The sequence below is a fragment of the Mauremys mutica genome, chromosome 23 (assembly GCF_020497125.1).
Source record: "Mauremys mutica isolate MM-2020 ecotype Southern chromosome 23, ASM2049712v1, whole genome shotgun sequence".
Taxonomy (NCBI): Eukaryota; Metazoa; Chordata; order Testudines; family Geoemydidae; genus Mauremys; species Mauremys mutica.
Window position 1 is genome coordinate 10,008,561 of NC_059094.1, and position 138,876 is coordinate 10,147,436.

Sequence of the window (138,876 nt, forward strand, 5' to 3'; positions counted from 1 at the left end):
AAGCAAGGGCTCCGTGCTGGCCCAGTCTCTGTCATGGCTGCCTGGCTCCTTTCCCATCAATCTGCCTTCCCTGGGAGGTTGCGGCGGGTTATCGAGGGTGGCACACAACGAAGCCGAGCTGGTTTGGCAGGAGGGATGGGTTCCTTCATCCAGTGCATCGTGCAAGGGACGGCTTTAGATGGAAGCTAGGACAGAAGGTGCTTCAATCCCTAATAACGAACCCATGTGCACTGCACCATTTCTGAGAGCTCAACCTCCAGGCAAACGGAGACAGGGCTACGGGCCTGATCCTGCCAGGTGATGAGCATCTTCCACTCCTGCGGGAATTGTGGGTGCTCACACCCTGTGAGGCTCCAGGCCCTAATGCTTTTTGATGGAAAGGAAACCCCCTCTGTGACCCCACCCTTGCCTTTCACCACTGGGGACCCAGAGTCCAAATCCCAGCTAACAGCCACACATCAGTAGTGAGGACTGGCCAAATTCATGCCTGGTGCAACTCTGCTGACTTCAAGGGAGGATCCAGTGGTTTCGTCCTAACCCGTCGCAAACGTTTCCCCGTTACGTGACACCACTGCACAAGAGGGGCCAGAATCTGATCTTAGCGGCGCTGGCGTGAAGCTGGAGGAACTCCTCCGAAGTCAGAAATGACACTGATGTAACTGAGCTCAGAATCTGGCCCTTTGCCGCCGCTCAAGAGGCAGGACGTGGGCCTGGAACAAGAGGGCAGCGGGACGTAGGTGCCTGGGCTAAGCTGTGTGGGGAGCCCAGAACTGGAGGAGCAGGGGGGTGACTGAGGTGCATTGCAAGAGCTGTGGGGGGCACAGGACTGGTCTGTTGGCAGAGCCGTGTAGGGGCCGGATGCTGAAGGTCAGGAGTGAGGGTCCGTAAGCTGCAGGCCAGGTTGGAGGTGCTTTGGCAGAGAAAATCGCCCGGTATCGGCCAGGCAACTCTCTCCTTTCGTGAGCACTAAACACATCCACAATATTTCTCTTGAACGCAATCAAAGGCAGCGTCGGGCTGGCTCTGTTTGTCCCCCCGCTGCACTCAACACTCTGAACTGCCACTGTGAAAACCTTGGTGGGCCTGGCCTTAAAAATAATACACCTGTCAATGGAAGGACTTGATCACCGTTTCAGTGACATGCATTCGCTCTGTGGCCCTCCAGGTCAGTGATTGAACTCAAAAGCTCGGGGAAAGGGGCTGGAATTAACATTTTATCCCCATGATTCAGTCTATTTTTTAATTAAAGAAAAAGGAAGGTAAAAGGGGCTGGTTTAGGGATCTGAGCAGTGTGGAACCTATTTGCTTTGGGGAATGAAACGCGTTTTTCTTAAGTGGAGAAAATGTCCCTTTTGGCTTAATGAACGTTCTCTCCCGTAACACCACTTAGGAGCCTTGTACGCACAAGACGTAGCGATTCTGCTCCTCTGAAGCAGGATGTTCTAAAGGATGTAGGGGTGGCCTGGGGCTCAGGAGGCCTGGATTCTATTCCTGGCTTTGGTACCGGCCTGCTGGGTGACCTTGGGTGAGTCACTGCCCCGCTCTCTGCCTCAGTTTCCCCTCCCACCTTTGGCCTGTTTTGTGTATTTAGCGTGTCAGCTCTTTGGGGCCAGGGATGCTTCCAGCAGAGGGCCAGCCCACTGGCCAGTGCATCACAGACCCCTCTTCAGCCCCAGGATTTCTGTCTCTCTTCTTCAGGGGCTGAGTCTTATTTCTCCAAAATAAGACCGTTCAAGGTAGGGCCAGGCTCTAGATTGTGCCTTTTCCCTGATCTGGGATCTCCTGCAGGAGCCTATCCACACGCTGCTGGTCTCACCCTCCAGCCCCTCTGCCTGGGAACCTGGGGCATCCTCACTGCTCCCTTCTCCTTCCTAACCCGCTCCTTGTAGGATCTCACTCCTGGGCCATCTAGCCATGACTCGCGTATAAACTGGGTTCTTTCTCTGGCACCTCTACTCGCCCTCCTCCCTGCAGGTCTCTCCCTGAAGGGAGCTGCTTGTTGGCTTTAATCACCCCAATCTGGGAGGCAGCTGATTAGACCTGGCTCCTTTAAAGGGACACACCACACCCTGTGACAGACTCTCCCTCTAGGAAAGTACAGCACCTAGCACTGTGGGGATCCTGATCTCAACTGGGGCCTCTGGATGCTGCGGTGATGCAGATTCTTCATCGGCGTCATCCTCCTACCTTGGCTGACTGTATATGGCTGTGACGCCAGGGATGTGGGCAGCGCCAGTCCTGATTTACACCCGTGTAAGTGAGAGAAGAGGCAGGCCCGGGAGCTGTAAATTACCTTTTCTGACTCAATGAGAAAACGGATGCCAAAGGGATGTGTGTGTGTGTGTGGGAAGGAACCGGTGCTGAGCTGGTATAAACAAGCATGCCCAGAGGAGACTGTAGGACAGCTTGAGTGGAGGATTTCAAAGTTATTGTGACTAATCTCATGACGGCTCAATTGTTGTTGTTTGTCTGTGGGCCTAACCCTCTCTCTGATGCCGATAGGAAGAGGTGTCGGGGTTCAAGCAATTTTTTTACTTTCATCACTGACTTGATTGGCCTGGTGGGGCCGGGGGGTGGGTGGGTTTACGTCCTGCCAGGCCTGGCGCGGCCGGGGCTCAGCCTTAGCACAAATTAAGCCCCGTTGGGCCCTGTGTTCGAAAGAACCATAGAAATTAGTGATGGAAAAAGACTTGTTGGGTCACCCTGTCCCTTCCCCGGGGTCTAGGTGGAGGATTGTTCCCTACAGCCTGTTCTCCAGGCCTTGATCCAAAGCTCACTGAAGCCAATGGGAGTCCATCCATGGCCTTTGGGCTGGGCCCTGACTCGGGGTAACTGCAGTGAAGCCCATGGAGTTACTCCAATGGGAGGGGAGAATCAGGCCCCCCACATCTTCCCTTCGAGAAACTCTTCTGTGATCAGGAGGGGGAAGGCTCGGGTAACAGGTCACCCTATCCACGGTCAGGATCATGCAATGGATCAGGATCATTCAAACTGCTAAAACCCTAAAGCACAAGGCACCGTGACCAGGCTGCCGTCACGGTCGCGTGGATCTAATGTAGATCAAAGGCTGAGGAGCCAGTGATTAATGTAACTTTAATGGGCAAGTAAAGGGGACCCAAGACTTCTCTGCTGAGCCGGCCGCAAGTAACTTCTGCTGTCTGTGTGGTGGGTGCCGCTTGTTCTCTCCACCAGGCTGTGAGAGAGGTGGGCTTGGCTCTCTGGTTGTGGGGAAACAGGGCAGAGACAGGGAGGGCCTGCAAGAAGCAGCCAGTTAGGTCTCATACAGCATGCGTAGACTAGATCTGGGGCAGGGTGGGGATGCAGGGAACAAATCTGAAAGGCCTCTCTTGGGCGCTCCAGCAAAACCCGGGAGTCTCGCTTTGCTCTGCAGTGGCGGCTCTCAAAGCCCCTTACAAAGGCAGATGAGTCTGGTTATCCCCAATGCAGAGCTGGGGGAACTGAGACACGAGTACTGGCTTCTCACGGCCACCCAGGGAATCGGTGGCAAAGCCAGAAACAGAAGCCAGGTCCCTCAACTCCTGCTCCCTCCCCAGAGCTCAGGGTTAGAGCGAACGTAACGGAACAGGCCAGCTGAGACATTTATGGTGACATGAATGAATCTGGGGTGGGGAGTGCTGTCCCCTGGGCTGCCATGACCAGGCAGCCCCGGTTATTTGTCTGCATGAGGGAGGATGGGTTTTGCGGAGACAACGATGGGAAAGGGAGACCTTCCACACAGGGCAAATAAATAAATCATATGCCAATTTATTTTTATGTTTTTAAAGGACACTGTCTCTTTAAGCCCACCCCTGCTGCTCCCGGATTTAGGTCAGGTTCACAGATCTGATGGTGAGAACAAATCCCACACTAAACCCCGTTCAATTAAAAACCCAGCTAAGTGGGGATAATTTGTTTGCTGCCCCATCCCCTTGCATAGACCCCATCCTTGTCGCCCCCTTTCCCCCATCACCCCACATCTGGGTCCAAAGGAAGTGGGGAAAGCACCTGAAGGGCTCCTGATGTGACGACAATGGAAGAGCAGCTTTTCCGTTCCTAGAAAACCCTTGTCATACCTCAGACATCATCCCCAAGGCTATCTAATCATCTCTGTCCACCCCGCTCCCATCCATCGCTGCTGGAAAGCTATTGATGGCAGTGGAGTTTACACCAGGAGATGAACCTGGCCCAGCCCCCACTAACATTTTGGGCTAAAGATCCTTGGGCGACTTTTATTCTGAAACAGTTTTTTGGGACACTGGGGTGGAATGGAGCTTCCTGATTGGCTACTGGTGATGTCATAGCCCTGCCCATGCTCTCTAGGATGGGATGGCTTTTATTTTTTGTGGGGGCCCTCCGTTTCCACCTCTGTCTAATTCTCTCCTCAGGACGGTCCCTGGCATCGAAGCACTGGGCGATCTCTCCCCTGTCATGGCCACGGTGCCTTCGGCCGCCTTCCTTCCTCCTGCAATGACCGTCTGCAGCGCGCCCCAGTCCTTGCCCAGTAGGGGGCGCTGTTAGTTGCCCCCTCCTGCTCTGCCGAGCCGCTTGCTGCTCATGCTTCCCCTGCCCGTGGCGCTGTGAAGATCCTCCGCTGGTGTAAATCAGTGGAGCCCTGTTGATTTCAGTGGAGCTATGCCCATTAAACCAGTGGAGTCTCTGCCCCAACGATTTTGCCCCAGGTGGCACAGCCGGTGCCCAGACCGGCCGTCAGGCATGGAGAGGCGTGATGCTCTCCTCTTCCCTTCCTAGTACAAAACCTGGGGGCACGAGGTGCCAGCCCACACCAGCAGATGCCCACACAGTCAGGCTAGCTTTCTATTCAGCTCCTAGCTAAGGCCATAGCTCCCCTCTTCCACCTCCATCAGGGGATCTTGCAAGAATTAATAGTCTCACAATCCCTACCCTCAATGAACACCCTTACCTGTATTTTACAGAGAGGGAAACTGAGGCACCAAGTGGGGACATGGGCCCTCCCAAGGTCCTGCCATGACAACTGGCACAATCCTTCCTTATGTACAAGTGAAATCCCCAGAGCGAGCTAAATGTGACCCTGCCTTTCTATGCACGCAAGCTGTGCTGCTCCCAGGGCCAGCCTGCCAGTCCGATCTGTCTGCACTTCTAAGGCCTGTCCCCGCGAGCTCTGTGGGGCGGCTGCCGGTTCCCTCCGCAGAGTGCTTGGGAGGAAGGGCAGTTTGGTGGTTGAGGGACCAGACTAAGGCTTATGTGATCTGGGTTGTTATTTATTTGTAGGGACTAAGACCCCACTGCGTCAGGAGTTGTCCAAACACAGAACGAAAAGGCAGCACCACAGTCCAAGGGTTCAAATCCTGGTTCTCCCACTGCCTCCCGGCATGATCTCAGCAGGCCGCTCCATCTCTCTGGGCCTCGGTTCCCAGCCCACAAAAGGGGATCATGAGAGCTGCTTTCTGTCCCTCTGGGGCTGTCCTGTCTCTTTGGGGGAGGGGCTCTGGCTTGCTCTGTGTTGGTGCAATGGGGCTTGGGTGGGGTCTCTAGGCCCTACTGGAATATAATAATAATAATAAAGGGTTAGGCCCAAAGCAGGAGACGCATTGCCCCAAACTCTGTCCCCCCCGGACAGTGCCTTCCCCCGGGGCTGAGAAGTTTCCTATTCGTTTCCGTTTCTGCAGCTGGTTCTGGCTGGGGGCAGGCTGGGCCAGGCAGTTCTAGCCGGGCTTAGGGCCGAGCAGGAGGTGCCTGCTAAGGAAAGAGCCAATCTCCTGGGTTGGGAAAACCTCCCAGGACTCAGGCCTGTGCGGGGGCCCTCTGTTCCTATGGACTCCACTGGAGCTGGGCTTGGCCTTGCCTGGCACTCGATTTTAACCCTCAAACCAGGCCTGCCATTGAAGGGTTGCCAGGTGACCAGTGACCTTGGCCTAGTCCCTGTGCCCCTCTGAACTCGAATCAGGCTTTTCCCTCTGCGTCAGTTCAGGCTTTCGCTCACTCCACCCCTGCTCCAAGGGCGTGAGGGAGGGCTGAAGGAGAAGGATAGTCCCAGAGGCAGGGTGCATTATGGGGGGGCAGGGTGGCCCTGCTTGCTTGGATCCTGCTGGCTTGGCTAAGGGCTTGTCTACGTGGGAGATTTTTTTCAGTTGCACCAGTACAGTTTTCCCATATCACTTTCCATGTGGACACGCTCATTCCACTATAAGAGTGGCTTTTTCTTCAATTTAGTTTAAACCACTTCCAAAGCAACATACACTAAACCAGAGCATGGCCCTTTTGTTCCAGAAGGCGTGCGTCCACAGGGGGAGTCATGCCGGTATAACTATTGCAGTTTAAATTCAGACCCTACTTTCCTGGGTAGACAAACCCTTAGGGGCATGTGGCTTAGTGTTTGTTCGCAGGGGCGTCTCTGCTCTCTGGATCATTAGCTAAACGGTAATAACGGCTCTGCAAAGACTAATCTGGCTCTCTCCAAGCCAGTACCCTCCCCCGCAACCCCAGCCTCGTCTCTCTCAGCCATGCTGGCTTTAATTACACCTCACAGAAGGAGTAGGCGCACACGTCCCCCATGGCACATTAATGTGCGGCAGTGGAATGGAAGCTGTGTCACAGGGAATGTTACGGGGATGGATTCACCTACCAAGCAGCAAAGCTGCCCCTCCTTCTGTCCCCTTCCCCTGATCCTCTCCCTCAAACTAACCTCCTCCCCTTTTCCTCCCAGCACTGAATTCCCTTTCCGCTGCCACCCCACCATCTCCAGTTACCCTATTTCCATCTTCCTGGCTTTAGCATTTTAGACATTGGAATTTCTGCAGCAAACAACTGGCCAAGTTAATTGCATTTCACAGGGAAGCCAAAGCTGGGGCAGGAAATGGTGGAAAATCAGGCTGCAAGATTTTTCTGGGAAAAAATTATTATTCCCCACATCAGCAAAACTCTAGGAACAAATGGATCTTCCTACATTTGCCAATCGTCTTTTCATCTTTGGCCGTCTCATTTGCCAGCTCTGTTTTCAGTGGGTTTTCGGTGAGCCGTGTGGGGTTGTTAGGTTTTTTTTGAAATGTTCCCTGAGGACAGTGAATGTGACATGTGCTGACTATCATGTGCTGACTGTGTGCAAATCAAACCCCTCTTGGGTTGGAGAAGCCTGTAGGTGAATTTCAAGGTCAGAGCTAAGAATAGACTAAAATAAATGAAAATCCTCTTTGCTGTGAGCAGAGGAAGGAATAAGACTGGGGGCTGGCAGAGGGGGCTTTTCACCCATGGATCTCAAAGCTGGGGCGATGGCGTTATCACTGTTGCATAGAAGGGGAAACGGAGGCAGAAAGAGTGGGGGGAAAGACTTGCCAAAGGTCATGCCGAGCCAGGAAGAGAACCCAGCTGTCCTGAGTCCCAGTTCGTGACCTGAGCAACTGGACCATGGAAGGCGCTTGGGAAAGGGGAGGCTGAGATGCTGGATCTGGGTTCGCTATTGCTTGCACCACATATGATGCGAGTTTGGTGGTCTCAACCTAGTTCTTAGCAGGAGTTAGTCCGCGTCCCTGAACCACCCCTGTAGAATCGGGGACAAGCTGGGGTGCGGGGCCGTCTCTGTTCTAGAGGGACCAGGGTGGGAGTAGCAGGATTGCTGCAGGTCAGAACTGAGGGGCATCAGTAAGTGGATGTCAAGCCAGGGGTGTTGATAGAGAGAGGGCCGTGGGGGGCAGGGCTTTCACAAGGCCTCTGTCTACCTTGCCTGTCTCCACCCAGCGCTAGCAGCCGGGGGCCTGGGTGCGAGAGGAGGAGGAGGAGGCAGAGGGGCCGGAGAAGGGTCTGCATACAAATCAAATTGCTCTTTACAGCTAATCTCGGTGGTACCCGCCAGCCAGGAGCTCTCCATGGTGCTGGCCTGGCTGGGCCCTTCCTGAAGCAGATGCCGTCACTAGGGAGCCAGCAGGGGTGATGAGCCCCGGGCTCCGCACATCGGGGTCCATCACCTCCGTCTGTCTCTGCTGGAGAGGGGCGAGGCTATGGGGCAGTGGGGAGACCAGGGGAAGTGAGGGGGTGGGGCAGAGCCATAGGGTGCAGGAAAGACCACAGGGCTGGTTAACGGGCTGGCAGCAAAGGGGGAAGCCGGAGGTTCCTGGCCGATTCTGTTGGCATTTTGGTTTGTCTCTTTCAGTCTAACGGGCCCATTTTGCCCCAGGGGGGTCCCCGCCCTCCCCCGCCTCCCCTGGAGGTCTCTGCCTGCTCCCAGGGCCGGCTGAAAGAATTTTGGGATACTGCACACTATGGAAATGGGGGGCCCCCATCTTCCCCGGTCCCAGGGGGGCTGGGAGGCCCAAGGGAGGGGTCGGGTCCTGTCCCCTGGACTGTGACATGGGGGTTTGGGTCCTGCCCCGGGGGGGGGAGAGAGAGCACTTGTGGCTCCAGTGCCACGGGGCTGGTCCAGCTCCCCTCTATGGTCCTTGGCTCTTTCCACAGCGTGCTGGTGGGGGCCTTGTCAAGCAGTGCCCCGCCCTGCCCCCTCCCTGTCCCTGGCATGGCTTGATGGCTGGCCCCTCCCTGGGCTGGGGGGTGGGGTGTTAACTGGGGCTGGCTGCGGGAAGTTTCGGGTGGGTAGTTTGCTTTTCCCCCCCCCCAGAGGCCGGGGCCGCCCTGAGCTGGGGGCCCTGTGCCAGTGCACTGAGTGCACGTTGGTTAGTGTGGGCCTGGACATCCCCCCCACCGCCTTCTGGGGGTTGGGGTTATCCAGTATCCTGGGGCTCCTTCGACGGTGAGGGCGGCTGGCTGAACATACCCAGGCCACGCTGAGTGCGCGCGGCTGAGTCATTCAGATCATCACGCAGGTGCCAGAGAGTTGGGTCCATTGTTTTTTTTCCTGGGTTGCTTTGTAATTTTGCAGCTGCTTCTGTATGTCCTGGCCCGTGGCCAGGAAGTGCCCAAACACCAAGGCAAAGGCCCATCTGGGGGGACCTCTGTGTGATCTGCCTCGAGGCAGAAAGAACCTGATACCTTGCTAGACAAAATGATCTCACAGGAGGTACAGCCCAAGTCCTAGACCCAAGAGATTCATGAGTCTGGAAATGAACCGGAACAAGTTTCCCTAGAGGAATGGGCTGGTGGCTAAGGCACTGAACTGGGACCCAGGAGACTCTGGTTCAGTTTCCAGCTCTCCCACAAACTCCATGTAACACACTGGGCAAGTTGCTCTGTACTTCAATTTCCCATCTGTAAAATGGGGATGATCATCATCCTTCCTTTTTCTGTTTAGACTGTAAGTTTTGGGGGGGACTGTCTCTGTGTGTGACGTACAGCACCTAGCCTAATGGGCTCAGCTGTGGTCTCTAGAAGCTACTGGATTATTATTAATAATAATCATACCTAACCTAGATGCTCATTCCTCAGTCACAGAGTATCCTGCTGTTCTAGATTTTGGTGCACTCTTTGCACAGCTTTTTCTCTGCATTCACAGATCTGTTCCTTTAAGCTGACCTGCCGCTGCCTGAACAAAATGTATCTAATGAGATGGCAGAGGAGAGGAATCGATTCTCATCTGCAAAGCCGGATCTTCATGACTCGTTCCCTGCCTCAGCCCCTTTCATGCATGTCTGAAGCAGGATAAAATCCCGCTGACGCAAATTCACAACCGGCTTCGCCTTAGAGGTAGCTTACGAGGCAGGGGCATTTTCTTAAGGGGGACCTTGGGTCTTTGTCTCTCCTTCAAATTGCTGAAGAAGAAATCCAGAGAAATGTTGTATTTCCCCTGTGTCCCCAGCCCCTCCATGCCACTCCCAATGTCGCTGAAAGAACAGGATCTAGTGGTGCTGGATGTACAGGTAGTGGTACATAGAACAATAGGATTTATAGTAATACCAGTGTACAGGCAGAATGGGATGTCTAGGATGCATCCAGAGAATTAGAGGTGTAGTATGAATATGGAAAGATGGATGGGTATTGTTCAGCTGAACAATAGGATGAGCAAGACATTGTGGGGGGATGGTCTTACAATGAGTTTCTTCCTTCTCCTACTTGCAAGATCCTCTATCGATAGAAGGCTGGAGTTAGAGCATGTGAGGGTAGATGAGGCTGCACCGACTGGATAAGCCTCTGGAAGGGATGGCTAGGTGCAAGGCAGAGTAGAACAATGGAGGGGTAGGAGAAGGCGGATAGAATGGAGAAGGTTGCAGAGGTTGTGTCGGCATCGGACAAGGGCAGGGCAGAATGAACAATGGGCCATAAAGAGAATGCCTTGGCCAGCCTGTTTCCATACAAACTAGGCTGTGACTAGCAGGGATATAGAGAAGGCGCCGATAAATGACTGAACCCGAGGAGGTATAACATCCAACCACAATAAGACGCACATATGGAGAGAACTGTTTCCCTCTGGCTACCAAAACAATTCCTGACAGGTCCGTCTGTACATGCGGCTATCGGTGCGTCTATAGGTATGCAGCTGCCCCTGCCCGCATGAATTGCTCCATAACCACCACCTCCCCATTTGCCACTTGAAGCCAGATCAGAGCCCCTCCTGCATCAGCCCCTTCCCAGAAAATCCCACTAGACCTCCCCCACATTCCCACCCCACTTTCCAAATTTTCCATCTAGTCGTTGAAACAATAGGGCATTGCAGGACAGTGTATAGCCATTCCCCCCCCCCAACCTCCCCACCCACTCCCCCTCCCCAACACCCACTGCATCATAATTACCTTAATGTTTGAACTGCAGAGCTCTCCAAGCTGCTGCTTTCTGGCAGAGAGAGAGAGAGGGGGAGAGAGAGGGAGAGCAGGAGAGAGGGAGGAGGAGGCTGGCTGGCAGGCAGACAAATGAAGCCCAAGTGAGAGAGCGAGCTTAGCGGTGAGCTGATGGGTGACATACGGGGGTGTCAGTGTTGCCTTTCGAACCAGAATGAGGCCACCACCGTTGTCAGGTTGTTGGGTCCCCCTCCCCACCACCACTACACACCCGCCTGATGTGTGTGTGTAAATTTAACCTGTTCCTGACAGGCAGCATCTTTTATCTCGCACCAAGCAAGACGGTATTTGGGTCCCGAAGGGGGGAGAGACAGCAAAGAGGCCGCTGAAAGCTCTGTTGGCTCACACGCTGCACGAGTTTCCCCAGGTCTCAGCTCAAACTCCATGGGATTGTTATCTTCTCCCTGTCTGGATAGGAGTTTGGGGGATAGCCTTGCTTAGCAGGGGACTAAGTTTTTAATGAGCTTGCCCCTGCGAGAAATGGTGATGTTATATTATATTATTATCATCACCTACAGGCCGCAGCTGAGATCTGTGCCCTATTGTGCTAGGCGCTGTACGAACACAGCGTGAGACAGTCCTTGCCCTGAAGAACTTACAGCCAAAGGGTGGGAGGGGAAACAGCTGCAGGGAGGTGCAGTGACGCACCCAAGGCAACACCAGCCGTCAGGGGCCCAGCTAAGACTAGACCGTGGGTCTCCTGATGCTCAGGGCTGTGCTCTGGATCATGAGGGTTGGGGAGTGAGATCTCTGTCCTATCCAATAGGGAACAACACCGCACCGGCAGGGAGGTGGACTGGAGCATCTAGGGCCTGATCTAGAGGCCACTGAAGTGGCTCGACATCTTTCCATTGATTCCAGTGGGTCTTGGGTTGGGCATCTGTGAGATTTTGTTTGTTTGTTTGTCTAGATCCAGTGGGCTGGTGTAAATCAGAGACACAACAGGTCCTCCTAACTCCATCCCACCAGGCAGACCCCGATGCTTGGAAATTACCCAAGAGCCCCTGCTCCTTGTGACAATGCTGGATGCTAGAAGATGGGTGTCCCAGAATGCACTGCTGTGGCCCCTGAGATCTGGATGTGCCCAGGTGGCTCCATCCATTGTCCCCAGCTAAACCAACAACAAGGACCCGCCGTGCTGTCACTGTCCCTGCAACAGCGTCCTTGCTTAGGCACTGAGCCAGAGCCCACTGAAATCAGCCAGAGTCTTTCCATGGATCTTAATGGCATCAGCCCCTTAGCGCAGCTGCCGTCTGAGGCTTGACCCTGATCTGGGGTCCCACGGCTCTCAGCAGAGGAGGGAGCCTGTTCTGCAGCCACTTCCATGGCTCCCCCTGGCCAGAGACTTATCACAAGGTTCAGCGGTTTGCTCGGGGGTGAAAGCCCTGGAGTTGGGAGGCCTGTGTGAATTTTTGAGAATGCCCCTGCAGCTGGAGACTAGCTAGGCCAGGAATACAAGCTCACGCCCCTCTCCTGATCACTTCTGCTTCTGCCCTCAGTGGGAAGCAAAGGAGCCAGCAGAAACATTTGATATTTCTGGGCTTTGATGGATCCCGAGCAGGGTTTGGTTCAGGTTTTCCAGGGAAGTTCCTGGCCTGTTCTTAGCTTTAGCGAAAGCAGGAGCTGAATCAAAGTCCCCTCCTGTTTAGGGGTATCTGCAACCTGGTCCTAGCTTGGGCACTGCGCTCTCAAGAACGGCCGAAGGAAAGCCCCAGATCACAAAATCCTGCCTCTGGGGAAAGCGTAGAACCAGATCGAAATACATCCCACCTCAATCTGCATCTGCTCCTTCTCCTCACCCCTGCCCCTCCAGAGACAGTGGGAGGGGCCGGGTCTCAGGAGAAGGCAGAAGGGGAATGGAAAGGAAGAAAGAAAAGAGGAGAGTGAAAAGGAAAGACGGGAGAGGGAACGGCAGAGAGTCAGAGGCTCAAGATGGCAGCTTGATAAAGGCCCTAAATTGCCGGGCAGCGCCCAGCCCTGGAATATATACGCTCCTCTGAGCCCAACACGCATTTGCTCCTTCTGTGGTACTTTCTGAGCACGTTGTTTGTGACCTAAATTGCTGGCACAGGGATTTTAATTCATTCTCAGCTGCAATAATCACTTGAATTTAAGATTCTCCCCCCCCCCCACCAACCTAACACACACTTTTACCCTGCAATTTAATCCACAATGCAATTCCCCATTGATGGCTCCTTTAATGACACAGTTTCTCCCATTACGCAGCTTTCGCCCAGCCCCTCCCCCCCCCCGCCGAGCGGCCTTTCTGTTTTTCATGTCATTTCAATATTATTGGAGAATCTAATGAACTTGGAGCTGTCTGGCTTGGTTTCCATTGTGTGGGGCGCTCCTCCGTTTCCTTCATCCCCTTCCCCCTCCACCGCTTTCTCTTTCCTTCCTTTTATTTTAAATTGATTTATCGGTACCTCTCCCCCCCCCAACCCCATTTTATTTATCTGCTTCTTTTCCTCATTTCTTCCTTTGTCCTGCGGGGGGAGGGGAAGTGAGGGAAGGAGGAAACATTTGCAGAGGAAGATAGGAATCTCAGTGTGTCCTGAAATCAATCCGGCACCCAAAGTTTCTGCTGCAACGGGGGTTGAGCCGGGTTCTGCTCTCAGCCTGGTGGAAATCCAGATCGTCTGCATTGAGTTTACTCTGGATTTCCACCCGGATCAGCCTCCTCTGCTCTGCAACCACGTGTTTATTAAGGAAGGACTAGATGACTCTGGACTCGCTGCACTGATTCCCGCAATAGTGCATCACGATGGCTCGTGCTGCTTCGGTTTGGCACCCTGGGTTTTGAGGCCCAGCCGTAGCATGGGATAAAGCCCAGATGCTGGTGTAAATAGCCCAGCCCTTTCAGCTGTCCTGCTTCTCCTCCTCTTCTCCCCTGGGCATTGCAATCCAACCCTGCAGTCAGCAAATACATTTTTAATGCTCTCTGCATCCTCTTACACCCGGGCCGACGCGCCACTAATGGCAGGCGTGCTCCCTTTGGGGGCTGAGCCAAAGCCCACCGGAGTCAGTGAAAATTCAGGGGTTTTGGGTTAGGCTCTAAGTCTGAAGCCGGCCCATTGGGTGTGCAGAGGGGAGGGCGTCCATCTTTGTAGCTGGGCTGGTGTGTGTGGCATTGCGTGTGTGTGTGTCTGCGGGGGAGGGAATGTCTGGTGCTGGCTGCGTGGAGCTGTAGGGTTTGTGCGTTTCTGTGACCGTGCTGAAGGGTTTGCATGTGCCTGTGTCTGACGGGAGCATGCACAACACGAGAGGGGCTCTGTCTCCGGGGTGGGGGTGCGGCTGTGTGTGTTAATAGCGAGCGTCCCAATTTCATTCCCTCGCCAGCCCCCAGCTCTCTGTGGGGCCGGCTGGGGTGGGGTGTGGTGGGGGGCGTGCCCAGAGAGATGACTGGAGGGTAGCTCTGATGTCAGTTCTCCCCATTCTATCGTCTGCCACTGAATCTCTCAGCAGGAAGGTTGGGACGTGGGTCAGCCCTGCAGCACCACATGGGGAGCTCGTAGCCACCTAAGAGATGGCTCCCACTTACACCAGGGCTGTGTTTGGCCCGCTCTCCCCGTGCACCAGCTGGGACTTGTCGTTTCAAGGCTTTGGGCTCCTTCTCCAAGATTTCATTTAATTTAAAAAAAAAAAAGAAAGAGAGAATTAAATGGAAACAAAGGAGTTGCAAGTGCAATTAATGGAGCACCTGGGGAAGAAAGAGAGGCGCTGCGCCGGGGTCTCTCCCTCCATCAGCAGAGTGTTCTCAAGCACTCACAAAGAGCCCTTCTTAATCGCCTTTCGACATCAAGTAGGAAATTATAGGACACGGTTACACTCCTTCATTCAGGTGCCAACCCAGCCTGGGCCACCAAGCGCGGTCGTTGTGGGGAAATTCAACAAAGAGGAGAGGGAAAAAAAGAGGGCGGGTTTATACAACAGCCTGGGTTCAACGGCTGTTGTCTGAGCAACACTATGCCCTGGAGTTGAAACATGGGAGGGGAAAGTGAGGCGGGGATGGCATGAGCATGGTCGTGCTGGGAGGAAGCTCCCCCCCTCAGGGCACTGCTGGGAGGAAGTTCCCCACTGTAGGGCACTGCTTTGGTAAAGCTCACATTGCTTAGGTCAGTCGCTGGCATGGCACCGCTGGGAGGAAGTTTGCCACACCAGGGCACTGCTGGGAGGAAGCTCCCGCTGCTGGAATGCTAGCTGGCATTGGCAGGATACGGGTATGGGGGGAGCTGGCGTTAGATTAAAATAGTTCTTGGTACCAGTGATGGCTAGTAGAAAATAAGCCCTGCGTGGTGGGAGGGCACGGGGGGCGGGGGAGAGCTCTGTAGGGCTTTAATGGTGAGATAAGGAAGCCAACAGCAGAGACTGACGCGGGGTGGAGACTGGGGAGGGGACAGGGCAGGAGGCCAAGAGGGAGGGACAAGGATTAGAGACTGAGATGGAGTTTGAACCAGACTGGGACTTAATGGCTTACGAAACCTGGAGAAGGAAACAAAATTGCTGATGCTAAAGTCCAAGGGTAACCTCTGTCTGGCTGAGCTGCTGAGTAAGAGCATTGGGGAGTCAGCCCTGCCCCTTCAGGTCACGGCCTCGCTGATGGTTATTGAATCTCCAGGGCTCTCTGTTCTCCCTTGGTTTCGCTCGCTGGAGCAGTGCAGTGGAACAGCTGCCGGTGCCCTCCTGAGAGCGATCCCTGGTGGGAGGCCTAGGTGGGAATCCAACCTTCCCCCTATGGGATAAAGCACTAAATCCTCCCCAGGATATCCCTGCCTCCCCCCTGAATCCTGCTCCTGGCTGGTCACGGGTTGGAGAGATGCTGCTTCTTTCCCACAGCAGGTCCTGGATGGAGCATTTCCAAGATCAGCCCCTAGGGGCTGTCAGTCCTTGGCATCTGAAGAAGTGGGTTTTTTTTAACCCACGAAAGCTTATACCCAAATAAATCTGTTAGTCTTTAAGGTGCCGCCGGACGCCTTGTTGTTTTTATAACCCTAACAGTTACTCGGCTAAACACAGCATCATTAGAGTAAATTATTTTGGGATAACCCTGACTTAATGCCAGGATCCGCCCACTGTTGGTTCTTTGTAGCTCCAGAAGTCCCTGTTGGGAATGGGTGTTAAAACAGACCAGTTTCTTTTCCACCAAAACACCAATGAATCTCTGTTTATTTTGACTAGGCCTCATCTGGTATTTGATACATGGGCTAGGAATTAAATTAAGGCCACAGTTAGTCTGACGTGCCATAGGCTGATTTTAAAGAGAAGCTGATGCCTAATGAGGGGAAATCATTAATTTTAAGTGCCTTCCATGCGGAGGATCCAAAGTACTTCACAAACATGAATTAAACTCTCACTACCCTGGGAGGTAGGTAGCTGATCGCTAATCCCTTGCAAAGAATCTAGATTAGTTCTAATCTACCCATAGATCACTGGAGTGGGCATATTATCCCCATGGAAGAAGCTGAGGCCCAGAGAGAAGTGACTTGCCCAATGCCAAACAGCAAGACAGAGGAAGAGGAGGGGGGCAGAACACAGGAGTCCTGGCTCCTTGCTCTAACCATTAGGTAACACCACTTCTCTGTTCAGTTGCTAGAGCAGGTTTCATTAGTTAGACCAGCTCGCTGCTTTCGAAAGTGCTAAGCAGTATGTCTGTCTTCTACACCTTCCCTTCCCTGTATTTTCCCAGCAGGGATATGTGTGTGTCAAGGTGGCTCTTTGTTCTTTAAGAGTCTATCTGCAGCTCCTTCTGCTGCTTCTTACATCATAATCCTCTGATGGTGACATCACTGCTGGTTGTCATAGAGATGTTTATGTCACCAACACAGGATTATGATTACTTCAGTAAGCAGCCGGAGCAGCCAGGCTCATTTAAAATTGGACATTTGAGCGGTAAACCCTTCTCCTGGGTTAGGACCAATGTGTGGATTTATACCGATCAACCATGCATACAAACAACAGGAAGCAGTTTTATGTCATGCCTTCCTATATAATCTAACATTATTACATCCAGTCCCCAAGAGAGTGCAGAATATATAAGTAAATACCCTGATATGGTGCTATAGCAAACAGATGTTAGGAAGAGGCACAGATTTATGATCAAGAGGCAAAAATGATGGCTGAGTTCCCATCATGGCTTTGGCACTGACTCGCTGTGTGAGCTTGGGCAGATCACCTTTCTCTATGCCTCAGTTGCACCGTCTGTGAAATGGGAACAATGATCCTGCCTGTCTGTACTACATAAGTACTGCTCATTACCCTCCCATGAACACATGATGCTCTGTGTTGGTGCTATTGTAACTCTCTGGTGAGTGTGTGATACGAGACTCCCTCTGGGCTGATCCACAGAGGATATGAGTTGTGGGTTTTTTCAGTCTCTAGCTACTTGGCTCTTTAGTTCATGCTGTAGTGGCTCATGCTTTTAGCTTTGGAGGTCCCCAGTGAGTTGGCCAACAGGGCAGCCACCATCACACTATCATTCTTAGATGCTACTAATAATCCTCCAGCAATGTGCATGACACTGAAGAATACCTCCGTGAGGCATGGCTAGAAAGGGTTAAACATCCTGCAAAATAAATAACCCTCAAAAGACATGTGGGGAGAGAATGTTTGTGTTTTTGTGTATTTCCATGTGTATGAGTAGGGTCGACAATGTAATCAACAGTCCCTGTCTATGCTGTATTCTGATCATTCAGAGGTCAAAAGAACATCCTAGCATTTTAATGAATTGTAAATGTGGGATATCTCGGTATGCATCTCTCTTTGTAATGTATAGCAAATAATCTGTGAATGGTGGAGGAACAAGCAAATTGCCTTATGTTAATTCTATAGCTAAGTACCGGGGATGGACGTCCTTCAAAGTCATGCTAATTACCTTTTGAACTCCAACTTGTCAAAAGACATGAATTGGATAAAAGATCCTTGGGTCCTGATTCTGTCATCTCAGATCTGCTTAGGCTTCATCAGGGGAAGTTTGAGTCTCACGACTGAGGTCTCAGTTATGCTGGTACACCCTGAATATGGTATTTGGACATTGGACTATGAACTATTTCTGAAAGAACTCTTTGCAACTACAAAGCTCCCCATCTCCGCTATGAATCTGATCTTCAATTAATTAAACTCATGTCTGTATGTATATTGATTTTTTTAACCATACTCTCTCGTTTTTTTAAAATAAATTTTAGTGTAGTTACTAAGAATTGGCTGTAGTGTGTATTTAGTTAAGATCTGGAATATTCAATAACCTGGGAGGTAATGTGTCTGATCCGTTGGGATTGACAGAACCTTTTCTTTTATATGATGAAATAAGATTTTCAGAAATCATCATATTTGACATAGGTACCTGGATGGAGGAGGCCTGAGGTTGGATCACTTTAAGAGAACTGTGTTGTTTGGATTTCTGAGTAACCAGTAAGGTAATAAAGAAGCTGGTTTATGCTGTCTTGGTTAATCTAAATATTGGAATATCCACCGGTTTTGGGGGGATTGTCTGCCCTATTCTTTGCAGTTCACCCTAATTGAGTGACCACCTCTGGCTCCCCACTAGGACCCTGGTCACAAGCTCAATGAAAAACAGGAGAATGTATCTGAATCTAAGGCTCTTCAGGCTGAGATGCTCCTAAGTGACCAGTGATTGGAGGGTGGGGAGAACTCTTGAAAGGGATTGTCAAATAGCATTGGGCAACCGCCTCTGAAAATCAGGCCCCTCTAAGGTGTCTCAAGTTAGCCATCCAACCCATAAGGCTGCAAATATTACTAGTCATTTTTGAAAATCTCATCTGAGCCCATAAACTAATGGGCCTGGAAATTCCTCACCCTTCTGGAGGAGGGGAGGGGGGTGACCAAAGCTGATCAGGTTTTTTTCATCTGAAAACGCAGATGCATCAAAACCAAAACTGTTCGCTGAAAAGAGTGGGGTTTGACAAAGGGTTTTTTTCTTGACATTTTGGGGGGAAATAAAAAAAAGTTTTGAAATTGCCAAAAGGTTTTGTTTCTAAATGAAAAAAATCCCAGTTGTCCAGCTTGAAGCGACTTTTCAGTTCAAAGCAGAAGTGAATTACAGTAAACATAAAAAAAAGGTCAAAATTGAAACATTTCAAAAGGATCAAAACAAAACATTTTGATTGACCCAAACTAATTTATTTCTTCAGATTTTCCGTTGGTGAAGATTTCCTGAGATTTTTCTCTTTGTCTCAATCCAGGAGCATTTTTCTATATCATGAAAGTCCCCACTTCCCACCAAGCTCTAGGGATGACTCAACAAATTGCCCCAAGTCAGGGTGATAGTCAGCTCCCCTAGACTCTGATCCTGCCATCGGATCCATGCCCAGGCCCAAAGATCCACCCACATTGGATCCAGGGCCAGGATCGGGGCCGCATGGGCCCCCTGGGATCTTTGTATGGACTTCAGAAACTTCCCTCCCTCCCCCAACTTCTGCAAATCTGAAGCAGCAGAGATAGTGGTTTGCATTGCATCTCCCACAGGGACACACTTTAAGGGGAGACAACGCAGTGCGGCAGCAGGATTCATTGTGAAAATCCACGCGTCTTGCGGCGTTTTCCATGGGGTGGGTAGCCAGTCCCCACTAGCCCCGCCCCCTGCACTAGCCCCGCCCCTATGGCCACGCCCACGGCGTTAGGAAGTTGCTGGCTAGTTAGTGACACGCGGAGGCTGGACACGGGGCAGCCCGATCACCTGCGCGCAGCCATGTCGGGCAAAACCCGGCTCCCCAGCCGGGAGCAAGCGCTGCCAGGCAGGCCGCAGAGACTCCCCGTGTCAGGTACTTTCCACGTGGGCTGCTGGGGGAAGGGGTGTCAGTCGCCCATGGGGGGTGGGGTGGGAAAGGAAATCCCCCCCCCCGTCCTGTCTTGCAGGGCTGGCTCCTTCAGGGGGTACTGAGGAGGTGCAAGCTGGGGGCCCCGTGGCGGGTCCGGGCTCAGGGAGGGAGGCTGGGAGCTGGAAGGGGAGTTTTAAGTCCCAGGCGCGGCTGGTGGGAGCGGCCATGTGTTACGGGACTTCTTGTCACAAGTTCAGGCTCTGTGGCTGGGAAGCGGATCTTGGGGAGCAGGGGCTTCCTTCCATGGCCCCCCTCCCTCCGGACTGAGTCGTTCAGCCCAATCCTGCATGGAAGGAGGTGGGGGGGGTGCTTGTGATGTTGTTTTAAAGATACACTACCCTTCCCCCGACAACACTGCCCCCCCCAGCAACACACACACTCCCCCTCCCATTGATTGCCGGGTTGTGGTGCTTGCGTGCACACGTTTATACTTACAGGCAGCTCCAGGCTTCCCTTTGTCTTTGCGGGGGAGGCGGGGGGGGAGGTCTTTTGTAAGCGAATGGGTGCACTGAGTTGCAAGGCCTCAGCTGATGGGCCAGGCAATGTTTGCTGAGGGTGGGGTGGGGGAGACATTGCTGGGCTCCTGCAAAGAGGTGGGGTTTCAGAGCCCCCTCTGCTTCCAAAGACATGGGCCAGCCCGTGTCTTGGCACCGCGTCTCATAGTCTCTGGTCTGGTTTAAAGGTGACTTGAAAATAACTAGGGCCCAGTTGTATGGGACCCCTGAACTCAGGCAGAGCCCACTGGCTTCACAGACCAGCTCCCAGGCCTAGCCTTGCGCTATGTCTCTGGTACTGCTTAGGGGCAGCCCTAAACAGCGAAAACCAAGGCAACCCTACGGGGGGGCTCAGAGCCCGGCTCAGCTGACTCGGGCACCTACAGCCAGGCTGAAAATAGTAGTGTGGGCGTCTGGGCTCAGACTGAGCCGGGCCTCAGAAACCCAGTGACGGGAGAGGGTCTTGGAGCCCAGGTGCTGCACGTGTGCACGCGTTTAGCTCTGATTCACTGCCATGTTTGGGGGGGGTTTGGTTTTTTTGCTGTGTAGACGCACTGTAGGTGTGACAGCTCCTATTACCCCCCCCACCCCGTCTCGATTTTTTCACACTTGCTGTGTAGACGCACTCTAGGGGTCCCTCCCTTTTCTGTGATGATGGTTTATTACTGGTGCTCCTGTAATGCAGGGGGAGCCCAACCGTGGCTTGCGAGCCACACGCGGCTCTTTTACAGTTAAAGTGCGGCTCTCGGGACCACCCCCCATTCTCCACTGGGGACCTCTGCCTTGCAGCAGCGTGGTGGGATAGGGGCTTCTGCCCAGCAGGGAGCGGGGCTCAGGGCACAGGACACGCCTGCCGGAGCCCCAGCAGGCCCGACTCCCGGCAGGCGTGCCCCGGCTCTCAGACTTCTGAAGGTTGTCGGTGGGTCAGTAAGTGTGGCCGCCCTGCTAAAATGCCTAGGAGCCCTGGGTCTGGATGAGGACGCCCTGTGCTAAGCTGTTAGCCAATACATATAGTTAGGCGTCGTATACACCATACATCCCTCGGCCCGCGCCGCTTCCCGCAGCCCCCATTGGCCTGGAGCGGCGAACCGTGGTCAGTGAGAGCCGCGATCGGCCGAACCTGCGGACGCGGCAGGTAAACAAACCGGCCTGGCCCGCCAGGGGCTTTCCCTGAACAAGCAGCAGACGGGCTTTGAGAACCTCTGGTATACACCATGTTAATAGGTATTATGTGCACAGAGTTAACAGGAGATGCACGTGGGTAGGTGTTGGGAAGTTGTGCTGACTGAATGTCATGTGCTCGTCTCACAATTCTGTTCACCCACGTCAGGTATCCCGCAGCACTCGGCAAAGCTGAAGTCAGCTTTGGCATTAGAAAATAGGGAAGGTGTCAAAAGACAAGATGCATGAATGGTGTGTCCTTGCTCAGACTGGGGAGCACCCCTGCGCCCAGCTGCTTTGGATTGTGATAAACGAGAGAAGAAATTGGTAGGAATGGGTGGGTTAGATCTTAGGTGAAGTATAAAGTGCTTTTAGCTTGTAAGCAACCGTATTATAAAGAAAAGTAATGTTGAGGGTGGATCTTTGAAGTGAACATGCTGCAAATTGCTTCCCGAAAGGCGGGGGGCACATGTCTCCTTTTTGTATCGTACTGTTTTGTCTTTAGGCAGTAAATTGGCTAAGCTTGGTTATTTGGTCTCGTGAACATTTTTATTACTGAACCGCGAGTGCAGTCAATCAATCGGCTACATCAGTAGCGTTGTATAAACAGAAGAAAATGACAATCCCTGCCCCCAAGGAGCCTGCAATCCAGCACATAACCCCTCATGGGGAGTCTCTGCTGCAGGAGTGTTGTACGTTAATTGTCAATGTTCCTGTTGTGACCTAACTCTGGATCAGCTGTGTGCCAGCTCAGACAGTCCATGCATGTCCCCGTCCCCCGTCCCCCCCCCGCTCTTTTCCTGATGATGTACAAAGGCCTCCAAAAGAGATTTTGTTCTATTTTTTTGTGGGTGATTTTTTTTAACACTAAAAATTCAGGTCTTACCTACTCCTGGGAGACTCTATGGATGACTGGAGATCTTGTACGTCATGCAGGAGAGGGGATGTGAGCCTTTTCTTTAGATTCTTGTGAAAATATTTTGTTTAACTCAAACGCCTTAGAAAAAGGGTTAGAAATTCGTCATCTCTATTTTCTCAGAGAGAGCTCACCAATTCTAGCTGTACGCCATCAAATGAGTCCTCCAGAGGAGACCAGGTTTGCCCTTCCTGATATTTCTAGGGTAGAAAGCAAGTAGGAAAGAAAACAAAACAAACAAAAAAAAAAAAACCCCAGTTGTTTTTTTTAAAAGAACAATCTGGACTGCTTCCACCATAAAGAAGCAAAACCAGGGGCACAAGGCCATGTAACTTTCTTTGCAGGGCCCCTTTAAGAAACGCCCCATAGGGCTGGGCTTTGTGAACCGCTGGTCCATAAAATTGCCATGTGAAGATTTAGCAGGGGAAGGGTTCCCAGTTACCTTCCGGTGGTGGATTAGCCACTGGGCCACCAGGGCCTGTGTCCAGGAGCCCCGGCCAATTGGGGGGCTCCAGGAAAAATGGGTGGCCCCGCACCCCGACCTGCTCAGCGCTCCTGATGGGGAGCGGGGTCAGTGTGTGGGGGCTTGCCCCACTCTGCCCAGCTGGTGCTCCTGCCAAGGACCGGGGTGCACCAGATGGGGCGGGGGGGGGACTGCAGGTGGAAGGAGTGGCCAGGGACCCCCCACTTGTTCTGGCCCAGGGCCTCCCAACCCCTAATCCTCCTCTGACTCATTCACCCCGGTTTCTCACGATCCAGCCGCTAGCCATTTTTCTCCTGCAGCACGCTGGGGACTCAGACCGATCCTAGGGCTGAAAGGATCACGCAGTGAGGCTCTGATTTAGCGGTCGGGGCAGGGAGAGACGTAAAGATTCGAAACGTGCCCGGCTTACGTAGAACGAGGCGGTTACATTTGGCGTGGACTCGCTAGAAGCATCTCACTGACGCCTCCCCCACAAAAGCCTTGGGGCAGCCCTGTGATCCTGGCAGACCTGAACCGGTAGGATCAATTTGGCGTATGCCAGAGGTCCCAGCTGAGGTGCCCTAGGTTCTAGATATACAGATTGAGAGAGCGTCTCTGCCCCCAAAGAGACAACAGACAAAGGGTGGGAGGAAGGATGGGGGAATTGACCCAGCGCAATTCAGTGACTTGCTCACGGTCACACACGCTGAGACTGGCAGAGCTGGGAATTAAACCCAGATCTCCTGAGTGCCAGTCCAGTGCCCACCTTCCATCTGCATGGCCGGGGAGACTCATGAGTGCTCATTGTCGCTGGGCTGGCTTGGCGTCCTGGCTCCCAAAATGCCCTCCTGTCATCATGTGGCTTGGCTGTGCCATTCTTCACTTCCTGTCCTAAACGGCGGTGTGCAGTCAGACTGCTGCCGCCATGGTGATGGGGTGGGAGAGGATGCCTGGGGCTGTTGCGATACCAGAGCTGTAGGGGAAAGGCCCTGTGTGAGCTCCTCTGCCCTAGGCAGGAGGGGGCACACCACAGGGCCCTGCTGAACTTTTGACGACAACGGGAGAGCGATGAGTCTTGTTCGGATCGTGTGCCTGGCGGGCCGAACGCTGCAGCGACCAGTCTCCTTTTCTTGCCCTTTCCCGGCTCGCTCGGAGGGGAGACAAGAAAGCTGGCAGGCCGGCCAGGAGTCCAGGCCTTGCTGAGTCACTCGGCTCTGGCTTCTTCCCAGAGCAAAGAGCTCCCCTTTTCTAGCGCTAGGATCGGCTTGGAAAGCCGACGCTTCTGGGCACTCGGGTGCCTCCCAGAACAACCCTCCTCTCCAGGGCAGGGCCGTAGCGAGGAGTCTACCCCTTGCACCCGTTCCATTGCCTACAGCCTTCCCCGCATCAGACCTGCCAGGGCCTGATTGGAGACAAAAAGCCCCCGCGCCGGCTACCACCCCCAGGAAATTACAGATCAGCCTTTGCTATTGTCATTAGCAGAGGCTGATCTGTGTGAGGTGGGACAGGGTCTGACTAGCCGGTGCCAATGTTCATTCCTGTGCCGCTGGGCTCCCGCCCGGAGCTGGAGAGAAGAGAGCAGCGCTGAATCTGCTTGTTTCCATGGCACCGTCCCATTAGGAAAGCGGGTTCTGCGTGGTGAGTGGTTGGCTGCTGGGACCTGGCTGAGACCCACTGAAACTCATTTCATGCATCAGCCCCATTGGCTGGGAACCGCCCTGGTTGCTAATGAGCTGGGGATTCGGAGCGGGGTGTGAAGTGGGCGAACCCAGCGGGAGGGGAGGGCACAGGTGGCTGTGTGCCCAGATGCTGCCTGTGCGGGGGGGGCTGATGGGACCCTGATGAAAGTAAGAATGTCCCTGGGCCTCCTTTGACTTCCAGCAGCTTCCCTGGGGACGGCTCTGCAGCCTACAGTGCTACGGCCATGCCCTGCGCCCCCCGTCCCCCCGAAGTGCAGGCCTGCTTACGGCAGCCTTATGTTCCTCCCGTGCCAGGGACTTCTCTGCCTTGGACCCTGTCTGCAGCTGGCGCGGTGTCCGGGGCCAACCCCACAATCCATCTGCCCCGCTTCCTATCCCGTTAGCAGCCCCGCCGAGCCATCCGCTGCCCCCCTCCCTCGCTGGGATTCCCACCCACGAGCTTATCCATGGGGGAGGCCTGTGGGAGGAGAGCGCTGGCTGCGTGGGGGCGGGAGCAGAGCCAGTCAGCCCCATGGGGAGGCAAGGCTGGGGCAGAGCAGGGCAGGGGGAGCAAGGCTGGGGCCAGAGGTGGTTCTTTGGCCCTGTGTGCAACCCCCTCCCTAGTAGGGTGGGGGGAGGGGGCTCTCGCCCATGTCTGTACCCTCCCAAAGACTCTGGGAGTCTGGAGGCCCGGTGACCAGCTCCGCAATGGATTGTCAAGGGAGCGCGCCTGGGGGGCACTGATCCCTGGGGTGCGCGTCCTGCTGAAGCCCCCCTGCGCCGCGGGGCCTGTCCAACGTGCCTCGTGCTGTTAGCTCACCCTGAGCATCCGTGCGAGAGAGGCTGCCTCCCGCCCCCCCCTTCGCGCTCGGTCGCCCCCGTTTGTATTCTGGGCTTGTGCCGGGGGCTGTGCTGCGGAATGAGGCCCCGCCGCCAACAGGGCTCCCATCACGCCGATGGGGGGAGAGGAGGGTGGGCTGTGCTCGCCATGGCAACAGATGGTGTTGCTAGGATACAGCAGAGGAATGAAAGGATGAGAGGGATGCCCAGAAGCCTCCCTCCCTGCCCCCTCCGCCTTCTCCTCCCCAGCGCTCCCCACGTGTCGGTGGAACAAGACTATTCAGGAGGCGCTGCCCCCAGCCAGGCCCAGGGATGGTGGGAGCACAAGGGAGGGGGGTGTATGAGAGAGCCACCAGGGGGCGCTGCCCTCCAGTGCCCGTGGAGCCCTATTGTTGTGGCTTTCTGGGGGAACGGGTCCCTGTGCTGCTGTGGCATCTGGCTCCGTTCGGTGCATGAAATGGGTGCTACGTGTGGGGGACAATAGAGTGCTGGAGCTTGGCCGTGCCCCTGGTGGGGTAGGGTGGGGGGTTGCAGGTTTGATTCCCAGAGGCCATTCCGAAAGCGTCAGGGTGCGGTTCTCAAACGGTGCCCCCTCCCCGATGTGTCCGGGTACGTCTCCCGGGCGCCGGGGGGGCTCTGTCCCCTTGGCAGCGAGGCGGCTTTGATTTCTTAGCTCGCAATGTTGGCAGCGCGCCCTGGGACCGTGTTTCCGGCCCCGGTGTGAGAGTGCTTGGCCTCCTAACCCCACTAGGCTCTTCAGATTATTACTCTCCGTTTGTGCTGCAGTCGTGCCTAGAAAGGCCAGTCGTGCACCCGGGCCTTGGTGGGCTGGGCACTGCACGCTGGTTATTAGGTGTCTCACCCATGTGCTAGCAGCTCCAGGCCTGGACCAGGAACCTGTTGTACTAACCTCACAAACGCAGAGCCCAAAGGCAGTCCCCATCCCACGGAGCTTACAATATACCTGTGAGACGAGAGAGCAGGTGTGGACAGGCCGGGAGCACAAGGACAGAAATCCTGGTGTCAGGGCCTGGTGCGAGTAGGGCATAAAGGGGCGTTGGTCCGTGCTGGCAGCATCGACTGTGACACGTGCAGAGCCGGTCGTGGTGAAGCATCAGGATGCAGCATGCTCCCTAACACGTCCCGTTGACACCCCCCACTCCAATCCGGGTCAAGACAGACCTGAGGGTGTGTCGCTCAGTGGTTAGAGGAGGGATCTGGGAGTCAGGACTCCTGGCTTCTATGCCCAGCTCTGTGTGTGTGTGTGTGTGTGTGTGCGTGTGTAAAAGCAGCAAAGAGTCCCGTGGCACCTTATAGACTAACAGACGTTTTGGAGCATGAGCTTTCGTGGGTGAACACCCACTTCGTCGGGGGTGTGTGTGTGTCTATGTTGCCCTGTCACTTTCTGTGCCCGAGGAGTTTGCCCATCTGCAAATGCGGATTGTGAACATCCCCCCCACCCCATCTCCTCCCAGGAGGTAGACAAGGCTTAACCTGGCTTGTGTAAAACATGATCTTAGGTCGCCGGTGGGCTTATTAATAATACATACATTATAATGAGAGGGGCAGTGTGGCCTGGTGAAAGGGGCACTGGACTGGGTCTCAGGCAGACCTGGGTTCTGGTCCCAGCTCTACCACTGGCCTGCTGGCTGACCTTGGGCAAGTCACGTCCCCGCCTCGGTGCCTCAGTTTCCCCACCAGTAAAATGTGGATAATGACTTAACTATGCTGAAGATCCCCAGGCAGGAGCCCCACCCCGGCGTGTGTCAAAGCCCTTCCCACCCAGCTGTGTATAGACGCAAAAGGCCCCCCCTGGGCACGCCCGGGCTGGGCAGGGTCAGGCAGGTGTGTCATGAAGCGAAGCAGCAGGTCTGAGTGGAAGTGGATGAGCCAGGCCCTCTTCCTGTGTGGTCTGTAGGGGGGTATTAAGAGGGTTTCCTTCTCCCAGCTGGCAGCAGGGGCTAACCCGGGGCAGACAGACGTGCGGGTGGGGTAGGACCAGCGAAGGCAGCCTGAGCTTTGCCTTCAGTGTCTGGCCGTGGCTGGGAGAAAGTTGTGGCATCTGCGGCCCTGCTCCCTGGAGTGGCAGGAACTCTACCCCGCGGGAGCCACTGGTTCTGGGGCGGGGTCCTTACCCAGGCCCCTCCCCTCTCCCTAGCAAATGAGGAGAGGGCAGCAAGGTGGGGGCGGGGCTAGCGCCACCCTGGCTCACTCTTAGCGGGAGTCACCACCAGTTTCTCCAATCCCCGTGTAAACTGGTCCCCGCAGCGAGTCCTCCACCATCACCCTCTTCCCCCTGATGCTCTTTCTGCTCTCCCCCTCGTTTGTTAAATCAGGAGAAATGGGGGCGGACTGATCTCCCTGTGCCTGGGATCAGAGTAGGTCGCCCCACGGGGAGTCAGATTAACTCTAGCGTGTATGGCCAGCACCTAACGCAATGGAGCCATGTGTTGTTTTTTGCTGGGGCTACTGTAATGGGAGAATAGGGACCGATGGGATTTGGGAAGGGCTGAGCTAAGGTAGGGGAGTGAATGATCTGCACCTCCCGGCGCAGGGTGCCGGCTGAGCTCTGGGGTCTCCTCTTCAGGCCGGGAACTGGTGATGTGAGTGGGGAATGGGGGTGAGGAAGGGATGGCTGCTCAGCAGGGAGCCGTGGGCCAGGTGTCTTAGGGAGGTGGGGGAGGAGAGTTGGGCCGACCCGCTGGTCAGATGAGTCGTGGCTGCTGCCGGGGGCTGGGAGTGAATGGAGGGTGAAGGAGGCAGGATATGGCAAACCCAGGAAGTGTCTCCACCCCGCTGCTCTCTCCCATGAGTGATGAGTCCCGAGTCCTGTTCGGTGTGCGATGGTCCTTGTGGCCTGCTGTCCCAGTGGCTAATCACGGCCGAGTGGGGGGCTGGCAGGCCCATTCAGTGCCTCTCCCTCGATCACGCTCGAGTGAATGGGGCTGGCGGTGTGGAGGGAGGGGCTGGGCGCTGGCCTCTCATCCCTGCAGACCTCTATTCCCCTCCTCTTGGGATCACGAGGGGACTCGCGCCGGAACAGAGCCCCCCTGCTTCGCAGATGTTCGCCCATGTCGGAGAACCACTGGGAAAAGGCAGCTCCCCTATTCCTGCTGCCTGACGTGCCGGGGAATCTCCTCAGCCAGGCACAAGGTAGATGAGGGCGGGCATGGCTGTGCCTGGCTATGGGGTCTCCAGCGCTGCAGGCGCCCTTCATGCTGATGCCCTAACCCCGCCATTGCTGGCCAGCAGGGGGCAGTGAAGGTGTTAACGCTTCTGGCTGGCTCTCTCCAAGGCTGTATCTGCCGTGGTCTGTATCTGCCTCTCGTCTTGTTTGGGCTCTGGACTGGTTGCCGGGGAATGTCCCAATGATGCTCTGTGCCCTGATTACTGTATCCCTGGCAATGGGCGGGTGCTTTTCCCCCTTCCCCCAACTCAGGCTGTTTGTCACAGTCGCTCGGTGCTGTAATCCAGTGCATTTCCAGAAACATAGGAATAGCCAGGCTGGATCAGAGCCGAGGTCTGCCTAGCCCAGGATCCTGTCTCTGATGGTGGCCAGCACCAGACGCCTCGGAAACAGGTATAAGCACCCCATAGCAGGCAGGTATGGGATAATCTGCTCCCTACGTTAGGTCTCGTCCCTAATCCCTAGTGATTGGAGAGCAGCTTGAGCCCTGAGGTCTAATATCCCTTCCCCAAATTGTGTCCTCAAAAAATATCCAGAGCGATCCTTATTAGTAATCCATGTAAATGTCTGTTTCTGCCCCTTTTTCATCAGTTGGTTTTCCTAGTCTTCACTCCTGCCCTCTGCCAACCCCACCGTGCACACGGTCGCAGCATTATCAGCCCCAAGCATTGAAGAACAATGCAGCAGACCCCTCCAGAATTACGAGCTGGACTTTAAAAATCGTAGATATTAAAAACCTAATATATGGTGGCGGTCTCTTTATTTGCATTCCGACACTGGAGCGTGTGTGTGTGTGTGGGGGGGGGGGGGGTGTCATAGTTTTAATCTTTTCTCCACACCTATGAGGGCTAGAAACCTGCTTTTTTGGAGAGCGCAGAGAGTCTCGCATCATCCCGGGACTGCAGGATCGGGGGGCGGGGGGTTTAAGAAGAAACACCAAATGTGTTGCAAGACTCGTGATAAAACCCTAAGAGTTGCCAACACTGTGACCAAAAGCCGGTGAGAGATGGGAAGGTCAAAGCTGCTGGATAATGTGGCCGACGGGTGAGAATCCAGGAAGGCTGGGGATGGAAGGACGCTGCCACGTTCTGCAAGGCCAAAGGATTAGCCCTAAACGTGCAGTCCCTCAATGAACGCGAAAGCTTCCGTCGTTTTTAACTTTTTGGGGAAATGAGCTTCTGGAACTGCCTTGTGCTGGGGTGAGTGAAACTAACTAGCCACCGGGGTGAAACTGACCAGGCTAGCTCTAAGCTCCCTGAAATACAAGCAGGCATCAGCGCTGGAAAAGCAGGCCCTGTTTGTTTGTTTTCTTTGCTGCAATCCTTTTTTTAATTTAATAAGGGACGATGCTGTTAATAAGGCCAGCAGGATAGTAAACAGATCGCAGTACAGATGCTTTCGCAAACAGTGTCCCGCCTAAGGTGAATCACAGGCAAGTTGGACTGGGTGCTATTTTCCTCTTTCAAAAAGTTTGTACCTTCCCCTCAAGGGGTGTGCGTGAGTGTGTGTGGTGTTCCCACCCGTGGAGGGGGTGTTCAGAGGTGCATGGCTTGATGCTCAGAGATGAACTGCGGGGAGAGCGAAGGGTTCGGTGTCTGGGACCTATGGCTTCCATCTCGGCAGGCGTCTTCGTGGGAGGCCGGGGAATCCGTCAGCACCGGTTCCAAACCAGGGGGTGATCGGGGCTGCGGCAGGATGAGGCTGCTGGGAAGTGAGCTCTGGGGTCCCGTGGCGAGCAGGGGCTCCTGCCTCGGTCTCCTTTCACCCAGGAAGGGCCGGCAGCAGCTTGGCTTCTCCTCTCTTTAAATCCCCTGGGTGGGTCTGAGCCCTGTTCTCAGAAGTCACCAAGTGACCTTCCGTAGGTGAAACTTGCATGTCATTCTTCATTCCTTCTCTCTCTCTCTCTCTCCCACCCCCTCTCCCTGTCCCATGATGCTCTGCACCTCAGCAGGCTGGTGCCATATAAAAGAGTGGCTGCTTCTGCTGCCCGCGGATGTTCTCCCGATGGCAGGAGGGGGGGAAGAGCCTGGCACCGCTCAGATGCGAGATCTCCAGCTCCTGTCAGCCTCCTCCTTGCCTGGGCTTCTGTCGCCTTCTTTCTTCCTGCCCCACCCCCTCTCTTTGCCCCCTTCCCGGCGTTCAGAGGCTCCCGGAGGCAGTGGGCACAAGGCGGGCGTCTCGGAGGGGTCCGACGGGCACCGGCCCGCGTGGTGGGGGGAGGCCCGTGCTCAGAGGTTGGTAAACGGCTGCTTTTCTTTCTCTCTCTCTCTCTCTCTCTCTCTCTTTTTTTTTTAAGTAAACTAGTTGCTGTGAATTTTTGATTCTTCCTACTTCGTTGGCTCACGCCCTGGATCTGCAAAGCAGGGGGAACAGCCCGAGAGAGGGGGGCGGGGAAAGCGGGGGTGGGGGGACAGAGAGACACTAGGAGTTGGGATGGAGGTTGGCAAGGAAGGCGCGAGACAGAGGGAGAGAATAAAGCTGGCACAGGCTGGAGGGCTGCCAAGGATGCTTGGCAGCAATGCCAGGGAAGGCTGGGGCGGCTCGGGGCTGATGGTGCGGTGTGCAGGGAGGGGAGTGTGCAGGGGGAGGAGAGGTCGGGGGTAGGAGGTGGGGGGAAGTTGGGGGGGCTCAAAGCCTTGCTTTTTGCGGGGGGGGAGGGAGATGATACAAACAAATCTCGCCTTCCCACATATTGTTGGTAGCCATCGATGGCTGTGTGAGATTTTATTTTATTTTTTTTCCCCCGCGGAGCCGGGAGTGGTGTTTGGGGAGCGCAGCCCGCTCCTGCGCTGATTGAATTGAATCCGGGCCAAGGAAATTATGTAGCCTGCCTGCCCTCCTCGGGAAAGGGGAGAGAGCCGGAGCCAGGGAAGGAATCGGCTGCGAGCTGCCAAGCCGCCCGGCTGCGCTGCCAGCGAAACGCCTCGCAGACCCGAGCCCAACTCTGGGCTTGTGTCTCTTCCCCTCCCTGGCCCCCAACTCTCTCCAGTCTGTTCACATTTGGCTACTAAACCTTCGGAGTCCTTAGCAGGTAGCCCAGGGCAGCTAGGAAAATCAGGACAAGACATCCCCACCTCCGCGGCAGCTGTGTGCTTTGGAAGCAGAATAAAATGGCTCCACTCTGGGTATGTGATCGGGGGAGCTGGGGCTCGGGGTGGGGAATGGGGCTTGGGCCTCCTTGTAAGGGGCTGGGTTGCGTGAAGTGGGGATCTTCCCTACATTTGGAGGGTGCTCCCTTGTGCAGTGGGTGGTGATCACGCGCCCTGATCCTAAGGTCGCCGGCGTCGCCCTTGCCCTGGGATCGGCTGGGCTCCGAGGTCTGGGAGCCTCCCTGGCTGTCACTGTTGCTGTGGTGGGGGTCGGGGGCACGGCGCGGGAGGCCGTGGCTAGAGCTGGGGAGCGTTATGTCTGCTAAGGTAGGATGAGGACCATGGAGAGTCATGGTTCCGCCTGAGTGGACGGCTGGGGGAATGCACAGACACTGGGCTCATCAGCATTGCCTTGTGGGGTGGGGGAGGGCAGGAGGAGGCTCCCTGATTAGCAGGGATGGGATGGAAGAGTCTGATGAGCCCATCTAGGAGCGATCGGCATAGTGGATCTTTGAGATCGGTTGAGAGCTCAGCGTCAGGGCCTGCCGGGCTTCTGCAGGGCCCCCTCCGTGCAGAGATGGCCCCACCGAGCCGTTCCTCTCCCAGTGCTGCACCCGGCTGGCCGTTTGGGGTCGCTCTCAGGGGCTGCGGCGTGAGCTGGTGGGCCCGGCCCCGGGAGGGGTGGGGGGGCGATTGGGTTACTCCCTTGGGGTGGGACTGTGTGCCGGTGCTGGCTCTTACTACCCTGCAGCGACACCTCACAGCCGCGGGAAGCTGATGAGGGGTGGGCCGCAGGGCTCCCTTAGTGATGATTCCCTAGTGGGGAGGGTCCCTAGCCCACCCCACTCGGTTCCCAGGTTCTGGCGGAAGGTCTGTTAGGAGAGCGCGCGAGGCGGATGCAGATACAGTATAAGCCGGTATCTGGCGTTAAGTGAAGGCTGGCAGGAGTCTCCCCCTCGTGCGGAATTGCTTGCGTAGCTGCTAGGTTGCTTGGAGCGCTGCGTGGGGGTGTGTAAATCTGGGAACGAGGCGATCTGGGGAGGAGGAGCCCGGAAGACGTTTAAGGCAAAGGTCTTTTCTTCCAACCCTTTACTGGATGGAAGGAAGGAAGGCCGGTCCTGAGGGTAACGTGCTGCATCAGAGGGCAGGGATCCTCCGGGTTGTGCTCCCTGCTCACTGTCTGTCCGGGGCAAGTTGCTTACGCCACTTTCTCTCTGAAAGGGTCTGTTAATTTTGGGTGCTCATCATGAGACCCCTTGGGCCTGATTTCTGAGCACATGCTGCTTCCGTCAGCTGTAACGGCTGCTCAACACGTGATGAAAAATCCAGCCCAATTATCCTGTGGCAGGCACCCAAAACTAATGGGACACCTTTGAAAGTGTTGGTCTTCAACCCTCAGTTTCCCCATCTAATTTGTTCCCACCATGGGCCCATGTAGGACAAACGACATGCTGTGTGAATGCTACATGAGCACCCTGTGTTTTACACATTATGCCTCTGTGAGATCAAACATGGACTCGCATAGTAACAGGGGCCCCTGTGGAGGTCCTGACACGTGTCCTCTCCCGAAATATGGCCCTCCTGTGTCATCCTAACATGCATGCCCTTTTCGCTGGTGTAGCAGGATTCCATTCCTCCATCCTCGCCCACCTATAGTTGACGGATCGCTGATTGCTTTGCTGTGTATTGAACATCTCTTCACCAGGTATCTACCCTCTTGTGCACACCAGCTCTCTGTAGGACGTGGGGGCAGAATAGATCCACAGCTGGTATAAAGCTAGGAGCCCCCAGGCGCCAATCTTTCCCTGCGCATTGTGCCGACAGAGTGGCAGGCACTTTGCAGATCAGTTAAGAGTGGCTATCTGCTTCCTAGACCTTACCCACCTCCTAGACAAAGCAGGGATGGTGGGGCAGAGTGAGGAAAGCCCATGTCACTGAGTGGGGAGTTCAAAATGCCTCTTGTGTTGCCCTGCCCTGTCCAGGTGTGGTGTTAAGCCCTGATGGGGTGGGAGAAGTGGGTTGCCTTGGAGCAGAAGGCGGAGGCGTATTGGAGCGGGGTCAGGGAGGGGGTTGTAAGCAGAATGGGATGGGGGAGGCAAGGTGCTCTGGATTGGGGTGGGGCCAGGCGCCCTGTTCCCAGTGGAGATCGCTTTACTCCAGTCCTCGAAAGAGCCCCACTTCAGCTGGTCCCCACACAGCTCTGACCTCAGGTGGGCTGGCAGGGAGCGCACCTGTGTCACGCACGCTGCTGCCCGCAGATCTGGCTCCCAGAGGCGCAAGTCTCTGGTGGGAGATGGGCCATGGGTTTGGATGTGGGGGAGGTCTAGGTTGGATATTAGGAAAAAATGTTTCACTAGGAGGGTGGTGAAGCACTGGACTGGGTTCCCTAGGGAGGTGGTGGAATCTCCTTCCTTAGAGGTTTTTAAGGTCAGGCTTGACAAAGCCCTGGCTGGGATGATTTAGTTGGGGATTGGTCCTGCTTTGAGCAGGGGCTTGGACTAGATACCTCCTGAGGTCCCTTCCAACCCTGAGATTCTGTGATTGCTTGTGGCTCCCTGTGAGCTACGCTGCCAGAGAAAAAAGAAACCCCTGGGTCTAGGAGAAGGATGCTCTGCCTTGTGGCCACAGCTGCTCAGTGGCTGATCCTTTGCCTGGGGTAGGGGGGGAGGAGACTCCACTCAGCAAGCCCCGTTGGGCTTCATGCTCCCGGTCATTAGCCTCTGCAGACCTGGCTCCTGATCACTAGGACACAAGTGCAAACACTGACGGTGCTGCGGCGTCACCGACCCAGGGGCGTCCATGCTGCGAGAATGGCAGTGTGCTCTTCATAGCTTCCGAGGCCAGAAGGGACCACTGTGCTCATCTTGTCTGGCCTCCCCGTATAATGCAGGCCAGAGAACTGCCCCCAGATCGTTCCTATGGAATTAGAGCAGCTCCGAAAACCCTCTGTGGAGACGCCCAGCTGGGAGAGGGGGAAGAGATCACTGCAGAACTGCCTGTGTGAGGAGCCCGTGCCTGGACCAGCCTGGTGGTGGGGAGCTGTGGGTTGGGCTTGAGGGGCACTGGCAGAGCTGGGGTGACAGGCCTGGCAAAGAAGGGGGCTGTGGGTTGGGCTTGAGGGGCACTGGCAGAGCTGGGGTGACAGGCCTGGAAAAGAAGGGGGCTGTGGGTTGGGTTTGAGGGGCGTTGCCAGTGCTGGGGACGTGGGGGAACAGGTCTGGAATAACCAGGTGCTGCAGGCTGGGAATAGGGGGATTGGCAGAACTCGGCGTGTGGGGGCAGGGGGCCAGGACTGGAATAACAGGGTGGGCTGCAGGTCGGGATCGAGGGGCATCACAGAGCTGTGTGTGGGAAGCCAGCGTGGCGTCTGCCCCCGCTGGCACCATCTAGTGCCAAGCAGCTCTATCCTCCTCCCCCTTGTACGGGCACGGCCATAAATCATCTGCGCATCCTGCAGTCGGCTCCCGAGAAGCGACCTGCCCCGGCGGCCGGGGGAGAGCAGCTGGTTCTGCCTCCCCGGGCAGCCCCGTAGACAGACACCCTTCTCCCCACGCCCTGTTGAACCCCCATCGCTCTCCTGCCTCTGGGAGCCGCCCCGCTATTCACACCGAAGCAGCAGGCTTGAGGCCATTAAGCATGGTGATCTCCTGCCTGCCAGGAGGAGCTTTCGGCTTATGTGCCATCCTCATCCCATGTAGAGCGCATGAGCTGAGCTGTGTTGAGCTGCCAGGGCTGTCTGTGCTCCTCCCCCACCCTCACCCTGGGAGGCCCCGATAGGAGCATTAAGGCCGGGATGCTCAGCTGATCTCTCCCAGGCTGTCTCTGAACATAGATTCTCCCATCTGTTGGGGGTGGGGGGGTCTCTGCACGAGTTGTCCTCGCTTCTCGAGTGAACACGAGGCCCCGGGAAGATACAAAGGCTTAAAATAGAGACCTGGGGAAGAGACAAAGGAGCAGATCGGGGCCATGCAGGCTAATCCCCAGCGGGTGGTGGGGGCGTTGGATAACCCTATTACAGGTCTGGGATTAGCAGGCAGTTGGGGCCGTGGGGCTGATGCGCTGTGCGGCAGCATCTGGGCAAGCAACCTAACCAGTTTTAAGATTGATGGGGCTTGATTTGTGGATGGGGCGACCTGCCACACCAGGGGACTGGATTCTCCGACCCAGGAGGTCCCTTCCGGTCCTGTGGTTCCGACGATCTTCTCCGCCCTCCGATGCCCGTGAGCTCGGACCCATTCGCAGCAGATCATGTCTCTGACGGGGATGCCCCTGTGGCCAGGGCTCTGCTGTAATGAATGGAAAGAGGATTCCTTATGGAAGCTGCTGGACCCAGACAGAGCCAGTGGCTCCCTCTGGCTCTTGGCTAACACAGCCGATGATAGCCCCATGCAGGCTCTCCTGAAGTCCTGGCCAGGGATGGCGGGCGGGGTACGCGACACCCTCTCCAAACACACTGTTCAGAGGGGCATCTGGATAGAAGGCACTAAAGGCTCGGACCCCTGAGTCCTTAATGAAATTAACTAGCGTTAGGAACCTCCAAAGTGCTGATTCCCCTTCCCATGGTTCCTCCTGCTGTTTAGGCCCTGGGATTCAGATGACTCCGAAGGGCTGTTTTTTCTGTGCTCTCTTGGGATCTTGCCAGGCCACTGGCCTTATAGGAACGGCTGAGCTGTGAAGGTGAAATTCACCCCCGTGCAGCAAAGGGCCAGGATAGGGGGTGCACAGATCTTGAGTCCCACTTACGCCTTCCGCATGGGGCCTGGGGGGTGAGTTTCACGCCGCCGGAGGGGCTGATCGTGTGTGCAATGGAGCCCCGGGCGACAGGCAAAGAGAAGCTGCTGCAGGGCCCCGTGCTGCATTTCCTGGGTTTCCGTTGTGTACCCGCGGCCCGGCGGGTGTGGTCCAGTCGCTGTAACAAAGGCGGCTCCTGGGCTCTCGTGCCAGCTGAGCTGCTGGTGCTCTGCCTGTGACCCTGGAGGAGGGAGAGTTCCTTGACCTTGTGAAAACTGGGGAATGGGGGCGGGGGGGCCCTCCCTGAAAGCCAGGTGCAAGAAATGAGCTGAGATTTCCTGGCGAGTGGATCTGGGTGTAGTCACCCCAGACACGCCCAGCACAAGGGCACCAGAGGCTGAAGGAATGGGGTTATTTTAGGCAGTGGGTTCGTCGCGATGGGCCAGGCCCCAAACGTCTCTTTGACCTGGCTGAACAGGGCTGAGCCTGCTCTTTGTGCCTAATGACTAAGACCTCGGTGAGGAGCGGATCGAGGGTGGAGCGAGGCCGGGGGAGTCCACAAGACCATCTCTGGGAGAAGCTGGAGAACCCCCTGGTGCAGCACAATGTATGGCGCCGACGGGTCTGGATTCAGCCACTGCTGGTTTCGGAGTCCCAGCTTGACATGACTCTTGGGTCTAGCTGGGGGTGGGGATTCCAGGTGCCCCTCTCGGGCGGGCAGCCAAAGCTTCGGTCGCAAGCTTTCAGTACTTTGATGTGGCTCGGGCACTGGACTAGGCACTCAGGAGACCTGGGTTCTATTCCCGGCTCTGCCCCTGGCCTGCAGATTGACTTTGAGCAAGTCACTTCACCTCCCCGTGCCTCAGTTTCCCCATCTGTAAAATGTGGACAAAGATACTGACTTCCTTTGGTAAAGTGCTTTGAGCACTGTATAAGAACTAGGGATTATGGCTATTAAAGACTTGGCAAAGGGGCTCATCCACATCTTTTTCTCCTCCTGCAGCCAAACATGCCGTCAGCGGGAACGCGACGCTCCCGCCGTTCCCAGAGGGAATGCAGATGGCCGTTTTCGGTGTGTGGTTTGTTCCCTCTCCCTTCTCTAACTTGGCGGTGGGGCACCGGTTGGGTGAGAGTGCGGGCTGCCCCCTCCTCCTTCCCTCTAGAACTCGGGCCAGAACAGCAACCGTCCACTGCGACCAGAATCGGCCATGTGGGGGGAGGATGAACCATTGAGGTTGGAGATGGCGGGGGGAGGGGGAGAGCTATCAGCCCCCCTGGAGTCTATTCTCCAGCCCAAGAGCAGACGCTGCCCCCTCTGTCCTGGGGATGCTGTTCCACAGCCTAGATCTCACTACCGATAAGCAATTGCTGGCAACTGTCCTTCGCTCAGTTTCATTCATCACCTCTGGTCGGCCCCTCCCCCCGCTGTCAACAGCCCCTTCCTGGCGGGCTCCCCCGTTCACAGTCCTGAAGGCTACTAAGGGCCAAGTGGGTCCCCCACCTTCAGATCAGTGGGAGAATTCGATCTGAACAGAGACTCTGCTGGTCGCACGCAGCGTTCACCCACCTCCTCTGCAGACCTGTAGGTGTCTGCGGTGTTAAAAGCCACATGCTGACCTAGGGCCCAGCCCCGGCCCTGATGCCTGGGCGTGGTGTGCTCGTTGAAGTCAATGGCCGTTGCGTATGGGTGGACTGGAGAGCAGGAAAGGGACCTGCCCCAAAGCAGGTTGTGTCCTGCCAGGCTTGGGCTGAGGCCGAACTGACGCTCCCTGGTTTCAGATTAAGCTCTTTGCATTGAATTCACCGTCTCGATCTCCTGTTCTTTCCAGGCATGGGATGTTTTTGGGGAGCCGAGAAGATGTTCTGGAACTTGCCAGGCGTCTTCTCCACCCAGGTGGGCTACGCAGGAGGCTTCACCCCAAACCCCACCTACAAAGAAGTCTGTACAGGTAACACCTCGCTTCTCGTCTACTTGGGGAACTGTAGCTTCGCTTTGCCACGAGAGTTCCTATGACCCGGACTCTTAATTGCCTGGAGATTAATAGCTTAGAAGGAACCTCTGTGACCATCTAGTCTGGCTTCCTCCATAACACGGGCCGCAGGGCTTCCCTGTGCAAACGAGAGCAGATCTTTTAGAAAACCATCCCATCTTGCTTTTAAAAATGGCCGGTGCTGGAGAATCCCCCACGACCCTTGGGAAATTGTTCCAGTGGTTAATGACTCTCATCGTTAAAAATGTTACACCTTATTTCCAGGCTGAATGTGGCTCGCTTCAACCTCCAGCCATTGCATCGTGTTAGACCTTCCTCTGCCAGATTGAGAAGCCTATTAGTAAATATTTGTTCCCCAGGAAGGTTCTTATAGATGATCAAATCACCCCTTAAACATCTCTTTGTTACCTAAATAGATTGAGCTCTCTGAGTCTATTGCTATATGGCAGATTTTTTCTAATCCTGTAATCATTCTCATGGCTCTTCTCTGAGCCCTCTCCAATTTATCAACAGCCTTCTTGAATTGTGGGCACCAGAACAGGACACAGGATTCCTGCAGCGATCCCACCGGTCCCAAATACAGATGTAAAATAACCTCTTTACTCTTCCTTGAGATTTCCCTGTTTATGCATCCACAGATTCCATTAGCCCTGTGGACCACAGCGTCGCACTGGTAATTCATGTTCAGCTGATTATCTACCTCCTTCCCCAAATCTTTTTCAGCGTCACTGCTTTCCAGGATAGAGTCCCCCATCATGGTCATACGGCCTACGAGCTGTGTTCCTAAATGGATGCATCTGCATTTTGTTTGCTTGCGCCCAGCTTACTACGCGATCCGTATCTGATTAGTGACCTATCCTCTTCATTATTTATCACTCCTCAATTTTTGTGTCATCTGCAAACTTTATCAGTGAGGTTTTTATGTTTTCTTCCAGGTCATTGATTAAAAATGTTAAGTAGTGTAGGGCCAAGAACCGATCCCACTAGAAACACACCCACTTGATGATGATTCCCCATTTATGGTTACATTTTGAGATCTATTAGTTAGCCAGTTTTTAATCCATTTCATGTGTACCATGTTCATTTTATACCATTCTAATTTTTTAATCAAATCCTTGTGTGGTACCAAGTCACATGCCTTACAGAGGTCTGAAGTCTATTACATCAACACTATTGCCTGCATCAACCAAATTTGTAATCCCGTTAAAAAAAAAAGATCAAGTTAGTTTGACAGGACCTATTTTCCATAAACTGACGTTGATTGGCATTAATTATATTACCTTTTTTTTTTTTATAATCAAGTCCCATGTGAGCTGCTCCATTATGTGGCCCGGGATCAATGTCTGACTGACCAGCCTATAATTCCTGGGTCATCCCATTTAACCTTTTTTAATATTGGCACCACATCAACTTTCTTACAGTCTTCTGGAACTTCCGTAGTATTCCGAGACTTATTGATGATCCTATACGTGTCTATACAATGCCATCTGTCTCAGTGCTTTACGCACTGTACAGTTACTGCTTCAGCTACTGCTGAACTGCAGCTGCTTCTGGGGTAGAGCATGGCCGCTGTTAACCGCGTACAGCAACGGGATGGCTCAGGAGAGGAAGTGTCAAGTGCTTTATTCAGTTGAAATTGCAGTGAGAATTTAGAGAGTTAGAATGGAATTCACCAGTTCAGTTTGGTTGGGACATAGTGGTTTATACCCGGTCGTAGGATTTTTAATAATCAGTGTGTGAGTGGAAGGTGCATGTTGGGATTTCTGCTTTAAGTCTCCTCCAAAAGATGGCAGCACAGTGCCACCTAGTGTGAGGGCATAGACTCGGAAGGAGAGTGCCATCTAGTGAATTGCCAGCACTGCTTCCTGCAGCACCTGGCTTTTCCTTGGAGACCTGCCACCCGTGTTCGGATCGGCTCCAAGCCGATATAAGAACTGATGGGCGAGGAGGTAGGCTCCAGAGTGGTAGAACTACAAGTGTGACATTTTAAGTGGTGACGCCAGGCTGTCAGAGACGGCGTGTAGGTGGCAGGAGAAGCAGCCATCCCATCTGGGCTCCCAGTGCGAGAGTCTCCTCTGAGCCGGTGGGATACTGTCTCGCTGACCTTCCAAACGCCCATTTCCCCAAGCGTGACTTTGGTTTGTGGTTTTTCGCTCCCCTTCCCCAGCAACTTATCCAACCAATGCTTCCCATTGAGGCCTGAGCTGGGTTGTCTTGGGGCGAGGCGGCCACTCGAGCACCCCCAGCTTGTGTTAATAAGGGCTTGATTATCTGGCTGATGAGACCGTCAGCTGAGGGCTAACGTGAACCCCCTCTAACCACGGAGCCAGGCTCTCCCCGGGCCCAGTCCACACGGGGCTGAGCCATAGGGGTGGGTCCGGATGTGACGTTTCCTAAATCCCCAGGGTGATCAGATCCAGGGCCTGGCTCGGAGCGGCACAACAGACATCCCCACCCCCAGGCTGAATCCCATGGTGCCTGCCAGATTCTGAGCCATGGGCCCCCTTCCCTGACAGCACCTCATCAGGCAGCGGTCACGGGCTGGACCGTGTGATTGAGAAGCCGAGTGTAGGTCCTACATCGCAGGCTCAGGGCTGCTCCCCTTGGGATTAGCATGGCCCATTGGTGACTGTGCGCCCCCAGTGTTTGTGAGTTGGCTGGGGGAAATGCCGTGGCTATCTTGTTCCGAGATCCAGAGATCACCCTGGAAGCAGGTGCCCAACACAGGCCTTTTGAATGAGGCTGACTGGATGAAATCTAAACTCCTTGCACGGGGGGAGGGAGGGAGGGAGGAGGTGTGTTTTTTTTCTGGTGGTCTCCTTTGCAAGATGACTGGAACCTGACCATTCAATCAGTGACTTCTCTCCCCTCCCCTGAGCATCACCCACTCAGCAGCAGGGCTAGGAAGTTAGCGAAACCCATGGCTCTGCCATGACTCTCCTGGGACCTTTCTCCAGGCCTCAGTTTCCCCATCTGTAAAGTGGGAATGATATTGACCCAGTCTCTGATTTGCTTATGGCTTTCCCCAGCCACGGGTTGCCTATCCCGATATTATCCAGAACCTCCACTAGACTCTAGAGCCACTGTCCAGAGCAGCTGTTAGCATGAAACTGAGGGGGATTTTGTTAATGAACAGCAAGAGGTGCTGCAGTGCGGTGTGCTAATGGATTTATTAGGAAGGCTAATCCCTCCCCTCCCACGTCCCCTTCTCTCTCCATCCCCGCCCCCACAAACTCATCAGAAATCCGAACAGACGGTTTCACGTCTTATCTGCAAAAGCATTCTGCACACTGGTGCGGAGGATTACCTGTCTGCAAGAAATATTATCTGCGTCTGTTGTCTCAGTTCTGGGTATTAACATAATGCAGTGGGGGAGAGAGCGTCTTATCCCCCTGCACGTAAGGAGCGACTGAAACGACTGCGCAAAGCGGAGGCGGTGTCCCCGGGTGCATGTGACTCTGCAGGGGCACTGGCGAGAGTTTGGCAGGGCGGGGCAGGTCAGGTGAGCTGGTGTGAGGGCGTGGGTGAATGTGCAGGCTGCTGCTGCTGCCACTCCAGCCCAGGTTGGTGACGGTCCGCAAATCTTTGTTGCCCAGTGCACTTTGGTAGCACATGTGAAATGAGTTTGCTGGGTCTCAGTCCAGTTCCTAGCATGGTGAATGCGGAGATCGCAAAACCCACCCCTGCAACGGGTGCCGTTGGCTCCCTCAACACCTTGTTGGCAGGTTGAAGGTTCGATAGGTCGAATGATCCAGGGCAGGCTGGTTTGGTGGCGGTGCTGGGGCTTGGGGGACAGTGGGGTGGGGTGCTGCAGGGCACCTGTCCCTGCTCTGCCTGCTTTGTGGGGAGAGAGCCTCTGTCTGCAAGGCTGTCAGTCCAGCACCTTTCCCCAGCCCTGCAACTCACCCGCTTGTTAATTTCAGCCGAGGGAATATTGCCTTTGGGAATGGTTCCCCGTGGAAGGGAATAGAACATTAGAATTCTACGGGATGGATTAAAAAAAGAAACAGCCTGTGGGAAAGATCTCATCTTCCATCTGTCGGTTTTAGAGTAATTTCTGCAGCATCCAAATGACTTCACCCCTGTTAAATCTGTTAGGACTTTCCCCATAAGGGTTTATGTAAGCCAGTGTCTCAGATCTTGTAAAATCTGGTTGGGGGTGGGGGTTATGCTCTGCCATCTCTACCCTAGCCCCTGTCTATGATGAGCTGGCCATGAGGAAATGGACTGTAGTTACCAGGCGGCTTCCAAGCTCAGGCTTCGTCTGTACTGGTAGCTGGAGCTGGGGAAGCAGAAGACAAATCCCCTAGTTTGTTCCCATTCTCTAGCACTTTCTAGCCAAAGGTCTCCGTGTCTCCCAGCTGCTAAAGGCAGCTTGTGCAGCCAGCCCTGGCTAGATGCAATGTTGACCTGCTAACTGCGCTGCTGGGTGGTGGGACTCCCTCGCTCGGCCCACGTAGCCGGAGGGCCCGTTGTGCTGTCCCGGTCGGCAGAGAGAGCTGATGCTCCTGCGGGTGGACCATGACCCTCTCCGGTAGGCAGCGGAGTGATGCGTAGCACTCCTGCCCATTTGCTCGGCATTGCGCTGTATCCCCACGTTGGCAGCACGGCCCTGTGACCTGGTAAGAGCAGCAGGAGGTTCACTGGGACCTGACTTTGAGACAACCGCTAGAGTCGTTTGGGGTCATATGGATGCTCTTGTTAGCCGCAGCTGTGTGATTCGATGTCCCCCCGCCCCGGCAGCACCATCTTGGCGCAGGGAGTGGAATCCCAACGTTGCCAAAGAACGGGAACGTGGCTGGCTCTGCGGCTGGCCTGGAGGAGCAGAGCAGGGCACCAGAACGTCTCTCCTGCCCAGCCAGTGGGATGCTGGGCCCTGGTCCAGGGAGAGATGAGGGAAGATTACTCCGGGGCAGGGGGGGTGGAGTGGGTGGGAGTCCAGCCCACAGGGTCATCAGATAGCTGAGGAGGGTGGGTCAGGATGGTCGGCTTGGGTGGAGAGGTGTCCACCCTGCCCCTGTAGGGAGAGCTAGTGGCTGATCCCAGAGGCAGAAGTGGTGATCTGGAGATTTCCGGAGGAAGGTACGGTCAGATGCAAGGCTCAGAATGATCTTTCTGGAGCAGAACAGCCCTTCTGGAGGGGAGGGAAGTATTGATGTTCTCTCTTCCCACCCCCAACATCTCCCTGGCTTTGCAACGCTGCTCGGTGGCCTATGGCAGGTCCCTAGCTCACCGGTGTGGCTCTGCTGTGCATCTCTCCCTGGAGATGCTTTTCCTCTCGCCAGCCGGCGCTGGCCTCCCTCTGTACATCTCTGTGCTGGGCAAAAGCGGCATCTCAACATAGCCTGACACCTGGGCTTCCCCCTTCCTTCCAGTGCTGCTTGGGCTGGGTCGGGGGCCCGGCCTTGTGAAGTGGGGCCGGGTGAAATGTATCTGCCAGGCAGCCTAGGGGCTGCATTGCTTTTAAAAGCCGTTTGCAGAGGTGGGGCCATTGCTTGGCTTCTGCAGCTGGCGCTAAGGACGCGGCTGTGGCTCACCGGGCTTCAGGAGTTTGGTGGAGTGCTAGCATCCCTGGCCACTGCACCGTGGACCGGGCAAGTCATGCAGCTGGGAGGTACAGAACAAAAAGCCGTAGTGAAGTGCAGGGCACCTTGGAGTCGGGAGGCCTGGCTTCTGCTTCTGACTCTGCCACCGATTGGTCGAGTCGCTGTAGCGAAGTCACGCCACCTTTCTGCGCCTCGGATTTCCCATCTGCAGGGCGGGAGTACGAGTCGGTCGGCTGCGTGATGCCTACTCAGCTCCCGGGATGCAAAGAGCGATAAATGGTGGACTCTTCCGGCTGCTGGGTGGCAAGGGAAAGCGAGCGCAGTGGGAATGGGGGAGATCCTGTTAATAGACAACTTGAGAGACGGCTGAGCGCTCCTCGTGGCTTTAACTGCCAACGCTAGTGCCAGGCCGGCTGCGTCGGAAACACCAGAAAAGGCCATCGCATGCTGGCGGCAGCACCTCTGCTGCTGCCTTGGGCTGGGTTTTCCCCCTCTGGTGTAGCAAAACGGGGGAGCTGTTGCCTGGAGAGCAGAGCTATCAGCTTCAGCTGCCTCGGTAATTGTCGGTAGATCACAGAACTGGTTGACGGCAGCCGTTAACGCCGTCCGGCATAGCCATAGCTGGGGCTGTGCAGGGGCCCAAAGTTCCATTTCACAGAGATCTTGAGACTTTGGCTTAGTTCTGAATCGGAGCAAAAATTAGAAAAGTTGAAGAAAAAAGTGGTTTGGACAAAATCAAAGCCTTTTGTTTCCGTTTGATGGGGTTTAGTTGTGTATTGCGTATATTATACAACAATATGTGACCCTCTGGTTTGTATTGTACTAGCCCCATTGTGCAAGGAGCTGTACAGACAGTTCCTGAAGCGCTTACAATCTGACTAGGCAAGACAAAGGGCAGAACGGGAATCAGTGGCGCACACAGAGGTGATTTGCCAATGGTCACACAGTGGGTCAGTGGTGGAGAACCCAGGGCTTCTGAGTCCCAGTTCAGTGCCCCACCCTGTAGCCCAGCGGTGCTCAGCTGGGGATGTGTGGCCCCCTGGGGGTCCTGTGCAGGTTTCAGGGGGTCACCAAAATAAATCAGAGAGCAGGGCTAGCGTTAGACTCGCTGGGGCCCAGGGCAGAAAGTTGAAGCCCGAGCCCTGCCACCCGGGGCTGAAGCCAAAGCCCGAGAATTGTGGGGTCCCCTGTGGCATGGGGTTTGGGGCAACTGCCCTGCTTGCTGGCCTTGGCTTTTATATGCAGAAAACCAGCTGGTGTGGCCCAGGCAGGCTGTGGAGTTTTTCTAGCATGTTGGGGAGGCCTCAGAAAGACACAGGTTGAGAACCCTGCTGGAGCCCCACGCTGCCTGCCCTTTAGATCTGGACCCTATGAACTGATCTAAAGGAGACTCTCCGTCTTATGGAGCCTGTGACACACACTGGAGAGTGCTGCCTCCATGCCATCCGGGGCAGACTCGCTAGCCACAACAGAAGGGAAAGTGAAGTCCCTTTTCTGGGCGCAGCAGACGGTCGGTCTCTCTGCTGCAGGACGGTGGGGTTTGCACAGCCAGGGCTGTGCCCAGCGGTGGGGGCTTGCACCGGGTAATAGGTTATGGCCGCCAGCCGGAGCTCTGCCTCTGGCTGCTGCTTCTTCACCCTGCTTTGCAGCAGCTCCCAAATGGTGGGGGACGTCCGGGAAAGCTGCAATCTGCTGCTGCCGCTGCTGCGCATGCAGACCCCATCCTGGGCAAGCACTTGGGCCCTTCCCACGGAGCTGCTGCAAAACAGCCCCTGGCCCTGGCTGCTGCCCGTCCCCGCCCCGGCTGCTGGCACGGCTCGCTGGGCTGTTTGTATAGCCAGTTATCGCCTGCCTTGGCTCCCCATGCACCCCGTCCTTCCCCAGTTTCTATGCAGGCCCCCACCTCCCTTGAGGTTGCTGATGCTAAAGAGACCAATGTCATCTCCCAGCCCCTCAGGGAGCAGGAAGCATCTGTAGCTTTAACTATCACCCCCTTGACTACTGAATGTCCCAAGCACAGTCCACACCAAGGAGAGGGTGTAGTCTAGTGGTTGGAGGAGAAGAGACCAAGATTCAGGCCTCTTGGCAGTTCTGGGAAGGGAGCATGGCCCAGTGTTTAGAGGAGAGGAAACTAGCTTCTGTTCCTGTCTCAGGGGCAAGGAGGGTGCTCTTTCTGGTAGAGCAGGGGGGATTGGGAGTCAGGACTCCTGGATTCCCATCACTGCTCAGGAGGACAGTGTGGTTAGAGGAGGAGACTGGGTGTTGGGACACTGTGATCTGCAACGATTCTGGCTCCGCCACTGACTTGAGGCGCGACCTTGGGTGAGTCACTCCCCTGCTCGGTGCCTCAGTTTCTCTGTCTGTGAAACGGGACAGATGCCTACCTGCCTCGGGTGCTGGAAGGTAGGCCCCATGCCTTGTGATGAAAGGTGCTATAGAAGGGCGAAGTGGAATCGCTGGATGGCTGCTGTGATCTAGCCGGTGGTGGTGCCATTAATTGTGGGAAGCGGGGGGGAAGGGTTTCTCTCACGTGCTGTTGTCTGCAGACTTGAGGGTGTGTCCCCTCCCCCACACCGAACCGTCCTCCTAACATCTCTGGCCCTGCGCTCCCCTCCCTTTGGCCCCGTCTTGTGATTGCTGTGCTCCTGGGCACCAGGGCCTGACAGTCCAGCGAGGTGCAGTCTCCCACCCACGCAGCTCCCTCTGGCCCCCCTGCCATTCCAGGCCTGTCGTCCCCGTCCCCCCCCCGGCCACCTTCTGCTCCAGCGTTAGCCCCCTCCTGAGCAGTGAGCATGCACGACACCACATCATGGGATGAGCGCTAGGCCTCGAATCGCCGGCCTGCTTGTCACCTGAGCCAGAATGGGCGTGGGGTGTGACAGGCACACCTTGCCGCCGCCGAGCAGCGTCCCCTCTTGAGCAAGGGGGGCTCGAGCGCTGGGGGTGGGGGGGCGAAGCCAGACGAAGACGGACCGGAAGGAAGGCGCACGTGTCCAGCCGTGAGGGCAATTAACCGTTGGTTTCCCGAGGGCTCTGGTGGATTTGCATTCTCCGTCACCGGCCACTGTAGACTCAAGATGGGATGTTTGTCTAAAAGATCTGCTCGGGGGATTATTTTAGGGGCGCTCTCTGGTGTGCGTTGTGCGGGAGCTCCGACTAGCTGATGCTTGTGATCCCCTGTTGGCCATGGAACCTATGAATCGTGGTTCAAATGGCTTTAAAACCCAAAGCTTGGGGACCACAGACCAGGCCGTCGCTCAGCATCTCAGGCTAATTTATCACGGGCGAGCGTCCTCCTGCAGACAGATTCCTGTGGCAGGGGGCAGAGCCGCTGCTGAGCAGAGGGGGCTGTTTAACCTCTCTCCTCAGGTCTGACCGGACACGTGGAAGTGGTCAGGGTTGTGTACGACCCACAGAAGACCAGCTACGAGGCCCTCCTCAAAGCCTTCTGGGAGAACCATGACCCCACCCAAGGTAAGGGTACGGGGGCTCTGTGTCCGGAGGGTCAGCGAGTGGTGCCAGAGGCAGCCGCTGTAACCACCTGTGTAGACTCAGGTTTTTGGCTGCAGCTCCCTGCCACCCTGCCCACGTTACCAGCAGAGATCTTCATCCCCCATACCACCGCTCTGGATCTCTGCACTGGTCTTGGGGCTTTGATCCTGCCCCTAGGGGGCGACAGGAGCTCAAACCCCTGAATAAAGGGCTGTGGTGCCCATCCGCACCAGACAAAGTAGCTCGCTGCCCCTGTGACTCTTGTCCGCATTGGGTGGTTGGGGATGAGAGAGACGCGCTCTGCTCGTGATGGGTGTCGCCTGCTTCCATGGGCGGGGAAGACAGACGTGTGTAATCACAATCAGGGCAGCCTGATGCCAGGCCTGGCCAGTGACGTGCTGCCTGGAGAACTAGCCCCGTTGTGCCAGGTGCTGCGCACACACCTAGTGAGAGAGTATCTGTATCCCCATTTTGCAGATAGGGGAAACTGAGGCGCAGAAGGATTCAATGCCTTGCCCGAGATCTCGTACGGGGAGTCTGGGTCAGTGCTGGGGATTGAACCCAGATCTCCTGAGTCCTAGTCCAGTATCGTACCCACAAGCCCTGACTCTCCATCCATGGGCTGCATTGGAAGTGAAGGATCCTCTGGGACCCACAGCCATTGCTTGGGGTGGGCTGGGTCTGTTTGTGGTTCCCTCCCGCTTTGAGATCCAGAGCGACTCATCGATATTAAGGCCAGAAGGGATCATCACGACCATCTAATCAGGCCGCTAGAAGTCACCGGGTCTTGGGGGGGCCGGGGGCACACACAGAGGAGGGATGCCGCATGGACCAGGTGCTGCTATTAATCCCTCTTCTGACCAGGCCTTCCACATCTTTCTATTGTAAATCACGTGGTCTCATCCCACTGTCTGCAGCAGTTCCAGCTCCCCCCTGCCCCCCCCCCAGGGTTCTCTGTCTCTTTAAATGGCTCCAGCCCCAGGATAGCTCTGTAAAAAGCTCTGCGGCACTGATGGGGATGTTACAGCTGACAAGGGGCCTCGGGAAGCCGGCGAGGGGAGGGGCTCAGCTGCGCAGAGGTGGGGGTACTAAATGAAGAGGGGGCAGGGAGGAAGGACTGTTTGAAACCCCCCTCACGTCGGCGGCAGGGAGGGGAGGGGGCGAGGCCGGGCCGGGGCCCTGTTGTACCGAAGCGTAATTTTAATGAGGAGATTAGCAGTCTCTGCGTGTCGCTGGCCGGCTTCTGATGGCGTGTTTGTGTTTTAACGGGCAACGTGTGCCCGCGCCACGGATGGGCAGTAGTGGAGAGGGCCACCTACAGGCCCCGCAGCATTGGAGGGACCCTCCCTGCTCCCCCCCCCCTCAAGAAAGCAGGGTTTACACTGGGTGAGGTGGTTGCAGGCTCCCGGAGGGAGGCTGGTGCTTTGTGTTCTGAGAGGGCCCGGTCCAGAGCTTGCAATTGACAGAAGAAAGGGTGGGAGGGGAAATGGAGGCCGGCGGGGGGGGGGGGGGGTACGGGACTTGCCCACAGTGTCACAGCAGGTCAGAGGCAGAGCTGGAAATAGATCCCAGGGCCCTGAGTCCAGTCCGCTGCCCTACGCTCTGGACTGAGCTGTCTCCCTGAAGGTCCCTGATCGATATCAGGCGGGGGGGGGGGAGGGAATTGTGCCTTTTACCCCACCCAAGACCCTCTAACTCCTGATGTAAATGGCCCAGTCTTGGCTCTGCCACCTTGGTAGCAGGCTGGATCTTGACCATAGGCCCCCCAGCCCACCCAACTCTTAACAGGCCTGTCACAGAGGGCAGTCCTGTGCCCTCTCGTGCCTTTTCCCCCACAGTCTGGGTGCCTCCAGGGGCTGAGGGGCCATGGGGGGGGGTCGCTTCCCCCCGTCAAGCCAGCTCTGTGCTGAGCCATCCCCGCTGGGCGCCCACGTTACCCACACAGGGCCCCGCATTCCCCCAGAGTTGGGAGGCGCCGAGCAGTTGCTCCCATGGGGTCCCTAGGTCTGGGCCCTGCTATAGGGCAAGCGGAGGGGGGGGCCTCTGGCCCCAAACAGCTTCCTTGGCCTCTGCACTCTCTTGGCTCCTTGGTTAGCTCAGGGTGTTTCTCATGTGGTTTTGTATGGCCACCCCTCCCTGCTGGCTGCAGGCCCAGTGCCCTCTGTATGGAATAGCGCCTCGCAGCTCAGCACGAGTCCCCCAGAGCGGCCCCCGTATTCAGCGATTGACTCTGTGGAGTTGGGCCCTGAAGTCGTTGGGTGGAGCAGGAGAGGAGCTTGGTTAACCCTCTGAAGGAACACTCGGACCCCGGGCTGGATTTACAAGCCCTTGGACAAGATGCAGTTGGCCTCAGAGGGCTGGCGGGGAAGGGGTGTGAATGGTCAGCACACCAGACAGCAAGTGTGAAAAATCGGGACGGGGGTGGGGGGTAGTAGGCGCCTATATAAGACAAAGCCCCAAATATCGGGACTGTCCCTATAAAATCAAGACATCTGGTCACCCTAAGCCTGGTGCATCCCCTTCTGGCCGATGTCCCCACTCGCTATAGCATTGCTCACCTGCCACACTAAGTGCACGTGCCTCAGTTTCACAGATGGGCTGGGAATTGTCCCAGTGCTTGGACCTGTGGTGCTTCTAGACTCTCCCAGCACCACCTGGCTCTGAGGTGCTCCCTGGGCCATCACCCCTGGCTCTCGCCTCTGCTGCCCCTTGCCTGCAGCCTCTGCGGGGAGCGCCCGCCGTGGGACCAAAGTCCTCCCAGAAGGAGAGAGGCGAAGAGGGATAGGCAGCCCTGGGCATGTCCTGTGGGGACCAATTGGATCCTTATTCCCCCCCTCCGTCCCCCCACACCCTTGCAGGGCAGGGGAGGTTTCCCCTCCCCCTAGATGAACTGGACTTTCCTTGTTTAATCAGATCCCCCCCCCCCCAGCCATGCTGTGGAGACGGGATATTGACGTGCCCCCACTGGGAGAGTTTAACACCCATCCGTGGCTCAGAACGTCCCTCTCTTCGCGTGTGATGCCAGGAGCCTTCCAGCTCCCACCAGCCTGACCGTCTGCCCCTCCTGCTCCCCCCCTGCTCTGACTCCCTTCTCCGCGCAACTCGTCTCTCTCTGGGGCAGCTGGACTAGCAGGGGCAGGAAACGGCTCCGCTGTTAGATCTCCCTCCACCCTGTGCTGCCTGGTAACAGCCTGAGCATGGCCTGGTGCTGCCTTCCCTAGCCCCACTCCTGGCAGCTTGAGGGCCCCTACGGCCAGGCCAGCCCCTCCTCCCCGGAGCATCTGGCTGAGAGGGCCCATGGGGCCTCCAATAACTCCCAGCCCCCCTCCAGTGCAGCTTGTTACTGCACCGAGCGCCGTTCCCAGTGAGTGGCAAACCTGGGCACCGTAATTTATGCAGATTAATAACCGGCAGCAGCCACTGGGCTGACAAGGCGCTCAGAGGGTGGCTGAGATTTGTGTACAGCTGTGATTAACAGCCCATCCTGTGATGGGAATAGTAATTGGAGTGGCTGTGTCGGGGGAGGGGGGGGCGGCTGTGTGGTCTGGGCTGAGTTCTCCCTTTTGGAGTTCCTGGTCACTAGAAGGATTGGGTGGGGGCCGCATTAAGTCCAGTGGAGCTCTGCGGCTGGGCAGCTGTATGGACCGGCTCCGGTGGAGCTCTGCCGGTTCCCTGGGATAGTGCCATTTCCCCTCTCCTGAAGTGGGTTATGGCAGGATCCTCTGAGCACCTGGGCCCCCTCCCAGTACTGGAGGTGGGGGGCAGTGGAGCTGATACTCTGCTGGGACCTGGGACGAAGAAGAGGGTGAGGAGGGCTGAGATGGAGAATCCATCTCGGGGCGAGAGAGGCTGGGTTGGGAGGAAAAGCTCCCGGTGGCCCTGGGTCCTGTGTAGCCTGACTCCATCCCCCTTTCGATAGCGCTGTGAGGGGTGCAGCCCATTCGGGGCAGGGGGGTGAGGGGAAGGGAGGTTCAGAGCATGGCAAGACTGGCTTGTGTCCCCCCTCCCCCTGCAGAGAGGCAGGGCCTAGCGGGGCTGAGAGCCGGGAACTCCCTGCTTCCAATCCTGCCTCATCTATCGACACCTTCAGGGAAGCTGCTTCCCCGCCTCGTGCCTCAGTCTCCCCCCATCTCATGGGGACTGACCCAGGGGTCAGTTAAGCACTCGAGCTTTGCCCTGGCCACTTCTCCATGTGGTCCCCTGATTGGCTCTTCAGTTGATGAGATGGGACAGGATATGAGGGTAGACGAATGGCTGGTCTGTTTGGCCGTGCCCTCCAGATTAAGGATGCGGAGGGGGGAACCTCATGGTGGCTCTGCCCACATCCCTTTTCTGTGGATAGGACGCAGCTGGCAGGGGTGCCAGCTTAGCACTACTCAACAGTGCTCTGGTCACTTACGCTAATCTCTGTTGCTGTATCTCTGGAGGAGCGTTCACGCAAGGCGCAGTGGTTAAGGTACTGGACTGGGACTCAGAGGATTGGGGTTTAATTCCTAGCTGTGGCACAGATTTCCCTTGGGCAAGTTAAATCTCTCTGGGCCTCAGTTGCCCATCTGTAAATTGGGGATAATGATCCTTCTTTTGTCTTGTCTAGTTGCAGGCTCTTTGGGGCAGGGACGGTCTCGTTATGTGTCTGTACAGCGCCTAGCGCAGCTGGGTCCCCTGATCTCAGTGCTGCCGTAATAACGGAAGCTCCTACTGGCTGCTGAGACAGTGTCGCAGTTTGTTTGAATGGTGGAGCAGGAGGCTGCCACTGAAAATCAGCAGCCCGCCCTGAGCCAAAGGAATCAGGCAGGCTGTGGCAGCAGGGATGAGGTTAGCCCTTGAGTTCCGTGTGAATGCTCTTTTTGCGGGGCTGAAGGTTAAGCTTGGGCACCGCTCTTTGGCGATCCTGGTGTGCCTGGACACGGGGCACCCTCTGTCCCCTAACGGGCGGCTTGTTGTCTTTCAGGCATGCAGCAAGAGGAGGATGTCGGCACACAGTATCGCTCAGTCATCTACACGTTTGGAGCCCAGCAGAGGGATGCTGCCCTGAAGTCGAAGGCGATGTATCAACAGGCAGGTTTGGAGCAGAGGCTGTTCCTCTGGAATGGGGTGGGGCAAACCAGGCTGCTTACGCGTTATCTCGTCCCTCAGTGAGCGGCATTCCACTCACCTGCAGGTGTGAGGGGACGCTCATCTCACAGACTTACTGTCCCCAAAGATCTTCAGCTCTCAGTAAGGCAGGGGGCCAGTGTGGGAAATCAGTGGGGGTGGTTTCCATCCAAACTCTGACCTTGATCGCAAACTCTGCTCAGCAGACCAGACTATCCAGATGTTTCCGCTAAAATGGGCGGTGAAATAGTGAACCGTGTATATCGCCATCGGTAGGCTCCAGAGTTAACAGTGTGACTAGGGAGCTGTTTGCACCTCTCAGCGGCTGCTTCAGGCTGCCTGCCAAAGGGCTGGAAAAGCTTTGTTTGCAGCTGTCAGGCCTAGAAATGTCACTTGTTAAAGCCCTGGGAGCTCCCGCTCCGCAGAACCCGGCTGGAGTGGCGTTGCTGTAGTGTGCTGGCTGTATTGACCGTCTGCGCTGGGTCTGGGGCCGCTGCTGGAGTGCCGAGGGAGGCTTCTCGAGCCAGGGCTGCTTTGGGAATGCAATGTGCTCTGTGGGTGCAATGGATGCCGGGAGTCTCCCTTGGTGCAGGGGGTGGGAGCTGTTCCCCTTGCTTCTGCTGTGTCGGCGCATTCCCAGCTGCTCCCGCTCCCTGCGCTGGGTGGGCTCTGCCCTCTGAGCTGCATCCTGTGGGGGAGAGACAAAAGGGAGGCAAGGCCTACTTAGTTAATTACCCCGGTAAGGCCCTTCGTGCCTTTCTGATGAGGAAGGGGGCTGGGGGAAAAACCAGTTTCCTTGGCAACCTGCCGCCACGGCAACTGGCAGCTGGGGCTGGGGGGTGGGGGCAAAGGCCATTGACTGAGACAGGTGCAGCATCCCGTGAAAATGATTCACTGCCTTAAGCGGTTTGCCCCCAGCCGCTGTCGCTGGGACAATTAAAGGCGACCTGTTTAAATCCTGCACGTGCCGGGCAGACGCAGCACATGTGGGCGGGGCGCGGGGGCGCGGGCAAGGCTGGTGGACTGCACAGCCTTGGGCTAGTCAGTTGCAAGATCACAGGGCTGTGTTTGCAAGAGTGGCCCCTGCAACCTCTGCTGAGCGCTGAGCTGTGGGTTGAGCAAATCCTGCGGCAGCAGGACACTGGGCTGGGAGCCAGGGGAGCCAAGTTCTAGACCTGTGGGACCGTGGGCCAGGCCTTGTCTGGACTAGCATTTTAGCCACTGGCACAAACTTACGGGCACAAACTTGCAGCTCTCCTCGGGCTGATGCTGGGGAAAGCCACACTGGTGAATCCTGTCCACACTAGGGGCCTGCACCGGTGTAGCTACACAAGGGCCTAAATCTAAGCATAGACAAGGCTGAAGTCACTGCTTCTTTGTGCCTCAGTTTCCCCATCTCTAACAGAGTGATCCCTACCCACTCGTTAAAGTGGGTCGGGCTCCACTGATGGAAAGAGCAAAGCGAGAGATTTTACCCCCTCTCCGGACAGTGAGTCTTAGCACTGCTCTACCACGTTACATCTCCCCGGGATAGGGGGTGAGGAGTGGGGGCTCATCCTTCCACGCAAAGATGATCTGGCATTTCCCATTCGCACGCGGCAGTACGGGTGACAAAAAACGAGCCGTTACCATCTCCCTGCGCCTCTGGGAGCGAGTGCGCACCGCATGCGCCGCCCCCGTCAGCCGTCTATGGCTGCTTCATCCAGGCCCGGACTTGGGGTGACTCTGGTTGGTGTTAGTAACCCCCCCCCCCCCCAAAAGAATCCCCTGTTCTATTGCACAGCCGAGTCCTGGCTCTTCTCTAGAGCAGGGACACGCTGGGGAATCTCCTAGGAGAATTGTCCGTCGGTCCCTTAATGCCTAAGCCACATAGACAGCTGCCATAAGATCCATGTAGGACCCGGTTCTCAGGGGTGCGGAGCGCCGGGAACTCAGGGGACTGCTCGGCGGAGCATCAGCGCTCATGAAAATCCAACCCGTACAGTTATGGCCTCCCTGGGTGGTGATGGGCTGAATTCTGCTGTTTCCACGGTGACGCTGGGCCCGGCTCTGAGCCGCCGCGCTGGCACAGATCCAGCGTCCCTCCATCTCCAGGGGGTTACGATGGATTTCCAGAAGCGTGACGGAGATCAGAATCCATCCACGTCTCGGGGATCCCCAGTGACATGTAACGAGGCGCTGTGCCAACAGCTCTGCTTCCCGCAGCCTATTAGCCATGCAAAGATATTCCCTGGCAGGGGCAAAAATATTCCATCGCCCCCTTCCCGAGGCTCAGCCTGGGCCTCGACTCAGTGACAGCAACAACTTTGCATTTATTAATGGGACTGAGGGAGCCGAGCAGCGTGGTTGGCAGGTGCCTCCTGGGATTCTGGCTCCGTCGCTCTCTCCTCTCTCCGCCCAGATTCCACCTCCACTGTGAGGAGAAGAGCACCCAGCGCAGCACTGGGGCATCTTCCTCAGCTGCTGTGGTGACAGGTGCGCTGCCGATGAGTTTCCCCATTCCGGGCTCTGTGACCTGGGGCAAGTCACGTCCCCGCTCTGTGCCTCAGTTTCCTCATCTGTAAAATGGGGGTAATGCCCCTGCCCTCCTCTGTCATTCTCCTCTCAGCTCTGTGGATGAGAAGCACTAGGTAAGAGCTTACCTGGCCTCTTAGCCAGCCACTAAACTCAGCCCTCCTCCCTGTCCTCCGCAAAAAATCCCCAAAGCCCCCACCTAGGCAGGGAGGAGCTGGGGCCTGACCTGATCTGGGCAGGAAAGGGACACTGATCCCATGGCCATGTGCTGCTCTAGCGGCCAGGGCAGAGGCATGGGGGTGAGGGACCCTGCCCCTGTTCTGGGGCTAGAGGCTGTGGCTCTCCGCAGGCCCCCATCTCATCTCTACATGGGCTGCCACCAGCAGGGGTTCGAATCCCCCTCCCTTCGTTTCCAGTGGCCTGTAGTTTGGGGCTGCTGCTCGCTCAGTTGCCACCACGGCTCCTCCCCCAACTTCAGGCCCTGCTGGGTTCCAGTTAATTAACTGGGCCTCCTTATCGGCTCCCACACCCGGCATCCCCCCTCCTGCATGTGAATTAACTCGGCCCGCCGATAAACTGCCTTGTTCTGGACCCAGGAGAAACGCAAGTCTCCCCGCTCCCCCTCCATCCCTCCCATCCGCTGGAAAGTCTCCAGAGCCACCGACTCCTTCAATGCAATTAACGATGCGCCCCACATCAAAGAGCTGGCTGACGGGCGAGCGCCGATGGGAGCCACAAGGGGCTCTCCCCTGACTGGAGACACACCCCGCTCGCCTCTAAGTCAGCCGCTCCCCTTCCCCAGTATCCTCCTCCTAGTAGATACCTGCACCCGGACAGAAAACCCCCTTCTCAGCACCTCCACCCATCATGGCTTGGCTCAGTGCGTGATTGACAGCAGCCCTGACAAGTGGCGTTCCTCCTTTTCTTGGAGCAGCCAGTTCAGCCCTGTCCAGGGGCTAGAACTCAGGGCTGGAGATCTGGGTTCTATTCTGTCTCTGCCATAAACTGACTCCGGGGCATCTCTGCCTCAGTTTCCCCTCATCTGCCAAATGGGGGATAATGGTTCCGAGGAGCCTTTGTAAATAGCCGATAGGAATGGGTGCCCTATTGTACCAGGTCTTGTGTGGACATAGTTCGGTCCGGACCCTCCCCCAACGGGCTTGCACTCTGAGAATATGTCTACATGCACAGTAAGCCCGGGGAACTCAGTGTTTCCAGGCCCACGCTGGAGTGTCCACACTGCATGGCAAACCTGGGTTTACAATGGCTGACCCTGGCGCTCTCGGTCTTGCTACCACATCCGCGCTGTGCAGACCATGACTCGGGTCTGCGGCTTGCCCTGTGTCCACACTGCAAAATGACAGGGCTTAGGCCGGAGTCAGGAGTGGGATCTGGGCTCTGATCCGCCCCCTAGCAGGGTCCTACGACCTGGGTCCTGAGTGCTTGCTGAGCCAAGTCAGACACCGCTGTGTGGGGCTTGGGCTCCAGCTAGGTAGACGTATCCTGTGGAGACAAGGAACATAGGAGAGTTCAGGGGGGAGCAGAGCTGCACCTCGATGTAGCCATGCTCTATAAGAGGATTTGCATGGTAAACATTAACAGCGGTCCCCAAGTTACACTGCTGGCCTCTCCTGCCTTCTGAACGATGCTGCTTTGATTTGACTAATTCTCTTCTGATTTTGGGGTGGGGTATGTTTTCGCTGCAGCAGAACAGACTCCCCAGCGCCGTGATCTAGTGGGGAGAGCTGCAGACTGCAAAGCTAAGACTTCTGAGCACTAGCGAGGGAGTTTGACCAGAGCACAGATGCTGAGAATTGGGACTCCTGGGTCCTACTCCTGACTCTGGGCAAGTCAGTTTCCCTCTCTGTAAAATGAAACTAACAATCCTTAGCTCCAAGCCAGGGATGGCTCAGAGGCTGCCCTAATGTGGGCTAGAGAGAGAACTTGGAATCATAGAAATGGAAAGGACCTTGAGTCCAGCCCCCTGCCTTCACAGCAGGACCAAGTACCTCCCTGATGGATTATTTTGCCCCAGATCCGTAAATGGCCCCCTCAGGGATTGAACTCACGACACTGGGTTTAGCAGGCCAATGCTCAATCCACTGAACTATCCCCCCCAGCTAGCCCTTGGGAGACCTGTTAGTAAAGGCCTTTGAAGTCCTTGGCTCAAGGGGGTGATCAAGGACCAAATCACGGAGGATGAAGAGCTGCACAGCCAGGACTGGTGGCCCTTGTGGGGTTACTGGCTCCATGGAAGCCCGCTGGAATACTGGGGATCTAATAACACTCCGCTATGGAGGTGGGACACGCTTCTCCCTTAAGGGCAGAATAGTGGTTCTCATGATCTTTTTTTTCCCCCTTCACCCCTTGCCCCACAGAAGCCTTTGTTGGGGGAACTGAGCTCTGCCCAGGACGCGTGGGGGCACTCGGGTTCTTGGAGCAGGGCTGGAACCAAAGGCCTCTGGATCTAGAAACAGGAGTCGGTCCCGCCGTCACTAGGCGCTAGGCCCCTGGTGTCAGAAGAGCAGCTGCAGTAGTAGACTCATAACCATCTTCGGTGGGCCAGCCACTAGAGGGGGACCGAGCCCACCATTCGTGTACAGGGGATTACTGGAGACGGGTGGGATTGCACGTAAGCTGTGAAATACCCACTCACCCACCATCATGCATGGGGAGCAGAAATCGCTGAGCATAGCGAGGGTCCAGTCGCAGCCTTGGGAGCCCCTGCCCATGGTCACCGAAGGGCAGGCTCTGGAGGAGAAGCCGGGTCCCCAGGTAGTGATGTGGAGGGACAGCTCTGAAGTGCGCACTCACCCCTGCTGTCGAACTCTGAGGCCAGACCCCTGCCCTGGCTTTCTGCACAGAGTCGCGCCTGCGGCTTAGCCAGCGGACCGTGTTGAGGGCTAGGATTTCAGGGGGCGCATCCCCGGGGGCTTAGCGCCTCGGCACCTGGAGCCGCAGTAAGAATGAGTTTGTGATGTGATGTGATGTGATGTGCGAGAACTTGTCCGTCCTTCCCTGAGCGGGTGCAGATGCGTTTTCAGCCTCCTCCATTTCAGCAGCGGCATTTCCGCCCTGGCGGGCTCCTCGCGTTTGTCCGTTCCAGGCCGCGGGTCTGCTGGCTGAGCTGCTCCCGCCGGCGGGGGCCTGGCTCACGCGGTGGAGCAGGCGTTCGGTGAGACACTGTCTGGGGTTCGTTCACGGCAGGCCGGAGAGGGGCGCCCCAGGGACGCCCTCTCTCGCCTCGTCTGGGCGGCTCTCTGCTCAGCGCGCCTGGTGTTTTGCAGAGCGGGCGTGGAGGTGCCCGGCTTGGTCTGAGCTCAGACCCTGCAGAGGGGGGGGTTAGTGGTGGGGGTGGACTGCTCCCTTCTCACCCCACAGCCTGCCCTGCCCTGCCCTTCCCCCTTTTTCTTATATAGGCTCCTATTACCCCCCCCCCCACCCTCTGTCCTGATTTTTTCATGTTTGCTGTCTGGTCACCCTAACTGGGGGGATGGATCTGCACAAGGGCTTTGGGGGTGTCAGCCGGGGAGCTGCCAGTGCCAAGCCAGGCTTAGAACCTGTTAGGGAAATGGGGCTCTTACAGCCCCCTTGTGGCCAGTCTGGTGTACTGCAACCCCTGCACCGTTCCCGTTGGTATCTGAGACCCTCAGAAACACGGTTCTTGTCCGTTAGCTCGGCGGTGACAGCGGCTGTCTAAGGCACAAGGGTGGTGGGTGCAGTCTTAGTCCTAAATGTCTTCTCTGGCAGCCTGGATGGTGCTCGTCGGCTCCGGTTCGGTTACTCTGACAGTGGGCCCATCGCTGAGGCGTCTGGGCTGGGCGTGCAGGGCCGGCGTGGGGAAGGTGCAGTGGGAGCTCTAGGCGGGCAGGGTTTGTGTTGGCTGAAGGGGCAGTTTGACACGAACACCTCTGGTCTCCCAGGGAGGCGAGCGGTTGCTGGCAGGTCTCTTCCTAGCCCGCTCCTTCGAGTTCCTGCTCCTGTTTTTCAGGTGGCTTCCTTTTGGGGGACTTGCCTAGCGGTCAGAGCAGGGCGTCAGGACTCCTGGGTTCTAGTCCCAGCCCTTCAGCTGACTCGGCCAAGGCCATACACCAGTGTAAAGCAGGGTTCACACCTGCTGCCTGCCTCCCGGGGTGCTGCAGGGCTGAACTGCCGCACGTCGCTGCAGCGCTTGGGACTTGGCGGCCAAGAGTGTCCCTGAATGGAAGTGAATAGAAAACGCTTCCCGCCCCTCGCCCCCGATCCGATTCCCTGCCTACGGCTGCGCCTGCCCAGCGCCCCTGCTCTGGGAAGGGGTCCTGGTGTCAGGGGAAGCCGTAGCTGCTGTCATTTCTCTCTCCCGCTAGCTGCTCCTGGATTTTGCCGGTGGTGTCCCTGCTGCGGTTCCTTTCCCCAGATCTCGTCACAGCCTCTGCCCCGAGGTCCCGGCCTGGACCTGTGAGCTTCCCCCTCCGCGCCTGTCAGCCTGTACGCCTGGCTCCAGCTGGTGATGCCGCTTGCTCCCTTTCCAGGAGCACTAAGCTTGACGTCCTTTCCTCCTGTCTCCTCTCGTTAGGAGCTGGCCAAACGGCAGCTGGGGCCCATCACCACTGAAATCCAGGCGGCCGGCGAGTTCTATTACGCAGAGGATTACCACCAGCAGTACCTGCACAAGACCCCCAAGGGATCCTGCGGCCAGAAGGGGACCGGCGTGGCCTGTCCCATCCGCCCCGCAGCTGAACAAGAGTCATGAGGGGAGTATGCCTGGGAGCCGTGGCAATCAACACCCAGGAGCAGTTGCCATGGGAACGCAAGCAGCCTAGCACCTCGTTTTAAGCGACCGTCGGGAGCGCAGGTGGCTTTTCTTTTCCTGGCCACCTCCGGCCCCAGCTGGACGGCCTGATTCACAGACGTGACGGGTTCTGCCCCTGGAGTCCCTTCCTGCCCTGCGTTTCTGGACAGTTACCATAGCGCAGGGGATGTCCAAGGGCATGTTCTGGGTCTGATCCCCGGCAAGGCTCTAGGGTTCAGAGATCACCCCTCGGTCCTGGTCGCTTCGCGGTGCCCTCCAGGCTGAGGTGGGGGAGTCTTGCCTTGGTCCTGTTGGCCCTGATTGAAGAGGAAGCCTCCTGGAGCTGATCCTGCACAACCACCAGCTGCTGCTGGCTCCTTGTCCTGATCTGCTCACCCCTACGCGCCCCCTTCCCTCCAGAGCGTTCTCTGGGGTCACTTCGATTCACTGACACGGCATCTGTCACACACGTTTGGTGGAGAAGGAGCTGGGCCGTCGCTGAAGGTGGTTGATGCCTCCCCATGGAGAGAGCGGGGACCCATTAACTTTCAGCCATTAGACTCCAGGGCAAGAAGCCCCCTCTCCTGGGGCTTAGCCTGGCCTCCAGCCTCCCCCTTCCCTCCCATCACCCTTGACAATGACACCAATTCTCCCTACTCCACTGGTCTCCTGGATCCCTGCTGGCCCGGAGAACGAGGCTCCCCGAGCAGTGGACACAGGTGCTGCCCGGGTTAGCAACCAGCAGCCCTGCCCTGCCCATGAGCAGCAGGGTTTGTTAACATGCCCTGGGGGCAGCCGTGGGTGGGGGGAGCTTGTAATGGGCTCTGCCCCAGGGGACTGGGAAAGCAGTCGCTGAATCCTGACTCGCTGTCCCTGGGCTCCCCTTGGTGCACGGTTCGACCTCCTCCCGATCTGAGCCCAGGAGGGGAGGAGACGCATCTCATGGGCTGCTGTCTGCTCGCCTGGCCTTTCTCTCTGCTCTCCCACTGCCTGAGGAGTCACTTGCCCCAAGCCCCGGCTGGCCAAGGGGGAGCGATGCTAGCCCAGGGCTGTTCCCGTGCTCCCTGCTGGGGCTGCCCTAACTCGTATGGTCCTGGGGGTCCCGCCCCCCGTCGGGATTCCCAGCCGGTGGCAGCACCCCCCCAGCCACTTATTTCACCGACGGTTCCCCAGGAACCTGCAGTTCCCACCCCTCCCCCCGATCTGTCTGTTGCTTCCTCAGGGCCTGCTGGGCCCCTCTGAAGAGTTTGCTCCTGCCCCTCCCTGCAGCGATCGCCAGTTCGGCCTTGCCCTCTTGCTGGGCGGGAGATCGTCGTCGTCCCTACTTCCGCCTGGCCCTGCGTCCTCCCTGAGCCCCCTGCCGGTCTCTCTAACCCAGCCAGCTCCGTCTGCCAGGCTGCCCTGCCCACGCCCAAACCCACCACCCGCTAGGCACAGGCAGGACTGAGCCCAGCTCCCCTTAAAGGGCCAGCCCCTCTTTCCCTCACCGTGGCACCCAGTCTGGTCCGTTCTTTGGCACAGAGTCTGGCTCAGCGCCAGCGTTGCCTACTGCCAGCGGGTGAGTGTGCGTTGAACTCCGCTGGGCAGAGAGGTGGCGTTTCAATTGATGCTCACCTGGGTGGGACTGGCCTGGTTCATAATCGGCCCCGTGCCATTTTGATCCTCTGAAATGATCCGGCGTCTCCTGGGCTGCACCCAATAAATGAAAGGATCGATTGATTTGACGGCGGGGGCTCGTGTTGTGTCTCGGCTGCTGAATGTGTTGGGGTCTCAGCGTTGATGCAGCTCCTAGCCTGTGTTGGGGCTTGATGGGGGGTGTGATGTTACAGGGGTTCAGGGTAAAAGGGATAGTGCACAGCAGGCTCCAGAAGCCAAAGGCGCTGGCTTGCTCACAGCTCCCGTGCCTGGCGGTGCAGTTACAAGATGTTGTCCATTCAGCGCATGAGTGTAAAGTGTCCATGGCTTTCCTGCTTGGGTAGAGAAAGGGGGAATTAACTCAGCTTCAGATGTAACAAATCCTTGATGGCTCTTGATATCTGCACCCCTTCGCCACTAGCAATTTCCCAGTAGGGTTCCTCCTGCCCTGAGAGCACAGACTCCTGCGCCTACAGCCAGAGGTGAATCCCCATGGGCAGTATAGAATCTATGACACGCCCAGTGGGAAGGTCTGATTCTGTCCAGCAGAGGGCAGTAGTGCCCAGTACAGTCCGTGCACAGTGACTGCTCCCCTGCGGCTCTTCCTTTCAGCAGCGAGGAGCTGTGATTCTTGGCCGGGAGGCCGAACTGGTGTGTGGGAGGAGGAGAAGAGCCATAAACCCGACCACCCACCGAAGCTCCCTCAAAAGTCTGGCGGAGCCTGTCTGCCCCGAGTCTCTGTGGAAGTTACCTTGGCTGGGGCCCAGCAAAGGGGACTCCCCCTGCCTCACGTTTCATCCCGGGGGGACGCGCAAAGCACCACTGCAGCGCAGCTGCCACCGGCCGTAAAGCCCCCCTCTGCAGGAGAATGGGGGACCAATAGGGCCAACCCCCTCCCCCAAACCTGTGCCAGAGGCCGGCCGGCCTCTTTCCTCAGCACCTCCGTGTTGATCTCATTCTCTTTGCCTGCCCCTGTATCTTCCTCTCTGGCTGAGACCAGCTTTCCAGGCCCTGTCTGTGACCGGGCAGCAGAATCCCAAGGTCACGTCCGCACGGGAGTGTCCTATGGCTCCGGTCTCACGGGCAAAGGCCGCTAATGGGGATAGCGGTTGGGGAGAGAAGTAGGGGTGGGGATGGATTATTTGGAGGGGGAGGAATCTGGCCACTGCTGGTTTTAAAATAGAGCCTGTTCCTCTTGAATCGGGGCACCCGATTGAACCGGTGGTTGCCCTGCAATTCGCCTTGGCTCCCCCCCGGCGGTGATGTCGGCACACTGCCAGCAGGTGGTGCCGTTACACTGGCCACTCGGCTCACTGCAGCCGTGGCTTGCAAGTCACGCAACTGCCCCCCTTAGAATACGCCGGCCCTCCTAAGCAGGTGTAGGCGATAGGGTTGATCGGAGTGCTTCAAAAATACAACACGGGTGGGATCAGAGATCTCGCCCTGCCCACGAATCAGGCTGTGGAGGGGGCACAATGGCTAAGGCAGGGGCTTTCAGTAGAGGCCTCTTAATTGAATTCCGCTAAGCATGGGAGTGGGTTTTGCTTTGATTTTGGGCGGGGGTGGGAGATTGGCCCGGAAGCCGCCGGCTCAGAATTCATCATGAAAGCTTGTCGTGTGCCTGCCTTCGACCGGGAAGGTGCCCCGGGAATCCTTGAGCAGCAGCCCTGAGAATCCAGGCGTAGGGTTTATGTCTCCCATAAATGTGATATTGACTCCCGTCGTTCTGCCATGTGGCTGGAGGGAGGGGTTTCCGTCCTCCATCTATCACTTGCATTGGTGGTTCAGGGGTAGAATTCTCGCCTGCCATGCGGGAGGCCTGGGTTTGATTCCTGGCCAATGCAAGTACTGCTGGGGGGGGGAGAGAGATAGCTCTAGTGCTTTGAGCATTGGCCTCGCTAAACCCAGGGTTGTGAGTTCAATCCTTGAGGGGGCCATTTAGGGAATCGGGGGCAAAAATCTGTCTGGGGATTGGTCCTGCTTTGAGCAGGGGGTTGGACTAGATACCTCCTGAGGTCCCTTCCAACTCTATGATCTATAACTGGCTTTAATACAGGGGCAAATCTCAGCCAGATTTCTGTGCCCATCTCACTACTCTCTGTTTCTAAAAGAGATTTAGAAAGGGGCTGGTTGGGGCTGAATGTCCAGACTGAGCAGGACCAAGGGCGCAGTCTCCCAGCAGCTGTGCTGTGGCTTGGGGCTCAGAATTGGCCAAAGCCCTGGAGAAAACACCAGCTTGGCCTAACTATGCCAGCATAGACCAGTGTCTGTAACTTCCGTGATATGATTGGAGTGTAGCTCACTAGGTGTTTATGTCCCGCCCTAGCGGCTAGTCACCTAAGAGGATAAGAGCCTACTACAGTGAGCAGCTAGTAGAGTTTCTCCCTCAGCTCCAGCACCAGAGGCTTAAGCCGTCAGAGATAAAGATCCCAGACTCTGTTCCTGCCCGTGGGGGGGGTGGGGTATTGCCCTTAGAGATGGGAAAGCCCCTGGGAGGGTGTTTCCCAGGACTTTAGTTTAAGTATCTGACGAGGACCATTGTCACATTTAACCAGTGAACCAAACTCTACCTCCGCTGAAGTCAGCGAACTTACAGCAGGGGTGAACTTGGCCCGTGGGCTTCTCCGGGTCCACAGCTGCGTGGGCTTCTCTGTCCGTGCCCCGCTGACCCCTGCTCCCATGTGCTCGGCGCTGGGCCTGCACCCCCCCCCCCCCCCGCAGCTGTCGGGCACGTGCGAACGCGGTGCCATTCGAGCCTGTGTTAGGAGTCCTGGCCAGCTCCCTTGGGCCCACTGGAACAGGTGGGAACACGGGCGGCGCCAAGGATTGCTGCTGCCTGGCCCACCCCTCCAGGCCTCGAGGGAGCAGGGAATGGGTGGCCATCGGCTCCTCTGATATCCAACAGCCTGCTGCATCCGGCAGCACCTGCCCCATGTGCCCCTGAGCCTGGGCGGTGGGACGTGGTGCTCGCGCTGCCCGGGGGCTGGGGACTTGCCCTGCACTTGCTGGAGTTCAGCCCTCCCTTCTGCCCGGGGGGAACCTATGAGCAAGGAGGAGGCTGAGGATGCCCCCAGCTGAGGGTCTCGAAACGTTCCCAGGCTCTGAGGACTTCGCCCTCCGGGGGGACCCAGGGCAAGGAGGGCGGAGCCGGGCTCGCCCAGGGAGCAGGTGAGGCTCTCCCTGGGGAGCAGGGCCGGCTCCCCGCACTGGTGTTTGGAAGTGGCACCTGCGCCAGCCCTTTCCCCTCCGTCGCGCTGCGGGGTTTAGTTTCACTGTCCCTCGCCCCAGGAGGCGGCGTGTTGGAGGGCGAAGCTCCCCTGAACAGGACCGCGTCCTGCCTCCCCCAACGGCTCCGGCCCTCGGCCGCGCTGGTCGCCGCGCCCGGCCGGCTGTCTCCCCCTCACTGCGGGGGTGGGTTTGTTATGGAGGCCTCGCTCCCCGCCCTGCCCCGCTCAGCTGCCTCCCGTGACGCCGGACTCCGCTTTTTGGCACCCCTGATTCTTGGCACCAGTTCGCCTAGTGGTTACACCGGCCCTGCCTCGCCCCCTTGCCTCTCCCCTCCCTGCCGCGGCCTGACTGTCACCCCTGGGTGCTGAAGGGCCCAGCAGATAGTCCCTGCCGTCAGTGCAATCAAAGGGAGCTGTAGATTTCCTCCCTCATCCCCACCTGCAGTTGCTCAATTCCTGCTGTGAAGCTTGTTAGCTGGGTCTTGAGGCCCTGGTCTCTATGCGCCCTGCTCTGGGCCAGGCCTTGTAAATCAGCCGGGCCTCCCCAGCTACCCCCTCCACACACACATCCCCACTCTTGCTTAGCCCCCTGTCTGCTGACAGCCCCTCATGGCTGGATCTCAAAGCACTTACAAAGGAAGTGAAGGATTGTCTCATCCCCACTTGCCAGGAAACCGAAGCACGCAGCCAGGAGGGGACTGGCCCGTGGTCGCACGTGAGTGGGTGGTAGAGCAGACCCCAGGCCTCCTGTGCTCTGGCCACTGACTGACGCTCCTGCGGCGCCGATGTCCGCGAGAGGGGCGTGATGGCATCGGAAACAGCGAGACCCTGTGTAGCCCCCGGTCCTGACCCCGTGGGGGAAATGGAGTTTGGGCGCACAGGGGAGCAGAGCAAGGCGGGTGCCTGGTAGGAGGCCAGTGACGGACGCAGATTAAGCACTAGTGAGACAGTCTCTAATCACGAAATCCCCTTTTCCCTGGCCTCTCCTCTCCCCCACAGTGAGGGAGACTCGATAGCAGCCTTCAGCTACATGAAGGGGGGTTCCAAAGAGGATGGATCTAGACCAGGGGTTGGCAACCTCTCACAAGTGCTGTGCCGAGTCTTAATTTATTCACTCTGATTTAAGGTTTCGCGTGCCAGTCATGCATCTTAATGTTTTTAGAAGGTCTCTTTCTATAAGTCTATAATATATAATTAAACTATTGTTGTATGTAAAGTAAATAAGGTTTTTAAAATGTTTTAAAAGCTTCATTTAAAATTAAATTAAAATGCAGAGCCCCCCGGACCGGTGGCCAGGATCCAGGCAGTGTGAGTGCCACTGAAAATCAGCTCACGTGCCGCCTTTGGCACACATGCCATAGGTTGCCTACCCCTGACCTAGACTGTTGTCAGTGGTAGCAGATGACAGAACAAGGAGGAATGGTCTCAAGTTGCAGTGGGGGAGGTCTAGGTTGGATATTAGGAAACACTATTTCGCTAGGAGGGTGGTGAAGCACTGGAATGGGTTCCCTAGGGAGGTGGTGGAATCTCCTTCCTTAGAGGTTTTTAAGGTCAGGCTTGAGAAAGCCCTGGCTGGGATGATTTAGTTGGGGTTGGTCCTGCTTTGAGCCGGGGGTTGGACTAGATACCTCCTGAGGTCCCTTCCAACCCTAATCTATGATTCTATGATACCCCAATTGTACCAACCCCCCCAGCCCCTTTCTACAGGCCATCCGAACACCCAGCTGGGTGAGTGCGCCTGGCCCCTGTTACCCTAAGCAGCTGAGCACCTCCAAGCCTTTACTGTATTCGTCACCCCAGGCCTCCTGCGTTGTGCCCTGGCCTTTGGGCCACCCTTGCTTTATGGCTCACGGGCGCAGCTGCCCATCCTCAATCTGCCCGGTTAGTGCAGCGGGTGTCTGGCACCAGGCGGTTCCCTTCAGAATCCGTCATTTAAAAAAGACTCCATGGTTGCCTTGGCTTCCGAATTTGTCCTTGCCCCATTGGCAACAGCTGATGGTTCTCTCGCCTCTTCTGTCTCTGCACCAGTTCAGAACAATTGCTGACGGGTGTCCTTTAAATGGAAGAAGAAAAGAGCACATGCCCGCCCCAGGAAAACAGCCTGTCAATTGAGGTTAGAAGCTAAAACGCCCCGTGATGGTTGGAAACTCCAGGTGATTCACAACAGGAAGTGTGCGTGTGTGTGTGAGAGAGAGAGAGAGAGAGAGAGAGAGAGGCAGGTGCATGAGAGATGGGAGGAGGGTGAGTCAGAGCCTGCGGCCAGGAGGGGCGATGGGAAGATCTGCTGGCATGTAGCTCTCTCAAGGGGTGGGTAGAGCACCTGGGCTGTGTGTAGGGAGGGGCCCCGCTGATCTGGCCCCAAACTTTCCCCTGAGGGCACCTGAGCTGCTAGCAGTGGGTGGCTGCTTAGAGAGACAGTGTAGCCTAGTGGAAGGGGTCCAGGCCTGCGAGTCAGGAGGCCTGGGGTCTGTTCTCTGACCTTGGAAAAAGTCGCCTCCTCCCTCTGTTTGGTCCATAGATTCAAAGACTAAGGGATCAGCCAGTCTGACACAGGCCAGAGACCAACCCCAAAATCATTTCTAGCACAGCTAACCCTTGCCTTGATCGTAAAAGGAGAATTCACCACGACCCGCAGTCAGTTGTTCCAGTGGTGACTTACCTGCACTGTTAGATGTACACTTTATTTCACCCTCTGCTTGTCTCGGTGGTGGCGTGTGAGCTCCTTGGGGCAGGGAGTGTGTCTGTACAGCACCTAGCGCAATGGGTAGGAAGCTCTGGGTGTTGCCAAATGAACGAGGGAGGCTCCAATGAGCCCAACATTGGGACTGAGTCTGGAGGGGCCCCTCACCCGTTCCGTGGGGTGCTTCGATTCAGAGGGTGGTTGTGTCTGTCCCGGGAACGCCTCAGGAAGCTGACGGACCCGACCCTCCCAGCCCAGCCGCTGAGATACAAGGGCTGCGGGGATTTTGGCTGCATGGGAGGTGGAGATGGAGCTAGTGTCTGAACCTGGTTTACAGGGAAGCTCCCTAGAAAACTCCCTGTCCATCCTCCCTCCATAGCTGTATTGTTTGAAGGTAGCTGCTGCTGGCTCATTGACCTGCCTCTCTTCCCACACCCAGATGCCCCCAAGGGCCAAGTGACCCAGGTGCTGTGTTTCTGGAGGAATGCCCCCCCCCAGCCTCATCAGCCCTGGCTATGTCGTGGGGGGGGGGGGAGCTCTTTGACACGGTGACCATATTCCAGCCATCGAAGGCACCTCTGGAGCTGCCTCGGGCCGGGCGAGTTGAGGCAGGCGTTGGGTCTGCAGGGAGATCCGGGGCTGCCGCTCGTGCTGCAGCCTGAATTTCATGCTTTAATCTGAGTCTGCAACGGGAACTCCGATCCCTTTGGGGGGCTGGCGGGGGGGGGAATCTGTTTAAAGCCCTGGAGGAAGCTGATAGACCAATAGCAACGGCCGGGCCTGGCACATGCAGCTCGATCTCGGTCCTTCTGAGTCGCAGGCCTCCTGGCGCAGCTCGACCAGCCAGGGCCGCCCAGAGGATTCGGGGGGCCCGGGGCAAAGCAATTTCGGGGGCCCCTCCATAAAAAAAGTTGCACTACTATAGAATACTCTATTCTCGTGGGGGCCCCTGCGGGGCCTGGGGCAAATTGCCCCACTTGCCCCCCCCCCGGGCGGCCCTGCGACCAGCATACAGCAGGCCCTGCTGGGCCAGTCCCGCGTACCCCTTGGGCTGAGCACCACCGAGCCCCTGCTTCCTAGCGCCAGGCTCTCCGAGGCCTCAGCCGATGCCCCTTGGCCCTGCTTGGGGAAGCGGGCGTCAAGGCCAGGCCCGCTCAGCACACGCTGTCCCTGGGCGCTGTGTCTGTCTCTCGCTGCAGCTGGCGCTGTACATTGGGGCTGGGCGGGGGGGAGGGTGTTAATGAGGGAACAACAGGAAGCTTCAGTCTTTTATTAGCTGCTGCGCTTTGCAGCTGGAGGTGAGTAATCTGATCTCTGCGGCGTCCTGTTTGCTCCTCTGAGCCCCGTTCCTCCACTCCCACTCACCTGCCGCTGGACCAGCCGCGACCCACACCCTCCCCTCCCGCCCACGCCCGCCCCTCCCCTCCCCGGCACTCCCCGGCCCCCCACGTGCCCTTGCACAGCTGCCGCAGTTACCAGGAAAGCAGCTGCCGGGGCTCCGGCGAGCGCTGGGCTAGCGGCAGCGCCTCGCTGAACGCCCACTCACGTCCTGTGTGGAGCCGGCACGGCGGCGGCCCCCCCGCCCCTTCCTGACGCGCGTCTTGTTTCCGTGCAGCCTGCCCTCGAGCCGGTGCAGCTCAGACGCGAACTCAGAGGCCCACCTTGGCGCGCTCGTGGTCTGGGCGAGCGGCCGGGGCCTTCCTCCCACGCGGGGGCCTGGCCCGTCGACGCCCATGTCGAAGACCGTGTGGGACGCTGCCCCTTTAAGTTGGCAGTCAGGGCAGGGCAGAACCGCTGGGGGTTCCTAGCTGGAGCCTGGAGTTTGTTCGCCTCTAGGGTCAACGTCCCCCGGCTTGTGAGAGCCGGAGGGGAGGAGGCCGGTGGCGGCTCAGATCAGTTGCTGGAGGCCGGGTGTCACGTCGCCGATGGGTGCTCATTGGCACCCTGCCATTGGCACAGAGGCCAAGGAGCGAGTGTGGGCAGCGCCCCGCTGCCCCCCACGTCGGGCGGCACAGCCACCCATTGCTCGGCGCAGCGGCCGGTGGGCAGGGTTCTGCTCCGTGTCCCCCCCTCGGGCCCTGGGGGTTCTCCTAGGACCTGCCCTGCCCGCAGGGGCTGGAACGAGGCTTGAAGTGGTTGCCATGATATCCAGCAATGGCTCTCAGCTTCCCCACTGTACAGATTGTTCCAGCCCCCCCCGGCCCTGCCCGTAATGCCCCAGTAACTCCCTGATCCCAGTTCTTTTGTAGCGTTCCCCCTCCTTAAGTTTTTGTGGCGGGGTGGCTCCGGGGGGTCCTTTTGCACGGAGTCTCTTTGGGGGGCCACTCAGCCCCACAGGGATCACGCAGACCGCCCTCTCCCCTCCGCTTCACCCGGGAGGCACAGTGATAGGGTCCAGGGGAGGGAAGTGTCTCCCGCCCACACCTGCTATGGGGGAATGACCCTCATTCTCCAGTGTCAGCTCCGCCCCCTTTGCACCAGCACGGGGTTAATTAGGGCACATTTTAAAGAGAAAAAGCTCAGCTGTGTGGTGGGGGGGTTTGAGCTGTAGTAGCAGAGCAGAATGCTCTACAGAAGAGGCTTTGTGGGCCCCCACTCCTGTGCTTCACTGGCACTAACACCGTATTCCTCCCAGCACCTACCTGGGGCAGACAACTGTCACCTCCAGATGGGGAAACTGAGGCACGGAGTGGTGTCGGGACTCCCCCAGGATTGCAGGGTGAGTCACACGCAGGACACAAATCTCTTGACTCCCAGCCCACTGGTTTAACCAGTAGGCCATGCTTCCATGGGAAAACGTACCCACCTGCAAGGGGAGAGATGGGCCATGCACCTGCCCACAGCCCAGAGCAAAGGGAGAGCTGTGCTGTCATGCCCCAGGCCCCAGGCACTTCCTGCCTGTATGTCCCTTTGCTCTCCCCTTCCCAGGCGGAGGGGGGCTGCCCACGGAGAGGTGGCTGGGTTCTCCTCCAGTGCAAACCCTGCTGCTGCAGGCTGCCTGGCACCCGCGCTCAGTGGGGCAGGGAGCTGCAGCCGGGCTGTGGCATCGAGGGTATCCCAGGCCAGCCTTGTGCCCAGCTACACCCTGTCGGGAGAGGTTGGAAGATGAGGCCGGGGCCAGTTCACTGTGTCACCACATAAGGCAACCTGTGCCCAATGACTCTCCGGGACTGAGAGGGCGTGTGCAGCTAGTGCAGCTGGAACAAGGCATTGGTGAGGAGCTGAGCTGTATTCTCCCAGTCCCTTGCTGTGACTCCATCGGCCTGCCCTGGTGATTTCAGCTGCTGTCAGCTCTCAGCCCCTCCCCAGCTCTCCTCCAGCATTGCAGCGTATTGCATCACCACCGACCCCCCCAGCCCTGCGCTTGGAGGAACTGGAGGAGACAGACAGCGTTCGCTCACAGACGCGCTGCTCCCCAGCGGTGCAGGGATCCAATCTGATAAAGGAACCCAGACGCTGCCAGGCGGGTGCCGAGAAGATGCTGCTGTGGAGCTGCCACGTTGCAGTAAGCCTGGGTAATGCCAGGGCAAGCTGCTTCCGGGCTGCCCTGCCAAGCGGCTCGAAAGGATCATTGTTCCGGGAGCTCTGTCACACTGGGGGCCCATTTTTCTCCTTGGCCTCGCCGTATTGTTAGTTATATTCCAGCAGTGCCGAGAGCTCAGGGCCCCGGTGCACGAGGTGCTGCACAGACCCTGAGAGCCAGCCCTGCCCCAGAGAGCTTCCAGGAGAGAGGGAATGAGTTGCCCAAAGGCCCTGGCAGAGCTGGGAATAAAACCTTGGTCTCCTGGTGCCCAGCCCGCTGCCCCCTCCGCTAACCCCCCCTGTGGGCTAAAGTAACTAACCAGGGGGCCCATTAATGCCACGTGCTTTTCCCCCCCTTTTTTAACGTCCACACCTGTCTGCTAGGAAGACGCTGCCCAGAGTCCGCCCAGTTCATTGAATCCTGAAGCCACCAAGCTGCCAGCGGAAAGTCGCTCCCCCAGCGTGAGCTGGGTGTGACTAGGTGGCGCCGTATTCCACTAGCCACCGCCGAGGAGCCTGATTCCCTTGGATTTCCCCCCCGCCCCCCAGTCACTATGGGCCAAATCCTGATCTTGGGGCCGTGGCAGGCTGGCGCTGCCCTTGCCTGGCAGGAGTGTGAACCCCAGGCATGGCCGTGCCAGGGCTCCCCTGGCCACCCAGCTCCTCCCGGCTCCCCAGGCACAGAGCCCATCCCTCCCCCTAGCTGGGCTCTTGGAGGGGACATCTGCCCCCCAGGCCTGGGGAGGGGCTCTGGATCCCTTACAGCTGCCAGTCATAGGGGAACCGTCAAGGGGGGCACATGCCCAAACAGCACAGTCCTGACTGACAGCTCCTGACTGGAGTCAAAGAACCGACCCTCTCCAGGAAAGGCGGGGGGAGCCCTCCCCCACAAACTACCCCCGGAAAGCATCAAGCCCCCGCGTGCCTGCAGTGCAAACCGGCCATGCTGCTGACTTTCCCCATCAGGTGGAGATTGCTCTTGGCTTCAGGGCAGTCAGCCCCAAATCTAGTTATGTGACTCTTGGGCTTCACAAAGCCACCCAGGGCTCAGATAACCTTCTCTGCACTGGGAGATGACCCCTGGCAGACAATAGGCGTCGATTCCTGGAATTGAAAATGGTAGACAGAGGCTACGTTTCAGTTTAAAAAGTGATCCTGGCCGGTGCGCTGGTGCCGCCAGAACCCTCGCGTCTTAGGGTCTGTCTACGCTGCAGTCAGGGGTGGGATTGCTGCAGGTGCAGACAAACCCAAACTAGTTTTAACCTAGCTGACTCGGGTACCAACAGCAGTGATGCTGCGGCAGCCCAAGCTGCAGCATGGACTAGCCTCCCAGGAAGGGCCCAGGCTCTCGGGCGGGCTTGCATGCAGGGAGCCAGCTCCCTCGCTGCCTTTTGCAATAGTAAGGCTGTTAACCCCAGTGTTAATTTCCCCTTTGAGTAACGTTTCTTCCGGCCACCCAAAATTCCTGCTAAAACTTCAATTGGTGGCAGTCGTCTTCGCCTCCTGCCCCAAATGGGTGGGTAAATCCAGGATTGCTGGCCCCAAGCATTCAATTCGAAAGTCAGGCCAAAAAAGAAAAAGAAAAAAGACCTTGGCTTAGAAATCATGAATGTTGTAGGCTAATAAATATCATAATTTATTGGCCTTGTGGGGGTTTTGTGTTGGTGGAGAAAAGCTTGAAAACACAAAGTTAGATGCTCTCTTTTTTGACTGGAAACTGCGATTCTCACATAATCACATGACTCCAGGAGCTGGGTCTTGAAAAGAAACTCCAAGTAGCATGATACTTGTGATACAATTGCTAGAGCTGGGTGATGGGGTGTGCGCCCCCCCCCCCACACACATGGCCTGAGCAGGTTAAAAAGGGCCAATTAACCTGATAGGCTGCCCCTGGGGGAGAGCCAGGGTCTGATTAAGTCTAATTGATGATGAAGCCCAGCTGGGCAAGGGCAGGCTGGGGTTTGTATCAAGCCAGGAAGTTGAGAGGAGGAGGGTACGGGTACAGGGAGGGGCTCCCCAGACACTCCCTAGAGACACAGGGAGTTGGTTAGGGGCAAGGTGGATTTCTAGGGGAAGTGAAATCCTGGGATCAGGCCCTGGACTAGAGAGAAGCTGAGATGGGTGAAGTAGCCCCTGGGGGCAGAGGAAGCTTAGGCTGATAAATCCAGAGATGAGCCAGGAGAGGGAGAAGTCAGGTAGGAAGGCGCCCAGGGAAACAAAGCCCTGGCTGGGATGATTTCACTGGGGATTGGTCCTGCTTTGAGCAGGGGGTTGGACTAGATGACCTGAGGTCCCTTCCAACCCTGATATTTTATGATTCTCTGAAACAGCTGCCAGACCGAGAAAGAGCCAATCCCAGACCCAGCCACAAGGAGGCGCCCCTGCGGCGAGTGCACCCGGTTACAAGCTGGCCACGCTGTGAAATGTCTCTGTGCCCATGAGCTGCTGTCACCTTCCTCGGCTCCGTGCCGCCTAGCATCCGGCTGGGGCGTTGGCGTCTCCTGACTTTCACCTGCTGAATCGCTGGCGCCACTTCTGGCATCACCATGTGCTTTCCTCGGTCGTCTCCTGTCCAAATCCTGTGTAACCTGATGGGGCGTAGGGTGCTCCGGGCACCGAAATCTGCATGCGGGCTCGTCTTTGGAAGGCATCATGCGACGCTATGAGTCTCCATGCTCCCACCTGGCGGGATCGCTGCACTTTTAAATACCCATGAATGGAAAGGACACGGGCAGATGAAGACGGGGCGAATGGCTAAGGCGGAATTACGATCATGCTGCGTGTCATCAGAGACGCCTCTTCGATCTCACGTCTCAGGAAGGGTTAAGCGGCTTACAGGAAGGGGGCTGGATGGACAGCGGGCTTGGCTGCATGCCCTTGCATCCCTACGTGGCAGCTTTGATTCCAGCCAGGTTCTTTGGTGAGTAGAGACAGACACACCATTTAGCTCGGGTCAGGGACTTGCTCAAAGATGTCTGGCTGCTTCTCTGGATGCCTTGGGTCTGTCTGACTGGGTTTGGAGAGAAGGGTTTGGTTTGATACCGCTTTCCTCCAAGGCAGCTCACACGTGTGCCACCAAATCAGTGAATCCCAGGTGTATTTTGCACACCCCTGACCGACAGAGCTGTGCCGACAACACCCTCAGTGTAGGCACAGCTGTGACAGACAGGGCAATTTCCTGCAGTATCTTTGGGAGATCTCACTGTATTCAGTTGATCTATCATTGGGGGTCAGGGGTCATATATAATTCCATGGGGAGAGGATTACCACAGCCCCCATGAACTAAGAGGGAGGGGGATTAGGCAAATTCACTCAAGTTGTAACCACTCCAGAGAGGTACCACCACCTGGACAGGATGCATGTACTGATTCAAACTGGGTTCTCCAGATACCAATACACAAAGAAGGGACTTTTGGATAAATGCCATCTTTCTCCCTGGGAAGGGTTGGAAGGACTTGGGTATAGTGGGGCCCCATAAGATTGGCAGGTGACATCTGGTGCGCGTGTAGGAACTTCTCTTGGTTTTAACGTTTTCTCGGTCATGCTTTCACCTTAAGAATAAATGTGCTTGCTTAGAAAGGGCTGTGTGGGGAACTTGTGGCTTTGGCAGTTACAGCTGTGCGTGGCCTTCGGCGAGAACGCAAAGCGCGGATGCTGGCTTGTCTTGGCAGTCTGGCTCGCTGGGGATATCGCAGTGTAGGCGGAGGACTGTGTAGCCTGGAAAAAACCTGGTCAGGAGGGAGAGAGACGTCTGCTCAAGAGACTTGACGGCTGAGGAGCCGAAGGCCTGGGGGGGGTGCCTTGGAAGGGGGACCACGGACGGGGAATACAGGTGCAGTCGCCCTGAACTGAACGCTGCTGCATCTATCTATGCTGATATAGCTCTGTAGTGTAGACGTAGCTTCTGCTACCTTCTAGTCAGGCTAAGGTGCATGAGTTGGGGAAGCTTGTCCCGTTGCTGTTTGTGTGCTGTCCCTATGCTCAAGGAAGCTGAGATGCCAAGTTTGACAACCCTGCCTTCCACACACACCCCCCCATCAAATTCCCTGAACACGCCACACCAGCAGCAAGCACCTGTGAAGGTAGGAAATGCATCAGCGCCGCACAGCGCGGGCCCTGGGAGACCCATTGTCAAACATAAAAACAAGCAATCAGGGGAGAAAAAGAAGCGCCCAAAACAGCCCCTTATCACGCCACCAGCAGATGGGGCGAACTGGCACCGCTCGCCTTTCAGGCCGCGCAGCCCTGATAAGGTCTCGGGTAATTATAATCAGAAGAGAAAAGAATCGAGGTAGAAATAACCAGATAACGCTGAAGGCCGCAGGAGGCCCCTGCGCTTCGCAGGGTGACGCATGTGCAATCCCCACAGCCGCAGCAAAAGAGGGAGCCGGCGGATGCTGCGTGGGGGATGGGGCGGTTTTTACATTTTTCTCTGCAGAAATCCTGCCTTCGAACCAGCCGTGCGCCCCGCTGCTCCGTCGTCGCCCCATTGAGTCGGGGTGTGAAAAATCCAAACCCGAGGGCGCCAGCGAGGCTGAGCTAACCCGCGGTGTAGCTGCAACTGGGTCAATGGAAGAATACGTCTGGTGACCTGGTTACTGTCACGCGAGGAGGAGGGGTTCCTACAGCGACGGAAAAACCCCTTCTGGCGGTGTCGGTTGCATCTACACTAGTGCGTTACACCCGGCAGATCCATGATGGAGTTATACCGCGGTAGTCTCCACAGTGTAGACAAGCCCAGAAGAGCGTGTTCTTCTGCCTCGTGTTGTCATTCACACTGGGTCAGCCACAACCCAGAGCGGCTGTGCTTTGCATCTGCTTCACACTCACTCTGTGCTGGGATTGCACGTGGGCAGGGCAGCGGGCCATCTGGGGTAACTGTTAGTACCTTTCCCTGGAGGGCAGTGGGGCTGGCTAATTAAATCATGCCCGTCGGGGCAGGTGGTCACATGAGGTGCTGCGCTAATACACACAGGGAGAGCAGTGACGATAAGGTGCTTTGAGATCCTCGGGTGCTGTCAGAGGCCAGAGCACGGCTTAGTATTACCCCCTTGCTCAGCCTGGCCTTTGGTCCATCCAGAACGGCTTGGGCCTCTTTCTCTGACCCGCTTACCTCAGTCCCAACGCGGAGGCATCAGAAGTTCTGGCGGAAGCTAATGCAACAGAAAGAGTTGACAGAGCAGGTCCCAGGCCCTGGGAAAACTGGCGTCAGCGGGTGTTTTGTGCGGCAGCACGTGTTTCCTTTGGTCTGCACCTGGGCCCGTGTGGCTGGTGCCCCATACCTGCCATCGGGGCATAGTCACTGCGATTCCTAGGGGGCAGCACCCCTGCTGGGCTCGGAGCTAACAGGGACGATCCTGGGACGCCAAAGGCGGCTCCAGCGGGACATCTCTGGGTCAGAGCACCAGGCTCGATTTCCCCTCCCTCCCTTTAACCCCTTGACCCTGCTGCGTTACCCTTTCAGCACCTTCGTTCTTTTTGCTCTGTGCCCCAGTTAACGAAGGGGACGCTGATCTGAGCCCCTTGCCGGCACAAACGCTGGATCGACCGCTACAAGAGCAGGTGGGGCTCACCAGTGGTAAAGTGACTAGGGGTGACTATGGGCATGAGATCTGCTGCCTTCAAAAGGCTCCAATTCCTGGTCCCTTGAGCAGAAGCCCCCCGCCCTCCTCCCGCCAGCACTATGTGTGTTTGTGTGTGTGTGTGACTACACAGAAACCAGCAGGAAGGTGTGTGTGTGTGTGTGTGAAGCTGCCTTCCTTGGCTCTGCATTCTTGGGTGTGGGTGTGTGTCTCCTGCCATTACTTGCAGCAGCGGTGGCTTGGAAGAGGGGGCAGCAGAGATCTGGTTAAAGCGGAACAGGCAGGTTTCCAAGAGGCTTTGCAATTAAGATTCCACTGAACACTCCATTTACTGTAAGAGAATACAATAACCATGGCTCACTGGGCGCCTGGTTTTTCTGGATCGGTGACAGTTGAGGCGGCGACGCGTGTTTCTGACCGGGGTTATAAGAGGAACGGTCATAAACAGCCCACGGTGGGGAAATTCACCCCAGTGCTGAGGGTCTGCTCAAGGGCTGGGCATTCCTTAGGCCCTCGATGGGCCTCAATCCGTGTTGCCGATCCCAGCCCAGAGGTGGATGTGGCTGGAGAACGAGCTCCCCTAAGGGTGGCGGGTGCTTGGATGGCTGTTCCCTCGCCGTACCTGTCCTGGGAGTAAATTCAGGACATTGCTCCTGGGGGCTGCTGATCCAGCATCTTACACTCATGCTAAATTCACTGCCCGCGGAAGTGAAGTTGGTTGGTCCGGTGGTGCGAGCGTTGGCTTGGGCTGGGGGAGACCGGGATTCTGTTCCTGCTCTGCTTCAAACCTCGTGTGACCCTGGGCACATCCCTTAGCCTCTCCAGGCCTCAGTTTCCCCTCTAACCCGGGGACAATAGTACAGGCCGACTTCACAGGGATAAAGATGTTAGAGTGGGAGGGGCTCAGGTACTACCTGGCGGGGGCCACATCCATACTGTAGTTAGATGATGGTTGTGCCTCTCTTTGAGAGGAAGGCGGTGGTACTGTAGTGTGCTTAGCTCCTCCCACCATCACTCAAGCCTTGGCTTGAATGTAAGGGGCTGATGAGGGTAACAGAGGGAAGACTGGTTTTAGGGTTGAAGCCTACAGTAGGAAGCAGGACTCCGGGGTTCTTCTCAAAGCGCCGCCACTGACTTGCTGCCTGACCTGGGCAAGTCACTTCCCCGCTCTGTGTTCAAGTCTCCCCTCGGAGTGGTGCTCTGGGACTTACTGCATAAACGCTTGTCAGGCGCTTTGGGATCTTCAGAGGAAAGAGTCTGTGAAAGCACCAAGCGGTGTTATCACAAGGAAAATCATAACAGGTTTCCAAGGTGAGAAAAGAGCTGGTCTCCTGGGTCAGGCACTCAGACATGGGTCCTCTTTGTTACCTTGTCCCAGACTCCCTGTGGGTGAGTTGCTGTCTCAACCAAATCTCTGTGGGCCTCAGTTTCCCCCTATGTAAATTGGAGTAGTGATCTTCCCTTCTCTCACGGGGGAGGGTGAAGATAAATTCAGTGAGGTTTGGGAGGTGCCATATCCTGCTGGCAGCTCTACAACTATGATAGCAAAAAGGGCTGCACGTCACAGAGAGACCAAGTTTGCTCCACTGCGGGCCATGGCAGCGTCACGCACTGCGTAGGGCCCGATCCTGCTCATCCCAGGCTCTCTGGGGACGCTGGGCCCGATTCTCCTCTCACACAGAAGTTGTTCAGCACCGGCCCAGCCAGTGTCGAACTAGGGTGAGCAACAGGGGCCCTGGCTGCGATGGGATTCGCACACACGGTCCCGTTGTGCCAGGCTCAGGCCCAGCAGGTGCCAGCCTCCTGTTTCAGCATGTGACCTTTCAGCAGCTGCTCCAGCGCCGACCCATGGGCTAGCTAAAGGTAGCAGGCTCCCGGCAGGCCAAGCGCTCTCACACCTGCAAAGAGCAGTGGGCGGGTGGCACATTTCTAGCTCTCTCCGAAACCTGAGGGAAGAGCCGCATCTGGGCATCCAGCTAGAAACGGAAAGCACCTGTGGGCCAGGCGCCGGGGTCACAGCCTCGCTAACTGGAAGAGACCGCTACAAAACGGCCCTTTCACACCCAGCCTGGCCCGGGATCCTCTCCCAGGACTCACTTCTCCATTTCTTTCTTTCTTTATTTTACCCCCTTGCCGCTGAGCCACCTGGGTGGGTGCAGTTCGCTCCAGCGCCTTTTGGGGTCACTGGCGAGCAGTGTGAGGGGAGTTACTCTCTTCCTTTTGCGGGGGGTGGGGTGTGAGTCCCCCTTTCTGCCCCCCAGCGCCCAGGCAGGTGGAGGCAGGAGCCCAGTGCAGAGCCCTCCGCATGTTGGAAGCTCTGCCCGGCCCCCACCAACCTCCCTTTGCTTGTATGGGGAATATCCCCCCGGCACTGGTGCGTGCAGTGTCCTGGCAGCTCACCCTGAGGGGATGTCGACCCTGAAATCCCTCTAGCGGCAGAGCTGCAGTGCTTCAGTGTAGACGCTCACGACCGCCACACGGGGGTAGTTAGTTCACCTCCCCGAGAGGGGGTAGCCTAAGACTCTTTCCTCAGCCTAGCACTGTCTACACCAGGGCTGAGGTCGGCATAACTGTCTCCCCACGGGGTGGAGTTTTCACCCGCCTGAACGACGCAGCTGGGCCGATGTCAGTTTTCCGTGTAGACCAGCCCGGAGTAGGGCTGTTCCTGCCCTTCCGGCCCCGATCCCAGGCTGTTCCGGCCCCGATCCCAGGCTGAAGGACCGTTTTGAAGCGATAGGTCTCTGGACTGTGAGGCTCAAGAACCCTCCCTGCCCCCCCAAACACCTGTTTGTGGTGCAGTGAGCCCCTCCCGCCAGCCCTGCTTATCAGCCCGGCTCCACCCCACCTCTGTGGCTATTTATACAGATTTGCTAATATAGCTCGCAACCTCGCTATTGTCATTTCAGACACTTTAAAAGTTCACCACTTCCTTTCGCTCCCCTCCGCGCCAGCGCCCTCGCTCGCTCTGTCATTCACCAGCCCTCTCCTCTTATTATCTTCCTCATTCATCAGTTCTCTCGCTCTCCGTCACCATCTCTCTCTCCCTCTGTCCCCTCTAGAGCTCTGTGATGAAGTCAACGCGCAGGAGATGGTGGTGGGTTTCTAGGGCTGAGCAAATGCAGCCAGAGTTCATTCAGCATTTCTTTATTTCACTGGTATGATTATTCATTCTTTCTGTTACGGGAACCCCTAGGAGCATTGGGGCCTCGCTGTGCCAGGTGCTGTACATACACATAATAAGAGACAGTCCTTGCCGCAGAAATCAGAGTCCCTGCAGCTGCTTGCTCTGGTTAGAGCTTCTGACTCCAGAGCAAAGCCCTGAGTCAAAGCCCGGAGCTGGAAGCAAAGTGGATGCAGCGAGATGGGGTGCATGGGGCATGGCAGTCGTGGGGCTGGATGGTTGTGTGGGTCAGGCTCCAGCGTGGGGCTCAGAGTTAAATCCCGGCGCCCTGCGTGACCTTGGGCAAACCAGAGAGGGTCAGATGTTCAGCTCCTACTGGTTCAGCTAAGGCCGGGCCAGCTTTTGCGCCAGGCTGACCACTCTGCGTGTCGGCCTCATTTGGGTCCTTTTGAAAATCGGGCCCTGAGCTCTTTGGAATATTTGCTCCTCAATCTCACCGGGCTTCAGTTCCACTGTGGAAAATGGGGATCAGCCTGACCCTGCCGCAGGGGTTCTGCGCTGCTTGTGAGGTGCCCAGATACCAGGGTGAGGGGAGCCCAGGTAGGCAGCCGTGGGTGATGGAAGAAAGTTCCCCCTGAGTGATCCCTGGAGCTGTGGCGTGACCTGTGAGTGGCTGGGAGCAACCAGCAGCTTAGCGTCCCGGCTAGTGGCAGATGCGTGGGCAGTGATGATGCTTCTCTATTAGGAAATGGTTTGGGGGGGGACTCCCCCTAGTGCTTTAAACACTGTCGCCGTTTTTCAGCCCGGTCTGGGCCAGAACTTGGCTGCAAAAAGAAATGAAAAGCAAGAAAAAGAGAAAGCAGGGGGGGAGGGAGTGAAAGCGGGAAAGTAGCTTTCAACTCGTGAGGTGGGTGGTGCCAGCCAGGCCTGCGGAGGGACTGAGAGGCAGGGAGGGGGGCTCCCCCTGCATTCTTGCAGCTGGTGTTATGAATGAGGAGATCCCCACACACACCCCGCCACCCTGACTTGCTTTGTCCTGCCGGCCTAGGGTGACCAGCCAGCAAGTGTGAAAAATCGGGACGGGGGTGAAGGGTAATAGGAGCCTATATAAGAAAAAGACCCCAAAATCGGGACTGTCCCTATAAAATTGGGACATCTGGTCACCCTATGCCGGCTTCCCTTTGGCCCCCGTATGTTTCAGGGTGAGATCTTAGTCCCCCGTGGGACTGGAGGAGCAGGGATCCGGATCCTGACTCTGGAAGGATGGGTCCGTGGCTAGGACAGAGACGGACTTGCTGCGTGAGCATAAGCCAGCGCCTTGGGGCCTGATTTGTAAAGGTGGCGAGGTGCCTAATTCCCATTGAAATCAACGGGTTCCAAAAGACCTTTTAAAAATCTGGCCCTTGGCATCTCAGTGCCTGTAAACTGGGGATAATGGCCGTGCCTGCCTCCCCAGGAGCAATGGGGAGCATGAGGCGCTCAGATCCTATGGCGCCGGGGCCGTCACTGCCGTGGACAGGGAGATGTACCAATGTACTACCCCTCAGCATGCAATCAAGAGCGGGAGAGGGTCTGTGCAACAGAAGCACTGGGAGCTCTTCTCACACCCTGGCAGTCCCAATCCGGTGTCCGGTGGCCTTTCACCACTGGGCTCCCGGAGAGCGGGTGGATCTCAGAGCCTGGGGGCCCCCACAGTGGGAACGTTGACCCGGCTATTTTTAGCCGCATCGCACGAGCCCCTTGAACCCAGGTCAGTTGCCCAGGGCTCTGAGCCTCGCTGCCGTGCTTTGGAGTGTTTGCAGTGTGGACGTCCCCTCTGTTCCCACCTCCCAGATCCTTCGCCGCCAACCCCTTCTGTTTCCCGTGCACCAGACGGTGCCAGTCTCAGGGCAGCGGCCTGGCCTCTGCTATGGCTCAGCTTGGGACCTGCTCACCGCCAGCTGGCACTGGCAGAGGGGTCTAGGGATCAGCTGACTCAGAGTCACACGGGGGCTCCAGAGAAACGAGGGCATTTCGGACAAAGTGGGCTGGCTACCTGTCCGGAGCGACAGCCACGTTCACAGGGCCTCCCTCCTGCACCAGCACGCCCAGCTGCATGCATCCACAGAAGTGCGCAGGCAGCCCCGCGTGGGCGCCCGAATGCAGTCACAGGCGCGCCGACGTCACGGGGAGAGCCACAACCCGCGGGGACAAGCTCACGCACTCAGCACCGGGGCGTTCCAGGCAAAGGGCCGTTCGGAGGCCCACGTGCGTGTTCACAGGAGCCTGGGCAGTGACAGGCGCATTCAGTGCCGGTGCATGCACTCCCAGGCTTGCCTGCAGAGGCAGGACTAGGGACACTTACTGTCCAATGCACATAGGGACGGATGCATGGGCAGGCAGGCCTGTCGGGCTACGCGTGACAATCATTCATAGGGACAGACGATCCCAGGCTGCGGCCCTGCATTCTTCAGCTCATGGCCCTTTGAGGGTGCAGGCTGATGGGCCTTTTCAGCAATGACACCCTCCCCCTTTCCCAAAGCTGCCTTGGGGACTGCTCTGAGGCTTGGGGCGTGTGGGGGGGTGGAGAATGAGGGAGGACCCCCCCCCACTGCCTTTCCTTTCCCCCCCCCCGCCAAAAAACCCCCTTCCCTGATCTTTCACCTCAAGCTGCGGCCAGCGCCTCTTTTAGAAAGTGAAGCTGCCTTCTCAACTAAAAAGATGAGAGAGAGAAAACTGGCAACCCTGCTTCCTGCCCTGTGCTCTCTCTCTGTCTCCAGACACCTGGGGCTGCAGCTGCATGAAATCCACGGCTTGTTTTTAGAGGTAGAGTCAAAAACACCAGAGAGCAAAAGGGGCGGGAGGGGGAGGTTTGACGATCAGACGCTTCAGAAAATGATTTGAATCTCGTTCAGTTGCTGGGTGGAGATTTTTGGGGGTAGGGGGTGGGGGGAACTGATTTCAGTAGCACCGGCCCCAAGTGTTCGGGCCCTGAAAAATCATGAGATTGTCTAACAAATCATGAGATTTTTTTTTTTATTTTATTTTTTTTAATATTATTGGGTGTTCTTTTTGTTCACTCTTGAGGGTGCGCTGGGGTCGTGTTTTCAAGCTTTTCTCTGCAGCCACAAGGGCTGGGAAAAAAACATTTTTTTATTTTAAATAAATGAAAGCTGACCTGGTCCCCTACTCATGTGACTCCCAGCCTGGCTTAAAGGAACAAACCAAAACCAAATGTCACAAGTCTTGTGATAAAATCATGAGAGCTGATCACACATTGCCTCACCCAGAGTAAAATCCACCTCCGCGCAACCCCCAGAACTCCCATTTAAGCCCATAGTCCAGGGCCCAACTCAGCCCTTAGATCCAAGGAACTTTAAGTGCTTTCATCTCATAACCCTGTGAGGTAGGTTAAAGGATATGAAGGGAGCTCCTCACCCACTGCAGAAATGCAGCCACCTCTGAGGTGGAAAACAGCCATTGTTTATCAGCACATAGTAATACTGTGCAACAGTTTAGGACAGGAAGTGAAGCAGAATCCAAGTGCCACTGGGGGAAAAGTTTTGGGAGGCGGAATGTAATTAACCAGAGTGGAATGAGGCCTACCTGCTTTGGGTAACAGTCTTGCAGTGTTGCCAACTCACATTAGTTGTATCATGAGTCATAATTTTCAGTATATTTTTGAAAGCCCCAGCTCCTGGACCCCAGAGAGAGTCGGAGAATCTCAGCTGTCATTGACAAGAAAAAGCAAGTTTCTAGCCCTCCTGGTGGCAGAGAAAAGCTTGAAACACGTGCAACCTAGAGGTTCAAAACCAGGAGAAAATTAAAAAGAACCCCAAATGTGACATATATGATTTTTAAGCCAATCTTGTGCTATTTTGGGGGCCTGACTCATACGTTTTGAAGGTGTGAAGCTAGCAACACTGGCTCTTGCTCCTGTGAAAAGTGCACTGGGACCACCCACAAGAGATCAGGACCGTTCAGTTTTCCCTCTCCTACTTTCCAGCAGCACCTCCTAGTCCCATGATCTTACCACAGATCTCATGGTATCTGGGGCTTTTTCTTAAATCCTCAGCTCCTGGAGTCACATGAAACCATGAGAATCTCTGCTCTCATTGTCAAACAAGATAAGCTTCTACTCTTTGCGGTAACAGGGGTGACGGGCATGAATGAATGAATGAATAAGAAAAGCTTGAAAATGTGACCCCCCCCCCCAATGGCTCCAGTACCAGAAGGCAAAGAAACAGACCCTGCCATGTAAAATCTCATGTCTTTTGAGGGCCTGGCACTGCTTGTGCCTCGTTGGCTCAGGGCTGACTGAGATTGAAGCGTGTTATGGACTGAATGACCAGCCCCACTTCCCGCAGGACATGGGGGCGGCCCAGGCCCGGAACTGCCCACCCGCTGCCTGTCGACCTGTAGGCTCTGAGAGCAGCCCCACACAAGGTGATGGTAGTACCCGTCCGGACAGGTGTGCTCTCCAGGGGCCCAACTTGAGTTCCAGGGAGGCTTTCCACTGACTCCAGCGGAAGTTGGATCAGGCTCTGAGCCTGGCGTGGCTGCCAGACAGCGTGAGCGAGTCGGCCCGTGGAAGCTGCCATCCTGGTCTCTCCGTCTTGGTGCCCTGGTGAAAGGTCTGTGTGGTTGTGCGTTGCACAAGCCGTTGTTATCGTGAACCGGGGAGGGCCAGGATGAATCCAGCCCAGGGCCCCGGTGTTCTCAGTCCCTGTCCCTCTCTGCCACTCCCTTTGTTGGCCTCCTTCCCACCCCATCTCTCCCAGGGCCTCACTCCTGATGGCTCCGGCTGCATAACCCAAAGGGGGAACTAACACACGCAACACACGGTCAACCTGTGGAACTCCTTGCCAGAGGGTGTTGGGAAGGCCAAGACTATAACAGGGTTCAAAAAAGAACTAGATAAGTTCATGGAGGGTAGGTCCATCGGTGGCTATTAGCCAGGATGGGCAGGGATGATGTCCCTGGTCTCTGTTTGCCAGAAGCTGGGAATGGGCGACAGGGGATGGATCAGTTGGTGATTCCCTGGTCTGTTCATTCCCTCTGGGGCACCTGGCACTGGCCACTGTCGGAAGACAGGATACTGGGCTAGATGGACCTTTGGTCTGACCCAGTCTGGCCGCTCTTATGTTAAAAATCAAGAACTAAAACAAGCCAACTGGCATCTCGGCATTGCCCCGGGAGAGGAGCAGCTGCAGGGCTGGCCCTTGTCCCATGTCTCCATTCCTTTCCTGCTCCGGTGCTTTCCCTGTCAATAATCTCCGCTCAGCAAGCACCTGGTGAGTGACACACCTTTTAGCTGCTTGCCCAGGTGCACGGAAATAGGCCACTCTGCTGATGCCTAGAGGGCAGCGGAAAGAAAAATACGGGTGTAGTGCTGAGATACCCAACCCAGATCAGGGCCCCTTTCTGCCAGGTGCTGCACAGACACATAAGGAGAAGAGTCTCGATAGACAAGAGGCATTGCTTTAGAGTGGAAGTTCTTTCAGGCAGGGAATGTCTTTTTGTTGTGTCTGTACAGCACCTAGCACACTGGGATCCTGGGCCGTGACTAGAGCTCCTAGGGGCTACCCCAATTCAAACAAATCACAATTATTCTCCCCCTTTTACAGATGGGGAACCTTGGCACAGAGACATTCAGTGACTTGCCCGGAATCCCAAAGGAAATTTTTGAACCTGCATCTCCTGAGTCCCAGCCCCATGCGTCACCACAAGACTAGCCTCCCTTCTCCGGGAAAACACCCTCCAGGGGTAAGTAGCACAGAGCTGAGTGAAGACATCCCAGCTAATGATTTCCATGCGGGAGGCCTTTTCTGCCTGTGGAGCCGTACCATTTGCTTGTCCCTCAAAATGATTTGCCAAGCACTTTTGGAACATCATTAGGAACAATGGGATCATTTGACACTGAGTCAGGCCTGTAGCCCACTGAATCCAGTCTCCTGACTCGGACAGTGGCCAGGACCAGCCACTTCAAAGCAAGAACCCCGGCGTGGACAAGAATGGACTATGTTGTGTGTACAGCACCTTGCACAATGGGGTCCCGGTCCATGCCTGGGGGTGACGGTAATACAAATAAAAATAATATAATAACTCGCCCCGGGGAACTTTTCCTGATGTCCGTCACTGAGTGGTTGGTTCGTGCCCCGAAGCAATGAGCCTTTATATCCCATATACATTTCCATCCAATCAAACACAATTGGATTTTCCCATTTGTCCATAGAAATGCCTGATCCTTTTATGAATCCTGCTAAATTCTTGGCTTCAACAAGACCTTGTGGCAATGAGTTCCACAGGCCACATATGCACAGTGTACGAAATAAACCATCTTCCTGGCTCATTTTTAAATATGCTGCCTTTCAGTTTCATCCTCTCGTCCTTGAAATTAGGCGAAAGGGTAATGGCGATTCCCAGTCTGGGGCGCATTCGCAATCACTCAGTATTCCCGTTGTGTTGTTTATACATGTAGGCCTCACGGTCTCATTTCTGTCCTGGGAGTGGATGAGCATAATTCTTAGGATTGGGTTTCCAGTGCAAATGCTCTCATGGACGAGATGGCCCCTTGAGGTCCCTAGCTGCCCTACATTTCTATGATTTCTGTGATTTACGAGGTTAAAAAAAAACACAACACTCTCCGCAGATGTTCTCTACTAGTTGCTTCAAATGTGCTGCTTCTGTGAAAATTCCTGCCTCATTTGCTAGAATATTGACCTGTAGCGAACAGTAAAATGGAGGGGCGTGCAGGCGAGGGGAATGCAGTTATCTGCGCCAGGGAATATCAGCGGGCAGCGAGCTGATGCAGCCCCAGCACACGGCTGATACAAACACTACAGACAGTTGTTGTTCTGTGTATTCTCATGGCCTAGTGGATAGAGCACTAGATTGTGACTCAGGAGACCTGGCTTTTGTTCTCAGTTCCCCGTGTGACCTAGGGCAAGTCACTTCCCTACTCCGTGCCTCAGTTTCCCCATTGGTAAAACAGGGCTAATGATCGTGACTTCCTTTTAAAGTGCTTTGAGATTGACACTGCTCTGCTCAGGGAATAAAACCAGAGTTAACCGCATGTGTCCCCGTCTCTGCGCCAACCCCACATGTTCGTTTATTCAACAGAGATTTTTGTAGGCGACGGATCCATGCATGAGGGGACTGGCGGGGGCTCCCAGCAGCATCAGGGCTGGCAGCGCGGTGGCCCCTCCACACACAATCCCCCTGGGGGCCTTGGCATGAGTGCAACGGCCTCCCCATATTCCCAGCTCCCAGGAGTTCTTCCAACCCAAGCGAGGCTGCAGCTCTGGGCCGGTTCGGCGGTGGGGGCGAAAGGGGGAAGCCGCTCTGATGAGGCGAGGAGGGGCTATTCCGGCAGGGTCCGGGTGTGTGTGTTGGGGGGGAGACCGTTTGCAAGCGGAGCCTGGCACAGACCCCCTCGGAGGGCGACATTCTGGCGGGAGCCTCTGCTGTCGTTGATACGTGTTCCAGATGGCAGGGCAGACTTGCTGGAGTCAGGCGGATGCCGGAATGTCAGGGCCAGCTGGGTTCTTCATTTCCAGGTGGAAGTTCTCAACTCCCCTCTCCCTTCGGCAAAGCCTTTCCCAGCCGGCTCAGCGCACTCCCAGCCCGTTCGTTTCCAGCGCTGTCAAACACAGAGTTGGGGCTTGATTCCCGCCGCCCGCCACCGCTGTTCAGTTGATTATTGGCGGAGGGGTCACGCGAGTGACATCACGTGGCTAGGTGAGCGCTTCACAATATCCCTCGGCGCCGTGGGGCCAGAGGGCTGGCGGGGGGAGAGCGCTTTTCCGCTCCAGAACCAGGGGCCTCAGATTCTCACCCAAGACCTTGTTGGGTCTCAGCCTGAACGTTCCCCTCCAAAACCCCTGCAGAATTCGGTGCAAGTAGTGGTCTTTTTTTCAGCAAGAGCCAGGCCTGGGGGAGCAGAGAGGGCTGCAGGCCAGGAACGTGGTACCTCAGCAGGGGATCAGGACTGGAGTAGTGGGGTGTGGGGGGCTGTGTGGGTGTCGGGCGGGAGTCTGGCAAAGGGTAGTTTGCATTAAGAGCACAACTTCAGAGCACCATGTAGGCTGTATTCACACCCCACCCGCCAGCCCCACCGGCGGAAAAATGGACAGTAACATAGACACACACATGCACATCCCTGTACAAACAGTAATACAGGCACACACCCCTTCCCAGCGTAATACAGATGGACAACAAAATACACACGTATCCAAACAGTACAATCGACACACCCACACCCAGCCGTCAGACAAATAGTAACACACACACGTCTATAGAGACAGCAGTACGCACACCTCTGGGCAGAGCCGTGTACACATCCCCAGATGCTCAGACATGCACTTGTACACCCAGTATCACAGTCACACACACAGACCTGCACACACTGAGTCAAACACACTCACAGACCCTGGTGGGGAATATGGAGTCAGAGCGAGATCGGTTGTGGAACCAGAACTCCACATTTTCCCCCCTTTTAACTATAGCATCCTAATCAGGTTCTTATGAATTAAGTCTGTCTATCTAATTTCTACTAACACTAATGCCTCTTTTGCAGTGTAAAGTACCCTGCAAATCAGGCCCATATTTTTTGGGGGTAGGGAATCCATCTTTCTGCCTATTGATCTATTATGTTTTATTGATAGAGCAGCAGCCTTAAAGGGCCCCCATCAGGGATCAGGGCCCCACTGTGCAAGGTGCTGCACAAACACAGAACCAAAAGACCCCAAAGAGCTTCCCATCTAAGGGCAGGATGAGAGACAACCGGTGGACGCAGACCGACGGGAGGAGACCAAAAGAAAACAGTGAGGTCGTTACGAAGAGCATGAGACGCAGCCTGTCACAGCACAACTCCTTGCTGTCCAGGGTTTTATAGGCATCCTAGGAGAGGAGAGCAGGGCCGCCCAGAGGGGTCCCCGCTTCGGCGGTAATTCGGTGGCGGGGGGGGGGTCCTTCCGCTCAGGGACCCGCCGCCGAAGTGCCCCGAAGACCCGCAGTGGGCGCCCCCCGCTGCTGAAGTGCTGCCGAAGACCCGTCACTTGGGCGGCGGGTCCCACTTCGGCGGTAATTGGGCGGCGGAGGGTCCTTCTGCCCCAGAGCAGAAGGACCCCCTGCTGCCGAAGACCCGGAGCAGAAGATGCTCCGGGGCCCCCGAAAAACTCTCGTGGGGGCCCCTGTGGGGCCCGGGGCCTGGGGCAAATTGCCCCACTTGCCTCCCCTCTGGGCAGCCCTGGAGGAGAGTGCCCAGGAGGGATGTGAAGGAAGATGAGATGGTGGCTATCTATCTCTTGAGCTATCTAGCTCCATTCTTTCTGCCATTCTCTCTTTCTCAGGCTTGTTGACAGGAACAGTTTCCTTTTTATTTTAGGCAGGCACAGGGTTGTACCTCTATTCCCCCCCCCCCACGCACACACGCTTTGTTTATTAGATTGTAAGATCTACCAGGCAGAGGCTACCTCTCGCTATGTGCATGTACAGGACAAGGAGGCCCTGGTCTCAGCTGGGATCTCCAGGGGCTCCTATCATATAAATAACAGGGTCCTAGGTACGGACACATGAAAACGGAAGCGGAGAGCAGGGGCTTCGCCGTTTTGCAGACAAAGGCAGAACACGACCCAACGGTGGGGAGTTGAAGTTAGCTGAATTCAGCCTTGAAGTGAACATGCCGTTTCCTAGCAGTGAGCGTAATGAAACATGGGAACAGCTCACCAGGGGAGGTGGGGGACGGACGCACCCCCTCCGTGGAGTCTTTAAAACGAGATTTGATCTCTTTCTACAAGGCAAACTCTCTTGTCCAGCTTCTGGGGGAAATTCTCTGGCTTGGGCTAGACAGGAGGTCAGGCGACATGATCACAATGGGCCCTTCTGGCTTTAGTGTCTGCGAATCTCTGAAATCTCAGTCCAGCTCCTGGCGCGGGTCCCGTGTGATTCCGGGCAAGTGGCTCCGTCTCTCTGTGAGGCAGTTCCCCATCTATACGAGGAGGCTACTCACTTGCTCTGTCTGGTGTGGTTAGAGGCAGGGCGGGGCACCCAGCCTAGCTGGCCTTGCGTACTCCCAGAGGCTGTGTCTGTGCAGCGCCTAGCGCAGCCGGGCCCCGATCTTCAGCTGCTGCCTCCTGGCCCTGTGGGAAGAGAAGTGACGGGTCAGGCAGGGGTGTTGCCATTTGAAATCGATGGCGTGACGCTGGCGAGAGGCGCTTCAGAGCCCTTTGCCTCTTTATTTCCAGGCTCCATCCACGCCTGCGAGAGCCGGGTGCCTCTGGGCAGCTGTGCTCACATCTGCCTCCCCGGCCCCTCCTTAGACGTCTCCTGCCGGGCGGGCGACTCTCCCCTGCCCAGCACGGCGGGGCGAATAACAATGGGCCACTGGCAAGCGATGGCCCATTGTGCTTAACCCTGGTGGGTTAAACAATCCCTGGGCAAGCAGGACTCCTCAGACAGGGGGGTTTCTCACCAGCCCTGATTGTCCATCGAGGAGTCATCTGTGTTTGCTCCTTACCAGCTCATTAAAAGCCCATTTCGCCTGGGGATTATCCCCACTGAGCGGTGCCTGTGTACACTGGGGGTTGATTATTTGGCTGATAATGGACACCCCCCCCCTCTTTGCAGTCTGGCTGAGGTCTCACACACATCGCCCCCTCCCTCTGCTAGCCCCACGTGCCCTATCCCAAAGAAAATCACAGGCCAGGCCTTGTGAGGCGCCTTCAGACTCCAGCTCTGGAGAGGCGAAGAGGCGTCTGTGCGGGACCTGCAGAATCTCGCCCCCCCTCGGCTCTCCTCCCTCTTCGGCCCCTTCCCCCACGCCCAGCGTCAGGCCTGCACGCCGGGCTCCCCCCCCCCCCCCCCACTTGCACCTAACATCACTTTCCCGCTTCCGGAGCCCGTGGGCGTCAGCGGGATGGCGCCGCGGCGGGTGAGAGGAGAACCGGGCCCCTGGTGTGGCAGGAGCCCAAAGCTCCCCACGAAATCCACGTCTCGCTAAGATCAAATCATTGAGCTCTGGGCCCTCCAGACCACCTGGGTGGGGCACGTCTGGGTTCTCTTTCTTCGAGCCGGCGATGCGCGTGCGGCTGCGTACGTCTTCCCGCCTGCACCTCCGTGCTACGTGATGGGCTCCCTTCCCCTCCCGGCTCGGAAAGCTGCCCTGGGCTGTGCCTCAGCTGGGGCAGGCTGCCGAGCCATCGGGACAGGGCACTTCCCCTAATCTAGCTCTTGTTGGGGGCCTGTTTCCCTTAGAATTGCTCCTGTTCAATCACTTCCCACCCCCGTCCAAACCCTAAACCTCCTCCCTGTTCGCGTCGCTAGAGTCGGGGCGTAGGGCAGAGCTTGAGTGAGTTTATCCTGAGTGCTGCTCCCGCGCGCTAGGGTGCGGATCGGCGCTGGTCCTCCGGTCATCCGGCGTCATCATCAACATGGCAAATCCCAAAGGGCTGCAGCCTCCTCCTGGCTCAGTCCTGAGGGTGATCTGCCTGGCTAGTCCGTTTATGTCCGTCAGTGGCCCTCCAATGCGTCCCACGATCCCGCAGTGGTTTATCTTGCCACGTGCCCGTTTGCTGTTCCCGGCCTGGACGTCACCTAGCGCCTCATACAGGAGCCCTCGCCATCCCAGTCGCATGCACCTTCCCGGGCCCGTCCTGCTGCTCACCTCCGCTACGACGCTACGACTTGCAGGTGCAGGCACCACAAAGCCAGCCTGCCACTGTGCTGAGGCCAACACGGGGGCCAGAGCTTTGGCGTGAGGCTCCCATTTTCCACCTGCAGATCTCCCAGCACTCTGCAAAGGTGGGTGGGGACCATTCCCTCCGTCGCACAGAGGAGAAGGGACATGACCAAGGTCACGCAGCAGGCCAGTGGCAGAGCCAGGAACAGACTCCAGGTGGCCTGATGCCCGGTCCAGTGCCCTCCTTCCTGCCACTGCAGATTGTGAGGCTACTTCAGCCCTTTCTCTTTGTCCTCTTCCTTGGCGATGGGGCAGGCCTGGTGCGCACGGTGTCGCGCAGACAAAGGCCCTGGTTGGCGAGGAGGCTTACGACAGCAGGAACACTGGCGCGGCCAGATCCTCGGCGGGTGTTAGCTGAAATCAGTGGAGCTGAGGACCCGGCTCTAAGCAATTACTAATACACAGCCTGTTTCGTAGGCTGCTCCCAAGGGCCGGACAGGGCGCGCCTCGGGGAGACTGGCTCTGGGCCGCTTCCACCGGGGTTAGGGAGAGGCACAATTGAAATGGGCAAATCTGCTGGGGTGCTGACGGGAAGAGGTGGACACGTGGGATTCTGGCCCTCACCCGACTCCCCTCGGGCCTGCAGCCGGGCCTGAGTCCCGGTGCAGAAGCAGGGTGCCAGGCGGAGCAGGGGCGGTGGGTAACTTGGGAGCCAGTATGGCCACGGAACGGGGCATTCGGGGACGGAGGATGCCAGAGGGGAAGGGCATGTTCGGGGGGGTGATGGGTTTGGGGTGAGGCGACCTTACTGGAGTCAGGACACTAGGGATGCAGGAAGTGATTTGCACAGGGGAGGAGGAGTGTCTGTAATGGCCCAATATCCCAGTCTGCTCCCCGCCCCCCCACACAATCCCCCCCCCCACCGTGCAAGCTGGGAGCTCTCATGGGCATGGCTCTGCAGAGAGACAGCTTGACCAGAACGACACCCCCACCCCCTGCCGTGCCGTGCGATTGCCTTCACCTGTCACCTGCTCTTGGTGAATGGAAACTTTGTGTCAGAGAGGAAGCCGGGCGGCGGGTTGGCAGCTTGCTGCAGAGGGTGCTGGCTGGGCAGCTGTGCATGGGGAGGAGAGATTGGGGATGGGGGGGGTGCCAGGCTGCATGGGCATCGCAGCCACGTTTGGGGCCCTGCCCGAATCTAGGTGGTTGGTTCAGCTCCAGACCAGGCTGTGGTGTGAATCCCGTCGTACCGCTGGGCAGAAGCTGGCGTGACACTTGTTTGCTGCTCCCGAGGGACAGGAGATCTCCCCTCCTCAGCAGCGCGCTCAGAAATGAATGGGCCACGGACCCTGAAGTGTCCTTTCAGCCCTAGAGGTGCCCCCCACCCCGGGCCAGTGCCAAGGGGCATTGTCCGGGCTGTGTGTGTGTAGGATCAATGTCTCTGTCTGAGCTGAACCTGGATGAGGACAGGCCTGCAGGGACAAGCTGGTGCCTTTCACTAGCACGAATTACACCGATAACAGGAGACACTGTGGACAGAGCCCAGGGCTGGGCGTCAGGAAGGGGCCATTCCTGACTGAGTCACTTTAATCACTTGGTGCCTCAGTGTCTCCCGCTGGGGAATGGAGCTGCGTGGCTGCCCTAGCGTTAGAAAGTGGCCAGAAACACACGGTGTACGTATGGTTTAAAAAAACCACCGTGCCACGGGGCCCTCACTCGGAGCCCTGTTTTCCAAACCCATCAAAGAGCATCCTCCCTTTGTTTCTAGGTCCCAGTCAAAGGCCTCGATGCCTTTCACTTCGTTTCTAGGCACCTCCCTGCCTTCAAATCCGAAATGCCCATTGCCCAGCCGGCGGCTCCACTATCTGCTGCGTTCTGAGAAAGAGGGGTCGCCTTTGAAGGGCCCTGGCAAAGCGACCGAGGTCGCCGTCTCTCTGGGTGTTCTTATTTATAGCGATCTATGTATTTTAAGGGCTTTTTGACGAGTGAAAGAAATAACAATTCAGGTTAGTTTGAAAAAGCGCCTTAACCACCACAGGAAACCAAATTGTACAAATGCAGATGTGAGTGGAAAATACTCTCGAGATGGCAGATTATTGGCTTTCACCTTATCTAAAAATAAAGTAGGTTATTAGAGGCTGATAAAAGCGGCGATAAAGCAAATGTTTTTCCACCAGCAGAGGAGAAGAGGCGACTATTCCTGAGCAGTAATTGCTCACGCAGGATTTAGGGTGGGGGAGGAGCTCTGGTGAATGTCTAGGAAAAACGTGTCTTGAGGTCCTGCTGCAAAGAGGTGGTTCCCGCCATTCGTCGTGTTGTATTTTCAGGCGCTGGGTTTGTTCTTGTGTATTTTTTGTAAAGGGCCAGAAAAATGTGTGATGGAGCGGGCTTGTGTGCACGCTATACCGCCCTCTACTGGACGGCGCCTGGGTGCCTTCCATTGCACGGCTGTGCCTGTGGCTGAGTGCCTGTGTCTTGGGAGCCGTGGCTGGCTCTAGGTGACAGGCCGAGTTCATCCCGGCCACTGACTTATCTGGCCCAGGCCGTTCAAGGCTTGGCTTTGTTTCAAGAGCAAGACTCACCGAGCTGCCTCATGCCGCAGATTCGGGCCAGGGCTGCGCTAGGAACATCGGCTCCTAGAGCGGTGTCGGTCGGGGTGTGAGGTTTGTTTCCCGAAGTTTCTCTGCCGGCAAAGTAGTCGCAGTTGTAAGACAGAGTTTGAAGCTGCAGCTTGGTACGTTTATGAATGGGTCTCTGTTGCCCCTACGGAGAACCAGCAAAAAAGGGCTTATGCTGGGACTGGGAGAGCTTGCTACTGGTGCGGCTGTACCTGCCAACCCGCACTGGTGTAGAACAGGCCTTCCGGTGGGTGCAGGAGACCTGAGTGTTGTCTGTTGCGCTGAGTCTGGCACTTTGGAGCCGGAAGCTCCTGATTCTGACTCTGGCACCTTTGATGACCTTGAGGAAATCATGTCACCGCCCTGTGCCTCAGTTTCCCCATTTGTAAGGTAGGATTATAACCTACCTGCCCGCCCCAGATGGCTGCTTGAAAGCTACCGAATCTCTCTTCTCAGCAGTGTTTTCAGAGCCCTGTGTAGAGCCCTGCGTGGATACAAAATGTGTATCCGCGCTGCAGCCGATCCACGACCTGCAGAAATGATCCGTGGCTATAAAGCGGATAGCCACGGATTTGCCGGGCTCTCACTATGAGATACTTTGCTCTCGTCTCGTGCTGTCCGTTTGGGGATCTCAAAGCACATCGCGGACGTCAGTGAAAGCACCGGACAAGTGCTCCGTAGCGCTGCTGTGTCTCATGTAGCTGCCAGCTAGCAGGGTTCCTGAGTTAGAACCTGGCTGCTAACCCGGCCTGGGCTGCGTGAGACCCTGCAGAGCCCAGCTCGCTCTGCCCGTCTAGCAGGCTCAGCAGTCTGACAGCCGTCAGAGCTTGCCTTTGTCAGCACATCGCCGGTGGATCTCACCCACATGCATCATGCTCTCATTTGCCCCCACCCTGTGCTGTAAGGGGGCCACTGCCCCCTTGAGTGACTGGCCACGTGCGCTGGCCCCTGACAGGATCTTGTAGGAGGGAGAACACGCTTCAGTTGCAGAGGTGTGTGCTGCCAGAGCCAGCAATCCGGCGGCTTCTTTCCTCTGAGTCACCAGTGGCCCAGCACCTGTGTGTGACCTCGGGTGAGGTGCTGGAAATAGACAAAGCGGCACACACACCTGCAGGGCACGCTGTGTGTTCTCAGTCTCCTCCCAGGGAAACCCATGTCAGGAATAAATACCGGGGACGCTGATTAACAGCAGATTGAAGCAGCTCCCCTCCCTCGTGCACTCACACACAGACACGCGCACAGACACACACACACACACAGACACATGCGCAAACACACACAACCTGCACCTGTGCGTTCGGGCACACCCCTATGCGCACATGCCTGCGTGAACACACACCCCCGCCAATCCATGTGCACTAACACAGAGAGACAGGCCCACACGAAGACATGGACTTATTGACAAGTAACGTGTGTGCCTACACACAAACACAATCACAGCCCTTCTTGTAGGTCTGCAAAAGCCCAGGCAGAATACCACTTGTTTAGACCGGCACAAATATCCTTGCATGCACCTGCAGACAGACACACATGCTGGGCCATGCACCAACAATTACACATGCAAACACACATTTATAGTCCCATGCATTCTCCCCTTCCCCCTCCCCCCCACACACATTGGTGCCTGCACACCGACATCCCTGGAAACACAAACAAACTCGTGCCCGTGCCCATGTGAACCCATACGGATGCACTCACATGCCTACATTGATGCATGCGCCCACCCAGGCTCACAACTGCACATGCACACTCACGCGTCCCGTAAATACACCCACCCACGCACCCACCCACAAGCACAAACACTTGCGCCTGTACGTGCTCCAGCATAGTTGCGCACGCAAATGCACATGCACAGGCACCTGCATGCAAACCCACGCGTGGGCTCCCAAGTCCACCGACGCCCGGGACCCAGGCGTTAGGTAAATCACTTGCCCGTGCTGAAGGCCTGGTGCCGAGTGTTTGGAGGCTGCTTCCCCATTGCCCTTCATCTGTTTTCCTCCTCCTCGCTGACTTACGTTCCCAAATCCCACCTGGCCTGGCCTTTCTGGGCTCAGCCATGCACACTCGTGTGCCAGTTGCCACGAGCTAGAACCAGGACAGGGTGCAAGCTGGCTGGCCCGGGGACGAGGCAGCACGTTGCCGCCTGGAGATCAGGGCTGCCCAGAGGATTCAGGGGGCCTGGGGCAAAGCAATTTCGGGGGCCCCTTCCATTAAAAAAAAGTTGCAATACTATAGAATACTATATTCTCGTGGGGGCCTGGGGCAAATTGCCCCACCCACCCCCCTGGGCGGCCCTGCTGGAGATCTGGGACGCACCGAGCGTAGGAACTGTCTGACTTCTGCCCCGGAGCAGCATTGCCTGCACAGAACACTGATCATGGGACCGTCTCAGGAGGACGGCTGGCCCTTTAAGGAAAACCAGCCTCCTCTGCCACAGATCAGCTACCCTCCTTGCTGATCCTGATCAGCTGGCGGTTAGATGGGGTGGGGCTCAGCTGGGGAGGAGATGGGTGATGGCCCCAAGAGGCTGGGAGAGCTCAGCTGGAGGGAGTGGCTGGCCCTGTGGGGAAAGGGTTGCCTCAGAGGCCTTGCCAGCCCTGGCCCCAGGGAGAGGAGGCTAAGGATTTGGTCTGGAAGGAGGCAGTCAAGGGGGTGGCTCGTACGGGAGAATTCTGGAGGGTCGGTGGCCCTTGAAGAGCCAGAGGGGAAGCCCCGGGAGGGGCTGCTGTGTAAAGGGAGTGGGGAAGACTCTGCAGGGGATTGGGCCCAGGAAGGGGGGGTGGCGTTTGTCCTGCGGTTTGGCTTGGCCTTTGGCAGAGTCAAAGTGCAGAAGAAGATCTCCCGTTGGGCCCCTTTTCATTCGTTGGACATTATTGGTTTGGGACACTGGGCGCCATGGATGGAGGCCGGCCTGGAGAGCGATCTGGCCGGAGATCAGCATCACCACTCCAGGCCGCCGCGGCCCGAAGATGGACTTGGGTGGAGGCGCTTGCAATGCTGGGCCTTGCCAGGAGGGACGGTGAGTCTTTCCAACCCACTTGGTTCACGCCAGGCCCTCCTCCATGTAAGCGTTCAGGCAGCGTATCCATAGCTTCCTCCCATCCCTGTGCCTGGATGGCAAAGCACAGCCCCAGAGATAGGTGTAGGCAGCAGAACTCAAAAGGTTGCATCTAGGATTCTGTTTGGCCTTCCCCTTAGAGAGCCCCACCTGCAATTCCTGCCCTTTCCATGTGGGTGGGGGATCTCCAAGCACTTTGTATACACTAGTGCATTTGCCTCCCACCGCAGCCCCTCTCACGTTGGTATTATCCCCATTGCATAATGGGGTAAACTGAGGCACAGCGATGACAGGGCTTGCTCAGTGTCCTAGTGATAGAATCCGGGTCTCCGATCTATGGTTCCACCACTGCATCGTGCTCCTTCTATACCGCACTGCAGCCTCCATGCCCTGGAAGGGGACCGAGAGCCCCGGGCTCCTCTTAAATCACTGGGAGGGCAGTGGAAATGGAAAGCCCTCCGTGCCAGGCTGTAGGTCAGCATGACAGCTCTTGGCACTCCGGCTGCCTTTGCTTGGCGGGGTGATGAAGGGCACGAGCTCATGTGGCTTGGGATTGCAGCTGCGTTCCTCCCGCCAGGGCAGCAAGGGGCCCAGCCCAAGCCACGGCTTAGTTGTTGGCCTCTTAGCCCCGAGGATAGCCCTCACGCTGGCCGTTCCCCCGGCAGGCCGCTCGACTGTTCCCGTCCCAAGCTTCCTCCGCCCATAGCAACGGTGTCCAGTCTCTGAGAGCAGGTGGGCAGCTGGCATCACACTGGGGGCAACTCGTCTTTGCTCCTCTCGCCCGGTGAGATGTCTGGCTCCTTGCTCTTGGCCTGGCGCGGAACTGATTTTGCGGATGCCTGAGTTCCCGAAGATGGGACGGTCCGAGCTCCACCCGTTGTCAGATACCAAAACCTGGGTGAATCAATGAGGGTTAACAAGCAACCCTACAGTAATAAACCGGGGTGTGCTCAGCCCTGCCGAGCAAACCAATTTGCTGCACCCCCACCGCAACAAACCGGTGCGTGTGTAACCCTACGATACTGCGCTCGGCCACCCGTCGACCACCCCGACGCTAACAAACCAGGGCGTGCAACTGGGTGCCTGTGAGCAACCCTACGATAACAAACAAGGGGTGGGCATCGTGTGACAGTAGAGAAAAAAGCAATTGGTCAGGAAATGCCCCGCATTAAGCTCCCAAAGGGACGGATGTTAATCAGGCAGGGGGCGAATATATGAAAAGGTGCCTCGACTGTGTTCTAAGGGGGAGCCTGTGGTTATTGTGTGATTAAACAGCAGCCCCGCTCCTGGGAGGTCAAGGCTAAATATGGCGGCTTTCTCTTAGGGCGGCCGCTCAGGAAGATGCCAAAAGGCGTCTCTCAGGAAGGAGCTGGGAGTCCCTGGTTGTCTGTTTAGGCCGCTCCGAGGCGGTGGGCCCAAGCAGTCCAGCTGTCCGTCGGGCAGGTCGTGAGAAAGGAGGCGCAGGCCAGCGTCCCGGTGCAGGAAACAGAGCGTTTAGAAGGCAGAGACTCTGGGCTGCTGGTACCACATCCTCCAAGATGAGCGCGTGAGATAGCAGGCTGCAGGAAGCAGCTGTCAGGGAGTCCCAACAACGGACTCTGGGAAAATCGGCCACCAGCTGCTAACATTTGCTTATCGCTTTCACTCTGGGTGCTCCCCCCACCCCGGCCCCGCCCTCTGATCTTCTGCAAAGCCTGGCTAGAGAGAGGAAAGGTTTGCAGAGAGAACCTTAGCCACACACGCAGATCTGATCCCCGATGGCTCCCGCTGCACGTCGGGAACGGCGGCTTTTCATTGGCTTTGCTTTCGGACCTGAAGATCCCAGCGAGCGCACTGAGGCCTTGGGATGCAGGCTCCTTGGAGGACGCTGTGAATCACTGCCCTGGCGCCAGCCATCCACCCGTCTGTGCCCTTTCACATCCTGCTCTCTTCTCTCCTTGGCCTGTGGGTTTTCAGGATGCCCAGGATTTGTTATAAAACCTTTACTTCCTTGTCAGCAGTTGTAACAACCCTCCCCCTCCAACTCCCCCCTGAATGTAGGAATCGTGCTAATGAAATAACTGTCCTATGGTGTGGCACCTGAGGCGCCAGCTGACCGCAGACCCCAGGTACTGTGTACGCAAACTCTGAGACAGCCTGCCCCAAAGAACTTACAATCTAAGTAGGCAAGGCAGACCAAGGGGGGAGGGGAAACTGAGGCATGGAGAAGGGAAGTGACTTGCCCAGGGTCACACAGTGCTAAGAGCAAAGCCCTAGCTCGTCGTCCAGTGCTCTACTCACTAGATAACACTGCCACATTCAGCACTCTTCATCCAGAGACCTCAAAGCCTTTTGGAGAGGAGAACAAGAACCAGCAGTGCCAGTTCCTCCTCCCAGCCCTTTGCAGCAGGGACTAGGAGCCTGGTGCGACAGGGCCCTGATCCTGGGTTGGGGGCCCTCTAGCTGTTACAGTATAATGTGTCCTTTGATTGTGAGCAGGCACCATCCTTCTTAGTGCCTGGCAAGCAGGGTGTACGATGTAGCTACTTCCCTAAAGAAAGAAATAACAATAGATGGGGTAAACTGAGGCACGGAGCAAGTTAGCAGCATAGCCAATAACCTGGGGGTCCTGACTCTCTGTCCTGTGCCCACTCTGCCCCTCTAGCTGCTTAAGTCATGGAGGCACAATAACCACTCCATAGGGCAGGTTGGAAAGAGGCCGATCATATGCCCCGTATTTAGCTTCCTCTCTTTAATTTCTACGATCGTATATTACATCAAAGGTTATATTGATAGAAGTTCTAGTAAAACAGGGAGGCGGCGCTGAGTCCCTGGAACTGAGGGGAAGGCAATGTGACCTGCAGGGAATCAAGACCCGTTAGGATCAGACCCTGAGTTACCGTGGGCCTAAGCCACAAGAATGTATGAAAGTTAGCAGCAGGTCAGCGGAGCGTGGCCCGGACATTCTCCGCTGGCTCTCACATGCTTGGCAATCCTCCCCCTGCTGGCTTTGCCATGGGCCAGGGGCACCTGCGTGGTCTGCCAGGCCAGCGCCAGCACTGAGACCTGTTGCTGTTCTAATCACATTTGAAAAACCAAACCATTAACATACACAGTGTGGATATTGCCTAAAGAAATGGGTGAGGCCCTCTCTGGTTCCGAGCACCCCTGATCTTTAGGAGAATTCAGAATCTGGATTCCTATTTAAAAAAAACAAAAACATGAGCCCACTGGAACCGCACACCAACAGTAGGATTAGAACTCACCTCTTCCCATGCTCCTAAAGCAAAAACCCTGTCACTGGAGCTAAATCCCCACTAGCAGCTTTGAGTCTATGACACACAGTTGAGTGGCTCCGATTCCATCCAGCAGAGGGCAGCATGCATGCACATTCTCCCCTTCACTGCAGAGGATAACGGGGATGATTGGGTTGGCACAGCCCCTCCTCCACTTCTTCTCTTCCCAGTTAGATTTTCTCTGGGCTGCTGGTTCTCCCCCGTCTCCAACAGTAACTCTTTCATACCCTCCCCCTGTGTCTTTCTGTTGCACTTGCTATGCAGCCATTTGTTGCAGCCTGATTTCCAGTCTTGGACACAGCTACCGACCAGGTACGATTCCCGTACCCTCCTCTCCATCAGCATGCTCCAACCCTGTCCTTGATTGATCACTGCAAGGGGTGAGAGACCAGGTTAGTACTTGGCCTTGGGCCACCAAGAGGGTCCATCGTGATGGAGCCGCTCAAAAAAGGGACAAATCTGTGCCTTAGAAAGGGGACTGGGACTTGTTTCACGCAGGCTGCGGAACAGCCAGCAGAAGGTCACGAACAATAAAAAGCGGCTGCTCCGGTGCCAAACCCCACCTACGCACCACGCCGAGGCGAGGTGCCGCCCCCAGCACATTGCGCGGCTCTTTGCAATGTGATTATCCCTCCCTTCTTGACGAAACGGAAAATAGCATTTAAGTGGTCGTCATTAGCGTTCAGAGTGAACGGGGCTAAACCGGGGCGGTTCACACCTCGGACCCAAGCAGACGTCACCGCCTCTTGGCACCGGATTCACAGGGTGGAGGCTTTCTTTGCAACCATAACAGCTAGAGCCTTGTTGTTGTTGTTAATGAACACTGAGATGCTAGAGCACCCCCTGCCGTGCCTGAAGCCCATGCGAGTCAGCCCAATCCAACCCCTGGCCAGAGTATCTTTTCCTCCCTGTGCATACAGGGTCAAAGGTGAGAAATCACCGGACACTACAAGCCCTCCGTGCAGGGACTTTCTAGTAGGAGCATGGAGGGCAGCCGAGGACAGCAGATTAAACACCCAGCCATGAAGGGGATTATCCCACATGCTCTCTGTCTCTCATTCCACCGTTCAGGCCTTGATCCTGCAAGGGCTTGCACTGCAGGGAGATGGAGCTGCTGGGCTCCCATGAATGGGGCCCACACCCAGGCACCAGTAAGGTCTCCCACCCGGAGTGGGAGGAGCTCTCCATCCTGCAGTCCGCCTTGTGCTGCTGAAATCTATCCCATTCCCCTCCCCTAGGGCTGCCTTTCTCAGGAGTCGGTTGGTGGGACTCTGGTTAAAGCAGAACTGGGGTCCTCCGTGCTCCCCTTCTGCCTCTGTAATAATACACTGCTTTGCACTGACACAGGCCCGTTCACGCCCAAAGATCCCGAAGCACCAGGGTCCATCTGCCAGCTCATCCCTCGCTCAACCACCAGCGCCTCCTGGTGCAGCATTCCAGCCCCAAATGCTCAAGATCATGAGTCCGGCTCGCCAAAAATCACGAGATTGGCTTTAAAATGACGAGATTATGTACAAATAATAGAGGTGGTGCTCTTTTTATTTGCCTTCTGCTTTTTGAGCCTTTAAGGCACACTGGGGTCACATGTTGGAGCTCTCTCCCCAGCCACAAGGGCTAGAAACTTCATTTTTCTTTAAGAATGAAGGCTGAAATCCTCCCATATTCACATGACTCCAGGAGCTGGGGCTTTAAGGAACCCAATGAGACTCATGACAAACTCATGAGAGTGGGCAGCACGCTGCCGTGGTGTAGCCCCTTCCAGGCCTGGTCTCAGATATACCCCCCTCGCCCCCAGGCTTTGTTTGCAATGGAGAGGCTGCGTCAGCCCCCAAATCTCCACGCGTCGCTCCCGCAGCGGCGGGCTCTCTGTGGCCCAGGGTTGCCCGGGTTGGGCGGAGGTGAGGGATGGGAGAGAGCAGAAGTTCCCGCGCTGGGCCCTGCCCCGGGAAAGGTCGCCGCACCCTGTGCTGTTCTATTTCGGGCCTCGCTAACGGATTTCCCTTCCGCGGGCCTGCGCCTCGTGTCGCCTTCTGCAGGCGCCAACCTCTCCCGGGACGGGGCTCCTCCGCGGGGACGCCCGCGCCACCTCTGCCAACCCGGGCGCGCCGGCTGCTCCCGCAACGATGCCCTGGGCAGCAAGCGGAGCAGCCCGGCTCCCCCCGCCTCGCCCCATGCACGGCCCTGGCAATATGGTTCCAGGCTGCATGCCTTCCTCTTTCCCACACACAAGCAATCAAAGGAGGCAAAGCCACTCGTGATTTTCCCTGTGCGCGCCCCCCCCCCACTCCCTACCCAGTGACTGCAGCCGCTATTTTTCACTCTGGTCTTTAATCTGTTGTTACAAAATAAAGCCTCTTTTGTTGGGGGGGCCGAGAGAGCAGAGCCGCTGTGAAAGGAGCCGAGGGTCCTGCTTGCTAATTATGCATGGTGCATGTTGATAGCTTGATTGTGTGTCCTGCAGCTGCACAGCCGGCAGAGGCAAGGGAGGGAGGGCGAGAGGAGGCAGGCAGACAAGCTGACGCCAGGCCTTCAACTCTCCCACCCATTTGCAAGTGCTTCTGGTATTGTTTTCAATGGCCTGGCCCCAGCACCTGGGTTCAGCTTGCAAGCACAGCAGGGACCATCTCGGAATCTGGGGAGGGGGGCAGCATTTCTGTGCAGAGCAGGAGGGGAGTGGGGCGGAAAGTCCTGTTGGATTAGAGCTGTTAACCCCTTGCTTTGGAAACAGCGAGAGGATCCGGTGGTGGAGGAGGAGATGCAGAAACCACCCCCCGCCCCATGCCTAGGCACCCAAACAGCATGGGCCAGCGTGATCTCCCAGTAGCAGCAGGGCGCCTCGGTTGAGATCCGGACCCCCCGCCGCGCTAGGCGCTGTACGTACATGCGCTGAGGGACTGTCCCTGCCCTAAAGCGCTGACAGTCTCAATAGGCAACGGGTGGCAAACAGGAAGGATTGTTGTTCCCACTTGTAAAAAGAGGATCTGAGGCCTAGGGAAGGGAAGGGACTTTGCCCAAGGTCACGCAGCGGAGCTGGGAACAGAAGCCAAAGCTCTTGATTCTTCGCTTTAAGGGCTAGCGGCCGGGCTGCGGTGCTGAGCTCACCCACCCTTGGTGACTGTGGGCCTCTGTCCCCGCACGCTGGCTAGTAACTGGTTCGCACAAAAAGATAAGAGTCTACTGCAGCTATCAGCTCGAGGAGCTGCTCCTCCAGCTCCTTAGTTCAAACAGTCTAGATTCTTGCTTTCAGCAGCGTGGGTCTGTTTCAAACCCCAGTGCCATGCGTGTGAAAGCAGACGGGCTGCAGGCACAAAGAGCTACACAGACATCCCTCCACAAAGGCACACACACCAAAGACACGTCTGCACACCCAGCAGGGCGTGTAGACAGAGCTAGTTAAGAACACGTGTGACCTGCACAGAGTCTCATGCACAAATACGCATACGTCCACGCAGCCCTGTTCGTACGCACGCCCATGCGAATGCGCGTGGTCGAGAACACAGCCGCACACGGAGAAAACACGAAACAAGTGCTGCTTGCATAGAGGGGTGCACTTGCGTGAACCGTATATGCAAACACACACACACAGAGATGCCAGTGTCCCCACACGAATGCATTTAGAGGCACAGGGCTGCATGCCCCAGTGGGACGGCATGCACCCAGAGCAACTGGTCCCGGACCGTGAGACAGCCAGCTAGTGAGGAAGGATGGTTCAGTGCCTAATGCAGGGGTCGGCAGCCTTTCAGAAGTGCTGTGCCGAGTCTTCATTTATTCACTCTGATTTAAGGTGTCGCGTGCCAGTCATACATTTGAACGTTTTTAGAAGGGCTTTTTCTATAAGGTTTATAATATATAATTAAATTATTGTTGTATGTAAAGTAAATAAGGTTTTTAAAATGTTTAAGAAGCTTCATTTAAAATCAAATTAAAATGCAGAGCCCCCCGGACCGATGGCCAGGACCCGGGCAGTGTGAGTGCCACTGAAAATCAGCTCGCGTGCCGCCTTCAGCCCGCGTGCCATAGGTGCCTACCCCTGGCCTACGGGACCAGCCCAACACTTGGGAGGCTAGGTCGCATTCACTGCTACACCAGACTTCCCGTGTGACCATGGGCAAGTCGCTTAGCCTCTCTGTCCCTCTGCTTCCCACTTGTACAATGAGGATAACAGCCTGGCCTTACTCCCGGGGGGGTGACAATGAACATGCTGTCAAGTGTCAGAGGGGGAGCCGGGTTAGTCTGGAGCTGTAAAAAGCAACAGAGAGTCCTGTGGCACCTTATAGACTAAGAGATGTTTTGGAGCATGAGCTTTCATGGGTGAACACCCACTTCGTCGGATGCATGTAGTGGAAATTTCCAGGGGCAGGTGTAAATATGCAGGCAAGAAGCAGGCTAGAGATAACGAGGTTAGTTCAATCAGGGAGGGTGAGGCCCTCTTCTAGCGGCTGAGGTGTGAGCACCAAGGGAGGAGAAACTGCTTTTGTAGTTGGCTAGCTGCTCAGTCTTGACATGCAGAAGACCAGGGCCTGGGGTCTTTGGCGGGTGGGGGGTCTTCGGCGGTGGGGGCCTCCCGCTTCGGCGGCAATTCGGCGGCAGGGGGTCCTTCCGCTCCGGGACCCGCCGCCGAAATGCCCCGAAGACCCGGCACTTCGGCGGCAGGTCCCGCTTCGGCGGTAATTCGGCAGCAGGGCCCCCACCGCCGAAGACCTGGAGCGGAAGAAGTTCCGGGGGCCCGGGCCCTGCGAGAGTTTTCCGGGGCCTCCGGAGCGAGTGAAGGACCCTGCTCCAGGGCCCCCAAAAACTCTCGTGGGCCCCCCCCGGGTGGCCCTGCTGAAGACTGTGATGTCCTGAGATACTTAAGGATCCTGTTATTTGTATATATCTATCCCAGAGCCTTCTGGGATAGCGTATATGCATTGTTTTTAGACAGACCAGCCTTTGATGTGATCTGTTCTCCTTTTCCCCTAACTCTTACTCTTGAATCCCTCCCAGATAGCGAGGCAGAGGGGGAGGGAGCAAAAAGGAGGTCATTTCGAGTTGTCACGAGCGAGAGTCTTCCTAAGAAACATAGCTGTCAGGAAACAGAAAGTACGGACGGATTTGTTTATTTCTCAGCCAGCTTGTATGGTGTCTATAAGTGTCATGATAGTCAGTGAATGGCTACATGGAATCGCTGACAGCTCGTTCCGACGTGGGAAGTGGATTTGAGAAAAGTGCATATGGTACGAATCTTCCGAAGAGGGAAGGAGAGTGCTCCTGGCAGTTATCGTCAGGGCCGGCTCCAGACCCCAGCGCGCCAAGCGCGCGCTTGGGGCGGCATTTTGCCGGGAGGGCGGCAGGCGGCTCCGGTGGACCTTCCGCAGTCATGCCTGAGGGAGGTCCGCTGGTCCCGTGGCTCCGGTGGACCTCCCACAGACATGACTGCGGATGCTCCACTGGAGTCGCGGGACCAGCAGACCCTCCGCAGGCACGTCTGCAAGAGGTCCCCCGGAGCCGCGGGACCGGCGTGCTTGGGGCGGCCAAATTCCTAGAGCCGCCCCTGGTTATCGTCTACTGTAAATGGAGCTTCTCTCCTTAGGAAAACAATGGAACAAATATTAGTAAGTAAAAGAACACTATGCACCTAAGCCAAGATTTTCAAAAGGGGCTAATGTTTTGGGAGTCTCATCTGCTTCGGGGGAGGGGGGGAGACAACTTCAGATGTGCTGAAAACTGAGTCCCCCTTAAAGGCGTCTCATGTTGGGCACCTAAAAATTGAGGATTCCCAAACCACGAATCACTTGGCCCTCCTGGATAGTTGAACCACCAGCCCGACTTCGTAAGAGCCAAGCATTATTATTACAAAGTGTTTTTTTTTAATCAGTAGATCTCAAAGTGCTTTATAAAGGAGGTCCATATCACTAGCCTGATTTTACAGAAGGGGAAACTGAGGCACAGAGTGGGTGAAAGTGACTTTAACTGGCCAGCAGCAGAGCATATCTAGGACAAACCTTGCCAGACAAACCTGCTTGCCTTTCTTGGACAGATTTGCAAAACTAGTAGATGAGGAGAATGCAGCGGATGGGACATATCTGGATTTTAGTCTGCCATTTAAACCTGCCTCCCACCAAATCTTACTCTTACAATGAATTCAGATGCACTCGGGTGGGAACACTGTCGCCAAGACTGAAACCTGGCTGAATGACTATAAACAAAGGACAATGATAGATGGCAAGGTGTTAAACTGCAGAGAGGTATCTAGGCCGTAGCACAGGAATTGGCGTCGGGTCCTGTTGTGTTGATCGTCTTCATTCAGGATTTGGAAGAGAGGTTAAACAACACCTTGATGCAGCGTTTCCTAAAGCGTGCCTGTATCTCTATCATAAGCCTGTAGCTCTTATGGCTGTGAAGAAAGCCTTGAAAATGTGAAGCTTGTGTTATCTACGCAGCTATTTCTGCCTGTGTTTGCAGAGAGCCTGAAACAATAGCTCTATGGTGTGAATTGCCCCCTTCATTTCCGTGGGTGCTAAGTCAGCTGCCTTTAACGATACTTTAAATGTCCACATTGTTAATTACTTTAAGCATGTAAGCAAGGAGAGGGAGTGTTGTATAATGAAGACCTGTGTGTTCTGCTGTGAGTGACCACTCATATTAGAGAGACCTTAGGGCTGAAAGGGGGTGTAATTGCTTTCATTTTCCTGAAGTGACTCTTGGATTTCCAAAGCCTGGGAAACGCGGCCTCACTGAAAGCTACAGATGATGCCAAATTGCGAGGAGTTACAAACACAAGTGCTTGACAGGGCCCTGGAGAGATGAGAAATGCAGGTGCAGTGTAACAAAATGGGATTCAGCTCTTCGTTTTATTAGGGATGATGTCGATTGTGGTAGCATCTAGGTCCCTTAGTTAGGGATCACTGCTCGGTGCTGTACATCCAGATTATTGCTATTATGTTGTTTCTGTTTCACAGCACCGAGGAGCTCCAGTCATGGACTAGGACCCAAATGTGGAAGGTGCTGTACGTTAATATTGCTAGGTGTATTCTAGGAGCCCCAGTCACAGACCAGGGTCCAAGTGTGCTAAGCACTGTGTATTATTATTGGTATTTATTAGGTGTGTTATGGTAGCACCCATAGGCGCCGACTCCATGAGTGCTCCGGGGCTGGAGCACCCACGGGGAAAAATTGGTGGGTGCCTGCCCCCCGCCCCAGCTCACCTCCGCCTCTGCTCCGGCTCCACCTCCTCCCATGAGCGCGACGAGCGGCACACGCTGGGAGGGAGGGGGGAGGAGGAGGAACGTGGCGCGTTCAGGGAAGAGGCGAGGCTGGGGCGGGGGTTTGGGGAGGGGTCCAATAAGGACAGGGAGGGGGTGGAGTCAGGGCGGGGTAGGGGGGCGCGAGCACCTTTGCGCCTGTGGTAGCACCCAGGAGCCCCAGTTACGGACCAGAGTCCCACTGTGCTAGGTGCGGTACAAACACAGAACAGACAGTCCCTGCCCCAGAGTGTTTACACATTAAGATTAGATCAAATGTGACGGGCAAAGAAACAGACAAAGGGGATGGAAAGACGTTAGCTAGCGCAACTCACAGTTTTATCGTGAGTCTTGTGCTGTTTGGTGTTTTTCTTAAAGCCCCAGCTTCTGGGGTCATGTGAGATTCTCCCCTTCCAGTGCAAAGAAAAATCAGATTGTAGCCCTTATAACTGTGGAGAGAAGCCTGAGAACGTGACCCCCTAAAGTCTGAAATACCAGAAAGTAAATTTAAAAAAAAAACAATTTTATTGTTTTTGAAAAAAGATCTCATGATGTTTAAGCCGATCTCGTGATTGTCTGAGGCCTGATTCATGGTTTGTGAACCCTTGAGCTGCCCTTGCTGCCTAGGGGTGACTGCAGGCAGCAATTGAAAACAGGAGTTTACAAGGCGATTGTGGCACAGGGGGGCTGCAAAGACATAATGGAACTGAGCAGGTCTGCCCTGTTTTTGCTGGAGGACTGGACAAGCTTTCCCAGCCCTCTGCTGAAGGGGTGTGTGTGCGGGGTCTTTCTCATAGAGTGCCTTTCTCCCTAGTGTTTACCAGGTGTTTGTCAGGCAGGTGTTCAAACAAAAACATCTTTTGAAACAATGGGACTAAAACTCCCCTCCCCCCCATCCAGTGTCCAGCCTCTATCGTGTTTAGCGCATTCTCATTCATTCTCCAGCCTATCGGCAAGAAGAGAAGAGTCCGGATATGCCTCTCTAGCAAACCTGCAAGACTTTCTTTGAACCCTTAGGGCCCCTATAAAGAAGCAAAACTGGGCACAGACCCTTTTTTTCCCCTTTGTGCTTTGCAAATCACCTTTTCCTAAGTGGTGGTAGCACAGGGACAGATTTTGGCCAATCCCAATTGTCCTCCCCTTGCATACCACCACCCCTGGACTGCTCCAGAATGGGTATGGAACGGGCAGGGCTGTTGCTCCAGCATTGACTAGCAAGGTGCTGCCTCCGGCACTCTCCCCAGGAGCAGTGCGCCCGAGGATGGCCCCTGTTCCAAGCGGAGGAGTCGTGTACGCCCGTCCGATCCGGCCCATAGACGCTGGAAGTGGGAAAAGGCCTGGGCCGTACGCCATTCCATGGGGAGCATGCTTGTCTTTGCCTGCATAGCCAGGAGCTGGCCCTGCGAGGTGGGACATGATCCTGCCGCGTGAAAGGCACCAAACTGCCTCACACTGTGCGGCGCTGCTTGATCCTTCAGCATTTCCGCAGTGTCTAAGCTGGGAGTAGGTTGCACGTGAGCTGGCAGCGTGAGAAAAGGCGACTGGATTTCATTAAAGGAGAGGAAAGCCTCTAACACAGGGAGCCTGTGTGGTCTAGTGCAGTGGTCTCCAAAGTGGGGTGCGCAAGAGGATCCTTGGGGGTGCGCGGCAGGAGGAGGGCTTTTTTTTTTTTTTTTTTGCTTTGGCAGTTCGGGCGGGAGTCTGAGTGGCTTTCTTTTTAATTTGGCAAAAATGGGAGAGCCGGTGCGGCACGGGGTGCGTGCTCAAAATTTTTTTACTGATAGGGGTGCGCGATCAAAAAAGTTTGGGGACCACTGGTCTAGTGAACCGGGGCCTACTGGGAGTCAGGAGAGCTGCCTTCTAGTCCCAGTTCTGAAAGTGACCTGGGGCAAGTCACTGTGCCTCAGTTTCCCCTTGCACCCTCTCGAGGTGCTATAGACTGTATGCTCTTTGGAGCCGAGACTGTCTCACTATGTGACAGCACCTGGTGCAATGGGACTGAAATCTTGGCAGGAACGGCTGGGTGCTCCTGTAACGCACCTAGTAACTGGGAGCTTTGCCACTGAACCACTAGGAGCAGAACTGGCTCCGGAACGAAGTGCACAGTCGTCTGGTTTTCTCTAGCTATGGACCTGTTGTGTCCTCCTGGTTTAATTTTCCGTAGCGCTGGATCCCAAGTGCTGCCCCTCTTCCACTGCTTCCCTGGGATTCTCCCCGCGGATTTGACGATACATAGAATTCAACAGAGGAAAGAAGCAGAGTCCGGGCTGGGTTTTCATGGCTGCAGACAGAGAGTGGCTGGTCTGGCAGAGCAAGTGCCAGTTAACCTGCTGGGGACAAGGTCCCCGGCTTTATCGGCCCCATGAGAAAGGAGTCTCTTGAGTTATTCAGGCCTTTGTCCCTGCTGCTCCCGGATTCCTGGCCTCCGGGGGAAAACATGGTGTCTCAGACGGCGCATAACAGACAGCCTGGTTAAAAATCAGCAGTCATCTGACGCTAGACTGGGCAAAGGTCCGGAGAAGACCGTGGGGAGTGATCCTGCGCGGATCCCAGGTTTGGGCAGCATGAGAATGCACAGGGCTTTCCCCCAGCTATCTCCTAGGACCCGCCAATGATAAAATAACAACCCGTAATCAAAAGGCTGGGGCCAGCTGACGGATCAGATCCTGCCTGTCACTTGTTCCTGGGGTCAAGACTGTTGTTGTTTGTACTGCAGGAGCACCTAGTAACTGCCGCCCTGGGCCAGGACCCCGTGGCGCTAGGTGCTGCACAAGCAGAGAACAAGGAGATGGTCCTTGCCCCATAGAACCTACAAGCTAAGCCGGTAGCAGGAAGGAACCTTGAGAGGCCACCTAGTGCAGCCTTCTGCATCTTGGTTATTCTGTTCCTTACTGAGTTCCTAGAACTGAGAAACAGGCATCTGCTGTGACCTTGATCCCTGTCCCCTCGCTATCATTTCACCCCCTTCTGGAGACCATCCCTGGCTGATGAAAACATTTCTAAAGAGCAAAGGGACAGAGCTTGTGACACTTACTCCCAGAAGGCCTCCCCCTTACTCACGCCAACACTCCCGGTGAGGTTAGTGTGGCCAGTGAGTAGGGGTCTGGAGGATTAGACCCATGACAGGCGTTCTCCAAAAAACCTGCCATGAGGAGGTTACCCTTGTCCCCCCTGCCCTCCTGCAAAAGGCTTAGCCCTGGATCCACAAAGGTATAGAATCGTAGCTCTGGAAAAGACCTCGAGAGGTCATCTAATCCAGCCCCCTGCATTCAAGGCAGGACTAAGTATTAACTAGACCATCCCTGACAGGTGTTTGTCTAACCTGCTCTTCAAAATCTCCAATGATGGAGATTCCACAACCTCCCTAGGCAATTTACTCCAGTGCTTAATCACCCCGACAGCAAGATTTTCCTAATGTCCAACCTAAACCTCCCTTGCTGCAATTTAAGCCTATTGCTTCTTGTCCTTAGAGGTTAACGAGAACAATTTTTCTCCCTCTTCCTTGTAACCACCTTTTGTGCACTCGAAAACTGTTCTGTCCCCTCTGTTTTCTCTTCTCCAGACTAAACAAACCCAATTTTTTCAATCTTCCCTCACAGGTCATGTTTTCTAGATCTTTACTCATTTTTGTTGCTCTTTTCTGGACTTTCTCCAAGTTGTCCACAACTGTCCTGAAATGTGGCGCCCAGAACTGGACACAATCCTCCAGTTGAGGCCTAATCAGCACAGAGTAGAGCGGAAGAATGACTTCTCATGTCGGGCTTCCAACACTCCTGCTGATACAGCCCCAAATGATGTTTGCTTTTCTTGCAGTCGCGTGACACTGATGGCCCAGGCCTCCTGAGGCTCAGTCCAGTGTCCTTTCCACTAGGCCAGGCTGCCTCTTTTCTAAAGGAAGCCTCAAGCCAGGGCCAGGCTCCCATTCTGCTAGGTCTGTACAGACAAGGGAGACGGGTCCAGGAGGTGACTGGCTTCGTTTGGAGACAGGCTGGCCACATGGGATGGGATGAGCTCTGCTGGCTGTTTTGTACAGCATCCCTGAGCCAGGTCCTGCTGTCGGTTACATAGTGTGGAGTTACTCTACTTTTACACCCCGGCAGCTGAGAGAAGAATCCATTCCTCTGTGCCCTGTATCCGCAAGACTGGTCAGCACTCACCAAACGGAGCCTGGTCTGGGTGGACTTGGAGATGCCCCGTGTAAATCATTAGCCAGCAGTGAGCTAAGAATACTCACTCCCCAAGCACTGTTCTGGGCTTACTTCTTCACGTGTAAACAACCCCATTCGCAAGATGCAACCCTGTCTAAAAAGGAGCTAACTGAAATCAATGGACGTTAGGAGCCTGCATATCTACATCAGGTCCTGAGTGTGTACACACGCACGCGCGCACACACACACACACACACACTCTCTCTCTCTCTCTCTCTCTCTCTCTCTGGATAAATCAGGAGTCACTCCATTTTAGCCAATGGACCTGATTCTGCTCTCACTCACTCCAGTGTAAATAAGAAGAGAAGTGGGCCCCGTCTCCCTGGATTGTCCGCACCTCCAGTTCTGCTCAGGGCGCAGCATTCCTGTAGGTTGGGGGTGCTTGGGCAGGTCTCTGCTGGGGGGTTAATCCTCGCTCCAAACAATCTGCTTGCTAGGGACCACCTTTGCATTGCCCCAGGCTGGTCTGGCTTTCCCAGTGATGGGGAGACACAGAGCCTGGGGGCAGGATGGCGGGTTGATGTGGCTGTTTGGGGTGGATGGGGACAGGTGAGCCCAGATGCAGAGGGGGCTCTTCTGTGGCCTTTGTAAAGTTAAGAGACCGCAGCTGTTTGTTTATTCACAGCGGCAACCGAAGATGCCTCCGCTCCCCAAATGAGCCACCCCTAAGGGGGAGGAGGTAGCTCTGGATGGATTCGGTGCTACAGCCAGGGGTGGTGGCAGCTTGTGTGGCAGCCTGATCTGCTAGGAACTAGATCTCCCCCCCCCTCTCCCCCCCCAATTCCACACAGGCCACCTGAGCCCAGTTTCCATCACTGCTAACCTGAACCAGATTCGGAGCGGTGACCTCAAGGTGAAAGGCTGACCCTGTTACCAGCCACCCGAGCCATCCAGGGACAGGCAAATCCTGCCTGGTGCCACAAAGTGTTTACACTGCCGCAGGTTGCAGGGAGGACAGCAGCACTAAGCAGCATCAGCTCTTTATCCAAACCCGGTTATCTTTTATCTCATCTGTTGGGTTCTTGCAAGGTCCACATGCTGTCTGATGACAAAGAAGCTGAGTGGGGCAAAGCATGGGGGCTGATGACAGAGGTGATGACAGCAAAGCAGGAAGGGTTTAAGGTAGGATCATAAATCACCAAGAAACAGGGCCGGATTCACCTCTCACTCACAGGGGCAAGGCAGCAGGGACTCCGCTGAGGTTAGGAGGGAGATGCCGGCGTAAATGTGCAGCATCCCTGGGAGTTAGGCGAGTGGTGTTATCCCTGGGGGGAAACTGAGGCATGTGACTGTGTAGTGACCCAGCCAGGGTCATGCAGCCAGTCAGTGGTAGGAACAGAACTATTCTCAACTTGGCATCCTGTGCTTTAACCACTAGGCAAAGCTGCTTTGGAGAAGACAAACAGGTTTAGAAAAATAAGAAGCCGCCTCCTCCCCGCAATCTCTGGCTCATCTCTTGAACAGAACCTGAACCAAACCTTGCTGTAGTCTCTGAAATGTATGTCGGACTTTCCATTCCAGCCCTCACAAATATCTCCCGTTGTTGTGACTGTCTCTATACCCTGGGCTACTAGCCACAGGAGTGGACCTAGGAGCATAAGAATTCCCAGTGGATCAATAGCCTATCACTGACCGTGGCTGGTACCAGATGCTTTAGAGGAAGGTGAGAAATCCACATAGACAATTTTGCAACTTTCATCCCATAGGGGTAATTCCTTCATAATGCCAGTTAGTGGTTGACTTATGCCCTAACATCTGACCGTTTATATCCCTTACAGATATTTATCCTAGTGTGGGTGATGCTCTTCTTGCAATAGAAATGCCGAATGATTTTAGGAATCCTCCCCAGCTTTTTCCTTGGCGATATAATGGCGTCTCAGTGAGTCCCACAGGTGAGTCAGACGTTGTATTTGAAAAGCTTCATTTCCTTTAGTTAATTGTGAAGATATTTTACAAGCCTCCTGATGAAGGCTGCTCCCATCAGATTTCTAGCCCAGTGTTGTAGCTTTTAAACGGATCATATCGTTAACTTTAAACATCCAGACTGACGGATGCTAATCCAGACTCAAAACCCTTTGATGTTCACCTGCCACTCGTTTCTGGGAGTGGAACCATCACTATTGTTGTTGTTTGTGCTGCAGCAGAGCCTCGGAGCCCCTGTCATGGACCATGGCTCCAGTGCGCTAGGTGCTGTACAGACACAGGCCAAAAAGCTGGTCCTTGCCCCAAACAGCTTCCAATCTAACCTGGTAGCTGCCTATGCTATCCTAGCAATCCAGGGCTGGAAGGGACCATGAGAGGTCATCTAGTCCAGCTCCCTCCATCTTTATTAAAGTCCGCTCTGACTTTGCTCCATCTCCTACCATGATTTAATCATTTAAAATAATGGGTAAAGAAGATGAAGGGAGGTATCTGGCTTACTCTGGAAACACTACTGAGCTGTAGCTACGAAGCTGCCTAATGCTGCGCTGGCTGCATTGTACAGCATCCCTGAGCCAGGTCCTGCTGTCGGTTACACAGTGTGGAGTTACTCCAGATTTACAGCCAGGCAGCTGAGAGAAGAATCCATTCCTCTGTGTCCTGTATCCGCAAGACTGGTTATCGCAGCAGCAATCACAGCACATGGCGCCTGGTCTGGGTGGACTTGGAGATACCCCGAACAAATCATTAGCCAGCGACCGAAGAATAATCACTCCCCAAGCGCTGCTCCAGGCTTACTCCTTCAATCTGGTTCTCCAAACAAAGGCCGCAAGAAGCAACTGGGTCTAAACGTGAACTACGTTCCCCTTGGCAAAAAAAGCAAAAGAGACGCTTCTCTTAAGGCTTGATCCAATAATGGAAAAGTTCCCATGGCCTGATCTGCCAGTAAAATGAGCATTGCGGGGGAAGCCCCCATGCAGCACCGGCCTGCTGGAGTTTGGTCATGTTTTTGGAGCAACTGGTTGAGAAGCCTGGGATTTAAGATGCTCCTTCAGTTGGGTTGAAAGATTCTAAAGAATCTGAGAACAATTTTGGTCAAAAAACACAGTAGTTTAAGATAGTCGACAGACCTAACGGAGACTTTTTAATTGATAGTTTCATCGTGTCGCCCTAAAGTTAGAGGAAGGAGTAGGCTGTCGTGCCAGATATCCTAAATGATGTCAAACAATTTATTTACTGGGGTAGCATTGTCTGGTAACAGCACAGGGCTGGGTGGCAGACCACCTGGGCTCCATGCCCTGCTCGGCTACCAATTTGCTCTCTGACCCTGGGCATTTAGGCTCTGATTTAGCAATCCATTGCTATTCAGCACAACATGCGCTTCAAGCCTATTGATTTCAACGGGCCATGTGCTTACGTGCTGTGCTGAATAGGGATAGGTTTAAGCATGTGCATAAATGCTTTGCTGAATCGGGACCTTAACATGTGGGCATAATTAGCAAATGTTGCTTGTGTAGATGCAGCCAAACCTACCAGTGTGGCATGTGAGCCTAGCTCCATATGTTATTCCTTCTCTTCCCCCCCCCCACCCCCCAACATATTGCATGCCAGTTGTTTTGCCTAGGGTCAGATGGGAAGAGGATCCCATTTGAGAAGAGAATTCCACAACATATTTAAGGAAACCACTGCTTGTTTCTTAACCAGCTGCTCTAATTTTTCCTCTGGCTTTAAAATTATCCATTGATTTTAATAAATTTGTCCCAGATCCACAAGCGCAGACAATTAGAAACAAAAAAGTAAATTGGACGTAAGCATAAACTTAAAGTTAAGCATGTGCTTAAATGCCTTCCTGAATCAGGGCTCAAGTGAGTTTGCCTGGCCAGCTGTTTTTTTTTTCCCTAGCTGTTGTTTTGATTGTGAATAAGGGGACAGAAGTGAAGGTCCCAAAAGATTTGGGACAAGATTTGAGCCAGCCCTTGTCCAGAAAGTGAATCCAGATGACCACTGTGGAAGAACTGTCTTCTTTGTAATTTTCTTGGGCATATATCTCTGTTCCTCCTCCTCTCTTCTGTTCTAAATCACTTTCATGGATGCAGCGCTGCCAGGAATCCTGAAGATGCCGGAGCCCTGAGAAAATCCCCCAAAGCCTAAGTCCCTCTCCAACAGCTTGAGGTTAGGTTGGTATGATAAACTAAATGCAACTCCCATCCCAGTCTTCCAATCATCAGTCCTATCCTCACTTCCATTCTCCCACCCCAAAATATCACATTCTGAGAGCCAGAAGCTTTACTCTATTTCATATCCTGCCACCTCTGTTTTTTGTTCTGTTTTTAAAGGTTTGAGCTTAACAGAACTTCTCATGGGCACATTTGGCAGCAATTTATTTGAGAAATTCCTAGAGAGAAGCAAGCCACAGAAAAATCCCCAGAGTTGCAGAACTGATGCAAATTACAATATATGTAGCAACCCATAACTAGTAAAAGGGACTTCAGGGAAGGGGTGAGGATGGGGTACATTGCCTTACGGAGAAGTTAGTGAACATTTAGAGCTGGAGAAGAGAGAGTTTGGGAGGGGATGATGGCTATTCCCTGACTTTCCCCCTTTACAAATGATTCCAGGTGAATCAAAGAGCCTAGGAGGCGAACACCAGTCCCTGTTGTGAGCTTTATGGGACTTGTTCTGAAAAGTTCCCTCTCGGGGCATAGCACTGTACTGAAACAACCAATTTTTGTTAATAAAACACACACAGCGTAGGCCTTTCTCTGCATGAAATCACTGCACTCCAGAGCTTTCGGGGGGGAGCAGGGGGGAATTCTGCTTTGAGCCAAAAAAACTGACTTCATGACTCCCCAACTTGCCTCAACTGTAAGTGATAATAATATTCTGATTCTTGGCTTTCAATAGGAATCAGTTCCCAGAAAAGGCCAGAAATGATCCAGCCCCACCAAATTGTAGTTTAAAAAAAAAAAAAGTGGGAGGGGGGGGAAGCAACAGCCTCGTGCAGAAATGTTTGCGCGTTCCCAGAATCGAAGCTAATTTTGCTACTCAAGGTTCTATTCCCCCAGCGAGGCCACGCCCCTTCGAACGCTAAAGCGCCTCCCCGGCCTCTCATTGGCTGGGCTGCGAGGTTCCAGTTCGGTGGCTATGGCGGCGGAAAGGTTGCCTTGGCCACGCATCCCTGTGTGAATGCATGACGTTCGCAAGGCTGGCGCCAGGCTGTCTGGAGCGGAGAGTTAGATCAACACAGCTGGAGGGAGACGGCCACAGCTGGGCAAAGGGAGCAGATTCCTCAACAAAAAATAGGATTGTGAGAAAAGTTCTTAAACAAAAACAGTTCAAACAAAAGCCTTAATGACATCCTTTCATAAAAATAAAAAATGCAAGGAGGACTGGGGGGGGGGGCGGGAGGGGGATAGGGAGCAAGAGTGGGAACAGAAAGTTCAGGGATGCTCCGGGGCTGCCTGTCCAAACAGCCAAACATGTTGCACACAGAGAATCTTTGCCACAGCAAAAAAAAAAAAAGGGGGGGGTTATTTGAAAAATCAGCCTTGGGGATATTCCAATGCAATCGCTCAGTTTTAAAGATGGAATGTTTGAGGGGGGGGGGTTAATGAAAAAAAAAGAGCACAGGGCTGGGGGGGCAGGGCTTGGACACATATTTTGGGAGGCACTAGGACGTATGGTGACTTGCAGGAGTGCTAAAAAAAATTTCAAAACTTAACGTTAAAAAAAAAAGATTGGGGGGAGAACAGCCTTTGGATAGTCCAGGCCAATAACCCAGATTCTGAAAAATGGGTTAAAGACGATTATTTTTCTTTAAAAACAAACAAAAGCTCGCTGCCCCATCAAGTTCAGGTTTATTCTCCAGCTGCCACCATTTGAATGAAGATTTCCCAACAAATTTGGAGTGAGGGTTGAAAGTATCTCATTGCAATTTATTTCCTCAGGGAGAGAGGATTTTTTTTTAAAAAGGCCTTAAAATTAATCCAAAAGTAGGGAGTCTCCTTACTCTGAAAGAAGTGAGAATTGGCAGGGCCAGAGGAATATAGAAGGGTGAGAGAGGAGGAGAAAATAGTTTTTGGTAACCCTACTATCTACTTTAAAAAATAACTACTTTTTAAATAAAGATTTAGTAATGTGCAATCTAAGGTCTTGAAGGAATGAATAATTTAAATAGCTTTTCCATTACACTAAGCAACCCCCCCCCAAAATAAATATATATAAAAAAACCCATTGTGACATGCAGACTGTTTAAAAACATGGAAATTGACCATGGTTAGAGCTGTGTACCCAAGGGGGTTGGGGAAGTGATTTTTTCCAAGCCTAGCTAAATGTGAAAGCAGAAGAGAGAAAAGCCAAAACAAAATAATACACTATGTTTTGTTTTTTTGGAAAAACACACACACAACTTAGGTTTTAGGCAGCTCTGGAGTAAATTGTACTTGTGGGCAGGCATAATTTACTCCAGGTGCCCTGGCCTCCCCCAGAGCCCATGAAATAAGACAGTTTAAGAAGTAGTATTAACAGAAATAGCAAGAAAGGGATTTGGGGAACCAGTAATGGGCTAGGGGGGGAATTAAATGGCATACACCATTGTCATGGGCCATAAAGTATTATTTCCATTGCAGTTGCCCACTCACAAATAATCAAAACACATTCCAAAATAAAGAGCTGGCCCTTGGAAAAATCTCCAGGCTTGGGATCAATAATTTATATCACACAGCCCACTTGAGATTGATTTTTAAAATCAAGTTAAAATAGAGAACTTTTGATACCCTCCTCAGCCCCTCCGCTCCCCTTCCACCGAAACTCTTTTAGGGCCTGATTCGACTCTCACATTGACTTCGGTGGAGTTACTCTGGATTTACACTAAAATGTGGGTGGGAATAAGGCCCCCAAGGGAATTGGGTCTTGTCTACACCCCAAAAGTGGGACTCACCCATAAAGTTTTGTCCTTTTAGTTAAACCAATATAACCATGTCAATTTTACCCTGTTCCTCTTGTTTCAAACAAAATAAACCCATACATCTATATATTCCTTCCCCCCCCCAAAAAAAATGTTTCTGCAGTCAGAGTTGCTGACCCAAATCTGTTTTCTCCACGGTAACCTCAGCTTTACCGCAATTACTTTTTTTTTTCTGGTCACAAGATAATTCCTGACGGCAGAAAGTCTGGAGGTCATATGAGCAGCAAATTGAGGAACAAGGCGCCACTAATTTCTTACAAGATCCCCCTTAAAAAAAAAACCCTACAAAAATTCTCTGCTGTGAGGGGATTTATGGCTTTTGTGGGTTCTGAAGTTTTAGGGGCTGCAGCCTGGGAATGGGCTTCGCAAAACATGCACTTTGAAAGCGGGGTTTGTCTTTTCCAGCCAAAGCTTTTTTTCTTTTTTTTTGCTTTAAAGGGGACGGGATTAAAAACGATGCAAGGGAGGAGAACTATACTTTGAATTTTAAATCGCTTTACTTGAGTAAAAAAAAAAACGGGGGGGGTGAGAGCTAGGCCCGCCCCGTTTGTAATCAGAGCTTCCTCATTCCTTTCATGTCCTCTGCTCTTTAGTGTCAGCCCAAGCCAATGGAAACCTGCTTTGCCCATTTAACCCGCTTGTAAATGCTCAATGCAACATTTCCACCGACTGTCACCAGAGAGGGAGAAGGGGGAGGGGGCGGGGACAGCGGCGCGGCTCGTTTGCATAGAACGGGGCGGAGCCGGAGCGCCTGGCGTATAAAAGGCCAGAGGGGGGCGAGCCGCCGGCAGCCCGTTGCACGGAGGAGTAGAGGTTTGCACGCCTGGGATTGCACCGCGAGCGAGACGTGCAAAGCAGCCAGCCGGGGGCGGGGGGGATCTGCCAGCCCGAGACACCCACCCAGCGCTGCCAGCCCAGCCCAGCCCGGACCATGAAAGCCATCAGCCCGGTGCGGTCCGTCAGGAGCTGCTACGAAGCCGTGTGCTGCCTGTCGGACCAGAGCCTGGCCATCGCCCGGGGGAGCCCCGGCAAGAGCTCGGCGCTGGAGGAGCCCATGAGCCTGCTCTACGACATGAACGATTGCTACTCCAAGCTGCGCGAGCTGGTGCCGGGCATCCCGCAGGGCACCAAGCTGAGCCAGGTGGAGATCCTGCAGCACGTCATCGACTACATCTTCGACCTGCAGATCGTGCTGGAGGAGCAGGCGAAGGGCCAGGACCCGTCCGCCGAGACCTCCCTCCTCTCCCTGAAGGTAAGGACGGGATCCCGGCGGGTGGCTCTTCATGGGATCGGCCCTGCATCAGGGGCACCTTTCCCCCAGCCGGGTGGTGCCCTGTGCAGGCAGGGATCGGCCTGCGGGGCTTTGCCTCCGGGGGGAAAAAGCCCCCACACCAGGTCCCCCCCCCCTTTACTTACTTATTTCCCTTCTCTCTGCAGGCCTCTGAGCTCGCCTCTGAACTGTGCTCGAAAGACGAGAGACGTTTGTGCCATTAATGTCCCGTCCCCCCCACCAGGTAAGACATGGACCACGCGCTTCCTTGTCAGTTTCCATCCCCAGCCCGCTTCTCTGGCCCCGGGAATTCGCGTGAGCGGCTCCATCCTAAACGAGGGATGGGGAGGCTTTTAAACTGCCCCCTTCGTGCAATCCGCGCTGCTTGGGCGCTGCGCCTCCCTCGCCTCTCTGCCCTGGTGTTTGATCGAGGGGGGTGTTTTTAACAGCCACTGTAGTGGAATGAGAGAGCTGTAGCCATTGTCCGTTCTTGTGCCGGCGATGCAGCCTCTTTCCAGCTCCTGCAAATGGAGTCATTCTCGTTCCAATGTCAGTGCTTTTTATAGCGAACTCTGCAGCTGCTTACACAGCCCTGTTGAAATTAGTAGAATCAAGAGGCTTTTTTTTAAGGGGGGGGGGAATGTTTTCAGGCAGGAAGGCACCGCCAAAAGTGTCCCTCCCTTCTAATCTGTGTAATTTTAGATCCATCTGTAGAGAGTTAGAAACAGAAGGGCTTGTCTTTTTTTCTTGGTGCCAATTAGCAAACATCCAGCATGAGTGTTGGTTCCTGATTCCTTATCAGCTGGAGGTAAATAGAAGTTTCCTCTCTCTGGCGCCAGGATGTCTAGTGCAGACCTGCCTCTGATCTGCTCTGAATAACTGACATGTCTCTTTCTCTCTCATCCCCCGCCCCCCTCCCCTCCACCCTATTCAGACTGCAGGTGTGGGATCACAACACTTGGTTCTCTCCAAGGGAGGAGAAGAGAGACCTTCACTTGGAAAGGATCAGACTTCAGCCCCATGCATCCAATAATGGAGGGACCTCAGCCTTTATCTTCCAGATATTGTCTGTGGAGCATGTGGCACAAGGCATTGGATGCTTGGCTGGTTTTTCAGTACTGTTTCCGCTTCCCCACTCTGCTTCTCTTGCCTGAAAATAAATCTCAACAGGCCAGGAAAGACTATGATGCGGCCCCCTCCATCCCCCAACTAAATGGATCTGAACTCTTGACTGTTTGAATTTTAACCGCCTCATTGCACAAGGGCAAGAAATGCTGGGAACTCCTGACTCCTTGAGCATCATCTGCACTGTAAGATCAGTGTTTTATGTTCGCAGAATCCCAAGCGTGCTAGACTGGCTCCCTAGTCATTATATAGATCTCTTTAAAACGTGGCTGGCTGTAAAGGAGACCACAACATGCTTTAAAAAGACTTGCAGAGATGCAGTTGTATGTATATTTTGGATTATAGTGTGATTTAAAAAAAAAAAATCCTTAAAGGGGGCTGGGTAGGGGTTAATACCAACAAGAATTTCAAAACTGAGCTGTTCTGGGGCTGTGGCCTCATGTTTATTGTTGAACTCTATAATAGAGTATAACGTTTGTACCTTTTTTGCAGGAAGGTGAATTTCTGCGATCATGCATTGTACTTGCTTTATAAACTTTTTATAAAAGTTAAAAGTTTTTACATAATAAAATTAAGTTTTGGGTTTTTTTTTTTTGAATAGTCCTTCCCTTGCCCCAAAATTGCATCAGGGTTACTTCCTTGGAACTTGAAACTAGCTTTGGGGAGCGAAGTAACTTTTACAAAAAACAATTGCAATAGAATTGATCCATCGCTGTATTGAGTTTCCACTTCCCGCTGTCTGTGAGAGGAATGACACTCTGTTACTTGAATTTGCCGTTCAATAATTTTATACTAATAGTACTATTATGGCTTAAAATATCAAATCATGTATCCTAGTAAGAATCAACCTTGTTTGTTACTTACTGTTTTAACTTGCACCTCTCTTTTGCAGAACAGGACTGTTAGGTAAGATGGGCCTGACCCCTATCAATGTGAGTGCCAGGTCAGAGTTTGAGTTGATGGTGATTTGGGGCATAAGGTGGCCTTGGACAAGAGTATTTCCTACTGCTCTTATTACTTCTGTGGGTGTGATTTTTTTTTTTTTCCCCCTCTTCCCTCTTCTGGGCTCAGTAGCATAATAGCTGATGGTATCCACAATGTCACAGAGAAGGCCTTGAAATGGCTTATGGACCTACAATTGCTTTGTAGACAGTCCTCTGTGTGGGTATGCAAAAGCAGCATAACTGGGCAAGCCTTTTTAAAGGATTTTTTCGTTTGACCTAATGGGCCAGTCCTGATCTGGATCTTGGTTTTGGTCTAAATCGAACCTTTAGTGTTCTTTTGCACAGCATGCAGGTAAATGAGGTCTGGGTAAAAAAAACAACAGTTAAAGGCTTAAAGATGATGGGTTGGTGTTATGATCAGTTTCTAGTTGAAACCCCACCACCTCTTTTTATTTATTTATTTTTCTTATTAAAGTTGTTTGGCCTGTACTTGTTCAGATTGCCCTGTTCCAGCCAGCTTCCTCCAACATGCTCCAGGGTCTCTGCCTCCTTTCCCTCTGCAACAGTGGAGATCACACAAAGGCCAGGCCAAGCAATCTGAAAAATCCCAACAGGAAGCATAGTGCTTGACTGCTGTCACAAGCTGTGGGTTATAGGAAGCCAGTTCCATAATGCAGGGGTTCTCAAATGGGGGATCAGAACCCCTCAGGGGGTTGCAAGATTATTTCATGGTGAGTTGTGAGCTGTCAGCTTCCACCCCAAACCCCGCTTTGCCTCCAGCATTTATAATGGTGTTAGTGGTTTTTTCACTTATACGGGGGTTGTACGCAGAGGCTTCGTATGTGAAAGGGGTCACCAGTACAAAAGTCCGAGAGCCATTGCATTAATGGAATTGTGTTCAAGAGGGATTGTAGATTTGTTACAGCCCTGGTTGACTAGCACTAGACCGATTGGCTGCTGGCGCTGTGCTGTGATCTCCCAGCTGCCCTCAGACAAAATGAACTAAGTTCCCTAGTGCTGACACTGGGATGAATCCCATTCAATCTAATAGGTGTGTATCAATACGGTGCTTAACAAGAAGGCCTAATTACCCTGCCATAAATAAACTTTCCTGCTGTGGGTGGTTTTTGCTTGTGGGGGGGCGACTGAGGTCTGCCATGTGTACCATCCCAAGGAGGAGAGGGGGAAGTCCTAGTGCTTTGAAGGATATAGGTGCTGTCTTGACCCCTTATATCTCATCCTTCTCTAGGCAGGCCAGAGTGTCTCCATGGGTGTTACTAATACCTCATCCTGCATACAAATGGGGTGCTTCTGGTCTCTGGTGCAAAGTCTTGGATTAACCAGTTCATAGAGTGGCTGCAGATTGCTTGGGTCCTCCTAATCTTCTTGAAGATGCAGCAGGCTTGTAGCATAGCTCTATCCTTTCCAGGTCTGTGAGATCCAAGGTTAATTATGGGTTGGAATACTGGAAGTCTCAATAGTTCCTGGACCCATCATAGGTGGCTTCTAACCAAAATGGAGGTGAGTTACCTGAATTAATCAGGTACCTAATGTCCCTGCAGTCACTTTTCTCTCAAGATCTTACCTCTGTTGCAAGGCCAGTAATAATGTAAGTTTACAGGGATGTTAAGTGATGTACTCAAGATCATGGAGCAAGGGACAGAACTGGCTAGAGAACCCAGGAGCTCTAAAACACTTAATAGACCCTCTCACTGTGAATAGAACCCAGGAGTCCTGGCTTCAAATCTCACCTGCTCTCAACCCTAGATCCCCTTCCATAGCTCTGAATAGAAGAACCCAGCAGTCTGGTCTTGCATATACTGCTCTAATCAGTGGACATGTCCTCCTTACAAAATTATCCCAAACCTCAGAATTGCCCTTCTGTGCTCTACAGTTTTCCATTTGCCTTGAGCAGAAATAACCTGGAGCCCCCCTTGTAAACCAGCTCAGGTATGGACCCTGTCAACGGGTGCCAACTAGGCAGTCCCTTGAATGTGTAAACAGCTGTGCTGTAGCCTTCTGTCTGATCATTCAAAGGTGAGTGGCCTATCTGAGAGGGCATGAACCCACATACTTGACTGGAGTTGGGTTAGCCAGAGGCCTCTGTGGTTGCATAGGTCACTCCCACCCATGTCCCTGATCCACCAGCCAAAGAGCTATCTCCTCTATCTATTCCTAGCTCACGCTGGTGCCAGGAGCTCATGGTAGACTGAATCCTCTAGTTGCCCTCTGCTTCCTGAGTGGAGAGTTCTGCTGTGGTGCCATTCATGGCTTCCTAGGGTAGGTCCAGGGGGATTAGCAGTGGCTATGGAGACCTTTCAGGTTGGGGTGTTCATTTTGAGTTGAGAATGCAGCTAGAAAGTGGCACAGGTCTGAGGAATGTGCAATATGGCTCGGGGGTGGTTGTAGGCTCTACAGTCTTTCACCTTTAAATCAAGGGTGGAAACCCAGCCTGGACTGTTACTGAGCAAAGGTCACTGCTATTGTTCGGTGGTGTAGGTGAAATGAATTCCTGATCCTTCTCCAGTTCCCTGTGGGGAAAGGTCCCAAAAGCTTGGGGGAAAAGTTAGACTTTTACAGAGTGCCCTATAGGTTGCAAACTGGCAGCACGGTCTAGTGGTTTAAGGCATTGCAAGCCGGTATCTCCAGTTCTGCTGCCTGAGGGCGGACAAGTCCCTGCACCTCTCTGTGCCTGTTGCCACCCTTTATCTGCCTTGTGTATTGAGACTAAGCTCCCTGTGACAGGGACTGCCTCACTGCTGTGTGTACAGCACCTGGCACCATGAGGCCCGGCTCTTGGCTGGAGGCTGGTGTTTGCTGTAATATAAATAATAGTTGTGTTGGACCGATGGGGAAGCCAATTGCAGCCTCCATGGTCACTTACTGAGAATGCTCTGGTGTCAGTCACCCCTCTCGCCCCCAATTAACCCAGGTCCAGGGTTACCAGCTTGCCTGCCTCATTGGCTGTGGAATCAATCATAGCAGGAGGTGGTTGGTCTCTCAGATAAGACCAAACCATTTAGGGTGATGTAACTGCAGATCTTGCTTTTCCTTACCTGACCCCAGCTGTGTGCATGTATGGACTTAATGTGACTCCCCCGTCCTGGCTGTAACTCCACTGAAGTCAGGGTGATGCAGTGGATAGGGGATTGGACTTGGGTGCTAGCCTTGGCTTTACCACTAATCTGGCTAGGTGCCTTTCTGTCTCAGTTTGCCCCTCTATAAAATGGGTAGAATGACACTTACTGCCCTTTGGAAAGCACATTGCGATCCTCTGAGGAAAAAAGTATGGCATCAAGGATAAGTTTGGCCTCACGATTGGTAACGCAAGCTCTGTTTTCCGGGAGAGGCTGTTTAAATTGACACGTATCATCGCCTCTCACCTTCTAGGGAAGAGAGTGTGTGTGTGTGCGCGTGTGTGTGTGTGCGTGTGCGCGCAAGCCCTAAGAAATAGTGTTGACAGGCTCCTTCGTGAGTGAGGCTCCAGAAGGCAGCATGGATTTCCTGCAGTCATACCAGGGACAGAGTAAGGCTTGGTCCACAATTAAAGATTAGACCTAGCTATGTCGCTCAGGGCTGTGAAAAATGTAACCCCCTGTGCGCTGTAGTTAGGTTGACCTAATCCCCAGTGGAGATGCAGCTAGGTGGACAGAAGAATTCTTCCATTGATCTACCACAGGGGTCGGCAACCTTTCAGAAGTGCTGTGCCGAGTCTTCATTCACTCACTCTAATTTAAGGTTTCGCGTGCCGGTAATACATTTTAATGTTTTTAGAAGGTCTTTTTCTATAAGTCTATAATACAGAACTAAACTATTGTATGTAAAGTAAATAAGGTTTTTAAAATGTTTAAGAAGCTTCATTTAAAATTAAATTAAAATGCAGAGCCCCCGGACCACTGGCCAGGACCTGGGCAGTATGTGCCACTGAAAATCAGCTCGTGTGATGCCTTTGGCACACGTGCCATAGGTTGCCTACCCCTGATTTACCAGGTGCCCCTCGGAGAGGTGGATTAACAGCGATAGCAAAATCCCTTCTGTTGAGATAGGAACATGGGTGCAGTGACATGTTCTAAGACTGCGTACGGCCTGGATCGGTCAAAGAAGCCAGAGCTCTGCATCTGCTTGTGTGTTTCCTTTCTGCTTGACCCCAGAGGCTCCAGTCCTGATGTCCCCGGTCAGGGCTGGTTTATGCTACAACGTTAGTCTGGCTGAACTGCCTTGCTGTGAAAAACTGCATGCCCTGTGCAATGGGAGTAAGCTGCCCCAAGCCCCAGAATTCTTCCATTGACCTAGCTACTGCCTCTCAGAGAGGTGGATTTACTACAGTGACAGCGTAATCCACGTCTACACTGCAGCGGTGCCGCTGTAGCATTTCTACAGTAGCCGTATGCTGGGAGCATGACCGGGGTGGCCCGTTACCAGTTCAACAAATTCTTCTTATGAGCTGCTCTACACGTGTGCAGCATGTGTTCTGCATGGGCCAGGCGGTAAACCCCTTCTCCATGTCTCAGAGTCCCTGCACTGCTCCGGTGAGTGACTTCTCACTAATGGGATGAAGAGGTTCACACTCTGTTTCTCTGTCTTTAAAACACACAATCACGGCGCCTGGCCCAAGGGAACATCCTAATGTTCAAAATGCACGTAAGGATCACTTCACCCACCACTAAAATGCAGCCACCTCAGAGTGGAACGCAGCAGCTGGGGCAACCTCTAAGCAGTGACAGGAAGTGAAGAAACATCCAACTGAAGCTGCCAGGGCAGAACTTGATGCTTGAACGTGGCCAGAGCACAAAAGTCTCCGGAGAGCTTTAGTAAACAGTGGCCAGTCTAAAGCATCTGAGCAGTGAGCTCCTTTGTTGTCTGTAACAGGACACAGCCCTAGCTCCGTGCTGGGGGACTCCGTCCTTCTCAGAGGGAAGAATGCCACCTCCAATGATCACGAGCCTTTCTTAGGAGGAGGAGTGAGTGACTATCCTGGTGAATTTTGCACAAATCCTGCAGTCGGTCCAAGGTCATGCTTGGGGGTACATCACCCGGTATTCCCAGGATTTCCCTGCCATGAGCATCATGGGAGAACATGTGTTCTTGCATCACCGTGCTCTGACCCACATCTCGCCCTGCACCTCCACTTCTCTGCGTCTCTGTGGCTTTCCCTCCCACGCCTGGGTTGCTATTGGCCTGAGTCACATGGGGAAGGCGGAGGGGCTGGAAGAGGTTATGCACTGTTCCCTGTGCTGTGCGTGATGTCAGAGACATAGTGGATGTATTTGAAAGAGCTGCCCTCCGTTAATGCTAGGTTATTCGGGTGGTGGGAGTGTTGGGGTTCTAGCAGGATTCCTGGGTCCTAGGCTCAGTTCTGCCCTGAACTTGTCGTGTGACCTTGGGCAAAGTGTATAGGTCAAATCTGGTGGCTAAGGCCACTGAAGAAGCAGCCAGGTTTCCGGAAGGGCTGAAGACCTGCAGCTCCCATTGGCTTCAATGGGAAAAATCAGGGTTGTCCCATATTGGGGCTGAATCTGGATTCAGGTGTCTGATGTCAGGCTGAAAATGTTCTGCCATTACCTCTCTGTGCAGCAGTTTTCCCCCCATCTGTAAACCAGGAACCTTCCTGCTGACTCTGCCGCACAGAGTTGGAATTATCGCACGAGCAATACGGAGACCAGGGTTGTCCTTTTATAGAGAGTTACTTAATATCACTGGAGAGGGGGTGGATGGGGCTAGGAAGGGAATGGAGGATGGGGCAGGGAAAGACGTTGGAATTTCAGTTTCTCTGGCAACTTTTTCTTTCATTTGGAGAACGACAGGAGCCGGTCAGAATGGAGGAATCGGAGCCACGTGGTGATGGGGCCCAATCATACTGGCGGACGAAGGTGCCTACAAGTGAATCCGTGGTCCTGTGTATCTGGCCTGAATGCCAAGACCTCCTCCGCTGTATTCCCCTGGGTATCTTTGTTCAAGTCTATTCCCCGTGTCACCCCATTGCCTTCAGAGGAGTTACAGACGGGTTTAATCTTGCTCTTCGGAGGGGCGCACAAGGACGTGAGTCCAAACTGCGCCCTATGTTGTTGTTGTTCATGTTTGTAATGTTAGTGCCTAAGAGCCACCGAAAATCGGGGCCCCGTTGTGCTCCGCGGTGTCCAGACAGAGTCGGGGGCAGCCCCTGTCCCCAAGGGCTGACTGTCTGAAGAGCCAATGTAGGTAGATGCAAACTGTTCTTTACCATTATAACTGAACGGGCGGTGTAGAGAACGGAGAAAGCAGCCGGCTCTTCAGGACAGACTAGTGATTTGAAGGCGCCTTGAGTTTTGCACGTCGGATACGAGACACCTTAAAGGGGGCCCGATTTTCCCGCCCTCTGAAAATCAGGCTCCTTGGAGGGGTTTCAGACTGAACGCTGAGCCCTCACCCCCCCCAAGCACTGGTCACTTTTGAGCATCCCTGCGAGAGGGAGCAAACCCTTAAAAGAACAACAAGCTCAGCAGAGTTGGACCTGCAGATCCCAGGTCTGGATCCACAGAACAGACTTGGCCCCAGGACCTTGGCCCCAGGTTCACTTCCCCCCCGGCTTGTTTTGCAGCTTCTTGTCTCCCAGGTGGTGGGTACTTTGGACCTGCAGAGGGAGCGATGACGGAAGGTGGGGTTAATTTACAAGCTGCCTGGGAAGCAGCCTCCTGCTCCGGCTGGAGGAACAGCAGCCCTGTGGGTAAGGGCTCAGCTCTCTGCTCTGCCCCAGACGCTCCCTGGGTCCCGGGGCACGGTCCTGAACGTCTCTAAGCCTCAGTTCTCCAGCTGCAAAACTGGGACTCCATCTCTTCTCTCTTGCCTGTTTAGGCCGTGAGCTCTTCCGGGCAGGGGCTGGATCTCACTGTGTGCTTGTACCCTGCCCAGCACAAGGGGGCCTGATCCCTGTATGGACTCCGAGGGGGCACCCGAATGCAATTCACAATAATGTCCTGAACACCACGATCAGCAGCACATCAGTTTCTCCCCCTCGTTCTCAGTCCCCTCGGACACTGCTGGGGCCAGATCCAAGTATCTGGTATTGGACTGAACTGGTGTTGCTGGTCCATGGTGGTGTTCTTAGCACTTGTCAGGGAGAGGCTCAGCATGGTAGATGTGAATATAGGAGGGGAGGGAATGATTGCAATAGAAAAGACTGAGTTGAAGCAAACTGAAGTTCTTATTAAATGCAAGGTCAGGTCTGCGTTCCCTGTGCACCCATATCTCGTATTAAAGCCAGTGGGAGTTTTGCGGGTGGAAGGGATCTGGGATCTGGCTGTGTCTCCATTGATAACACTAGCTACTGGATGGTCGCTGAATTCTAGCAGCCCAAGCTTCCTCTGAGCAGTGCCTGGCCGGAGACAGGCGAAGCTGGGAAGGAATGCGTGTGTTACGGTTCCTCAATGCTCCTTCTCCCTCTCGACTCCTGTTCGGGTGGGCTTGGCTTCCATGTCGCTCCAGCCATAAATATAAGGAATCCAGCTTCTCCTGGACACCCCGCAAGCTCCAAGTGCTGATCTGTGTGTGGAAACTGACCGGCACAGCAATGTATCAGGGTGGCTCTGAAATCCTTTCATCCCACCGAAGCGGAGGCTGGCCCAGTGCGGGAGAAATGAACAGGCCCAAGACGAAGGAGCTGGCGTGATGTGTTGGAGGAAATATGAGCCACAATCTTTTCAGGGCAATAACCGATCCCACACCTCCGTGTAAACAGCGCGTGGAGTGGCAGTGGGTTAAGCGGGTGATTGATGGCAACCGGTGGGAACACTCCCTTCCAACCAGCTGCCAGGTGTGGGTCTAGCCAGCTTGCCAACCCGGGCAGAAAACATTTTCGGTGCCGCCACTCAGTGGCTGAGCAAAGGCCAACAAAAAACCAGCCAATCGGTGATGCAAAAAAACCCCAAACAAACAAAAACGCAGGGGCCCGGCGGCTCGGCACTCCTGGAGGCGCAGGGGCCCGGTGGCTCGGCTCTCCTGGAGGCGCAGGGGCCCGGCGGCTCGGCACTCCTGGAGGCGCAGGGGCCCAGCGGCTCGGCACTCCTGGAGGCGCAGGGGCCCGGCGGCTCGGCACTCCTGGAGGCACGGGGGCCCGGCAGTACGGCTCTCCTGGAGGCGCGGGGGCCCGGCGGCTCGGCTCTCCTGGAGGCGCGGGGGCCCGGCGGCTCGCTCTCCTGGAGGCACAGGGGCCCGGCGGCTCGGCGCTCCTGGAGGCGCAGGGGCCCGGCAGGATGGCTCTCCAGGAGGCGCGGGGGCCCGGCGGCACGGCTCTCCTGGAGGCGCGGGGGCCCGGCAGGACGGCTCTCCTGGAGGCGCGGGGCCCCGGCGGCTCGGCTCTCCTGGAGGCTCTGGGGCCCGGCGGCTCGGCGCTCCTGGAGGCGCAGGGGCCCGGCGGCTCGGCTCTCCTGGACGCGCAGGCGCCCGGCGGCTCGGCTCTCCTGGAGGCGCAGGGGCCCGGCGGCTCGGCTCTCCTGGAGGCGCGGGGGCCCGGCGGCTCGGCTCTCCTGGAGGCGCGGGGGCCCGGCGGCTCGGCGCTCCTGGAGGCGCGTGGGCCCGGCAGGATGGCTCTCCTGGAGGCGCGGGGGCCCGGCGGCACGGCTCTCCTGGAGGCGCGGGGGCCCGGCAGGACGGCTCTCCTGGAGGCGCGGGGCCCCGGCGGCTCGGCTCTCCTGGAGGCACAGGGGCCCGGCGGCTCGGCGCTCCTGGAGGCACAGGGGTCCGGCGGCTCGGCGCTCCTGGAGGCGCAGGGGCCCGGCAGGATGGCTCTCCAGGAGGCGCGGGGGCCCGGCGGCACGGCTCTCCTGGAGGCGCGGGGGCCCGGCAGGACGGCTCTCCTGGAGGCGCGGGGCCCCGGCGGCTCGGCTCTCCTGGAGGCACGGGGGCCCGGCGGCTCGGCTCTCCTGGAGGTGCGGGGGCCCGGCGGCTCGGCGCTCCTGGAGGCGCGGGGGCCCGGCGGCTCGGCTCTCCTGGAGGCGCGGGGGCCCGGCAGTATGGCTCTCCTGGAGGCGCGGGGGCCCGGCGGCTCGGCTCTCCTGGAGGCGCGGGGGCCCGGCGGCTCGGCTCTCCTGGAGGCGCGGGGGCCCGGCGGCTTGGCTCTGCTGGAGGCGCGGGGGCCTGGTGGCTCGGCTCTCCTGGAGGCGCGGGGGCCCGGCAGGACGGCTCTCCTGGAGGCGCGGGGGCCCGGCGGCTCGGCTCTCCTGGAGGCGCGGGGGCCCGGCAGGACGGCTCTCCTGGAGGCACGGGGGCCCGGCGGCTCGGCTCTCCTGGAGGCGCGGGGGCCCGGCAGGACGGCTCTCCTGGAGGCGCGGGGGCCTGGTGGCTCGGCTCTCCTGGAGGTGCGGGGGCCCGGCGGCTTGGCTCTCCTGGAGGCGCGGGGGCCCGGCGGCTTGGCTCTCATGGAGGTGCGGGGGCCCGGCGGCTCGGCTCTCCTGGAGGCGCGGGGGCCCGGCGGCACGGCTCTCCTGGAAGCTGGTGCCCAGGGTGACCTCACATCCAGGCGGAGGGGCACAAGGCGTGAATTACCCTGGAGGGACAGACAGAAATGGCAGGTCAGTGTGATTGTCTCTAGCCCTGCTGAGCAGAGGGACAGGGAAGCCAACAAGAGAGACCTCACCATGAGATTGTCCAGGCCGGCTGCTCCTTTCGCTGCTGTAACTGCCCTGACATCCACGGTGCAAGAGCAGCCGTTGGCTAGGCCCCCAGCACAGGGTTCGCTCCTCACTGCACCCCTCGGAGGGAGGGGCAGGCTGCTCCCCCACACCGGGGACCTGAGGCACAGGGTGGATGAATGTCAGACAGGGAGCCGGAGCCAGACACTGACCCCAGGTCTCTTGAGTCCCCATCTCATGCAGGATCCGCCCAGGCCCACTTGATCTCATTCCTCACCCTGCCCCAGGATTGCCACAGCTCGGCCCTAGCTAGCTCTTAGCTGATCGAGCTGCTTCTCCCCCAGCCTGCCAAGCCTCCAAGTGCTGGGGTTACGCCACCTCCCAGCCCAATTCAAGGCAGGGGTGGTGTGACACCCGACGGAGCCACAGCAGGCCAGAGTGCTGGATGTTCCCTGCTTGCCTGCAGCCCCCCCAGGTCAGCCTCCTCCGGCATTATCTCAGCCGGGGCGAGGCAGGACGTGACCCAGCTGCCTCCCGAACAGAGACGAGAGGAGATTCCAGCCAGGGACAGCGGCTGAGAAGAAGCAGATCCCAGAGGCGTGAGCGCAAAGAACAAAAGCAGCAGAACTTCCACCATTTATCCCTCCGTTTCCTCCGCTGCAATTGCTCCTCCTGGGCCACATCACCCCTCCCTGGGACCGAAAGGTGGGGCGGCCAGTGCTTCCAGACCAGGAACCTGGCGTTAGGGGCTGAGCCCTCCAGGCCAGGTTAGCGGAGGGCAGGCACCAGTAGGGACAGCTGCTGAATGCCTGAGGCATGAATCAGGCTGGCAGAAATGTACCAGAGGGAGCTTGGGAGAGGAGGAGAGGTCGGGGCTCTTAGGGCTAATGGGGAGCGGGATATCGGAAGGCAGCTGGAAATCATTAAGCGAGGCCTGGCAGAGAGCAGCCAGGCAGGACCGCACCGTGCTCTCCCCCTGTGGAGCACAAGGTACTGCGGGTTGGCACCCAGGGCCGCGCCGACAGCTAGGCAGGGCCCCGATGGCGACACGGAGGCGTGAAGGCAGCAGCAGGCCCTGGATGTAGGCAGGGGCGGCTCTAGGGATTTTGCCGCCCCAAGCACGGCAGGCAGGCTGCCTCCGGCGGTTTGCCTGCGGAGGGTCCGCTGGGCCCGTGCCTGCGGGAGGTCCTCCGAAGCCGCGGGACCAGCGGACCCTCCGCAGGCAGCCTGCCTGCCGCCTTCGCGGCGCCGGCTGAGTGCCCCCCCGCGGCTTGCCGCCCCAAGCACGCGCTTGGCGTGCTGGGGCCTGGAGCCGCCCCTGGATGTAGGTAGCAGCCTGTGTGGTTCTGCCGCAGGAGGCAGGATGGGTGGGGCTGGGGCCAGCTCCCCCTGTGCCCCGTGGGACACAGGAAGGGAGGGACATCCACCACAGCCTCCCACACAGCACGTGGTGCCAGGCCTGTGGGAGCTCACGTGGCCACGGGGCTCCCTGGTCTGGAGTGAGCGGGGAGGAGTCCATCACTCCCACCCCCACAGGGCACGTCTCGGGGCTGAATACCTAGCTCTCCGTCCTGCCACTGACTTGGCACCCACAGATTTCAGCTGAGCCAGTGGGGCTATGGGCAGGTATTCAGCCCCGAGAAGTGCCCTGTGGGGGTGGTAGTGATGGACTCCTCCCCGCTCACTCCAGACCAGGGAGCCCCGTGGCCACGTGAGCTCCACTGTTAGCTGCTGGCAAACATTCCCAAGTAAATAAGCTCTCGTCCCAGGCTGGCAGAGCCTCATAACTGGCCTCACGAGCCTGTTTGGGAAAGGGGCATCAGCGATCGTTCCACGGTGCCGGGGGTGTGTGTGTGCTCCCCAGCTGACTCCCAAAGCACGTGGCTAGCTAGGGATGTTGCGGCCACCCAAACGAGGGGCCTGAGTTTGAGGACCTGAGCACCTGCTGCTCCTGAGTGACTTCCATGGCCCTCGGGGGTGCTCAACGCCGCTGAAGATCAGGCTACTGCTTAGGTGGCCAAAATGTGGGTTTAGCTTCCTACCGTTTGGCCCCCAAGTGTTGAAGAACGTTGCTGACGCCTGTGAAGGAATCCGGTCATCCGCCTGTGAACTGCAGCTGCGTCGGGGGTGGATCTTGTTGGCTGTTTGGAACAGGAAGGACGGCGTACCCAGTGGGGACGGCGAGGGATTATCACGCCGCTTGTCAGTGCAGGTGAGGCGTTCCTAATGCACCCAGCACCACGTCTATATTGGGATTAGGTCGGAATAGCTATGGCGCTCAAGGGGGTGGATTTTTCACCGCCCCCCCCCTCCCCAGGTCGACTGATTGTTAAGTGTAGGCTGTCCAGGCCGGAGTATTTAGACAATAGAGCGGGACGGACAAACTTTTTGGCATGAGGGCCACATCGGGTTTCCAAAATTGTATGGAGGGCTGGTTAGTGGAGCCTGTGCCTCCCCAAACAGCCAGACCTGGGCCGCCCCCTATCTGACGCCCCCTGCTTCTGGCCCCCTGATGTCCCCCCCGGACTCCTGCCCCATCCAACCCCCCTGTTTCCTGACGGCCCCCCCAGGACCCGTACCCCATCCACCCCACCCGTCCCCTGACTGCCCCTGGAACCCCTGCCCCTGACTGCCCCCCTGCCACCCCATCCAACCCCCCCTCCTTCCTGACTGCCCCCCAGGACCCCTGGCCCCATTCAACACCCCTGTTCCCCACCCTCTGACCACCCCACCCCTATCCACACCCCTGCCCCCCCGAAACTCCCTTGCCCTCTATCCAACCCCACCCCACCCCGCTCCCTGCCCCCTTACTGCGCTGCCTGGAGCACCGGTGGCTGGCGGCGCTATAGCCACGCCGCCCAGAGCACCAGGACAGACAGCCACCCGGCTGGAGCCAGCCACGCCATGGCACAGCACAGAGCACCGGGTCCGGGTCCGGCCCCGGCTCTGCAGCGGCGCTGCCCCAGGAGCTCGCAGCCTCGCTGCCCAGAGCATTGCGCCGGCGGCACAGTGAGCTGAGGCTGGAGGCGAGGGGGGACAGCAGGGGAGGGGCCGGGGGCGAGCTTCCCGGGGCAGGAGCACAGGGGCTGGGCAGGAGGGTCCCGCGGGCCGTAGTTTGCCCACCTCTGCTAGATAGACTGAGCACAAAGAGCATTTATCACCTCCCACCCCTGCACCCAGAGGGAACCCAGCCCCCCTCTGGTGCCCTCGGAGGTTCTGGTCTCGTTGGTTTTTCCATCGGTGCAGGAACACCGCTTCCCCGAGTGACAGTAGCTTGGACAACAGAAGTTGTGTCTATGCGCGGGGTTAGGTCGCTGTAGCTCCATGGCTCAGGAACAGGTGATTTGTAGACTAGGCCTGGCTTACGGTGTGACCTTAGGCAAGTCATTGCCCTCCATCCCCTTGTCTGCGCCTCGGTTTCCCCAGCTATAAAAAAGAGTCCCGTACCTCACAGGCGCATTGTGAGAATTATGGTTTGTAAAGCACTTTGAGGGCCTCATTTGAAAGGCCCAATGCTCCAGCAGGCTGCAGAAGTGCGAAGTAGGGTTATTATTTTACATGTGAGTTTCTTGGCGTCTGCCTGTTTCCAGCCCTTCCCGTGTCTGTAGCACCCTGACGGATCCCAACGAGCTTTGTAAACGATGTACACCGCTGAAATGCAGCCACCTCTGGGGTGGAGAACATTAGCCCACCAACAGCGCACAGGATGGCACACAAAGCTGGGGGGTTGGGGAAGGCGAGTCCTTGTTTATGCCATGCAGAGCAGCCAGGATCTAAAATATTCAGGCCGCCCAAGAATAAAAATTGGACGGCTTTTGGAACAGTTTGTATAGTGGGGGTGCTGAGAGCCAATGAACCAAACTGTAAACCCTTATGTGATAGAAACCGCTTGGAGTCTGGGGGTGCAGCAGCACCCCCAGTTCTAGCACCTATAGCTTTTGGAGGGGCACTGCCACGGCCCCAGGGCCGGACGAGCTCGCCCTCACCCCACGGTCCTGGAGCTGGAGGAGCTCATGCTCCCCGCCGAGGCTCCGGAGTGGGAGTTCTGTGCCCCCACCAATTCCTGGGGGAGCCCGTGCCCCTGCTTGTGCCCCCTTGTGCACACCCCTGAGGAATCCCTAAAGTGTGTCCTGCCCCTCACAGAGCAAATTGCATTGGGATTAAGTGCAGTCACCTCTGGGGTGGCACATGGCAGCTGCTTAACAGCGCTACACAACAATTTAGGACAGGACACTAAAGAGGGCTATTCAACTGAAAATGCCGTGGGGATGTTATTAACCAACCTGGAATTGGGACTCACATGGGAAGGACAACCCAGCTAAGAGGGGCCAGGGGGGATTTTTGAAAGATCACAGTCCAGCTGAGGAATAAACCCTAAGAGACACTTGTGGGTCCAAGCCAGAAAATCAGAATCCGGAGTTCACATGCTTGGGGGTGCCCCCATCTTGGGGCAGTGGATTAAGACTCACGCACTCCGTTTAAGGCCAGGCGGACTTTCTGCACGCCCCGTCTCCCGACCCCCACACAGGGGAGACGTCAGACCCCCAGAAAGAGAGGGCACCCCCCAAACGTGTCCCTTTCGGGGCCCTGGGTGTGTGGGCTGACGGGATCAAAGACAAACTCTCCAGCTGGCGAATGTTTGAAAGTTCCTTGGAACAGAGCAACACAGAGATGATCCCCCCTAAAAAAAATCCCTGTGCCCCCCTCCCCTGAAAAGCCAGGAATTCGCCCCGGATTGCATTTCACGCGTAATTGCTGGGGCTTGGAGCAGGGCTGGAAAGTGTTACCGAGGCTGCCCTGCGCTCTCGGGCCCGGGGCTTGTCTGCAGACGTGTGAATGGGAGAGGGAGGCGCGGGATGGCCTTGGAATTGGCGGCGAGCCAGCGCGCGGGAGGGGGCGGGGTGCAGGGGAAGGAGCGGGGCCGGGAGCTCAGACAGGCCGGCGCCAGCAAACACCTGCAGACCGCTCACAGGAACACAATGGCAAACCCAGGTGGGGGAGCCCTGTCATCCCCAGCCGCTCCCCTCTGTTAATCACAGCTGATTGCATCAGGTTCCAGGCCCTGCCAAGACCCACCACCGGCAGCCAGGCCCGGGTTAGTCTCTGTGTCAGGAGTTGGCTAATTTAAAGCAACTTTGCATTACCCGCCCCCCCCCTCCCCTTCCTTGCAACACAAAGGGGAGTTAAAAACAGGTGGGGGGGCGGCTAGAGCCAAGCCTGGCTTCAGAGTAAAAGCCCAGCCCAGATGGGCCTGGAGATCAGGGCCGCCCGGAGGATTCAGGGGGCCTGGGGCAACGCAATGTCAGGGGCCACTTCCATAAAAAAATTGCAAAACTATAGAATAATATATTCTTGTGGGGGGCCCTGCAGGGCCCAGGGCAAATTGCCCCATTTCCCCCCCCCCCCCCTTCGCGGCCCTGCTGGTGAGTGGGTTTTGCCCAGCCCCAGAGCCTAGGAAAATGCAATGGGAGGCAAAGTGCCAGGCCAGATAAAATCCAGGGTCTGATTCTGCTCCCACGCTGGCGTAAATCCGGACTAGCGCTATTGTTGTCGAGTCGGGCCCAGCGTAAGGGAGCGTAGGATCATGGCTCAGCGTTTCTGCCCCACCAGGGGCCAAGATTTTTTTAAACACCGGGTCCCCTGGTGTGCTAAGCCCCCTCGCTCCCGAGGCGCGTGTGTGGCAGAGAGGAGCCATGAGGGACTGGGGAGTCGAACCACTTGTTTTCCCATCGCCCAGCCCGAGGAGGAGGCAGCAGACGCAAATCAAAGCTGCACATGGCTGGAAAGATTTTCCATTTGTTCCGGGAAACTTTCTGGAGTCCCGATGACACAGAGGAAGAAGAGAGCCGGGCTTCTGCCCTGGGACACTTAAGAGTACTTTTGCACAGGATGCAGCAGGCTCCGTTCCAAAGCTTTGCTCTTCTGACCGAAGTACTGAGCCGTAGGGATCCAGCACCCCTGGCTGGGATCGGCTAGGAGCCAAAAAGGGGTGAGGTTCCTGCCGCAGATTGGAGTTCAATCTACCCCAGCAGTGGGGTGGTATCACAGACCTGCCGTTGCTAAGCGAATGCCGTATTGGTAACTGTTGCTTTTGTAGAATCGTCTCAGTTTCGTCACCCGAACAATCTTGCATTCGTATAGGGGATCTTTTTCTATATGGCGGAGAGGCCGTTTCACCTACGGCTGAAATGCAGCCAACTCTGGAGTGGAGCATGGTAGCTGTTTAACAGCGCAACAGAACAGTTCAGGACAGGAAGTGAACAGGTATGCTGTAGCCAACTGACAAAACAGCAGGAGGGAACGTTGTCCTTAACCAAACTGGAATTTGGCCCCGTTCTGGGGAGATCACCACAACTCTTGCAAAAGGAGCCTTGTGGTTTTGGAAAGACCCTCTGCGGTCAGGCCCTTGGTTTGATGTCTCCCTGTATCCTCTGTGACCAGTAACCTCTTCTCAGCCATTGTCTGCCGCTCGGTTGGGTTTTATTCCAGCGCTGAGCCTGACTCAGCCCACCAATATTGCTTAAGCGTATGAGATCTGACGAGATCACGGCTGGGGGGTGGGCGGTACCAGTCCGGGAGCTAATCATTGTCATTATGCCCCGTTTTATCCAAAGGAAAGAAGTGTCGCAGACAGCCTTTCCCACCCCCACAGGATACGCAGGGAGTGGCTAGAGGTGTTTATAAAGCGCACAATCGTTCTGTTGTTTATCTCCACACAATCCCTCTGATTAAACACCTGGGCCCAAGGCTAGATGGCTCTCCTCAATTCTAAGCAGCTCCGTCTCAGCAAGCCTGGATTGCCACGCTCAATAATAATCCTAGGTGTCAGGGTAGCAGCCGTGTTAGTCTGTATCTGCAAAAAGAACGGGAGTCCTTGTGGCACCTTAGAGACTAACACAGTCATTTGAGCATAAGCTTTTGTGGGCTCCTTTCATGGGGGATCTCAAAGCACTTTTCAAGTACTAATGAATATCACAACGACCGTGTTGCGATAGGGGGTGTTATCCCCCTTTAACACATGGGGAAACTGAGGCACAGAAGTGGCCTGGAGACACCTATTAAGAATGGATTTTTGCGCGAGCTAGAGAAATGACCCATTGTTGAGCAGTGGGCAGCACACCCATTTCACCTGCTGTTCAAAGTGGTCGGGCTGCTACTGCGGACAGGCCCCAGTTGTTTTCAGCGCAAACGCCAGGTGATCCGAGGTCCCTTTCCCTCTGCCCTCCATGCCGAAAACGCAGCTCAGACTGCGTCGCTGCTGAGCTCCAATGGCGTGTCGGGGCCCCAAGAGAGACCGGGGTTACTGGCGAGCGGCTTGCAGGAACTCCCAAAAGTGTCCCTCCGGATCAGGTCCCCATTGCGCAGCCACGTCGGAACAGCGCCCCCCAGGCTCCGCCCCAGAGGGCTTACGAGCTAACGTGGGCTCATGCTCTGGTGTGTTTATAGTGACTTCTGCCCTCCTGATTCTTTTTGGTTACAGATACACACGGCGCTTGCACACGAATGTCCCTCCCTAGATCAAAGGTTGTTACTGGGAAGACGTGCCAGCCACTCAGGATACTTAAACTGGATTCTTTAGTCAGGCAAACTCAAATGCTGCCATAATGTCTTTCTCCTCCCTTCGCACTTCGGCAGGGATGTACTGCATCCACTCGCCCCTCTGTTCCATTATTATTTGATGCAAACCCCAGACATTTTAAGGCTCGGAAAGATATTTTTGTCACCTTGCGGCGGCTTTT

At 55.8% G+C, this 138,876-nt stretch overlaps 3 protein-coding genes and 1 non-coding gene across 10 annotated transcripts; 3 read left to right on the plus strand and 1 right to left on the minus strand.

Annotated features, from left to right (window-relative positions):
- The first annotated feature begins 19,342 nt into the window (after positions 1–19,342).
- Positions 19,343–118,902, plus strand: LOC123355326 (peptide methionine sulfoxide reductase MsrA-like). 7 transcript variants are annotated; one of them, XR_006575066.1, is made up of 10 exons: positions 19,343–19,474; positions 37,095–37,163; positions 37,921–38,040; positions 46,998–47,102; positions 52,072–52,178; positions 72,894–73,483; positions 84,873–85,011; positions 112,686–112,970; positions 113,086–113,199; positions 118,793–118,902. XR_006575066.1 is itself a non-coding variant. In XM_044997672.1 (6 exons), exons 1-6 carry the CDS (start codon positions 19,402–19,404, stop codon positions 59,458–59,460), a joined length of 651 nt encoding a protein of 216 aa, XP_044853607.1. In that variant the 5' UTR covers positions 19,343–19,401; the 3' UTR covers positions 59,461–59,943. The 7 variants fall into 7 exon arrangements, 2 of the variants coding, with proteins under 2 accessions (XP_044853607.1, XP_044853608.1); XR_006575065.1 differs by lacking the exon at positions 118,793–118,902 and adding an exon at positions 83,717–83,879 and having other exon boundaries at positions 113,086–116,578; XR_006575064.1 differs by lacking the exon at positions 118,793–118,902 and having other exon boundaries at positions 113,086–116,578.
- On the plus strand, positions 62,908–62,978 carry TRNAG-GCC. The gene has a single exon. It is a non-coding gene; the product is annotated as a tRNA-Gly (tRNA).
- A 71-nt stretch (positions 118,903–118,973) lies between the features above and the next one.
- ID3 (inhibitor of DNA binding 3, HLH protein) lies at positions 118,974–121,159 on the plus strand. The gene is made up of 3 exons (XM_044997674.1): positions 118,974–119,445; positions 119,631–119,707; positions 120,398–121,159. The coding sequence occupies exons 1-2, from the start codon at positions 119,125–119,127 to the stop codon at positions 119,685–119,687; spliced, it is 378 nt and encodes a 125-aa protein (XP_044853609.1). The 5' UTR covers positions 118,974–119,124; the 3' UTR covers positions 119,688–119,707; positions 120,398–121,159.
- Positions 121,160–128,082: 6,923 nt separating this feature from the next.
- On the minus strand, positions 128,083–130,926 carry LOC123355588 (basic salivary proline-rich protein 1-like). The gene is made up of 3 exons (XM_044998207.1): positions 130,819–130,926; positions 129,443–130,726; positions 128,083–128,142 (listed from the first exon to the last, which is right to left on the minus strand). Exons 1-3 carry the CDS (start codon positions 130,924–130,926, stop codon positions 128,083–128,085), a joined length of 1,452 nt encoding a protein of 483 aa, XP_044854142.1.
- Between the last annotated feature and the right edge of the window lie 7,950 nt (positions 130,927–138,876).

What these genes read in the sequence shown, in the direction of transcription:
- LOC123355326 (XM_044997672.1), top strand. Translation starts at nt 19,402, where the DNA reads ATGTCGGGCAAAACCCGGCTCCCCAGCCGGGAGCAAGCGCTGCCAGGC. An exon ending in AATGCAGATGGCCGTTTTCG is followed by an intron (nt 37,164 to 37,920) that starts GTGTGTGGTTTG and finishes TGTTCTTTCCAG; the next exon opens with GCATGGGATGTTTTTGGGGA. An exon ending in GAACCATGACCCCACCCAAG is followed by an intron (nt 47,103 to 52,071) that starts GTAAGGGTACGG and finishes GTTGTCTTTCAG; the next exon opens with GCATGCAGCAAGAGGAGGAT.
- ID3 (XM_044997674.1), top strand. Translation starts at nt 119,125, where the DNA reads ATGAAAGCCATCAGCCCGGTGCGGTCCGTCAGGAGCTGCTACGAAGCC. An exon ending in CCTCCCTCCTCTCCCTGAAG is followed by an intron (nt 119,446 to 119,630) that starts GTAAGGACGGGA and finishes TTCTCTCTGCAG; the next exon opens with GCCTCTGAGCTCGCCTCTGA.
- LOC123355588 (XM_044998207.1), bottom strand. Translation starts at nt 130,926, where the DNA reads ATGAGAGCCAAGCCGCCGGGCCCCCGCGCCTCCAGGAGAGCCAAGCCG. An exon ending in CCCGCGCCTCCAGGAGAGCC is followed by an intron (nt 130,727 to 130,818) that starts GTCCTGCCGGGC and finishes CCGCGCCTCCAG; the next exon opens with GAGAGCCGAGCCGCCGGGCC. An exon ending in CGCCGGGCCCCTGCGTTTTT is followed by an intron (nt 128,143 to 129,442) that starts GTTTGTTTGGGG and finishes CTCCCTCTGCAG; the next exon opens with GTCCAAAGTACCCACCACCT.